General features: G+C 32.6%; 10 protein-coding genes and 1 non-coding gene across 13 annotated transcripts; 7 read left to right on the top strand and 4 right to left on the bottom strand.

Annotated features, from left to right (window-relative positions):
* The first annotated feature begins 11,695 nt into the window (after positions 1 to 11,695).
* LOC11430507 (protein PSK SIMULATOR 1) lies at positions 11,696 to 13,755 on the top strand. Its single transcript, XM_003590339.4, has 2 exons — positions 11,696 to 11,854; positions 11,957 to 13,755. Exon 2 carries the CDS (start codon positions 12,000 to 12,002, stop codon positions 13,587 to 13,589), a length of 1,590 nt encoding a protein of 529 aa, XP_003590387.1. The 5' UTR covers positions 11,696 to 11,854; positions 11,957 to 11,999; the 3' UTR covers positions 13,590 to 13,755.
* A 2,019-nt stretch (positions 13,756 to 15,774) lies between these two features.
* On the top strand, positions 15,775 to 20,762 carry LOC11420784 (probable 3-deoxy-D-manno-octulosonic acid transferase, mitochondrial). 2 transcript variants are annotated; one of them, XM_024778047.2, is made up of 11 exons: positions 15,775 to 16,150; positions 17,184 to 17,226; positions 17,790 to 17,910; positions 18,242 to 18,303; positions 18,384 to 18,462; positions 18,698 to 18,814; positions 19,142 to 19,239; positions 19,581 to 19,671; positions 20,024 to 20,143; positions 20,220 to 20,290; positions 20,377 to 20,762. In XM_024778047.2, the coding sequence occupies exons 1-11, from the start codon at positions 15,864 to 15,866 to the stop codon at positions 20,599 to 20,601; spliced, it is 1,314 nt and encodes a 437-aa protein (XP_024633815.1). In that variant the 5' UTR covers positions 15,775 to 15,863; the 3' UTR covers positions 20,602 to 20,762. The 2 variants fall into 2 exon arrangements, with proteins under 2 accessions (XP_024633815.1, XP_024633810.1); XM_024778042.2 differs by having other exon boundaries at positions 15,776 to 16,150; positions 17,790 to 17,912; positions 18,184 to 18,303.
* A 1,367-nt stretch (positions 20,763 to 22,129) lies between these two features.
* LOC11425044 (auxin-induced protein X15) lies at positions 22,130 to 22,507 on the bottom strand. Its single transcript, XM_003590342.3, has one exon. It carries the CDS (start codon positions 22,505 to 22,507, stop codon positions 22,130 to 22,132), a length of 378 nt encoding a protein of 125 aa, XP_003590390.1.
* Positions 22,508 to 38,061: 15,554 nt separating this feature from the next.
* Positions 38,062 to 41,267, top strand: LOC11423109 (leucine-rich repeat receptor-like protein kinase PXC1). Its single transcript, XM_003590343.4, has 2 exons — positions 38,062 to 39,831; positions 40,266 to 41,267. Exons 1-2 carry the CDS (start codon positions 38,484 to 38,486, stop codon positions 40,946 to 40,948), a joined length of 2,031 nt encoding a protein of 676 aa, XP_003590391.1. The 5' UTR covers positions 38,062 to 38,483; the 3' UTR covers positions 40,949 to 41,267.
* A 125-nt stretch (positions 41,268 to 41,392) lies between these two features.
* On the bottom strand, positions 41,393 to 46,300 carry LOC11425045 (uncharacterized). The gene is made up of 7 exons (XM_003590344.4): positions 45,341 to 46,300; positions 43,929 to 44,073; positions 43,727 to 43,780; positions 43,544 to 43,635; positions 42,448 to 42,683; positions 42,149 to 42,319; positions 41,393 to 41,803 (listed from the first exon to the last, which is right to left on the bottom strand). The coding sequence occupies exons 1-7, from the start codon at positions 46,081 to 46,083 to the stop codon at positions 41,706 to 41,708; spliced, it is 1,539 nt and encodes a 512-aa protein (XP_003590392.1). The 5' UTR covers positions 46,084 to 46,300; the 3' UTR covers positions 41,393 to 41,705.
* A 15,562-nt stretch (positions 46,301 to 61,862) lies between these two features.
* On the top strand, positions 61,863 to 67,761 carry LOC11429725 (pyruvate kinase 1, cytosolic). Its single transcript, XM_003590347.4, has 16 exons — positions 61,863 to 62,265; positions 62,370 to 62,466; positions 62,560 to 62,657; positions 63,255 to 63,410; positions 63,944 to 64,021; positions 64,293 to 64,424; positions 64,534 to 64,614; positions 64,709 to 64,780; positions 64,879 to 64,968; positions 65,244 to 65,388; positions 65,619 to 65,707; positions 65,885 to 65,980; positions 66,407 to 66,474; positions 66,659 to 66,758; positions 66,947 to 67,006; positions 67,279 to 67,761. The coding sequence occupies exons 1-16, from the start codon at positions 62,197 to 62,199 to the stop codon at positions 67,435 to 67,437; spliced, it is 1,590 nt and encodes a 529-aa protein (XP_003590395.1). The 5' UTR covers positions 61,863 to 62,196; the 3' UTR covers positions 67,438 to 67,761.
* A 1,011-nt stretch (positions 67,762 to 68,772) lies between these two features.
* Positions 68,773 to 68,845, top strand: TRNAR-UCU (transfer RNA arginine (anticodon UCU)). The gene has a single exon. It is a non-coding gene; the product is annotated as a tRNA-Arg (tRNA).
* Positions 68,846 to 69,092: 247 nt separating this feature from the next.
* LOC11425464 (GATA zinc finger domain-containing protein 10) lies at positions 69,093 to 71,086 on the bottom strand. Its single transcript, XM_003590349.4, has one exon. The coding sequence runs from the start codon at positions 70,738 to 70,740 to the stop codon at positions 69,250 to 69,252; it is 1,491 nt and encodes a 496-aa protein (XP_003590397.1). The 5' UTR covers positions 70,741 to 71,086; the 3' UTR covers positions 69,093 to 69,249.
* Positions 71,087 to 81,509: 10,423 nt separating this feature from the next.
* LOC11420785 (putative homeobox-leucine zipper protein ATHB-51) lies at positions 81,510 to 84,014 on the top strand. Its single transcript, XM_003590351.3, has 3 exons — positions 81,510 to 81,699; positions 82,068 to 82,396; positions 83,645 to 84,014. The coding sequence occupies exons 1-3, from the start codon at positions 81,609 to 81,611 to the stop codon at positions 83,921 to 83,923; spliced, it is 699 nt and encodes a 232-aa protein (XP_003590399.1). The 5' UTR covers positions 81,510 to 81,608; the 3' UTR covers positions 83,924 to 84,014.
* Positions 84,015 to 85,612: 1,598 nt separating this feature from the next.
* On the bottom strand, positions 85,613 to 87,824 carry LOC11434130 (60S ribosomal protein L24). The gene is made up of 5 exons (XM_003590352.4): positions 87,668 to 87,824; positions 87,254 to 87,329; positions 87,039 to 87,140; positions 86,171 to 86,319; positions 85,613 to 86,011 (listed from the first exon to the last, which is right to left on the bottom strand). The coding sequence occupies exons 1-5, from the start codon at positions 87,676 to 87,678 to the stop codon at positions 85,858 to 85,860; spliced, it is 492 nt and encodes a 163-aa protein (XP_003590400.1). The 5' UTR covers positions 87,679 to 87,824; the 3' UTR covers positions 85,613 to 85,857.
* Positions 87,825 to 95,411: 7,587 nt separating this feature from the next.
* On the top strand, positions 95,412 to 101,646 carry LOC11434131 (SRSF protein kinase 1). Of its 2 annotated transcripts, none has more exons than XM_003590354.4 (4): positions 95,412 to 95,731; positions 96,836 to 97,798; positions 100,704 to 100,751; positions 100,833 to 101,646. In XM_003590354.4, the coding sequence occupies exons 1-4, from the start codon at positions 95,531 to 95,533 to the stop codon at positions 101,259 to 101,261; spliced, it is 1,641 nt and encodes a 546-aa protein (XP_003590402.1). In that variant the 5' UTR covers positions 95,412 to 95,530; the 3' UTR covers positions 101,262 to 101,646. The 2 variants fall into 2 exon arrangements, with proteins under 2 accessions (XP_003590402.1, XP_039683304.1); XM_039827370.1 differs by having other exon boundaries at positions 95,596 to 95,731; positions 96,828 to 97,798; positions 100,833 to 101,304.
* Positions 101,647 to 105,576: the final 3,930 nt, after the last annotated feature.

Here is a 105,576-nt window from a genome sequence, read left to right on the forward strand (position 1 = left end):
TATTCTCGATTAATAACAATTATATTTTTTATTAATTATTTGATTCTTATGGAAAAAAGACTTTAGTTATCTGAAATTCGATTGAGAGGTATTTAAAATCTAATAAAAAATGGTTTCATTTGAGATTGATTAAAGATGTTTAATAACATTTTGTTGGATGTATTTTTTTGTCGAATAGTATAGTGGTTAAAACTAACCGTTTAAAATGAATAATAAATTGGATTTCTTCAAAAGAAAAAAAAAAAAGAATTGGATGTTCGAGGTTAAAACTCCAACCCTTATTATATAACGTGTCAGTCAATTGAACTAGCTCAAGAAATTTTTTAAGTATATTTTTATCACATTTAAAATCACACGCATATACTATGATATAACAACTTTTTTTTTTTTTTTGAGAAAATGATAGAACAACGTTGTAAATAAAAATTAAACTCAATCAATATAGTCTAATCATATCTTCTAAATTTTGTCACAAGAAAAGATAAAAAAGAAATCATATCTTTCTGTTATTTTACAATATTATTTGATTTTATACTTTAGCTATTTCTAGAATATTTCTACAATGAGATATAAGTATAGAATAATAAATTAAATTTTCACCTTAAAAGAATTGGTATATTGTCTATGAAAATGGTTCATATGGTCAATAACTCACACTTAATTATATGTGTGATTTTTGAAAAAATAATTATAAAAATCAAATATTCTTTTTGTTTCAAAGATCTGATGATTTGATTTTTTTCCGAATTGATAATATTCAAACTGAATTTAATTTTTATGTATAAATAGTGTCAAATTTTTATACACATGTGACTAATTTTAGGAACTAATTTTTTAATTGATATTTTAAGAACTAATTTAGAAAAGTAATATTATGACATTTTGATATGATTTGATTTTTTGGTAAAATAATATGATTTGATTCAATACAGTATTTAAATAAGTTTTACAATATAGATGTACAAACATTAAATTCATTTAAATTATTTAAATGTCTGTAAAAACTTTTTTTCTTTCTTCTTCTCTCTTTCTCTGTGCATTGGCATTAATGGACGATAATGAGGGCTGGAATAGGAAACTGCTATTTTCTTGTCGGGACTCACTCCGCTTTGCATTTATTTTTAATAAATTTGTGTATTTTTATAAAGTAGTACTAACAATTTAAAATTAACATGACAAGGGTCTCTCATAATGCCTTAAAATAAAGGGGTCTCTCATTATTCTCGAGGATCATAACCCCTAGACACTAGTATTCTCCTACATGTATGACCAAACTGCCCCAATAGGATTTTCAACTTTTTGTTAAGGGTGTTTTTTATTTATTTTTGTAGCAATATTACACTACTACTTGTAAGATAGACCGTCCCATATTGAGAAATTGCTTGCATGGAGAGATCAAATCTCATAATTATTTTTGTCAAAAAAATAAAATCTCATAATTATTATTTTTTCCAGTTAAAATAAATTATACCTTATTTTATCTGTCATTTTTTTTAGAGAAATCTGTCATTTGTTATGTACAAATGATTCCGTATGCGTGTTGCTTTTTTTATTAGAGTTGTAGCATTAGCCCATTATTGATACTTTTTTTTTATGAAGGAATTGTAACGAAAAGAAAAAAGAGTTGTACTAATTTCCTAAGAAAGAAAATCCACCGGTTATTTTTTTTCACAAACCAAAATAATATATATAACAACAACTCCTTCAATCCCCACACAAAGTGTGCTAAAGAGAGACCACAATCAAAAGTTTATAGCTGACACGTGCCTAGAAAGGAGAGGTACCTCCAAAAAATAAATTACATTCGAACACCCAAACATGGAAACGGATGTTACCACCAATCATAATAACAGAAATTTAGGGACGGGCACTTAGCTTTTAGCCACAAAAAGAAATTCAACTTAACCTTCTCAAATAAACCGAATGATTTGAATCTGTATTGTTAAAAGACACGTTGTTCCAATCCTTCCAAATCACCCAGACATAAGCAAACTAAATTACTTTGATCCACCGGTTATTTAAAAATTAAAGAAAAAAAAAATCATTGGCAAATTTTCATTTAGGTAAAAGAGTCGACTCTTGATTTTCTCTATTTTTTTAGGAGCTGTTTTTCTCTATAATGGGTTATTTTAGGTAAAAAAAAAAAATCCAACTGCTTTTCACCGGTTATTTAATAATATTGACTAGCTTCCTCAAAAAAAAATTGAATAGCTTTTTTTTTTGACAATAGCTTATTTAATTCTTATGGAGTAAATCTTTAAACGCCTAATATTTTTTAAATTAAACAGAGTACGTATAACATTTTTTTACAAAATATATAGCATCACTTTTTTTAATAGATATAGAATCAGTTGTTATATATATATATATATATGATCAAAAGAAAAGTTATAAAATTAAAACTGCGATCTCAACTCGCCAATTTATTTACGGGAATGGTCAAAAGTACAAGAGAAATGCTAGGGATACACTCCCTAACACACTCTTTTAACACACTCCAATTAAAATTTGCCACATCACCCATTCTTTGTATTCATTTAACCTGTAACAGGTTGTTCAAGTTACTAAACATTCAAACAAAACTAGCACTATTATTTTTTTCACGGTCTTTCTAATTGTGTCTCACAGTTCTTCACCATCATTCTCTTTTGTACAGTTCTGCACCAATTTATTCTCTTTCAATTCTTACTGGTCTTATAATTCTCTTTCATTTTAAAAGAATTGTTTTAATAAAAAAGACTTAATAAAAAATGAATTTGGGGATTTAGGTTTTCTTGAAGGAGCCAATTCATGTTTCTCGCATACTGAAAACACTCAAGGTACAAGAGTATCTCGAAGCCCACTCGTATGATGAATCTACCAAGAAGATATGGGGATGAAGATCAAGCATGACATAATTTTTTATTGAACACAAATATTGACAGACCTGTTTCCTTTCTTTTCTTCTCTGATTTGTTTTCTGTGTTTGATTTGGCTCATCTTTTTGTTGGCAATGTTGCGATCTCCAATTTCATTGTGAGAAAGACGGTGAAAAAAATTAAAACAAAATAACACAGTGAGTTCACCTGGACAACCGGTTCCAGGTTAAAGAAATATAAAGAGTGGGTGATGTGGCAAATTTTAATTGGAGTGTGTTAAAAGAGTGTGTTAGGGAGTGTGTCCCTAGCATTTCTCAAAGTACAATGTCAACATGAGTTTGGATCTTCCTTAAAATATAAAATAAAAAAACATGAGTTTGGATTTGCTCCAATCTTTGTTTTGGTTACAATGAAGAAGAAAAAAAACTACGGTCTTATAAACCGAGTACCATTGACATCAGCAATGGACCTAAATATGTAGGGAGGTTTCTACAAACTGTCAAGTTGACGTTGTTTCTAGCAACTGTCTTTGTTGAAAATTAAATCGAGTAATTACTAGTTTATAATTTGTCTTTATGTTTGAATTTAAGAAAGTATAACATAACCCTGTGATGAATTAGTGGAAGTTTGTTTTAAGGGTCATGCTAGCTTGTGTCTTAAAGGTACAAGTTAACATTTCCCTTGTTTTAATATCCCCGCAATTTAACCTTTTACAATTGCGGGGTTCGCTTAAGATGAGTTATAGTCTTAAATTTGTACTTGGATTCAACTAATTTAGAAACTAATCAATTCACTATTGTCTTGCTCCAGTGGAATTCTCGTTGTCAATCTCACTGGCTCCATCTAAGATATGGTATAAAAACGGACATATACGAATGAAATTAGACTTTAAATTATAAACTAAATAAAAAGGGGTTCATCGTAGAACCATAATCAAAGAGGTTTACTTGCACATGCAACATAGATCATTATAAAACAATATAAAAACATACTCTAGAGAGGACAAGATGAGGATGAAATTTTTTTGCCTTGAAGCTCTTGATGCTTGACTCTTGCCTCATATTGTTAGCTTTCTGAATGAATAAAATAGTGTTCAAGGGTCTCTATTTATAGTGTATCATTACTTAGGGGTTGAGATAGTGAAAATAGTGTTTTTCCACCAAAAACGGCTGGGAGAACAGACAAACATCAACTACTGGTCGTTCCCATGTGTGTGGCACATGGTTTGATGTGCAGGGGTGTATGGCTCGTGCGCAGGGGTGCATGAGGCATCCCCTCATGTGCGAACTCTGCAATTTTCGACCATTTTTCAGTGTTCTTCCATCTTGCAATGCCTTGGAACTTCAAATGAATTTTCTTCACTTTGTATTGTCTTCAAATATCTTCTAAGAACCATTGAACTTCAATCTTCATATCATTGATCCTTCACTTAATGTCTTGTTTTGCCGGTTTACATGATTTCTCTAAAAAGACTCAAAACATCTATGAAGTTGTATGAATTAGGATAAAATTGAATTACAACGACTTGAATGAAAAGAATACAAAAAGTTCCTCAAAACATTAACAACTTCTCTAATTGACTTATATTTTGTTTTTAAATGCAAATAAAATAACTAAAAATATAGCTAAAAACATCATATATTTGTTTTTGAAATTAGTTCAAAAGTGTTTTATCGTTGTTAATTGCATGGTGTATGATTATGACCTTACATTTTTATTTTTATTTAAATACAACATGTGTGTCGTTGTTTAATTTTAAATACGACATGCATGTCGTTTCTATTGTATATTTTTATCCATGAGTTTTTTATAAACGATGAATGAGGCATGCATTAGTCATGGTATTTTGACATCACATCTATGCAGACACCTCAAAGATAGTATACTTTGATGATTCAACATCTCATAAGAAACGACATCTATGAGACATGCGTGATGGTTTCGGGTGTTAACATAGTTATAGGTAACAATATAAACGACATATACTAAACTGTATAAAGTCACCAATCACCATTCTTATGCAACAAAAATGATGACTTGGGGGTAGTTGTTCTGGAATACCCAAGAGGTTGTCCAAGATGGTCTTACGCCTAGCATAGCACCAACATAAGGCCTAACAAAGACCCATATCATATGATAGTCCCCTGTTTATCCACGCCACTCTTGCTTCAAGGATATACCGAACAGTGTCTCCAACAGACATGAGCTTTGGATTTTGGGAATCCATAATACCTCATGGCCCTCCATAATGGACCAACGTTCGGCACTTTCGATACCCCTAAGTCCACCACTCTCCAAAGACTCTTTTGCCTTATTTAGTGAGGCTTTGCGCCTTCAAATGTAAAAGGGATCTTTTGTTCTCCTATTAGGTACGATTCTTTTCAACTCAAATATCTTACTATTGTTCTCTTACCGAATTGAACGTCGAAATACTTACAGATACTCATAACTCACAATCAACACTGCTAAAGTTTGTCGGGCACCTTTTTATGATAAGCAAAAATCAAAATTTTATAGAAAAGCACTTCCTAATTAGATGTTTTTAAGAAGCCTAATTAGATTTATTAAAAAAAAAAAGCCTAATTAGATTATTTTATTAACCAAGAAATAAAATTTCAATTGTCAAAAAGAGAAATAAAAATTTCTCTACCTCAATCAAGTAGAACCAAATAATAAACCTAAAAACTCCCTTTTCCTTCGCTTGGTATATCTCTTTTTCTTTGATGCTCATAAAAAAAATTATCTTTTCCTTTACCGAAGCACGCGTATGGAAAACGAAACTCTTTTACCACAATTTTTTATTTTTTTTCTAAATCATGGAAAAGCAGTTCATGAGAATGAGATTCCCAAGTAACTATCATGTGGGAGCTATGAAGTAATCAAACTTCCAAGGGTGGCCTTTCTATTTAATTATCATGTGATTATTAGTAGTACATATAATATTTTCTTGACTGTCGTTAACTGGTGTTCCGGAATATTGGTTAAAGAATCTATAAATAGAATTTTTTGTCTTGGAAATATAATCTGTCACTTTTTATCAAGTAATAATTACATTACTTTTAATAAAAATTTACTTTATTTGGTGCTTAACCAATGCCCCGGAGGCACCGGTTAACATTCTCCTACTACCTCCGTCTTTAAATATAAGAAAAATTGACCTTTTAAGTTCATTTATTTAATAATGTATGTGGTCCATATTATGAACCACATACATCATTAAATAAATGAACCTAAAAAGTCAATTTTACTTATATATAAAAACGGAGTGAATATTTTCTTTCATATCATCAAAGTGGGTTACCGTAGATTTTTTGAAAATCTTTAACTTTGCTTCATTGTTTTCCATTGGTCCATTCAACAGAAGGTTAACTCAAATGCATAGCTAAATAAAATAAACAGTACTACATGATTGTTTAAGAAAGGGGTTTGTCAATAAATAAATAAATAGTACAAGAGTCGTGTTAACAAATGTTATAAATATATTGTTTAAGAATGGATATTGCTAAGTGTTATAAGAAAATTGTTTAAGGAACTAAAATTTTGTATTAAAAATACAAATTAAACACATGTAAAAGTATCACACCGATTAGATGTTTAAATAAATGACTTTCACTTAGATAATTGTATAGTTATTACTTTAAGATGCTTAAACAATGTCATAATAACATTTGTTAGCATTTTTCTTTAAAAACATACATAAATAAAAAAAATTGTTTTGAACATCCAAATGTGAATAGTCTCAAAGTATCAACACCAGTTCCATTTATAAGAAAAGTTAATTTTTTAAAATTCATTCGATAAATGATATATCTAAAATGTTAATTTCTTTTTATAAATGCCGAAGAGATAATAATTAAATCACTTTTAATTTTATGCAAAATTTACTTTTTTACTAGTTGTTTAAATAATATCTCAAGAACATTTATTAACAATTTCCAAAATATATCTACAAGTTCTACCTCAACTGACAAAAATGTCGAAATTGTTAGATCGGATATCATGACTGGAATTTAAATCCCAATACCTCCACTTAAGTATGTGAGTTTATAATTACTTTGTCATTTCGTCTATCATAAAAACACAATCTCCGAAATATAAATATTCCTTAGAGCCCCAACCAAGGGGGAAATTATAGAAAAATGTCAACCTCATCGTGACTTGATAGTAAAATAGAAAAACGTGAATATTGCGGGACCACGAATGTAAGATATTTTAGTAGTAATTAATAATTAATAATAATAAAAATAAAGCTCATTTTAAAAAAAAAATTAAAACTGAAAAAGTTATAACAACTCCATGTGAATTATATAGGAGAAATGTTAACGAGTGTCACTTGACACTTTTTAAGGGTCTTAAATAGTAATTTTTTATGAGATTTTGTATATTCAATGCATTGAAAATTAAACTATTTAACTTTTTTAAAGAATAATTTTCTAATTTACGATGTTTAAAGGGTGCCTTAGAAGCACTCGTTAACAAGATCCATTATATATCGCTAATATCGTGAGCTTACTTAACTAATTTATCCATCACCTAGATATATGGATTTTTAACAAATTCCGTTGACTATCTGCCTCACTTGGACCATCATTGCAAAACCAACCAGCACCGTTGCTATTTTAGAGGGGCGTCCATCTTCGATCTCTATTTTTTGTGTTTGAGATGATAAAAACACAATAAAATTTGAAAATGATTAATAATAAAAGACTAATTTATTGATAGTATTCACGATTTATATTTTGTGTGTAATTCTTAAAAAAAAAAAAATTTGTGTTTTTTTTTTTTTTAAGAAATCAAAATAGAATATATTAACTAATTGATTATCCCCTAACACAAGGTGTGTCAAAGGATATAGCATATATTTACAGCAACGTTTCATTAAAAATAACAATGATTAGCCCATACCCAAACTTAAAAACGGGTTCTAGCACCAATCATAAAACTTATAATGAAAAATTACAAATTTTGCTTTATGCCACGGATAAGAAAGTAGACTGATGTACTCCAAAAGTTGCGAAGGTGAGTTTTCTTTGGTTCGAAAAAGTTTATCGTTCCTTTCCTTCCAAATAACTCACGAAGTAGCAAACCAAATTAAGTGCATAAAAAAACACCCCACCTATGCAAAACATGCTGATGTACCAAACTAAATGAAGTGATCCACCAAGGTTGAGGGATCCGCAAAATAGACACCCATCGATTGACGAACTAGCTGCCAAACCTTACCAAACTAATTGTACAACAAGAAGAGATGAGTGCAAGATTCGATTGATCCACACCCACTGACACATAGATGTGCTTCATTCTGAACAACTCCCAGTCGGAATAAATTTGCCTTCATAGGCAACCTATTCCGAAAGAGCCGCCAATTTAGGTGTGCTAGTTTAACTTCTTAAAAAAAACAACACCATATCAAAATTATTTAGGCACTCATTTATTAAATTAACATTTAATTATTTCAAAAATATATATTATGTTGAACCAAAAATGGGACAAAAATATTTCCTGACCACGTGCAGAAACAAATAAGAAAATTCAAGGACAAAGAAAATGTAACGAATCATTATATTAGAAGCATAAGATTTTCGGATGACTATTCAACAACATTATTCATAAGAAGCAAAGTTTTAACGACTCTAATTAAGCTTCTCAATGACGAATTTGATGAGTTGGCAAAAGTTCAACAACGACTCTTTCATTCTCTCATGTATAAGGATTTGAACAGTTGAAGAAACTCGATAGACTTTTATCATTTTAGAACTCTTAGAAAAATTCTTACAAACTTTTAATCTTAGAATTTCTTAAGTGTTTAGAAGTCACTTGCACTTTAAGTTAATTATACTTCTAATTGTATATCAAGTGTAAAAACAATCTTTTATTTGATAAACTCTGATTGTAGAAGTCCTCTTGTGTGAGTCAAGAAAGTTTCTTACTTGTGTGTTTGAGAAAATTGTAACCTAGTGTGATTATAGTGAAAAATCTTTTGGAAGTGCAAGGGGACTGAACTAACCTTGAATTGTGAGGGGAACCAAGATAATTTGCTTATGTCGTCTCTTTCTCTCTTTACTTGTGTTTATCTGAATCTCGCTGCATACTCTGTTTTAGTTCAGACTATGATCATTGCTTTTGATAAAAACATGTTCGAGTTTGATAAACACTTAATTTTTTTTTGTTGAAAAAACCAACACAATTCAACCTCCCTTCTTATATTTTTGGCTTAATTACACTTTTGGTCCTTGTGTTTTGGCCTACTAACGAAACTGGTCCTGCCATTTTAAAACAGAACAAAACGGTCCTTCAATTATCATTTTTGTTGCATTTTTCGTCCTACCTCATATTTTCAAACTCCAGAAACGCAGAGAAGTAATAGTTTTAGGCGGTTTTAGACATACTCCATATGCTTAACCATGAAATCAACAAGGAATAAAACATGTGGGCACAAGGAATCTATTCTATTCAGCACACTAACAAAAAAACCCTAATTTGAAACATATCTTAGAAATTAGAGTTTTTTTTTGTTAGTGTGTTGAATAAAGTGGATTCTTTGTATCCACATGCTTTATTCCTTGTTTATTTCATGGTTGAACATAGGAGGTAGGTCTAAAACTATTATTTCTCTGCGTTTTTGGAGAATAAATGGGGGGTAGGACGAAAAATGCAACAAAAATGATAATTGAAGGACCGTATTGTTCTGTTTTAAAAGGGCAGGATTAGTTTCGTGAGTAGCCCAAAACACGAGGATCAAAAGTGTAATTAAGCCTATATTTTTCTCACCATCATATTATTTGATTTTCTCTTTCATACTTTTGTTACCAAGCAAATGTACCTCTCCATCTCCAATTTTCAATGGAATTTAACATACAAATAAATAAATATTTTATAGAATTACTACACAAGATGGTAAAAACATTTGTATCCAAAATCATAAACACATAAAATTCGCAACAATGACGGAGCAATGATTTAACAAAATTTAGCAAATTAAATAAATTAAATTTTATAAAATTACTATATTTTATATTTAGTTCACTTCACATGCCAACAGCACATCAACCATAAATCCCACTAAAAAATCCATTTTCTTGAGCACACAATTGCATTCATCACATCCATTAATTCGTGGGAACACTTCAAAATTTAAGCTTTTTGCTCCCTTATTGACGGATTAGGATCATCTCTATTTGATAAAATAAATGGAGTACATAATTTGAAGAGAGATAGACACATAAAATAGATAGTAGGTCCTATCACTAAGTGGATCCCACAATCATTAATTATTTTTTACTTTTTAAAAAAAAAATTGAGTCTATATCTCTTAAAATGGAAGAAACAGAGGTAGTACAAAATGGAGAGGATATTGACTCTTAGATTGACAGAGTCCAGTAGTAACCTTCCACAATCTGGCAGCAACTGCACTTAAATGCAGTTGGCTACCGAATAGTAGTTAGCTATAGTTGCGGGTAAAATGGTATTTTGCAGGTTTGTCATAACATTTTTTTTAATGGGAACAACAATTTTTATCTCTTTCAGGAGCAAAGTAATATAACTTTTGTAGCAAGCTCATTTGGTAGTTGGCTCGCAACCTTTTAAAATGTTATTCTTTTGAGGTCTCATATTCAATTCTTCCATATGACAATTTTGATGGGGGTAGTTTAACCGCTAAAAAACAATTTTTATAGCAATACAAAATCTAAAATAAACACAAGAAATCAAAACAAATACATAAATATAAGGGTCAAAAACTTTGAATCTATTTGAAAATTTTACAATAATTAATACGCTAAATGTGAAGAAAGGTGATTACTGACTTTTATATGAATCATATCTTTGCTATATGCCATTTATTTTGACAAGACTCTTCTAGCCACATAATATCGAATATTGTTGATATATCCAACCAATTGATTTAATAAGATTTTACTGTATACCAAAATGATCCATTGATTCATCAATTGATGTATATTACATAGGTATATGCTCCCCAACTATGGCAGGTACAATGTAACGACGGAAAATGTGACAAAGAAGAAAACGTACGCGTACCAACTACTACACAGCAATGGCTGCGGCAAACCGCAATGGACTAATATTCTTTCTTTGTCTTTCACGAACATTGTTCACTATAATCCAAATACTCAAACGGCCTAACACAAACAAAATATCACAAAGTGATGCGCTTTTTAGTATCACACGCACACATTGTCACACTCCTTGATCTTAACACACGATCATGCCAAAAATTTCACATCTAAACAGCTATATTTTATTGGTGGTGTCTGGAGTTCGAACACTCGATCTTATATATATTATGCATTGTCTCTACCAACTGAACTAAATTTACAGTAACAATAAAATTTAAATACGACACCTAATATGAGACGACGAATGAGAGTATTATTGAATATGCGAACAAAAAAGAAAATGTTTAAGGCTTAATTGCACTTTTGGACCCCTATCTTTCCAAAAGTTGCGGTTATGGACCCCTAACTAATTTAAATACAAAACAGTCCCCTATGTTTTGATTCTTTGGCAGTTTTGGACCCCAAGTCCATTGTTGACTCGGTCAACGCTGACGTGGCACCCTAAGTGAGGTGCTACGTGTCAATCTTTTTTATTTTTTTTGCCTTGGGGTCCAAAACTGCCAAAAAATCAAAACATAGGAGACTGTTTTATATTTAAATTAGTTAGAGATTTATAACCGCAACTTTTGAAAAGATAGAGATCCAAAAATACAATTAACCGAATGTTTAAATATAGACTCTTTGGAAGAACAATCCAATTACCAAACGCAATCCACCACTATCTGCCAACCGTAAAATCCACGTTTCGAAAAAAACATCGAGACCCACATTCTTAGTACTTTGGTTTGACCGATTTTGGACTATATTTCCCTCCACATCCACGTGTGTTTCAACTTTCACCTTTAAGAAAGTTGTTCTCTTTTCTCTACCAACAAGAGTTCATACCTCAATCTCAATGCCTCTTTACCTCTCTTAAGGGTATGTTTCTAATCTCTCTCTCTTTCTCTCTTGTTTATATAACTACCATGTTGATAGCTTTTGTGTTTTTGAGTTTCTAATTTGTGTTTTTTATGTTTGTAGTAATCAAATCAACGTGTCTATTGGATTAATTCTTCCTATATCAATGAAGGGTGAAACAGTGAACGTAACATGGCTAGGTGGTATTTGGCCAGTTTCACGCAAGAGTGGTTCAGATGAAAATAATGAAATTGGAATTATGGCATTTGAGGTTGCAGGGTTGATGTCTAAGGTTGTTAATTTATGGCATTCTTTGAGTGACAATGAATTAATGAACCTAAGAGAATGGATAGTAAGTTCAGTTGGTGTCAAAATGCTTGTTTCTGATGATGAATATTTCTTGATGGAGCTTACAAGGAATGAGATACTTAATAACTTTCAATCTTTATCACAATCTGTGGCAAGGTTAAGCAAGAAGTGTAAGGATCCAATGTATCACAGCTATGAAAGTTTTGTTCATAACCCTTTTGAAAATTATGTTCAATGGTCAGGTTGGGAATATAGATTGAAAAAGATGGAGAAAAAGGTGAAGAAAATGGAAAGATTTGTTTGTTCTTTGTCACTTTTGTCACAAGAGCTTGAGGTGTTAGCTGAGTGTGAACAAACTTTAAGGCGAATGAAGTTGACTCGCGATGTTGTTAATAAGGCGAAATTGCTCGAGTTTCAGAAGAAAGTTATGTGTCAGAGGCAACAAGTGCAAAATGTAAGAGATTTGTCTCCTTGGAGTAGAAGTTATGACTATATTGTTAGATTGTTGGCAAGATCATTGTTCACAATTCTTGAGAGAATCATACTTGTGTTTGGAAATAGTCATTTACCAATTGAAAATCTAAAAAATGATACTAATAATCGTCTGGCGCGCAACCATTCCTCCCCTGCTCTCCATGTCATGCATTCTTCCGTTCATCCTTCTCCCGAGACGAATCTAAACGAATTTTGTTCAGGGCCTATTGGAAGAAAGAACAAGAGCAAGAAAAAGAAGAAAGATCAACCAGTGCTACTTCATTCACAAGATTCATCATGTGAAAAGCTTCTTCCCTCAGAAGGTAAGCAATTGACATATATTGGATCCTTCAAAGGTTGCATATCTGTTCAAAACGATTCTCATGTAGTACAGAGTTGTATACCATCTAATGGTAGTTCTATGAGGAAAAACATTGATGTCAACACGAAATCGCTCGTCAATAAACCGTCCCTCTTCCACAGAAGTAGAGTTTATTTCAAACTATCTCTCAAGGAAAAGTTAAAACCGATTCCATCAACTCTTGGTGATGCAGCTTTAGCTATACATTATGCAAATGTAATTGTATTGATAGAGAAGATAGTGTCATCACGTCGCACGAATACAATCGATGTTCGAACGAGAGACGATCTTTACAATAAGCTACCGACAACTATAAGAACAGCTCTGAGGGGTAAGCTTAAATGGTATGCCAAAAGTAAGCTTGAAACAGAATGGAATGTGGTACTCAAACAGATATTGGAGTGGTTAGCTCCACTTGCACACAACATGGTAAAGTGGTATTCTGAGAGGAATTTTGAGAAGGAATATACTAGTTTGAAAGCAAATGTTTTACTTGTACAAACTCTTTACTTTGCAAATCAAGCAAAAACTGAAGCTGCAATGGTTGAACTTCTTGTTGGTCTTCATTATGTATGCAGAATTGATGTAGAAACTCGTTTTAGAAGGAATTAGTTGTGTGATAAATGTTTGTATATTGAAGGAATGCAAAAGTAGAAAAGTACAGAACAAATAGTTAAGTCATAGGACAATATTTTGTTTTGTACATTGGTATATATACATAAGCATTACAGATACAATTTTGTGTTGTACATTGTTTGATTGAAATGGATACAAACCGGAAAGAATAGTGTGAAAATTATTACAATATCTTATACGTTAATATTGTTTATTTTGCAACATTTTTTATATTTTGAATATATTTTAACATCTATAAACTTTCATCACCTATTTAAGGCTAAAATGTGTTTTTGGTCCCTGCAAATATAGCGAATTTGAGTTTTGGTCCCTGGTAAATTTTTTTTTTGAAAATCATCCCTGCAAAAATTTTTGTTTTTTAAAATAGTCCTTGGGCCCACTTTATTGCTGATTTGGCACATTTTAATCTACATAGCAGTTGCTGACCATGCAATCATGCGCACACGTGGCAATTCACTTATTTAAAAATCATTTTTAAAAATTAGATAATATATTTTTGAATTGAAAAAAATTATTTTTACTTGATTAAAAAATAAATAAAACTGCAGAAAAGGAGGAAAATAAATTGTTCATCTTCTTAACGTGTTCTTCATCCCTCCTAACCCCAAACCTTGTTCTTCTTCCCAGAACCAAACCACCATCATCTTCTTCCTGTAACAACAAAAATAAAAAAACTAGGAAGAATAATCAAAATATTCATCTTCAACAATCCAAAATTCATCATTCTTTCATTCATTAAACCTATATTTCTCTCAAATTTAAATCCAATTCATCTTCTTACAAATTCAAACCTATAACAAAATCAGAAGCAGCAAGGGAAGGGGAAAAACAGAATTGCAAACTAGCAAGCTGATACAACAAAATGAAGCTGCTGCATACTCTAACAAGTGCAGCAACAAGGGACTATGTAGGAAAAAAATACAGCAAAATGGAAGAAATCAGCGCTGTAACAGCATAAATCCCCACATTACAAAAACTTTCATCAACAGCTGAAGTGTCGAACAACACAAACCCCATAGCAGATTCAAAAACAACACCGTAAAACAAATTCAAGGGGAAGAAATCACTTCTTTCGAAAAATTAGAAACAATGAAAGAGAACAAGAAACGTCACAAACCCAGTTATCAAGTCATCGCCATCGACCTCGTCGCGCTACGATGTGTACCACAGTCATCACCGCCGGCGTCCCGTTCACCAACCACCAAATCTGCCATCGCCGACGACGGCCACAACGTGGCTGTTCTCGCTCTCCTTCTCACGTGACTCTCTTCCATCACCATGCCGTCACCGTCATTCGCCGCCGTGTTGATGAAGAAGAAGAAAAACGGAATCTGAGAAACACGTTCTGGTTATTTATTTCAATTAAAAATAAAATGTTATTTTTTAAACTAATTTTCTATGAATTAAAACGATTTTAAAATATTTAAAATAATGTAAAATGCCACTTTTGTGCCACATGTACAAGATAATACAGTCAGCACCTGCCACATATGCAAAAATGGGCCAAATCATCAGTAAAGTGGGGTCAAAGACTATTTAAAAAATAAAAAATTTTGCAGGGATGGATTTCAAAATTTATTTTTACCAGGGACTAAAATCCAAATTCGCTATATTTGCAGAGACCAAAAATATATTTTAGCCCCTAATTAAAATAAGGGTTTTTGCTAATGGGAAATGCTTGTTATCCCGACACAATGTATAGCGAGAATTTCACGAGCGTGTATTTTCTATGTTCCTTTTCTAACTTAAACAACTCTTAGAAATTGTGGTTGAGCCTAATACAACCCCACAAAACCGGCTTGTGAGGTGGGGATTGCCCCCACTTATAAATACATTGTCAGGTCATGTCTTGTCCGATGTGGGACACTTAACAATAACCCCCGCAGATTTCCGGCAATAAACAATTTTAATTGGCCAAAAACTATTCATGATTGGCTCAAGATAAAATTTGTCTGGAGATATATCAGTGCTCTTTGCTAATTAGTGTCGGGACAAATGGATAAAAAATCTATAAATAATTTTTTTTCTTGAAAATATAAATTTAAATCTAGCAACGTTTAAGTAATAACTAGACCATTATTTCCTCTCAAAAAAAAAAACTAGACCATTATTTATATTTGAAAGAATTAAACCATTATTTATTATTAAGTGATTTAATTGGATGAATGTGTAAAAAATATTATATATTCGGTGTAAAGATAAAATGTAGCTAGTTACGGACGACGATGGAGTAAGCGGTTACCGACGACGATGAATCCCGGATTGGCGGCGTACAAGCTCTACAGAGCCCTAACCTACGCCGCGTCACCGTTAATCCGTCTTCACCTACAGTGGCGCAGATTCCGCGGCCTTGAGCACCTCCAGCGGTGGCCAGAACGGCTAGGTCATGCCTCTCAGCCTCGGAAGCCAGGTCCACTCGTATGGTTCCACGCCGTTTCGTTAGGTGAAGGGATGATTGCGATTCCAGTGATCAAACACTGCATTCGGAAAATGCCGAACTTGAATGTCCTCGTCACCATCACCACTCTCTCTGCATTGTAACTCACTCTTCTCATTTTCTTCATTTCTTTGCTTATTATTTTTAGTTTTTTTTTTTTTTTTTTTTTAATTTAACCATGTACAATGCATATTTTGCATTTGTTTTGATAAACAAGTTAATTAAGTGTTTATAGCAGAAATGCTTTAGTATAATCTATCTTTATAACGAAATATTAAATAAAGTGAAATTTTGTATGTATAAGCTATATGCTGTTTTCATATAACTTATGACAACTTGTCCATAAACCGTTTCCATAAGCTCTTCCAAATAGTCTCAGAAGTATTTGTGTTAGTAGATAAGCTGAAATAAGTCAATCCAAACAGACCCTAGTCGTATATTTTTTGAATTTTTTTATATGCATACAGTTGAAACTTAAAAATATCATAATAGTTAGATTAGATAAATTATATATGTTTTTATTATGTTATGTAATTTGTAAACTTAAGTTTTTTGAATTTATTGTCTCTTTGTCTTGGTGTATTGTGTTATTTTCATTTCATGTTTTGTGATGTTTGGTCCATACATTGTAGTTAGTAGTTTTCGACATTTGAAACATTAAAATGTGTGATTATGAGGAAGTGTGGTTTATGCATGAAGATCAGGCCACTCATATCTCGATCTATATTTTAAAGTCAATTATTTTCTTTCTTTCTGTAGATGAAATGGAAAACACCATCATAAACTCACACACGCACAAAGTGGAAGATCCTGGGTTTGAACCCGGGACACCACAGAAAATATACAGCCTAATAATGTTGGCATTGCTGGCTGAGCTAGGCCTTATGGATAAGTCAATTTGTTGTAGTTAGAACTTAGAATACGAGCCGGATCTTCATCTGGTGATTGAGATCCGTTGATTGCGCAATCATCAATACCTTTCTGAGTTCTAATGCAAGTATGATGTGGTGCTTCCTCTTTGGAGATGAATATCCTTTCATTTGATATTTTGATAAGAGAGTCTGACAATAGTGAACTTAAGAGAATCTGACATTAGTGAACTTATTCTTAGATTATATTTTGGTGTAATGCAGTGAAGTATTGAGCAAAAAGATTCCTAGTGAAGTCATTTTACAGGTACTTTGTCGGGGAATGCTTATAGGGATTATGTAATTTCTTCATCCATTTGCATCTTTTCTAAAATTTAAGTTTTGATGGGTTCATGCAGTTAAGGGATTGTTGACAATTGTTAGCTTTGTTGAATCTGATCGTTCATATAAGTAATAGTTGTAACTTAAAGGGTGATATGTTCTAGTTTATTAAATTTTACAAACAAAGATTAGAAATAATCAGGCATTTTTTTCCTGGAATGATTTTATTTCTGAAATACAAGAAATGTGGTTTGTTTCTACAAGAAAATTATTTCAAGGAAGTTTGTTTCTATTCTTAGGGATGTGTATCTGTTTTATATGGTCTTGGGGATGTATATCTGGGTTCCGGGAGAAAGACCAAACAGACTCTTGAAATAATATTATTGGGTTGACTTTTGTGTTATGGGTTGATTAATCTATACTAATTTATCAGTTTGAACAAAGTTCTCAAATCATTTAAAAAAAAAACATTTGGTTTTAATTTTCCTATTTTCAAATCAGACTCAACACATCCTTTTTGTCTGCTGAAAATCTCACTCCAATTTGCAGTTTTCACCAGTTGATACGCCTTCTTCCATCCGTTCTTTCCTTCATTACTGGAAACCAAGTGCTATTGTGCTAATGGAAAGCGAGCTCTGGCCAAATCTTATCATGGATGCTTCCAAAAATGGTGTAAGCCATTCTTTCCTTTATCTATAAAGTACTTACACATGGGAGAGAAATAGTTGAATGTTTAATCCATGCATCTAGAATTCAACTGATAAGCAACTACATAAAATGATAGTTAAACAGTAGTCAAGAACAACTTCCTTATTTAATCAAAAATATAAGACCGGTTAATATTTTGTTCACACATCTCCTTCACTTGTGTATTTTTCATGTGCATCATGTCATGTAGTTTCACCAATTCTTACATATTACAACCCATTTTTACTCTTGTCAGATAACACTGGCACTGTTAAATGCTCGGATTTCTGAAAAGTCCTTTAAACTTTGGTCAGGGCCAGTGCTTCTTCCATTGATTTCATTGATGCTATCCAAGTTTTCCTTGATTGTTCCATTGGTATGTTCTCCTAAATAATTTTACATTCACAGTAATTCATGTTTTATTATTCTGCCCATTGAACATTTTGACTACTGCAGAGTACAGAGCAGGGTATCCGGTTTCAGCTACTGCAAGCCCCTCCTTATATCATAAACTTTTCTGGTGATCTAAAGTATGGTACGTCATAAATTTCTTTAGTCAAATCAATCAAATTGAATATATACGACATCATTGTGTTCTTTTCTCTCACAGTTTAAGAAAGCCAGTTGCATAATTCACCTCCATTTTGTTGCTAATATGATTAATATCATAGAACATACAACTTTTCTTTTTATGTTCTTGGATTGTTGATTTTCTTTCGAAGTGATTAAATGGTCTGAACTAATCTGGTCTTATCACTCCTTTCATTCAGTAATAGAAGACTTTGGAGTCAACGAATGTGGCAGAATGAATATAGATAACCTGAGACAACAGCTTTCTCACAAGCAGGTTTGGATGGCTTCTTCAATTCATAGGGGAGAAGAAGAAAGTTAGTTCAATCTTTGTTTATTCCTCTGGCATTATGTTGTACATACTTGTTTGTTCCTTAGAGTCTGTTGAAATACCTGAACATTTTGATTAACATAAAAATGAGAGTGACATTCTTGATTTGGGAAAATTGACACGACATTCACAGTTTAGTTGTCCATAGATTTGCTTTGAAATCATTTGCATTAGTTTTGTTATAATAGCCATTATATCAAGTTGTCTGTTTATCTGAAGGCAGGAAATATGTCAAAATATGTTTCTTAGATATCATCTGCCATTTCCTTTGAAAAGTACGTTTTGTTTTACTCTCATTTTTCTTTCTCTGCAGTAATATCAGGAGTTCACAATGTTCTTATGCAGCTGCGACCTAATATAATGACTATTATTGTCCCTCGGCATCCGCAGCAAGGGCGAGAAATTGCCAAAGTCAGTTTTTTATTCCATATCCTTTCCCTTCAAAACATGTCTGTTATAACTGCTTTTATGACTTGTTCTCTCATCCAATAGAGATGTTTCCATATATGCATTCTCAATTACTCTAAATAGAGCTGCTTTTATGACTTCACTATAGTCTACTTATGAAATGATAGTTTCACGTGATTATTATATTTCTGAATCGTTGCGTTGGGATACACTCATATTCTGTAAATCTTTACATTTATTTTCATACAACTTAAAAGATGCGCATACAAAAATCACTTCTATTTTTATGACATGTTCTTTTATCACCTCTGAAATTCATTATGCTTTTACATGGTATAGTGCAGAAATTGGAGAGACAAGGCCATTATGTAGTTTTGAGATCACAACATGAGAGGTTTAAGCCAGAAACAAATATTTATGTGGTGGACACTTTGGGTAAAAATTCTTTTCTTTTCACTGACATGAAATTGAAATGGTCTCATATAAAAAATTAACATCTTCTGAGAACATAGGCCATGTGATTTCTAGAATGGAAGAGTTTGTACCTCATTATTTGCCATAATCACCATCTTCTGTTCTGTATCACTTATTAATCCTTTGTGGTAGCCGACACCATATTTTACTCAGTCTTCTTTAATCCTCTGTGAAGTCTGCTGAGCATATTTCTATTAGAAAATTTGAACTCTCACGCTGAACTTCATGTAATATGGAAAATGGTAGATGCAATTGTTTGTTTTTATTAGGGATGTAATGCATGACAGATACTATCATCCAACTTGTTTAACAGGCGAATTAAGACAGATGTACACATTAACACCAATAGCTGTGATTGGGGGTTCATTCCTCCCTGGTTTGTCTGGCCATAATATCTCAGAGGCTGCTGCTGCTGGTTGTGCTATTCTGACAGGTGCATCTTGTAACCTTCTTTGTAGTTCTTAAATCTCAACACAGTATTTTAGTCTCTAATTCATAATTGATTCCAGGTCGTCATGTTGGCCATTTCTCCCACATGGTACTAGAAATGCAACAATTGAATCCTCTGTCAGTTCTTCAGGTTGGAAAGACATCTCATTTGTTAATCGAAAATATTCTACACCATGAAATACATATTCTTAAACTGTTATCTTTTGTCTCTTGTAGGTTTCTGGAAAACTGGAGCTTGAAAAATCTCTCACCGAGCTCTTCACAAATACAACACTTCTTGAAGCTCGTCGTAGAGCTGCAAAGGAAGCATTTTGTATGTTGTCCAGTGATATTGTTGCAAACATATGGAGTTTGCTAAATTTTCATATTTTTACTAGATTGTTTGCTGAGATGAAGCCTCATAATATCACAACTAAGACTAAGAAAAACGAAGATTCATAACTCAGAGCATTTAACCTGTGATATTCCAATCCCATTTCCATGTAATGGTGGATTGTTTCTTGGTAAAATTTCTAGAAAAGTTCAATTTTGGCATCATCAAATGTTCGTGTATTTGCCTAACGGGGCTGCTTTTAGTCTATTCACTTCTCCAAAGTTTTTTACTTTCTTACTCATTATTTATTTTGTAATTGTGTTTGCAAGCTTCAAAAGTGTAGATGCCACATGCCGCATTTTCTCTTTCATTCAAAAGCATTGTGATAAGGACTTGGGTACTATGGAGTACCCATATTCCTCATTGAGTAGTATGGGGTGGTCATTGAAGTATTTAGTGGCTCATTTTTTTTCCTTTAATAGCTAGCTTTTAAGGGATGGTTTTCCAAGCGCGTTGATGCTTATCAATTGGTATCAGAATTGATTGTCGTTGGCTTGGAAAGGGCTTCCTATGGAAGGACTGACTGGAAAGGCCGAGTAAAACAACAGAGTATAGCCGCCGGGAATCAGCTCTCAGGGACGGGGCTGTGGTAGGGACTTGGATGTTATGACGTGCCCGTGTCCCATATTGAGTCGTTTGAGTGAGATGCTAAGTGAAGTGTTTAACTGACCCCCTTAAGGGAAGGTTCTCCAAGTGTTTGGATAATTGCTACATTGTTATTAAGTATTTACTTTGGTGCCAACTGTGGTAAGTTTGTGCTTCAAAACATCAAGTTTATGAGCTGAACAACAATCATCTCAAACTTGGGCATTTAAACGCAAATATACTAGGATTTCTCAATGAAGACTTATGGACGACGGTATGCGATGTTTTTCTATGCGGCTTTGAATTTTTTTGTTAACTCATACCAGAAAATTGCTACTTCCATAATCTGTCATATCCTAATCTTTCAGAATTGAATGTGGTTACAACCAAGTTTTGATTGAAACAGAAAATCAAATTGAACTCTGGCATATATAGGATTACATCGGCTACGTAAGAAATTTGTGCTACAAATGAACCTTTTGGGGTAATATTCAACCGTTGATTTAGAATGATATGGTCCCATAACAACTTATGACCCTTGCTTGCTTTTGAATGTTCAACTTTTTTTTTTTTTTTTTTCAGCGTAAAGACTTCATTCTACTGCTTCAAACCATAACTTAGCTGTATTAATGCATCATTAGAAATCATGTCATATATCATATCTGTTAAAAATAGATACATGCATCATTACATACTCAGGTACGTGGAAATTACACACGCTCACACAAATCTATCTACAGAAGAAAATCATATCTGTTAAAAATAGATACATGCATCATTACATATTCAGGTACGTGGAAATTACACACACTACACACGCTCACACAAATCTATCGAGTGAAGAAAAGGGTGCAGGTAGCAGATATTGCATTTAGACAACTTGAAGTGATATCATTTGGAAATATAACATGGTTTGTTAAGAACTACTCTTGGACAGTAGTGAATGTAAGAGACTAAGAAAAGTGAAGGAGAAACATTTTTCTCTTTAGGCTACCACAGTAACTGTTATGCTTAATTCTTGTAGTTGTTGCTTCTTTTGCTGTCAAAGGCTTCAAGTAGTGGTACAGCGTCTTTCAAAAAGCTCAAATCTAGCTTTTTTGTGAGCACAGGGGAAGAGGATCGTCGTGCGACTGTTCCTCCTCCAAGGGAAAGAAGAATATCTTCAAACAGGAACTCATCACAAGGTATAGACAGAGGACCACTCTTGTTGAAGCCATATCCTTCGTATGCCTGGTCTAGCAGTTCTTGAAGAACTGGATGGTTCAGGTAGTCAGCTCTTATCACAAACCTCCTGTTTGTCTCTCCTACTGTCACGGCCAAGTGACCTCGCGGTACGTCTGACGGCAGTTTCTTCCCGCTGCAGGCATTCTTACGCCACATGCATGCCATACTTCTTTTTTTTCAGCTGCAGTGTTAATGTTGAGGATGAAGTTCTTGGTGTTGGATTATACTCCAACTTGATACACTCTACACTCATATATTATGCTCTATTGTTCCATCTGACAAGTTTTGAGACACCTTGTGTGCTTTGGAAAACGACTGAACCAAATCCTTATGTTTTGACAAAGGTTTGGTATGGTAGTTTGGTGTAGTCCTTTCTGTCCCAATTCCCATGATTACATGTTATTACTATTTTCATTATTTTCTTTATCCCTCTAATGTGACATTAATGAAACTAAAAGGATGTAGTTGCCCTTCATATTTGTCTAAGCAGGGGTGTCCTTGTTTTGCTAATGATATTTTCATAACTAAACTAAATTTGATCAACTTTTTAGGTTTAGTTACATTTTTTTGTTTGCCTCTAATCGAGTCAACTTGGTTCCAACGTTGATATTTTGTTTATTTATTTTAGAAATGATAACTGTTGATTTATTTATTTTTACTAAAAGAAATCTATTTTGTTTTTGTTAATTTTTTAAAGTGGGTTATTTTATTAGGTTTTAACGAGTATTTATCTTTTTCTCTAAAAAAAGGTATTTATCTTTTTCTCTAAAAAAATGTATTTATCTTTTTCTCTTAAAAACAGTATTTATCTCAATCATAATAGTTTTTTTTTTGGATATAATCTTAATCATGATATCTACATGACAACAAGTTCAAAGAATGATATGACATGTAAATAGAAAGAAAAATAACAATAAATTTTGGTCTATTCATAATATAAAAAAAAAAAAAAAATCAATTTGATGAAACTTTCATTGTGATTCAGGTAAAAATAATTCTGATCCATATCACCATGACTATTATCACATAAAAAATTATGATTCAATTCTACAAAACTTTAACTATTTTTGGAACAAATTTGTATACGTGAAAAAGTATGAAAACTTATTCAAACCACTGAAATTGCAGGCAGCAAAATTGTATATTTTTTTTAAATTATAAATATCAAAATGTATAATTAAATCATACTTTTTTTCTTTCACTACATACGCATACAAAAAGTCTAAATAATCTCAATAAGCGAGAGTCTTATAGATGAACTTTCTGAGCAGATTTAACAGTTTTCACACAATTTTTTTTAAAAGCTCTACCTTCTAGTTTTTTTAATGGGATATCCTTTACGCAAAACTGCAGAGATTAATCCTTCAATCTGCATTGATTCAAGAGATTTAACACTAACTTAAAACCTCTAATTTTTCTTTGCATTTTAATTTAAATTTATGTTCAAAACTCTTTTCTCTTCCTAAGTTTGTTGTACTTACTACTTAGGTTTGCCTAACAAAAAGTTTGTACTTAGGTGTCCCACAAGCTAACTTTTTCCATAAGCGAATTCAAATAGGACTTACAGGGTGTTTAGGTTTCATAAAAAAGGGTGTTTAGCTAAATAATTTAGTCATGTGTTTTATCACATAAAGTTCTATCTATAAACTATTTCTACGATCAGAGAGATAATGAGAGTAAATTCTTTGTAAAACTTAACCGTGCGAAGCTAAACTATGAGGTGGAAACACACAAGGTGTGTGTATGACTCAACCCAATATTTTTGTTGTTGCTCATCTATGTTATTTTTTGTTCTAAGGTTCAATTATTGCTTACAAATGATTAATTAATATTTTAAAAATCATACTCAGTGTGATTATGTGAAACTACTCAAATAATCGAACCATAACAATATGGTAAAATTACACTTCTAGTCCCTTAATTTAATTTCAGGTTACAGTTTAATCCTTTATCTTTTTTTCATTTTAATTTGGTCCTTTTTGTCCATTTTCATATACATTTTCAAGCTTCAAATTAAATATTCTTATGCAAACATAAACAAGGATCATAGATTTGAAGACTGAAAGATCATAAGAAAATAAAATCATGAATTTTAAGCTTAAATATTCATATGTAAATGGATCAAAAGGACAAAATTGAAATGAAAAAAAGATAAAGGACTAAACTGTTACCTAAAATAAAGTTAAGGGACTAAAAGTGTAATTTTACCTTACAATAAATATTTCAACCGATTAAACCGTCTATTTTAATTTCTAAAACATCCTTACTAATGACAAATCAATCAATAAATTGGTGAAGTATTTATTATATAATGACAAAATTTTCACGTATATTAGCATAAAAATAAATAGTACGTAATTCACAAGCATGGACAGATGCATGTTGTAGGTTGTGGGGCTACATAGATACACGATATTTTGGAAAGAAAAAAAAAAACTTTGTATTATATATACTAGTATATTCTTTTGGTTCCTGTCATTTTAATTAAGAACTTTTACTCTAAATGGTACTCTATTACTTTTTCAATGCAACATTAACTAACTTATTTCAATTTTTTCTCTAAAATCATTATTGTATCCACCACCTCCAAATCATTATATTTTTTTGGTTATGTTGGACACTTATTAAAGATTTAAAATGGAAATAATTGTTAGGTTTTATATAGAAAAAAAATTGCTTTTAAAATTTTCATTGTGTTGAATACATCATTTAAAAAAAAAAAATCACTTTAGACTTCATAACTAGTATTTTTAGAGTACATGTTAGCATTTCTCATCTTTTTTTTATATAACAAGGAAAAAAATAATCAACAAAAGCTAAGGAACATTTTGAGGGAAAGAGAATCCACTTCTACCATGAAAATTGAACAAGACTCCAAAACTTGACCATAAGTGAAAAAGACCCCTTCAAGTTCAAGTCATTATATTTCCTTATACATTCATGACAATAATTAATAGTACACTTATTCATGAGTATTATTTTGATTTGATCTATGCCAAAGAACCACAAACGACCTTGTTCTCAAGGCAATGTTTAGAAAAACAAGGATTTGCCTAAAATCTGGTAAAAATGATACGGAAATTAAATAGGTTAATTGTATTTCCAGCGAAATGTACCTTTAGTTCAGAAATTGTGTGCCTCTTTTCTCTGTTTTCTCTTGTCATGTGTGTTCACGTGTTAATGATAATACGATGATACCTCCTATGATAAGACCGACACTGCATCATGTTCAGTAAATAATCACTAATCATCAATTTGCTTTATCAATATTGGACTCCACAACCAAGAGATGAGGAGAATTGCTATTCCCACGTATAGTATGGCTGTGCCACACCAGTAAAATACAAAAATGCCCTTCGGCAGTTAACTGCCGAAGTTTTTAGTGAACCGGCGGCAGCTAACTGCCGAGGAAAACTGGACATAATCAGAACGCAGAAACTCAGTTTTCTTAATTCTTCAAAATTCTTCCAAACCATCCAAATTCTCCAAATTCGATTTTTCAGCAAAATCAAGTGCATCATCTCCATTTAATCACAAGTAAGTATCTTGACTCATTTTTAATCATAATGTTAGTTTGGGTAGGTTTTTTAAAAAAAAAAATGGTAGTTTTCATGTGGTTAGGGTTGATGTAGGAATTGACTTTTTTATGAGTGCATGTAGTTTATAATTGAATGTAGTTGGTTTAATTGATGATTGAATGATGTTAGGGTATAATGTGGTTTTGATTGGTGGCAAAATAACACATTTTGAGTATGTTTGATACTTTGCACACAAAGTGTTTGATAAAATGTGTCAATGACAATTTTATTGATTATTTAGTTAGTTTAGGTATTGGATACGATCTTGATTGTAATTCGAAAACGTGTATGTTGAATTAAGTTGAATGCATATTGAAAAAGTGTATATTGAATTAGGTTGAATGTGTATATTGAATTATGTTTAGTTTAGGTTGAATGTGTATGATAATGCATTTGATTTTTTGCGTTTGAATGTTAATGATAATGTTTAGGTTCAATCAATGTCTTTATTTTGGTAAAGTGGTTTAATGTAAAAGCGGTTATGTTTAGGTTATGTTTAGGTTGAATGTGAAAGTGTAGGTTTTGTTTAGGTTTACTGTTTGTTGATAAAGTGGTTGAATGATATTAATTTTTTTTTTTTTTTTGTAGATATGGCCGATCAGGACCCCATTTATCCATCGAAGATGATTGGTGGTAGGCGTGCCATGACTCAGAGCCAACGCAGGGAGAGACAGAGTGCCCACATCCCAAAGAGGGGTAGAGGTCGGAGGGGAGATGGCTCAGGAAGCTCTCAGGCTACACAGCCTGAGGAGTCACAGGTTGTTGACCCGTCACAGCCTGTTGACCAGACTGGGGTGGAGTACCTGAACTATCAGGATCAGGTACATCATGATGTGACGGATGGTGGATATGACCAGGATCATATACCACATGAGCAGGATGCAGGAGACGAGGATGACATTGCAGCAGCTGCTGCACCGGAGGTGTTACCTACGGACCCTCCCTTTCCTGGTGGACCGGCTGACTTGTCCTTGCTCCACTCTTATGCCGGTCATGTGGCGTTGCCACTCTGGGATAATTCAAATAATGTAAGTGTATTTTTTTTAATTGTTTTTTCTTTATGTTAAAATATTTTCTTTAATTTAAATGTGTGTTTGTTTAATTATTATATCCACTTTTATATGTGTTTTTTTTAATTGATTTTTCTTTATGTTAAAATATTTTCTTTAAATGTGTGTTTGTTTTTATTATTATATCCACCTCTATATGTGTTTTTTTTAATTCTTTTTCTTTATGTTTAATTATTTTCTTTAAATGTGTGTTTGTTTTAATTATTATATACACTGTTATATGTTTATTTTTTTAATTCTATTTTTTATGTTTAATTGTTTTGTTTATATGTGTTTTTAATTATTATATACACTGTTATACATTGTTATGTGTTTTTATGTTTAATTATTATATCCATATTTTTTTTTCTATTATTTCAAGTTCGTAAGACCCGCGTGCTTAAACCGATTAATCATGGGGCGAAGATTCTCACTCTCGGACGCCCTAACGGGAATGAGAATTGGTTTTGGGATGCGCTTCAGCAGAGCGGGCTACATGACTTGGTCTACTTGGGGTACTCCACCGTGCCTCATGCCCTGCTGCTTACTTTATGCGAGAGGTGGCATCCGGAGACCAGCACCTTCCACATGCCGATGGGGGAGATGACTGTGACATTGGATGATGTCGCATGTCTCACGCATCTTCCTATTGAGGGGCGGATGTTGGATCATGGGAAGAAGATGCCCAAGCATGAGGGAGCGGCACTGCTGATGACATATCTGGGTGTGGCCCAGCATGAGGCTGAGAAGATCTGCAACCAGGAGTACGGTGGGTAATTAGCTACCCCAGGCTGGTGGGTAATTAGCTACCCCAGGCTGAGGGACTTCTATACCTCGTACCTTGGTAGGGCCAACGTATTGGCGGGTACGGAGGATCCTGAGGAGCTTGAGGAGCTAGCGAGGGTCAGGACATACTGCGTCCGGTGTTACCTTCTGTACTTGGTCGGATGCTTGTTGTTTGGCGATAGAAGCAACAAGCGCATCGAGCTGATATATTTGACGACCATGGCGGACGGCTACGCAGGGATGCGTAATTATTCCTGGGGAGCTATGACCCTCGCCTACCTATACGGCGAGTTGGCGGATACATGTAGGCCTGGACACAGAGCGCTTGGGGGGAGCGTGACACTGCTCACTGTAAGAAAACTGAAATTTTATATTTATGTTAACTTTATTTTTTTGTGAACTTTTAATTTTTTGTTATATTTTTCCGTGCGTAATAATTTATAAATGTTATTTGTTTGGTTTGTGCAGGCATGGTTTTTGGCGCATTTTTCAGGGTTTTTCAGTATTGATCTCAACACTGACTACCTGGAAAACTATCCGGTTGCAGCGAGGTGGAAGCTCCAGAAGGGTCATGGGGAGGGGATCACGTATCGGTCACTGCTCGATCGTATACAGTTAGATGATGTATGCTGGAGGCCGTACGAGGAGCACAGAGAGATCCATGACTTCGAGGAGGTTTTCTGGTATTCTGGATGGATTATGTGCGGCGTCCGTAGGGTGTACCGTCACTTGCCCGAGAGGGTTTTGAGACAGTACGGATACGTGCAGACCATCCCCAGACATCCGACTGATGTTAGGGACCTCCCCCCGCCTTCCATTGTGCAGATGTTCGTCGACTTCCGCACTCACACGCTTAAGGCGGAAGCTCGGGGTGAGCAAGCAGGAGAGGATACATGGCGAATGGCTATGTCCTGTGGTACACTGGGGTGTCTCACCCTCAGATCTTGCCACCTATTCCAGTAGATCTTCTGAGGCCTGCAAATGAAGAGCAGATCATTGCAGAGCAGTGGCAGCGGTATGAGGCGAGAAGCTCGCCTGACACCTATGACATGGTTAGTGGCGCTGTTGCCTACGCTGATGCGCAGTTAGGCCAGGAGGAGGTCATGAGCATGACCCCTCAGCAGTGGTATGAGGCCATGACCCATATGAGGGAGCAGATCGCGCCGATTTTGACCAGGAGGAGAGCCCAGAGGCCGAGGAGGAGGCACCATCATCAGGATCAGGACCAGTAGTACTATTTTCCTTTTTTATGACTTATTTTTTAGTTTTAGTCTTTTGATGACATTGAGTTATGTATATTTGTATATTTGTATATTTCTACTTTGATGACATTATTTTTAATTTCATGGGCTTTTTTTACTTTGTTTAATGTACAAAAATGTTGGTTTAATTAAGTTGTGCATTTGCACCAATATTTATTTGTTATTTGAACTGTTATAATAAATTTTAAAACTTTGTGTAAAAATCTTGTTAGAATGATTTTGAAATGTTTTTTAGATGAAGATTTCCTCGGCAGTTAACTACCGAAATTGTTTAAGTTCAGATTTCCTTGGCAGTTAACTACCGAGGTTTTCCTCGGCAGTTAACTGCCGCCGGTTGCCTAAAAACTTCGGTAGCAAACTGCCGAAGGGCATTTTCGTATTTTACTGGTGTGGCACAGCCATACTATATGTGGGAACAACAATTCTCAATGAGTAATGGATATAGGTGTATAAGATAATCGAATATTTTAACTATATGACGGTTATTTAATAGATACGGATGTAGATTTAAGTTCCTTAAGTTTGTAAACGTTTTCAATTTAATCCTTATGCCACATCATCGTTTTGGTTAACATAATGACTAAATTGAAAACGTTTAAAAATTTAAAGGACATATATGTGATCAAAATAACTTAAAGGATCAATCTGTTTCAAACTTCAAACTTAAAAGACTTATGTGTGATAAAAATAACTTAAATGACCAATCTGTTACAAACCTCAAACTTAAAGGACCTCTGGTATAATTTAACCTTTTTTTTTTAATGTCATCCATGTATATCTCTCTGAATACTTCAAGTTATGTTGATTATAAGCGTGGATATAAGGCGGACACGAATATCATATTAATGCAATGAGACAAACACATATCTCTACTTCCAATTTATTTAACCATTAAGTGTTTTTTGTCAAAAAAAAATAAAAAACCATTAAGTGTTTGATAAATGGAGAATTACAGGTTTGAAATTGCAATCCAATGCATTAAATAGCAATGCATCATTTAACTATATGAGTTATACTTACATGACTATGAACAATGTGTGTGCGCGCGATTATAATTTTATAAATACAAAGCTTTCATTGTTATTTAGTTAGCTTTGACTAATATCTGTGCGAGAATTCGTTGAAATATAAAGAGGGTTCTTTACGTCAAATTAGGTGTACACAAAAGACAAGAAGAGTTCAAATTTTTTACCACTCCAACCGAATAATTGATGGTAACTTTTTTTTTTGTTTGTTACGAATGATAGTAACTATTTCAAAAGACACAAACACTACAATAACAGTATATGTAAAAAAATATATTGAGTGACTGATCCAAAAAATTTGAATAGTGGGGGCTGGGGGCAAAATTTATATAAACTAGTAGGTGTATTGCTCTGTGCTTTGTAATCTTTGTCTGCTTGCATGTATTTTGTTTTTATTTCAATGAATAAACCATCAATTTAGTCTATAAATTATCATTCATTTTCCAATTTAGTCCATAAACTACGTATATATAATAATAATCTTTAATTTATATGAGATTCGTCAATTTAGTCACTAACATCTCAATAACAGAGATTATATCGACAAATATTTTATACTTTAGAGACAATTTATTATACTTATATAATTTAGAGGTTAATTTATAAAAAAAAGAGTGATACCAAATTGATGATTTGTTCTTTATTTGAATAGGCTTATTATATATTGGAAAGCAACTTGTAGAATTTAACTTGTGATTAGACCTCTATAAAAAGAACTTGTGTGATTGGATGAGTTAAGAAAAATAAATTATGTGAAGGGTGTGAGGAAAAACCCTTCTTTATAATATAAAAACAAATATTAAACCATTCAAAAATATATATTATGAAAACTTTGTGCAGGCACTCTATGTACATCCGTCCCTAATTGTAAAAAAAAATCAAAAATCACCTAAATGATTATTATGAATGTTGTTTGGCCCATTCTAAGCTAAACCTATATATTTTATGTAAATTTGAAATTTTAAGACAAATTAGACAATGGACAGTCATGTTCGTAAGAATGTAAATCAGGTGAAACCGGGATAGTTCTAATGCATGATAATAAAATACATACATGGTCAATAGAATAAGACACGATTTAACAGGTAATTGTGATTGATGTTAGTTAGGTCGAGTTTTAAGTTTTTAACATGATACAAAACAAAAATACCAAATATTTGTCACCAACAAAAATACAAACAATAGTACTAAGACAAAATAAATACGTACTGTACATTAGTGTACGTTGATATCTAATGTGATAAGGCTTAAAGAGCTCAAAAAAACATCGTATACAAGGAGCCCCCTTAACCATATATGCATTGGGAATTTGGACCAATTATCATGTGAATATTTATCAACCTTCAATTTTTAGACAAGGTCTTCATTGATTCAAATTAGATATACGTACAAGAAAATGTGTAATTACTAATTAGTGACATTCACACTACTTAGTCAAGAACTGTCTATTATCCTTCTTTGTCTTATGAGAAATATTATAATTTTTCCATAACTAAAGCACTTTCCACATATGTGTCTTCTTTTTCTCGTCCTAATTGTTGTTGTTTGGTTTTGTTGGATTTTCTACAAATTCTATTTATTAAGGTCTACAAACAAATGGACCAAAGAATGGACATTATGCTAAACAAATTAAATATGTGAACTTGAGGTTGAAGAAGATTGATTTTTTATAGTTTCCAACTTCCTATCATCATCACGTTTTCAACATTAGGTCCCTCAAAAAAAAGTTTTCAGCATTAGTTTTATATACTACTTTTGTTCCTCAAAAAAAAATTATATACTACTTTTGTATTGGATTGAGATTTTAAAAGACTATTTTGATAGAAAAAATCTTAAAGATTTTAGAAGACTTTGTTGGATTGTATTGATTTTGTGGGATTTTAAAAGATTTTTTTTGAAAGACTTTTTACAATCAAGATTCTTTGCAAGATTTTAATGGATTCATGATATAGATTTTAAAGGATTTTAATGGATTTTTAAGATTTTAAAAGGGTCAATAAATTTAAAGATACAGTACAGACAAAAAAATCTCAAAAACAAAAGTACAGTTATAAATCAACCGAAAAAAAACATTGAATCAATGAGTGTAATATTTCTTAAAAAAAAAAGACTATTAGATAATATCCTACTAGCAGGTTGATTGATCTTAAAAATTCTGGACATATGATATCAAAATAAATAGACCTAAAAATAAGTTATGTTAGTTTCTTGATTATAATAATTTGATTGAAAAATGCATGTTACAGGTAGAAAAATGCAAGTAGAAAAATTATTATCATACCAATGAACGTAAAGTTGTGATTTTTATAACAATTTGATATATAGGTAGATGGTAAATTAACCATAAGATTATACAATACAGTCTTTTTTTTAATGAACGTAAAAGTTATGTTAAGAAAAGTGCAAGTTAGAGGCATGATGATTTCGACAATAAGTTTGTCAAACAAAATATATAACCTGCCATTGTTATAGTAGAACAGAAAAGAATTTGGAAGAAATGTAAAAAAAAAAAAAATAATAATTTGGAAGAGTATTACAAAATCTCAAGGCTATGTGTGGGTGATAGAAAAGTCTCAAGGCTAGGTGTGAGATTGTTAGTATATACATTTTACACTAAACAATCTCACAAAATCCATTACTCACAACAATCCATTAAAATCTGTAGAGTTTTGAATACCAGTAGACAATTTTTAAGTTATGCAAAATCTCAATTGAATACCACTGGATTTCATTGGACTCATTAAAAAATCTTGAAAATCCTAATTGAATACCACAAGAATGTTTTACATTCCTTAAAAATCTTGATTGAATAACACAAGACTTTTATAAAACAAAAAAGTCTTTTAAAATCCTTTGAAATCTCAATCCAATACACCCCATGTAACTCTATTTTGAGAGAGAAAAATTTATAAGTTTTATTTTGTTTACTAGATGTGTTCATCTTTTATTTACAAAATAACCTCGATCGTTTAAAAACTCAAGACATTCATTAATCAAGTGAAAAATACAAGTCCTAATAATTTGAAGAAATTTTAAAAAGTTATAACAGATTATTGACAAATTTCATCTACATAACTAAAGTACTTAGGGTTTTTTTTTTTTTTTTTTTTTTTTTAATTCTTGGGAATTGGTTGAAAGAACAATTGTATTTGGGGGATGGAGCATTAGCAAATAACATGTGCGGCATACTAGTACAAGTGACAACTTAGTGAACAATTACTCTCGAACTTGATCTTGATATTGCTTACCCCTTCATTCACATGGACTTGCACATAATTTAATGCAAATTTATGTACACTAGAAGGTACCATAAACACAAAAATAAAGAAAAAGTGACTCCAAAAGAGAAGATCCACAACACCACAAAAGCATGACCGTTCGTCCCACAATCACTCTAGACGATACGAGGGAGGAGGGAGTAATTCCCCACCATCGGATTCTGACAACATAATGTATCGTCGTTCCTCTCTAGGGAAGACACGCCGACGGGCGCTAGAATCTCCAGAGTTTATGAACCATGATCTTGTCTTCAATCAAGAGTCGTGTAGAGTTATTTGTCGTACCTACTGATCATAAGTTAATTAGGCAACGATGGTTATGATGCTGTCTTCAATCAAGAGTCATGTAAAGTTGTTGGTCAAAATGATGGATCCGTGCTCTTTAGTTGTGTGAGGATAAAAAATTACAAAATTAAGCTTTCATATTTACACAAACAACGCAAAATAGGTTGAATCTTCTCAAAGGTCTACCTAATCTGAAATATCAAAATTAGAAACACTATGCGAGGCTTGTAAAAACTTATGTTTATTCAAAGAACATTGGTTCTACCTCAAGACCAATAGAACTTTAGCACATTAATATATTTGATTCAGTTCTAATGGTATCTCTGTCAAGAAGGTTGGTATGAAAGATGTGCAGTGTTGATATTGTCAGAAGTCTGATCATTATGCTAGAGATTGTTACTTTAACAAAGACTCAAATGGTGGTGATAAAGAACACATTTTGCTCATTGGATAACATTAACTTGAATTATGTTTGAACTACATTATGGTTGAATGATGAACCTCTATAAAATTGTTCGAACCATGTAATCCATGAAGTCTTCTTTTAATGCAATTTGAATTATGTTTATTTATTAAATCTTGTTTTTAATGTTTTTCAATTTTTTATAAACTTCGAATCGATTCGAAGTTATAACCTTGTCTATATATATCGTTTGCTAAGGTAATTGGCCTAGACTAGAAAAAATTATTTATCATGGCATACTTTAACGATCTTGAATGTTTTTTATAATATAAGTTTCGCCTAAGACATTAGGAATTTATTTCAAATAAATGGTGTCTCGTATAGTTACTAGACTTATTCTACTTTGTTAAACGTTGTGAACATAAACCTCAAATTGCTAATGAATTGAAACTAGTATAATAAAAAAAGTATATATGTGGGATTCAAGAAGCCGTAATCGATTTATCATTCTGGATTTACTCTATTTTACTTTGAATTGCAATCAACTTTTGAAAACCCCCCAATTTCCAGCTTTTAATAGAGTATATTTAATTGTCGAGTAGAAAACAATGATCCATGTTGAGACGATTTAAATTATCACTATATTACTTGTACGATTTGGTACACTTGTCAAATTGTCCATCAAATTTACGACGCAAGAAATCGAAAGAACTGCAAGAGCTCTCCGAAAAAGCTATCTGATTATCTAAAGAGAAAGAATAAGCAAAGAAAGTTGTCGATGTCCCACTTCCACCAGAGAGCGATTTTTTCGACGAAGATATGGGTGACATACCACATGTTAATTTTGGTGACTATGAAAGGCTCAACAACTTGGAGGAGATCTCTAATGGGTTTCAACTGGTGAATCCAGTGACAATTGAGATTAAGAACTCAGTTCTCACTTCTATGATGGACAACCAGTTCTCCTATAGCGATTTTTGTTTCTAGCTAATGATTGTTTAACCTGATATGAGGCACATTTCTTGGCTCAGCCAAAGTTAGCATAACACTTCTTATATCACAAATGTAATTATACTATATGGACAAATTCTAGTGTGAACTATTGTACAAAAATTTCAACTAAAATAAAATTTCACAATTTTTCTATCCTCACAATTGAGACCGTGGTTCTTCCGTATCAATTCGACAAAAATAATTGTAGACAAATATAGGTGTGACATAAAACACAACTAATTTATTTTTCATATTTTTGTTAAATTAACTCCCATCAAATAGCTATCTCATTTCAATAAAAAAAACAAAGTCACTATTTCAGTCGTGGAGATGAGAAATAATGTGAACTTCTGCTTACGAGGAAAACACTAAAATCAGCTTAAACTTTTATTTAAATCGATAAGTCCTTAAACGATTTCCAAATTATGCGGAACAAAGTGAAAAACTGTGGCTTATTCGAATAGGCAACATGCACGTCTCCCTCTCTAGAAAAACAATATTATCAAAACGTTGCCTAAAGTTAAAGCCACAGTTTTTGTGAGATTTCCAAAACACTATATGTTTGAAAATTTATATTTCATGAATGGTTTTTTTTTTTAATGATACTTCAAGAATGCTTAAATATAGACAATTCTATATTTGACATGAGGGAGCAAATGGCCTAGTTGTTGTTAGGTCAGCTGTTGCAAGTGTTATGTATGTGGTTCGAACTTGTACTCGTAATTTTTTAGGAAAAGGACCAAAAAAATCGTATTTGTATGAACTAAAGTTCCATCAATGTTATTTCTAATCATTTCTTCTATTCTCTAGTGCACGATCGACGCTCAAAATTTTTCTGTCCTTGTTTAAACAGATTTTTGTTGTAGCGTCATTTTCCAATATGATGATGATACTTGATGAAAGCAATTAAAATAAAGAAACACAGATTTTGATTCCCTACTGCATGCAACAGCAGTACTATATTGTGCTTTTTCAAGTCTTGCTGAATGCTGATTTTGGAACGCCAATCTCGCCTTCAATCTCTCTCTGTTAACTTTATTCTTCTCTTTTACTTTTGTATGCTCATTGTTGGGCCAAAAAGCCTATGGTCTGTCTCATTGTAATCTAATGCCAACAACTAACCAAAAATAAAAGCTGACATGCATGTATTACCACATATATAGACTATTTGATTCATGAAATTGTAGGAATGCATTAATATAGTCCCATATACTAAAAATATTTTAAAATCATCACTGAAATTATATGGGAGATGCATTGCTACTCAGATTCGTCCCTGGAGATGCATTAAGTTGGTAATATGGGAGATGAATTTGAAGCTAGATTAAAAATGTTCGAGATGCATCCAAATATTATTTTTTTGTAATGTCTGGGATTCGAACCTCATACCTTGTATATATTATGTATTATTCCCATCAACTGAGTTAAGTTCACGGGGATAGATGCATTCAAAAATTAGGTCTAGACTGAGGGTCATATTTGATTAGCATTTTATTTATAATCCTAGAAATCATTTTAGAATATTGATAATATAAAAGACTAAGATAATACAAATGCTGTAATTTCAACAGATTAAATCAGATATTTACTCAAATATTGGAGTAAAAATATTAGAGAAACCCTATTTTACTAATGGTTAGGTGTTGGAAAAGCATTGCTTGCTCGTGACTTAAAGTGGAGTCCTCTTTTTTCTTCCAAGACGCAGAAAAAGAAAAGTAGAAAATCAAATGGTGGAACCACTCTCTTGTTGAAAGCCTCAAAAGTTTGCCCAACAAGATAAATTGTTTTCATTCTGGTTAAATATATATATACTATGATCAGTGAAATTAAGTGCGTAAATGAATTGCATCAACACAGTCAATGGCTAGGTGGTTCACACATCAATACAAATGGATTGTTATATTTTCTTGTTCACCTCAGCACAAATGAGTTTTAATAACTAGGGTCTGCTAAGTAGTACCCCTCAGACACTAGTTAAGAATGTTAAAAGTAGAATAATTAGTGTTCTAGAGACACTAGTTAGCATTTCTCATTTATTTAAACCTTATTAAAGGTTTAGTAAAAAAAAACTTATTAAAGTTTTCTCCATGGAGTCTAGTGAAAATCTCCAGTATTAAAAACTTTGACTGCATTCAAAAAAGACAAATGAGTGGTTGGTATTCCACCACGGAAAATTTTAACTTCAAAGAATATGTTTTCTATCAAAGCAACACTTCAAGCACATAATAAGAACCAAGGACTAATTTGTACACACAATTCACATCCAAAAGAAGATCATGGGAATTATGATATATAGAGCTGACTTTGGTAATAACCTCAGATTGTATTTAATTATTCAAACAACATATGCAATAAACAGTAATACTGGAGAAGACCCCAAATTAGTCTAAGTAGACAATCTCTGCAAGTAAAACACTGACTTTTCAGTTTTCATAAAGCTTGAGTTTCAACAGTATGCTACATATTACAGTCAATAATTAGGTTGGGAAAAGCCGAGTTGCATGATATTATTGGTGTATAATAATCAAAATAAAATACTCTAATTGCCATTTAACTATTTCTTTTTCGTTAATGTTGAGAGTTCAAATTCAAAAGTCCTAACGTATCAAGTGGTATACTCATGAGTAAATCCTACGGGTACAGCCATCAATTTCATTTATCCAATAGCGCTTAGGACGAGATAGCATAAGTTTCTCTCAACTTAATCAGATGTCTTGTATTTAAATTAAATCTTTTGAGAGAGAATTTTATCATCTATTATGCTCCTACCACACAGAATTTCAAATTTAAAAAACAAAATAGTACTATCTATAGCTTATTTATACACTTTATTTTGCGCATGATGTTGGGTCGTTTATATAATAATTTGATGTAAAAGTCAAAAGTGGGAATATGATTTGGGATCTCTAAATAATGAAGTAAATAAAGGTGGGAGCCAATGCACGTAATTGTGTCGGATAGAACATATCCGTAGCCCTCCTTTGCACACTATTAATGCACCTATCTATCATTTTTGTATAACCAAATTCAAATGTAGAGAGAGTTAGTCCCTTTATTAATAAATACAAGCAACGCATAACTAGCATTTTCTTCTTTTCCTTTTCCCCCATTGCAGAGTAAAGAAAAAGAAAAAGCAAAATGTTGTTGGTGACATTATATTTCTTTCTCTTTTACATAAAGGAGAGTGAACAACATCAATCATTCACACAACAACCAACATACTAGACAGCAACCAACTTTAATCAACATATATTCCCTTTCTCTTAATTAATCACCACTCTCCCTAATCATGCATGCATGCTATGCTACATCATAAATAAAATATTCCTCCCAAATTTCAAATTACTAAGTATGAGATGAGACCACGCATGACTTTCACTTCCTTTATTAATCATTTTCATTTTTAAAACATCCATATCAACAACATTAACATTGCTGTTTGTTTCCACTTCCCGCCATAACAACTTCATCTTCATTCAATCATGAACTATGTCATCATGTTCTTCTTCTTCCTCTTCCTAAGCATCTACATTGTACCATGTCTAACACATAATGACACACAAGCACTTACTCTTTTCCGCCAACAAACCGACACACACGGTCAACTCCTTACCAACTGGACCGGACCTGAGGCTTGCTCGGCCTCATGGCACGGTGTCACTTGCACGCCAAACAACCGTGTCACAACCCTCGTACTTCCTTCCCTCAATCTCCGAGGACCCATTGACGCTCTTTCTTCTCTCACCCATCTACGCCTCCTTGATCTCCATAACAACCGCCTGAATGGCACTGTTTCAGCGTCTCTCCTATCCAACTGCACAAACCTCAAACTCCTCTACCTTGCCGGAAACGACTTTTCCGGCCAAATCCCACCGGAAATCTCCTCCCTAAACAACCTCCTCCGTCTTGACCTCTCCGACAACAACCTCGCTGGAGATATTCCTAACGAAATCTCCCGTTTAACTAACCTTCTCACATTAAGGCTTCAGAACAACGCACTCTCTGGTAACATCCCTGACCTCTCTTCCATTATGCCGAATCTCACAGAGCTCAACATGACAAACAATGAATTCTACGGCAAAGTACCGAACACAATGCTTAACAAATTCGGAGATGAAAGCTTCTCCGGCAATGAAGGTTTATGTGGTTCAAAACCTTTCCAAGTTTGTTCCTTAACAGAGAACAGTCCTCCTTCCTCTGAACCGGTTCAGACAGTTCCTTCAAACCCGAGTTCTTTCCCTGCAACAAGCGTGATCGCAAGACCAAGAAGCCAACATCATAAAGGGTTAAGCCCTGGTGTAATTGTAGCAATTGTGGTGGCAATTTGTGTTGCATTGTTAGTGGTAACATCGTTTGTTGTTGCTCACTGTTGTGCCAGAGGGAGAGGTGTTAATAGTAATTCCTTAATGGGTAGTGAGGCTGGGAAGAGAAAGAGTTATGGTAGTGAGAAGAAGGTGTATAATTCAAATGGTGGGGGTGGTGATAGTAGTGATGGGACTAGTGGAACTGATATGAGTAAGCTTGTGTTTTTTGATAGGAGGAATGGATTTGAGTTGGAAGATTTGTTGCGTGCATCTGCTGAGATGCTTGGGAAGGGTAGTTTGGGAACTGTTTATAGGGCAGTGCTTGATGATGGTAGTACGGTTGCTGTCAAGAGGCTTAAAGATGCAAATCCTTGTGCTAGGCATGAATTTGAACAGTATATGGATGTGATTGGGAAGCTTAAACACCCTAACATTGTTAAACTTAGAGCTTATTATTATGCCAAGGAAGAAAAGCTTCTTGTCTATGATTATCTCTCCAATGGGAGCTTGCATGCTCTTCTTCATGGTTAGTCTTCAACTCCTAATTAGTCTTTCATTTTTATTAGGTTTCATATTTTGCTATGTTTCCTTTCATATCAAAACACTACCAATAAGAAGCACTAGTAGAGCAAAAGTAGTTAACTTGTTTCAGCTCAGTGAGCAGGTAATTGAGTTCAAATATCATATAAGAACAATTCATGAATAAGAATTTACTTATCTTCCGGTCGATAATAGATTAGTCTAGGGGTCTTTACCTTGGGATACTATATTGGTTAAGAAATCTATAAATAAAAATTTTGTCTTAAACAACAAGTTGTTACTTTTGACTAACTATTAATTACACTACTCATTTATAAAAACTTACTTGTTTTGGTTACTTAACCAATAACCTTTGGCACCGGTTATCATTCTCCTACTCTATTTTGGGTCTGTCTTATATTTAATCTATTGTATTGACAGGGAACCGTGGACCAGGGAGGATTCCATTGGATTGGACAACAAGAATAAGCTTGGTATTGGGAGCAGCAAGAGGGCTTGCTAGGATCCATACAGAGTACAGTGCAGCAAAAGTGCCACATGGGAACGTGAAATCATCCAATGTACTACTTGACAAGAACGGTGTTGCTTGCATATCTGACTTTGGGTTGTCACTACTGTTAAACCCTGTTCATGCAACTGCACGATTGGGTGGGTACAGAGCACCTGAACAGACAGAACAAAAGAGACTGTCTCAGCAAGCTGATGTCTACAGTTTTGGAGTGTTGCTGTTGGAAGTTCTCACAGGGAAAGCTCCTTCGTTACAGTATCCTTCCCCGGCGAATCGCCCTCGTAAGGTCGAAGAGGAAGAAACTGTGGTGGATCTTCCCAAATGGGTTCGATCAGTCGTGAGAGAAGAGTGGACTGGGGAGGTTTTTGATCAAGAACTTCTGCGATACAAGAACATTGAGGAAGAGCTTGTGTCAATGCTGCATGTTGGGTTGGCTTGTGTGGTGCAGCAGCCAGAGAAGAGGCCAACTATGGTAGATGTTGTTAAAATGATTGAGGATATCAGAGTGGAGCAATCTCCTCTGTGTGAGGACTATGACGAATCACGCAATTCGCTTTCACCTTCCATTCCCACCACTGAAGATGGTCTTGCTTAGGAAATTATAGTACAATATTGTTGTCTGTTATATATGTATGTATGTCATTCTAGCTCATGAGGGAGGAGTATTATTTAACTTATCTTTGCCAGTTGCATTGTGTTGCAGCAAATTAGCTTAGCTCTTCAATCATATTAAGTTCTTTGTAAAATTTGTTGGCTTTGTGTAATTCCATTGTTGAACGTGGCAGAAATCTGAGAATCTTCAGCTTGAGTTTGGAATAAAGCCTTGTCTGCTTGAATTGTATCTGCACTGTGAATCCGCAATCATTTGTTGTCTACCACACTTCTTTACTCAAAAATCTACCTTTGATTTAAAATTGTAAATGTCTCTCATAATGCAACTCTTCTTTATACTACATAAAAGAGTATTTCCTTTATAATTTTCATCTCTTGACTTCCCTTTTATTTCCTCTACTGAATTCACAAGATGAAACGTACTTGATTGAAGCAATTATCAGTATACTAGCAAGAATAGACAGTTATATTACTCCATATCTGTTCGCATTTTACCGACAAAGGAAGGCTAATCCTAATACATCACAATTCTACAACTCATCTGTGAATAATTTACAGAGGCATTTCTTTTTTTACATTTTGCAGAAATATAATAAAGGTACAACCACCACGTAAACAACATAAGCAAACGAAAACGGAATTTGGGACTTCAGCTCTACAATTTCCCAGTGGTGGCAAGTATCCAACTTAATGGTTCTAATTTCCTAACAATAATTGAATTTGTTGAGTTAATTGTTATGTTAGCTTATTGCTCCAGTTTGGTCAATAAGTGTGCCAACTTGTTCTCCACACAAAGCTTTTGAAATGTTCCCGGGTGCCAATAGATTAAAAACTACAACTGCACAAAGAAATGGGGGAAAAAACACATCAAATAGATTGTTATGAATAGTCTGCTTCATTGGTTACTTCAACGAGTATCATCATCAGTTTATGAAAATAACCTTGGGTTACAAAAACTTCCATATAAAAGAAAATACTAGCACTATGAGAACAACAGCTAAGCACTACAAAAATTTCTTGCATAGATCTGCCTAGATATTTAAATATGCAACAGGACTTATTTGAAATCCACTGCAAGGAACATGGAGAATGACAATGCATTGTATTGTGTATTGAACAATATCTAAAGCAGCACAACCTGAAACACGCCCATAAAAAGACCAGATGCAATAGTATTGCTTACCAGGAATGGCATTCTCCTCGCAGAATGTCAGGGCTGACATATCCATAGAGGTGACACCTCTAGACACTAGCTCCCTGAAGGATATGTGCTCGAAAGTGAAATTGTTGTCTCGTGAGTTGCAGTCATATACACCATCTACGTTAGTACCTTTGAGGACAGCCTGAGCATTAACTGCAGAGCAGATGACATGTGTAATTATGCTTTCCAAAAAATCCATGTGGGTTGATGTGGGGGAAAGAGTAATAGATGACGCGGAGGGAAGAGTATTAGAAAATTATATAGAAAAGACAGAAGCATACTCTCTGAAGCCCGAAGAGCAGCAGATATGTCAGTTGAGAAAAGTGGATTGCCAGCACCAAAACCAATGCCACCAAATATAACAACTCTTCCTTTCTCAAGATGCCTGATGGCCCGTTGCCTATTGTATGGTTCAGCAAACGCCTGCATTGAAACTGAAGTTTGTACACGAGTCTGAACACCCATCTTCTCTAAAGTTGATTGAAGCAGTAAGGAGTTCATCACAGTTGCCATCATGCTGACAAATTTAAGAAGCAACTATGCATTCAGGTCAATATTTTAAAATGTAGAAAGAAAAATTAACCAGAAAGATTAAAAAGATCTTATGGCAGCATAAGTGCAACATCTAATCTAATGAACTAGAAGCCATGAAAACACTGATCTCATATTACCCATGTGCAATACATGAAGATGGGATGCCAATAAAGTTCAAGCATCAAAAATTCATTTAGGCTTTTGGTGAAAACGAAAAAAATATAACAAAAGTTGACAAGTAAAACTGTCCAAAAATAAATCATTGTCGTAAGTATTTCAATATAAACTTATTCATCATAAAATCAAAACTGCACAAATTTCAATATGCAGCTAAACAAAGGTCAGAAGTGCAACTCTAGGAAGGATGTGATTAAGCTTATGCAAATCATCAGCAAAGCACATCCAGTTGGAAAAGAAATAATATAGACAAAGCACAGTGCCAATTTAACCTCCTGGTGGTTCTGACCTCACTCCACATTTACAGCCCTACCTAAAAGTTCAAATTTCCAATTTTCTTTTTTAAAATGAGATGAGTCTTAGTCCTCTTTGCACTCCAATGATCCAGAGGAGGCAATTGCTATGCAATTGGCACTACCAATCCCATACAAGTCAAAGTTCACTCCCCAGCTGTGGCTCCCTGGCCTGCCACCAAGATGCTCTCTTTCCTTATCCCAACTTCAACTAGCAGTTCTATGTTTTCCTTGGATCACCCATTTGTAATCAGGATATTCATGGTTATCTAAATCTATTTTTGTTTTCATGTATTTTCTTTTTGATGGATTTCTAGTAAAATTGCAAGACCATAAATAGAATATACATTGAACTTTTAGTGATTAACCTTACCCAACTTGGTATGCAGTGCATCTTTCTAAACCAGTTGCAGTTACCCATGCATCTCCACAGAAGAAATTACGACCTCCAACAACAATTGCTACCTGAAGTATCACAAAGAAAGAAGCAAGCTTCAGCTAAATTGAATAGGATAGCAAAATACAAGACCCTAGAGGAAAATCATGAGAATTGTACCTCCACACCAAGACGGGAAGCTATTGCAACTTCATTTGAAACTAACATGGCCACCTGACAATAAATTTAAGCAAGCAAATGGGGTAAACTTTGTCATAACAATTAGACTTCTTACTATAGACTATGATCATGAGTCAACTTTCCACATATATAATATAACCATACTGCAACTGTATTTCATTTTAGGTACATTCCCACAAACCTTAGGGTCAATATTGCAGGTATCGGATCCGGTAAGTGCCGATCCGCTGATTTTTAGAACAACTCTCCGCCATCTAAGGTTTGACAATGCTTTGGACTTCAGGCTGTTTACTTGACCTCCACTGCTGGACGTAGCCACTCCATATCTAAAAATAAAGGAGGGGAAGGCTCAATATTCACAATATTACAAGAATAAGAACAAGGAAAACAGTACATGATGAATGACATTCAAACTATAATGGTCCAAACAATGACAACACAATCAATATGCCCCTCCATCCAAGTAACACTGCTTATCATTGCGAATTTGAATTAAGAGCTTAGGTTCCCATGTAATTTGTGAACTTGAAATATGGTCTTGAAGATAACATGATATAGATTGCAACAATACAATTGAAGAAAACTTCCATATTTAGTCTCACCTGCAGACCTTTGTTTCAAATCCTAGTGTGTTCAGTTTTACGGAAACCATCTGAATCGATAATCGCTATAAAATGTGATTTTAGTAAAAATCCAGATGTTCAGTTCCTGTTATACAAAATTGATTTTGCATCCAAGCTTTGTTTAAGTAGAAGTGAGAGTGGTTTTTGCATTCAATTGAAAAATTTACACCAAATTTTACACCAAGCTTGCTTTCAAAGTAAACACACCCAAACATCAATCACTCACTTCAAACTGAATTTTAACCAAATCAAGTTCAAAATAAAGTTTATCAACCACTCGCCCAAACACCCAACATACAATTATACTGCCCAGACTTGCTAACATATCAAAAAACCTATGCCATGCAATGCTAAGATTCTACAAAATATACCACCTTAAACACGCCAAGTAAAAAGTAATTTTACAAAGTTTTCTTTATTCAAGTTGTAAGCATCTAATTGAATAATGAACAAGGTACTCAAATGAAAAACAAAATGTGTGTATATTTAATTCACCAAAAAAAATCTGTGTATATTTCTTCTCTGTGGTTATAGAGCACAATCAAACACAAGATTTGTAAACACCATAATTAATAAAGTAAACACGTAAGTCCTGGGTTCAAACCCGGAAAACGAGTAAGGGAGCATTTGATCTGCTAAAAGGTAAGTACCGAACAAAACAACACAAGACAAACATGGTACATCTGACGTTGTCCGGTCCCTTAACTTTAAGCACATCAAACGCGTAAATATTTAATCAAACTACTAATATTTGACAATTAAAACAAAAACAGCAAATGCAACACACCTAACAAAACTAAAAATTTTCAGATTCCGTCAAACTCAAAGATCGCCTATTTGTTCCGAAAATCCTACCCTTAAATTTAAACGTACCCAAGAAGTAATGTCATAAAGTTTTGAATTTTAACATAAATATGATACCAATCCATAAGCATTTAACTAAATCAAGCATTTATGAAACAGATTAAACCTCTTAGATTGCCTAGGTGAAATTGAAGCAGGAACAATAGCTTTATCATCATCCGCAAACTTGGCCGGAAGCGAATTCCCAACAATATGTTCCATCTGCTTAAACCAAGGCCAATGACTAGCAGAAATACAACCATTATTCATTCTATGTCTCTCTAGCTTATACCTTTTCTTCAAATTATCAACCTTGTTCTTACACTGTTCCACACTCTTTGATTGATTCTCACACCGTTCACTCACCATTGAAGCTACTTCTTCCCAATCTCTTCCTCTTAGATTCCCTCGATTCAGCTGCGTAAATTTCTCTGTATACGCTTCGAGTAAACACACTATCGCTGTATCACTCCATTCTTCTCGATCCTTTCTATACTCTGCTCCTACTCCGGCACTTCCTCCACCGTTACCGCTAGAAACCGGTTTTGACCGTTTGTTGTTGAATCCATACGACGTAGTTGCATCGCAGATCTCATCTCGATCTCGATCTTTACGTTTCTCGCTACCAGCGTCATCGTCGAACGGATTACCGTAGTCATCGGTGTCGTCTCCGTCGTCGTCGGCGACGGCGGCGGAGACGGAGGTGGTGATGTGTTTGGATTGGACTGAAGCTGTGGAGAAGTGGTGGTGAGAGTGGTGGTTGTGGTGGTGGTGAGGTGCGAAGGTTTGGTGGAGGTGGTGGTGGTGAGAGTGGTGGTTGTTATCGTCGTGAAGGAGAGAGAAATCGTCGTCATCGTCGCAAGAAGCCATGAGATTAACGGCGGAGAAGACGGTGAAAGGGTTTGAGGGAACGGCGTTAGGGAAAGAAAGAAGAAGGTGAAGATGTGTGATAACGTTGTGGTGACGTTAACGTTAAGTGATAAGTGCGAGTGAAGTGTACGCGCTTTTTGCTTTATTTATTACCACGTAGGAGAGATGGAGGACCCAGGACATGTTTATTTGGGCCAACCTTCTTTGTGTTTGCATGTTTTGCTTTCAAAAGAAACAAATATTTTATGTTTGCTTTTGTTTTTAAATTCAAAATAGAATTTTGTGACTCACTCCTTAAACAGAAAGAAATTATTATAAAAAGTGAAAACTCATATTCATCTCCCAAAAATTTTTTCTTTCTTAATTTAATATCTAATAAAAAATAATATCTAGTTAGTTTTTGTCATATATATAATATGGGATAGGATCAAATGACACCAAATCATAACTATTAATTCAACTTTAATCCAACGTCTCTCATCAATTCATTAAATGCTCACATGCTTGATCAAATGATCTAAATTTTAATTTTAGAAACAACAATTTATTCTTTTTTTTTATTAATTATTTACCAAAAATTCTCTAATGGTATTATTATGGTTTCTTTACACTATTCACTGTTATTTTTTTAAAGGTTTATCATCCTTATTTATTTATTCCTATTAGCCTTTTCTATTTTGATTTTTCTTAGAAGAACCCAAAGAAAATTGATTTATAAAGAGCACCAAAACGATTGCACCCAAAAATAAAAATAAAAACTTATGTTACTAAACGAAAGCAAAACACAAATGTTAGAACATCTGATATAAGAATATTAGTAGCATGTATGAACTTAAGAATACTACCATATCAACAAATGAAAGAGTAGCCAATACAAAGATGATTGAACAAAGATTAGTAAATAGAATCTCTAAAAAAATTGTAGGGAGAAATCAAATGGCAAATATTTATTAAAAAGGAAAGAATAAATTGTTTCTAAAATTAAAATTTAGATAATTTGATCAAGCATATGAGTATTTAATGAATTGATGAGAGACGTCAGATTAAAGTTGGATTAATGGTTATGATTTGGTGTCAAATTTGATTTGACATCATGGTGTCATTTGATCCTATATATATATATATATATATATATATATATTGAAGATGAGAAAAATACAAGAAGAGAGGTCGAATTGTGTTGACTTTTTCAAAAAAAAATTGTGGATGAATCACACCAACTAATTGTGTTAGGGTTTTGCTAAAAGACACCAACTAATTTTTATGAAGATGTTTTTTAGCAAAGTTATAACTAAAAAGTGGAAATCACACCTTAAGGTGTGGTTGCTAAAAGTCACCTTCATGGGTGGCTTCTAGCATAACCCATATATATATATATATATATATATATATATATATATATATATATATATATATCTTTGAGAGAGAGTACGATACAAAACAATTTATATCGGTTCCCTATAATTCAGGAGTAGTTCACTATAATCGCAACTGATTACAATTGTTCAACGACACAACCCAGAGACTTCCAAATCTCAAACATACAAACAAGAGACTTATAATACTCGATCACAACTGAAAGAGACTTTCAAATACTCAATCATAACTTAAAGAGACTTCAAAATGCTCAATCACAACCAAAAGAGACTTCAAGAGTTTACAACTAAATAGATTTGTTCTTACACTTGATATGCAATTAGAGGTGTAAACAACAATACACAGCGGAATAGACTCAAATACTTAGAATTTCTAAGATACAAACTTTGATAAGAAATTCTTAAGTGTTTTATGCACTTTTGATTTGACATAGTAATGGTGCAGTTAAAATAGCAGAGTCTTGTTATTATTCTTCAAGTCTTCAACTCCTTATATAGGCAAGGATTTGAGAGACGTTGAAGAAGCGTGTCAACGCATTAAGAGTCGTTGAGAAACTTTAAATCAAAGATGTTAGACCATTGCCTTATATGGATAATCTCATTGATTAGACATTTGAAATTTCTTTACTGAAACTAGAATTATTTGTTAATTATTTTTGTCCTTGCAGTTCTTTGTATGTTTCTACACGTGGTCAGAAGAAGACAAATTGTACTATCAGAGTCTTGATAGGGACGACTGCATAAAAGGACAAATTTGATGTATCTTTTGGGTCCCTCAGAATTTTCTGTACTTCAGAGTCTGATGCAGATCTTCAGCTTCTAAGTAGCTTTGTTTCTTCTGATCTAATGTGTTGATTATGGTTAACCTTTCTTTGGATCTTCTACCATAGTCTTTTTAGCTTTTCTTTGTGCTTCTGATGTTTTTATACACGTTCAGACTTTGTTAAATTTTAATTTATGGTTCTGCACATTTGAACATACATTAGCATATCATATGGTTCTTTAATACTTTGTGATCAATAAATTTTAGAGGATTTGTACTAACCAATATTGTCCCAACAATCTTCCTTTTTTTGATGATGACAACCACGAGTATTTAAGACATTGTTGTTAATCTAATTAACCAGTTGACTTCATAGTATGAGGTTTGTAAGCTCCTCCTGAGTCTGATAGTCCATAAGGTGAGGTTTGCAAGCTCCCCCTAAGTCATATCTAGATTATTTAAATTCAATTTTGATCAATTAAAGATGTAACAAAGCATATTGGTTTAAACTGCTTATCAAAGGAGTTTAAACTTAGCACAAACTAACTTAGATTTTTAAAAGCAGCTATATTCTAAGTTCCTTAGATTTATCAAACTGTATTTCAGACTCAGAGCCTAAATACTGATTTCTTTACTCCCCGTTTTATCATCAACACAAAAAAAAAATACACATAAAATAGATAAATTATGCATTGAGAAAGACAGAGTATATAAAAGATGCATAGATATTTAAGTTACAATACAAATTGTCTTAAGATATGTGCATAAAGCGAGTAAACAAAAATCTAAGGTTTGGAACTAAGTAGCTGGGTAAGGGTCTTCAAACTAGAGTTGGTTTCATCTTGTTGTGCTTTGATCTTACCTTGGCGTTAAATCATTCCATCCATCTTCACTTGCAAGTATGCATTGCTGCTTTAAGACCTTGCAATGTGGCTTCCATATCCTTTTGTTTGGATTTCTGCTTAGCTAACTCAACCTTCACAAATGCTAGTGTAGGGTCTTCATAGCAGTCTCTTCTGATAGAGAGCTCCTCAGGCTGCAGCACAATTCTTTTGGAAAAAGGTGGTAAGGAGAAAAACTCATGCAGGTCATCCACTAGAGGTTGTTTGGGAGGTTCCAACTATCTGAGGATATTCGTCCTGAGATCTACTATGTCCATAACTCTTCTGACCTTAGCAAACAACCTAGACAAATTTCTCTTTGCGTATCCAGCTAACAGTTGCTTGAGCTGCTCCAAAGCCTAATTCATCGTCCTCCACAGTTGCTCCCAGTGTTCAACATTCCTCTCAAAATTTATAGTTGTCACTCTTTCTATGAAAATTTCTTTGACTCTTGCATAAATAAGGTTGAATTCCTTTTATGTTAGAATGATGAGGAAGATGTATAGGGATAAAGGTTTATCTTTTATAGCTAGAGGGTAGTCTTGTAGGCATGTAAAGTATGTCATGGTCAGATTTATAGCCAGATGCTTCATTTCTGATTGTGACTAGATCCATGGGTTGGTGAGGTGTTTGGTTAGATGAAGTAGCTTCTGTTTGGGTCTCAATTTGGATAGTCTGTGTAACTTCCAGTGCATTAGGTGCAATCTCAGCTACTTGGCCTTGAGAAAATATTTCGATGGGGATAGGAGAAGATTGAGGTTGAGTTACAATATCTAGTGTTGGATCTGATGTGTTAGTAAATTGGAGATTGAATGATGAACTCAGTGTAATTTGAAGGTGATGGAGGTGTAGGTGATTTGTTGTGGTTCTTTTATGGTTTGGGAAGCATTTGGAATGGTTTGTTGTTAAGGAGAAGAATGTTGGGATGGGAAAATGTTACCATTAAAGTGTCTTGCTAATTCATCTAGAACCGCTGACATGAATACGCATGAAACACTGATAGGGCAGGTGAAAAAGTTTGAATGTTTTAATATATATATATATTTGGAAATAACAATGCATAACTTCTTTCAAGAATTTATTTTCATTCACCAAGTGACATGAGTTTATATTTTTAAGTCATATCTTCTTTTCTCAAGTGCATTAAGAACTTTATTCTATAAAATATCATTGATTGATATGTTTGATATAATTGTGTAATTCATACTAAGGATTCCAATGTGTCATGAAGGGAATTTATATAATATCCATTTCCATCTGTTAGGCATAAATTGGTGGGGGCGAGCTAAACCTAAAGCTTAGTGTGTTCACACACGCTTTGTAGTTATTTTATCAACCATTGTCATATTCGTCTTTATCATTTTCTTCTTGTTCAAGATCTGTAGTAATCCCCTAACACAAAATTTCACAATCATTATATTTGATTTATGATTTATTTGTGATTAACTAATGGCTGCAACATTGACACTGATAGTGGCGGAGCCAGAAAAAAATTAGGTGGGCCACTAAAATAAATTTAAACTATAATATATAAGTCTAAAATTTTCAGTTGTAGTAAACATTACACACAATTTTTTTTATAGCGAACCAAAAATCTATAATACAAAAAATTATAGCAACTAAGCATAAAGTAGATCCCAAAAAAATTAAATATATGCCTTAAAGTAATTTTTTACGTATTACGAGTAGCTTGAAATCAATAACGAACAATTCACCACATAAAAAAGTATACACTTATAATCATGTAAATAAATTTTAATTTAATAAAAAGTATAATATTTATAAAATTAAATATATGTATGATATAATATTGTTAAAGGATTCTGTCAAAAAAAATATTGTTAAAGGATATTTTAACATATAATAAATTCTTTTATAAAAAAAGTATATAATAGAAGGTTTGTTATGTTATGTTATCTATACTAAGGAGAGAATGATTCAACAAAAAAACAAAAAAACAAAAAAAAACAGAGAGAATGATCGTACTTATTTGAAGAAAAAAAATCAACAAAAAAGAAAAAAGAAGTTGTGTTTCATTCCCATAAAACCTATAATATATGTATAACAATAAAAAACATGACATTTAGGATTGGTTAAATAAATTTTCTTATACTCCCATATTGAATTGTTTTAATTTAAAAATAAATTATTAAAGGCAAAAATTCAGGTTGAGGGGATGAAAACAACCAACATTCAAAAATTATAATTATTAATCACTGGCCGCACCTTTAAATATATTACATAAGGGCAAACTACAATATATGTATAATATAAATTTAAACTATAATATTTGTAAATTCCTATTAAAAATTATTTTATTGGGTTTGGGTGGATCTTGACTCACCCATGCCCATGAAAAGATCCGCCGCTTGACACTACGATGAGCACTCACATTATTATTTTTTACATGAAGGAAAACATTGTCACATTTGATTTTGGATAACAAAAATGTTTTTAAAACACATACCAACATCTACAATTGTAACATAACTCTCTTGAAAAATAAAAGATTGTATTGAATAAGGTGGCAACAGCATCAACAATATTAATATTTAATGATTCATTGTTAATATATTTTGAAAAAAGTTTGAATTTATTTAAATGAATATATTAGTATATACTTGTATGTTTTTATAGTAACATGAAAATGAAATAGTTAAATTGTCAAATACTTATGTTTTTATTTAAATGAATATATTAGTATGCTTATGTTCTTGCACAAGGGAAGTTAAAGAGAGCGTATGAAAGACAAAATTTTAATTTTTTAATTTTTTTCTTGCACAACGCTTGTTTCAAGTCTTGCCATAATTTCAATCGCTAAAGACAATTATAACATCATCAGAGGAGGTGGACGACAATGACTTCTTCTTTTACTAAATCTAGCTATAGTGTTGCAGGAAGATGAATTGACAATGACAGTAACGGCGTTGTCGGAAGCTGAATTGATTGTAACGGCATTACTGGAGGTGCTGGTTATTGACCTAGTTTTGCATTTGCTAGCCATTGGAAAATGGAGTGAAAAGAGAATGTGAAAAAGTGAGAGATTGAAACATATTTTCATGGTATTGTTGTTTTGTACAATATGTTAATAAATTAGAATTGATTATCTCATGCATTTTTTGCTTAACTTGAAAATAATTTGGATATGTTTTAAATTGTTGTATATTGGCAAATGTTCATGTACAAAAGGGATCCAGATTCCATAACTTTTTTGCGGTAAAAGTTATGTAACTTTGTTCAATCTTGACATTTGGTTTAATCTCATGGTTTAGAATTTAACACATGTCCCAATCTTTATTGTGTTATTAGAAAAACAAACAAAAAATATTGATATCCGTTTTACAAAACACAGTACTTGTACCACAACCCATATCCATGACCCATTTCTCTCATCACAAATTGCCAAGTTCAACCTTCAGACTGCATCTACGGCAGTCGTCCACTGCGCCGTCGTCTGCAACCATCACCATCCATATGCGAGTATCGTCCATCCCTATGTTCTCATTTTGATTTGTTCACATATTGAGAGTTGAATTTTTTAAGACTTTAATTTTATTTCATAAATTTTGTTAGTACCACTTATTACCACTTCCAAGAACCATGTGTCGCCGTCTTGCTCGTTCGCTACGAATCTGTTCAGAGCTCATTAGGTAAAAATCAATGTTTGAAAATAACTCTCTTCCCCATCTTAGAAAATAATAAAACGAAAAAAAAAATAGATCAAATTAAATAATTATAAAAACAAAAAAAAAAAACAAAAATAGATCAAAAAAAATCCATCCACGTTTCAAGGTTCCGGCCCCAATGCGGGCGTCGACGCTCAACGTTAAATTCAATACGAAACTCATGCTCTAGATGATTCCAAATTCGATGTTGTTTATGGGAATGGAGGTGAAAATCATGAATTCACACTTCAACGCTTTGATGAGTCTGATCAGTTTACGCTGTCGTTTCGTGATCAAGTTTATGTATTCAATTATGTTACGCCTTCTAAGGTTTGATTCTCAATTGTTGAATACTTTGTCATGATCTTATTTTGTTTATTATTGATTTTCGATTCTGTTAAATTCTTGTTGCCGAAATTAATTTATGTTGAATAAGTATAATGAACGAAATTTGAAATTTGTTTTGATAAAGTTAAATTTTTTAATTATTTGCGATTGAAAATTTGTATTTGGTTTCATGTTTCAGGTTCAATTGGTGCTGTTATTGTTCGATAGATGTGAACAACTGGTGTGGATGTGGTGCCTCAACAAAGTTTGAGGGTGGTATGTTTTATGGGAGGAGACCAGAGAGAAAGAGAAAGATTTTTTTTAGTAAGCACAATTAAAAAAATTGTATTTTTGTAAAATGATGCTTTTAATGACGTTAGAAATTCATACACCATAGGTAATGAGCAGACATGTTTTCCCGTAGAACATTGTGTTGCTTGTGTAATAAATGGGACATTATTGGTAAAGAGACTTGTAGTTAAATTCTTATTTGTATCATCAACGCTCTTTTATTGAAATTGAAATAATGCATTTACTAAAACGAATAAAGAAATAAAAATAATATCCATTGTAATTAAAGTGGTGTATGGTAGAGTTGTTCAACCTGTTTATAAAACCTTTGTGATCCTTGATTATAATTTGTAGTTTGTGTTTTTAAAATTTAATTGACCTTGAATCTCATGCTCTATTATGATGTTGGCTAATATTGTTTACATCTGGACACATACATTATCTTAATACAGTTTGAATCAATTGAATATTTAATGGTTCATTGTTAAAATATTTTTAAAAAGTCTGAATTTATTTAAATAATTATATTTACATGTTTTTGTATATTTATAGTAACATACAAGTGGTGTGGTTAAATTGTAAAAAATGGGAATAACATAATTTTTTAGTATGTTGTTTAGAGTAAAAAGTTATTATATTTAGAATTGATTATCTCATATTATATTTTCATTTATTGCCTATCATGAAAATAATTTAGATAAGTTTTTTTTCTTCGAGTAGATTGGTGGTTAGAAATTCAATTTTTTTATGGTAGTGGGGTGTTAAGAGTTCGAATCCTGATCACTACACATATTATATAATGTTTCTACCAACTGAGCTAAACTCACAAAAATAAGTTTTAAATTATTTTAAATTGAAAAAGGTTCGTGTAGAAAAGTTATATAAAATATTATTGATTTTGTTTCATTGTTTATTATTCTTTTGTGATTATTTGGATTAACCATAAAATAATTTTAAACGTGAAAATTTAATTTAACACATGTAATTTACAATGCATGTGTTAGTTATGTTACAAAAATGTTTATTAGAATAGAGTATAAATAATTTCTAAAGTGTTTTATTAAATTTTATGCGGAATATACAACTTGCATGTTTAGTCTCACCTTCTTAAAAAAAAGGTTTACTCTCATCTTGTGAAATTAAAGTTGATTATGCAAATATATAATAATGTTTTTGCTAGTGCCATGTATATTGAATGCATTCAAAGTAAGATATCTTGGATATATAAGAGAGAAGTAGAAATTCAGATTGAAATTCATGAAAATTATTAATACCAAAGGCATAATGTTATAAAAGTTTGTATATTGTTACAATATACTTCATTGACAAAATGTAATTGTTTGATGATAGTTGGTGAATCATGCCATGATTTATGAGTATATTAGTTAATTTATATAAATACGAGAATTCAAAAGTTTATGTGATTGAGTGAACATTCAAAGTTAAAAGTTAAAAGAAAATATTGCAATTATTTGAAGAATTTATTGACAATGATATGATGCCTTCAATATGATGTTAAACACGCTCGCAAAATTATTGGATGGTTTGATTCTAATACTTTCTTAAAACTTTATCGAAACTCTGAGTGGTTGAAATCTCTAGGTGCTTTGATTTCAATGCTTTCTTCAAAATTTAACCCTTTTGAAGTCGTTGATGGAGCAAATACCTTTTCTTGCTATCATTGGTATCCTTAACTTGAACAACCTATTCGTTGAACCTTTCAATAAAGTCTTGAGAGGTTCGTCTTTTTTTTGTTTTGTTTGGATGACACATAGACTCTCCTCTGACCTATGCCTTGACTCTAGATACGGGGCCTTTGAAAATGCAAAAATATGGGATTCCAAACCTCTAAGGTACATAGATAGTTGATTCCTCTTGCTAGATCAAGGCATTACGATGAACTTCACGGACTCTGGGAACTAATTAGAGTCCTAAAAGTTTGGTGTTCAATGGGAGACCTAATTGTCAATTCTTCACATGAGCTAGGCGTTTGCTTTGTGCTACGATGATCTTTGATTGATGTTGAATGCCAACTAGAAGGTCTTGGAGAAAGTTTTTCATTTCATATTCACAGTTGAAGTTGGATCTTCTGGGTCTTCAAGTTTTTGACTGGAACATCTTGGTTGTGAAAAGGGTTAGGAAATGTAGGTTGTTATTTCGTGGATGGTTTTGGTTTGGATTCAGTGAAAATGATGAAGTAGTCGTGAAGTGGAAGAAATAGTCACAAGAAATGGGGGGTTTGAATTGTGACCCTTTTAAAAATTATTCCTGAAACTTAAGTAAGTTTATATACTCAAGATGGTTCTTGGTAAATGTTAGTCTAACATGATTAGAGTACTATGTACAGCAGTGGATTTATATAGGACCATAATGTTCTGGATTAAATAAACCTTAAATAGTTTTGACAAGGACCAGAATGTTCTGGATGAATTAAAGCTTAACTGTTTTAAATGGTTTTAACAATGACCAAAATGTTCGGGAGAATGATTATATAAGCAGAATGATAAAAATGATATTAAGCTGAAATGTGAAAACTATTTTATCAAGGACCAGAATGTTCTGGAGAATGATTAATATAAAAGCAGAATGATAAAACAATATTATAAGCTAATTTTAAACGTGAGTTTATCTTTAGATATTTAAGCAGTTGTTTTATCTTGGACCAGAATGTTCTGGATGCAGTTGTTCAATTAATATAAGACTGGTATACTAAAATAATACTAATGATTAAGTTAGGACCAGAGAACTCTGGATTAATTTGGTTGTGATTAATTAGGACCAGAATATTCTGGAAAGATTAATAAATATTAATATGATTGTGATTGTGTGTGTATAGTGTAATTTAAATAAAAAGAGAAAGGGAAGAAGAATAACACACGAGATTTATCCTGGTTCACCAAACCAGGCTACTTCTAGTCCCCATACCTCGTGTGAGATTATCCATTATAATATCTTGTTAACAGAAACTTCTGACTAGCACTATAAGTTCTTGGTCACACCAGATCAGTCTGTTACACTCTGTATTATCAACCTCAGCAGACTTTTACAATTCTTGATCACACAAGAAAGGTTGGAACAATTCTTTCTCAAACTATTATGACAAATAGACTTGAGACTAAAATACAATTTGTATGATGAAAGGATTTGTTGGATCGAAATTTCTCAACACATGTTTGAGATTTAAATAAACAAACTCAAAAGATTATGATCCAATGATATAGGGTGAGAGCTTGGAGTTTGTTTGTTGTTGAAGAGTTTTTGAATGTAGTGATAATTTTCACTTGAGTGAGAGATGATTTCATTGTGTAAAAACTCTTACAAATTCCGTTGAGAAGCTTGTAGGCCACTTCATAAACCAGTTGGCCTTTGCTTTAATTTGAATGAATTTACGCTCCAAACTTTTGCTTGAAAGAGAGACATGAAGATTTGCATTTGGAGAATGTTCTTGAGATTGTCCAAAACATTCTTGAAAATTCAGCAAGCTCATGGAGAGAATAGCCACACGTTTTGGCAAGATGTGTGTTGTTTTTGCTTGGATACAAGTCATATGAAGTGACATTAGTGATGTCACAATATGATATCATGTATATGTCATATGGATAATAAATGTTTTCTATTTATGAGTCATTTTTCTTAATGGATCAAGAAAGCCTTTAAAGCCTATAACTACTACTCCCTCCGTCCTAATTTATAAGCAAAAAACACTAATTCACACTTATTAAGAAAACTAATACTTAATGATTTGAGGTATAATTTTTTGTGTTCTCCTTGGAATAAGTTTCATGGAAAGATGTAAAAATAATTCGTTGGTTAAAAATTATGGAGAAAATAAAAAGGAGAATAAATTGAATGCAATTTGCATTTAATTTTACATTGAAAAAGATAATTTGTTTGAAAAAACATAATAATAGCATAAAAGTTGGTCTTTTTTACTTATATTTTGAGACAAAGAAAATGAGATTTTTTTGCTTATATTTTAAGACGGAGGGAGTATTTATCCAAATTAAGTCATATGTTCTTTCTTTTTATGGTGAGACATTTATCCCATGATAAATACTCTTGATCACAATGATGCATAAAAAGTTCATCCTTGTCTTATGCGTGTTTTGCCTTGATGGATTTTGTTGTGTGCCAAGAACATTCTTAAGATCATTCTTGTGAAACATTTCTCACAAAAAATCATTAGTAGATAACAAGGTGGAATAAACTAAATATGTTTGTAATCCTTAAAATAATAAAAAGGATTTTTCTTCAATAATAACAAGTATAGAATGCTTGTGATCTTTGAAACATTGAGTGAAGATGTTCTCTTTACTTTGTATCACCATAATATTTTTTGTAGGAACATGAGAAACATTTCTCAAAGTCAAAATTCCTTTGATTGATTTATATTCTCCCAAAACATATCTTGAATAGTGATGAAAGATTCTTAGACTATCATAAGTCTTTTATGATAGAATCTCCAAGCATATGATCATGAATTTTCTTCTATGATATTTCTCCAATCAATATCATTAATGAATGACTTAATAAATAATTCATTCATGATTTGGTTTCTCTTCAAAGTTGATTCTGATCATTTTGATGAAATGATGAGATAATTTTGAGTGTAATATGCATCTTCATCATGAGAACCTTCTTTCATCGGAGTTGATAATGTTTTCTTCTATATGAGATGACGATACATTCTCGGTTGATTAACATTAAATTATTTGGTTGATGATGCAATTTATCACACAATTCCTCTTGGTGATTGCACACAATGTATCTTGTCCATTGAGTATCTTTGAGATGTTTTAGTTTAGGCATGCATGTAATCATAAAGGTACATTCAATCATTCTCTTGAATGAAACTTTTGTGCCTTTTCCATAAACTCTTTTAGAAGCTATTTGAAGATCATTCCTTTCAAATATTAACCCTTTATTCCTCGAGTCTTTAAGGCTTTGCTAAAAACCATGTGGTGACGAGGACGAGTCAATTGATCATCAAATTCATATTCTAGTTGAATCTTCAATCAACACTTATTTGATTCAAACAATTGCTATATCTTCTTTTGAGTTTGTGATGTTACTGGTTTGGTATTACTTCTTGTCTACGTCTGTGAAAAGACTCACGTGCAAACATCAGTAGATCACCATTAATAAAACTTAGTGTTTATTCCATAAGGTTTGTTATCATTAAAACATCCATCAAAAATATTTTTGTTTCAACAAGTCATTCTATCCACCATGATAGTCTGGACATTACCAACGACTTCGTTAGCCAATGATCGTCCACATTAATGGTCGGCTATCAAATCTTTGAATGTAAACAGTGGTGAAACGCACGACACATTTATCATAGACGACACCACTAATCCTTTCAAACTAAAATCTTCAACCTGGGTGGGTGATGATAGACTGAGATTGAGATCTGTACTTTCTCTAAAAAAAGGAAGTTGTACTTACAAATACTTCAATTGTTAAGAAAGAATGCGCTAAATATGTGAGGTTTCCAGAGCAAAAAAGTGTGTACCTGAGTGGAGGTTATGAACTAACTTTCATAGGAGTGAAATTATAGTTTTATGACCCGAAAACCCTATCCAAGACAATTGTCCTTAAGGTCACATGTAGATAAATTAAGATTATATCATAGGATATGGAATGGACATTTCAGATTCATTTAAACAACCCTAATTCAGTGTTTTTAAGGCGAGTCATTTCAGATTCATTTCAGATTATATCATGATAGGGAGACAAGATATGATGATTGTATCATATCCTACTATAATCTTTTGTTTGATACACCGGTGAAATATGATAAATTATACCTTTTTTTAATCCTATATATTTACTCTTTTGTAATTTGCGTCCTAGATTTAGGCTGGGTTAAAATCAACCTATCAGGTTAAGCAAATAAAATTTCCTTTTTAGCCCTCATTCCATATAAACATATCGTTCATCTTACTATCTATTCGACTCAAGCACGACAACATTTCCTTGTACATGAACACCAAAAGGCTGGAAACAAAAATCTAGAAACAACCAAAGATTAAAGCCCAAAAACAACCATCAAACTACACCAATAAAGTAAAGAAAGCAATAAGAAACAACAAAAAGCAAAGCCAAAAAATTGTGATGAACATGGAAAACCATCCAACAAGACAAAAGCCACACGTTGTGATGACCATATATCATTTAGATTAACTTAGGAAGAAGATGGACTAATAAAAATTCTTATTAAAATGGTTTGGTAGGAATTTATTGAATGAATCAACCCGCTGCTGATGAAGAAGGAAGAAAGAAGATGAATTTAGGAATTAACTTGAATCTTTTGGATATTGAAATGGGTCCAACAATTTTTTTTAACAAGTGATTTATTTAATTGATTAAAATGGTAATTCTACATGTTTATATCTTATTCTATACCTACCCAACTCTTTTTTTTTTTTTTTTTTTTTGTCTAGTAGCCTAGTGGCTGAAGCTCACACATTTAAATGTGGAGAAGTGGGGTGTCCAGGGTTCGAACCCCCGCCTCTGCATAAATTATGCAATGTCCCTGCCAATTGATTAAAATGGTAATTCTACATGTTTATATCTTATTCTATACCTACCAACTCTATATCTTAATATCATGACAATCAAACCGACTAACTCAATCCATTAATAAACTGAATTTTTTTGTTGGTGTCCGAGATTCAAATCCAAAACCTTACATATATTCCCTCCATTTTAAAATACATGTATAATTTTTGCAATGTGCACTATTCACTTGACTTACTTTGACCATACTTTTTAACTAATGTATAAATACAAATATTAACATGCAAGATGATGTTTAATTTGTCTTGACAAATATTTTTAAAATATTAAATTTTTATAATTTTTTACTTTAGATAATTAAAGATATTAACGGTCAAAATAGTGCGTTGGGATGTGTAAAGTGGTTGTCCTGAACATATATTTTAAAATGGAGGGAGTATTATACAGTATCTCTACCAACGGTGCAAAACTCGCGGGTATAATAATAAATTGAACTTTGACCTCATTGTATACACTACCAAAAATTTAATAAGAGAAATGATATTTGTACAACCATTTTGGCACAACTTTTCTACCACTTTCTCTCTCATATTTACATTATGTTTTCATTCTCTCTCTTCTTTTTCCTCTCTCTATTATTTTTAACTAATAAGTAGAGAGAACAACAAAGTTGTTTTAAAAATGATTGTTAAAATATGAGTGCTCAATTTATAAAGGGTTAATTAAGTTTTTGGTCCCTATAAATATCTGCAGTTTTGTTTTTAGTCCCTATAAAAATAAATCACACTTTTTAGTCCCTACAAAATTTTCTGTTAGTGTTTTTAGTCCCTGTTAAATTAAAATTTGTTTAATTATAATTAAACTTCTAAATTTTTGAAATATTTTTTACATACATGTTCATAACATCGTAAGACACTCTTTTGTAAATTTTTTTAGTTTTTTTAACATGTAATGAATTAAATATGAATTTTTCTAAAAGCCAAATTTTCAAAATTATATTAATGAAAATTTGGACCTAATGATAAAATTTTAAGTTACTTTTTTTGTGGAGGAACTTAGTATAATATTCTAAGTAAGTATGTGAAAAATATATGCTACAAATTTAAAAGTTTAAGCACAATTAAGCAAATTTTAATTTTACAAGGACTAAAAGTATGTGTTGGTCCCTGTTAAATTGAAATTTGTTTAATTATACTTAAACTTTTATATTTTTAAATGATTTTTAACAGACATGTTAAGTACATTATAATAATCTCTTTTATAAAAAATTATAATTTTTTAACATGTAATGAATTAAATATAATTTTTTTAAAACGCCAGAAATTCAAGATAAAACAAACGAAAATTTGGACCTAAAAATAAAATTTTGAGCTAATTTATTTTGGTGGAACCTTTTATAACGTTTTAAACAAGTATGTAAAAAATCATTAAAAAATTTAAAATTTTAAGCATAATTAAATAAATTTTAATTTAACAGGGACTAAAAACACTAACGGAAAATTTTATAGGGACTAAAAAGTGTGATTTATTTTTATAGGGACTAAAAACAAAACTGCAGATATTTATAGGGACCAAAAACTTAATTAATCCATTTATAAATTGTACAAAACAATAGAAAAGTTTTCCTTCTTGTACCGCATGCTCAACAGTTCACTTCACGGTCAGCCTCATTCGTACAGCACACCATATTCCCACCATGCCTCACATGCTTTCCTCGCCATATTTCCATTTTATTCCAACCCACCTACTCCACCATTGTCACGTGCCTTTCTAACTTCTTCTAAAATAAACCACGTGCGTCACCATTCCTTCCACACACGCTATCACACAGCGCGTGCACCACCACCTTCTCCCTTCTCCACGAAACAAATAACACAATAATATTTCTTTTTTCATAAATAAAAAAAATCCTAAGACCGTAGTCACCGTAGTCCTTTTCTTTTTGTTCCATCAGAAACAAAAAAACACAAACCACAAAACATGTTCATTAATCCAACAGCCACAATTTCGCCACGTAGTAGCATTTCTAAATCTTAACAAAAACAACCAAACCAGAATTCCACTACACTAATTACCTAAGACAGTATCACTGTGAAACAATTCACGAAAGTTGAAAACAAAACACTGAAACAAAAACGATACATAAAGAATCAAAAGCATATACTGCTTTTTTTCAATTCAAAGGGTTTTCATTTTCAAGTTGCGTTTGTTTGGTCTCTTCTTCACGCACCACACCACTACTCTTCTTCTTAATCGATTCTGTGTTTGATTAACAAACAAAACCAAACATGCCTTCCAGTCACTTGCTTCTCGAGGAACCAATTAGGATGGCTTCCATCCTAGAACCATCAAAAGCCGTTAGTTTTTCTATTACTCTTTCTTATTGTTTTCAATTCCAATCTATAGATCTTGTTTTTGTGATAATTGATTTAATTGAAATTGTTGTTGATGGTTTTTGTAGAGCTTTTTTTCTGCAATGACAAAGATTGTTGGAACATTGGGTCCTAAATCTCGATCTGTTGAGACTATTTCTGGATGTCTTAAAGCTGGCATGTCTGGTATGTTTTTGTCTTAAATTGTGTTAGAGTTTTAAATCATGAATTAGTGGATAGTTAATGATTTTATGTGATTTTTTTTGTTGTTTAATGCAGTGGCTCGTTTTGATTTTTCATGGTGTGATCCTGAGTATCATCAGGAAACTTTGGAGAATTTGAAGACTGCTATTAAGGGTACTAAGAAGCTATGTGCTGTGAGTTTCCTTCCTTATCTGCTGCTTCACTTTTTTCAATTTTTTGCTACTTATGGAATTCAGACTAGTTTGTTTCATGCCTAAATTGTGGCTGAAAGAAGTCCAAACAAAACAGAAATAAAATTAAATGAAGGTTGTGTCACAAACCAAGAACCCGATACACCACTTTATGTCTAACATGCGCCCTCATTCAAGGGCCCTTGTTTGGGGCTTTTGAAGTGTGAACAATACACAAGCCCCGAAGCCAGTGTTCCCTTATCTGAAGTTTTACATTTTTGTTTAGAAGAATGTGCAACAAGGATCAACTCTTGACTGCGTGGTCATTGATTCAGAGTATGTGACATTATGTCACAAACCAACTATTCTGAAATCTTACACAGTTGGTGTTAAGTAAAAGCATATGAATGGTTTTTATGTATAATAAACTGTTGTTTTTGTATGTTTACTGTCAATTTTCTCAAGGTAGACCTCTTTTAGCAGCTATTTCAAGAATATCCAATTTCTATATTCTTGCTTTTCTGCTTCACAAAGGTTTTATGTTGAGGATCAATAATGGGAAATGAGCTGAAAGTTTGTTACTCTGATTGCCTTTGACAGGTTATGCTGGATACAGTGGGTGCAGAGATGCAGGTTGTTAACAAAAGTGAGACAACTATCTCACTTGAGATAGATGCTCAGGTTGTTCTAACCCCCAACCAGGGACAAGAAGCTTCTTCAGAGATATTGCCAATCAACTTTGATGGACTGGCCCAGGTTCATTGACGCTTTTCACCTTATCATCATTATATGATGTGACTTTCTTGCATATATATATATATATATATGGAATTGGCAAAATGTATTAATAAATATCAATACAAGAACAAGATGTGCAAGTACTGACACAGTGAATACGAAGTTACAAATTTTACACAATCTCAAAACTAGCCATTATACGAAGTTACATCATTTGCTTCCACCGAATATTAACATGAAGGATTTCAATTTTGTTGCCTATGGAGTGTATGCTTTGACTCAATTTTGTTGCCTATGTAGTGCATGCTTTGAGTCAATTTTTCTTTCCTCTCAGGGTTGCATGGCTCAAATTAGCTATAAATTGTGTATATATATGCAATTTATTTATTGCTTATGATGTTAGAAGCAGTTAATGTAAAAAATTAAAAAATTGTGTATATATATTCAACTAAACATGCTTATTTGTTCTTCATGATTTTGAGATATATCTTCTACTTGCTTGCAATGTAATTGTTGCTTTGCCTAATTTTCAAATTCTTTATTGTTTACAGGCAGTGAAGACGGGAGACACTATTTTTATTGGTCAATACTTGTTCACAGGAAGTGAAACTACTTCTGTATGGCTTGAGGTAAAATAAGTTGCAAAGTTTATTCCAATTGGTCAATTTTTTTTTTATTTTTACGTTCTTCGGTATCTTTCTCACATAATTTGTCTATATCCTTTCAACTTGGGTTATGAATTTGCATTTTTTTTTGTGCAATAACCGTTTATTTTAAGTTTATACTTGTATTTCTTGTAGTTGAAATGAAAAACATAAGTAGGTCCAAAAGCATAATTAAAATAATATTTGATTCTTTTACATGCATGATGACTGATGAGTTCTACCTGATGCTGTGCAGGTATCTGAAGTCAAAGGGAACGATGTTGTGTGTATTATAAAGAATTCAGCTACATTGACCGGGTCATTGTTCACTTTGCATGCCTCTCAAATTCACATTGATCTACCTACCCTTACGGAGAAAGACAAGGAGGTAAGTTCCATTTTTCATTCTGATGTGTGAATTATTAACATTTTACAATACATGTGTTAGCTGTGTCGAGAAGTTTTGGGGTTATTATATTTATTTATTATCTTTTCAGGTTATAAGCACCTGGGGAGTTAAAAACAAAATTGATTTTCTGTCATTGTCATATACTAGGCATGCTAAAGATGTCCGCGAGGTAATTTGAGCTCCAGATTGTTTACTTGAATTGGTTACCTCATACTCAATTTATATCAAGTATTAATAGGCCTTCATATGTTATTTTAATGCAGGCTCGGGACTTCCTTTCAAAGTTAGGCGATCTTAGCCAGACACAAATTTTTGCGAAGATTGAAAATGTTGAGGTGAGTTACATATCTTCATTTTGGTTTAAGTTATATTCTTATTGGCTAGGCTTAGTCAATTGTATATAAATACATTTTACATCTGTTTTGTTTCTTAGGGATTGACCCATTTTGATGAGATTCTGCAAGAAGCTGATGGTATTATTCTTTCTCGTGGAAATTTGGGCATTGATCTTCCACCAGAGAAGGTCAGTTTTCTTGATGAATTTTTTTTTGTAGTTTGACGTGCTTGTTGTCTTGCATTCTCATAACAATAAAGAAGTTTATTTTGGTCTAACTAGTACTCCACATTTAAAAAATACATTCCAGACATCTATGGTGGGGGTAAGAGATTTTCCTCTATCTATGCTGCATACTTCATGATAACTATATTCTAGAGACTGTCTCCTCCATTTGGTGGATGCTGAAAAGTTATAAGACCTACTGTTGCATTAATTTATCTAACTTCCATTTTTATTTGTAGGTTTTTCTATTTCAAAAATCTGCCCTACACAAGTGTAATATGGCTGGGAAACCTGCTGTGCTTACACGTGTTGTGGACAGTATGACTGATAACTTAAGACCAACTCGTGCTGAAGCCACTGATGTTGCCAATGCTGTTCTAGATGGTAAGTTGCTGGTTATCTGATGCAGCTTTTTCGGTTGGTGAATACTAGGCAATCTGGTTGATATTTTGGTTTGCCTGTTAATTTATACGACCTTCTCTAAGTGATGAAAACGGGCTATTTGCGCTCTCGGCATTTTTTGTTGTTGCTTCTTTTGCCAATCTGTGTGTACTGTGTTTTAGTTAGAACCACTTGATGGATATATATTTGTCTAACTGTTAATAAATAAACAGGAAGTGATGCAATTCTTCTGGGTGCCGAGACTTTACGTGGATTGTACCCTGTTGAGACTATTTCTACTGTTGGTAGGATTTGTTCAGAGGTAAGTTCATTAGCTTATTAATTTTGTCTAACATGTTGAATTTGTACTACTGATTTCTTTATTCTGATTTTATGGTTTCTGATCACGTACTTTCTTTTTTAAGTTGCTCTATGGGCTTTGTTGCGTGAATGAATCTTGTTTACTAATGTTTCTGCCTTCCATTTCATGTCCTTGTAGGCTGAGAAAGTTTTCAATCAAGACCTTTATTTTAAGAGGACAGTCAAATATGTTGGAGAACCCATGACCCACTTGGAATCTATTGCATCCTCTGCGGTACTTTCATCCAAACATTTCCTTATTTTTTACTGTATTTTCTTATGTGTACATTTATTTTATTGTGTGTGTGAGAGAGAGAGGCTTATTCCTACTGCGTTTTTGTTATGTGCTTGATGGATGGTTCTGGTCCTGTTTGGATAAACAACTTAATTTTTTATTATATAAGCTCTTATCATCTAAGTGCTTATCCATAAGCTATTTCTTAAAATAGTCAATTTTTTTAAATAAATTACAAGTTTTATAAGTTATTCTGGAGAGCTTATGGAAATAAGCTGGAAACAACTTATGGAATTGTCTTAAACTGTTTCCGTTAGCTCTCCCAAACAGTCTTACTAGTGCTTATGTAGATAACTTCAAATAATTCAATCCAAATTGACTTTTATATCGTTGAAAGCAAGCTTCTTACGTGCAAATCTTTTTTAGGTACGGGCTGCTATTAAGGTGAAGGCTTCCATTATAATTTGCTTCACTTCATCTGGAAGGGCTGCAAGGTAATATCTTCAAAAGAATAAGATATTATGTGTCCATATTTAGTTTATTGTGAATCAATCGTTCTCAACTTGGGCAAACAAACTCTATTCTTCAGTTACGAGACCCATACTATTCTTTATTGACCTGCATCACCACTTATGTCCTTAAGATTTTCTATCTAAACATGTCATGTGCACCTGTCAGATTGATTGCAAAGTATAGGCCGACAATGCCTGTTCTCTCTGTGGTGATCCCCCGACTTAAGACAAATCAGCTAAAGTGGAGCTTCAGTGGAGCTTTTGAGGTTGGATTTTAGTTTTTGAGATTGATTCATTTTTCTCTGTTAATTATCCCTGTCTGTTGTTTACATCCTTAATAATTCCATTTAGTGAACATAAAATATATTGACCAGGATGTATGTATGTTTTGGTTTACATTGTACCACCTACCTTTTTGTATCAAACTAATGAAGAAGTTAAATCTGTGACACAGGCAAGGCAATCACTTATTGTAAGAGGTCTCTTTCCCATGCTTGCTGATCCTCGTCATCCTGTAAGTTTCTTTTTCTGCAATTCACAGTCTTGGTTTTTTCCTCAGTTAATCGTCAGTGTTCTATTGAGATTGTTCTTTGGAGGTAGAAATATTTGTAATCTTTGAAAAAAGTATTATCCCTCTATCATGTTTCATGGCTCTCTATTATAATACTAAATATTTGGAGGTCTCTTTGTGCTATCGTTCATATAAATGAATGCTACTTTACACACACCGCATCACATAATTATCGCAGATTTACTAGATGTTAATGTCATATATTGTGTCTGCAGGCTGAGTCTGAGACAACAACTGCATCAAATGAATCTATTCTTAAGGTTGCCCTTGATCATGGAAAAGCATTGGGAGTTATAAAGTCACACGACCGTGTTGTTGTTTGTCAGAAACTCGGCGATGCATCAGTGGTTAAGATTATTGAGCTTGAAGATTAAAGTGCATTAATCCAACAGTTCTAGTTCTAGTATTTTTTTTTGGGTTAGATTATTTCCCAAGTTTTTGAAAGTTGCAGATAATTCTGCGACGAGTCAAGGTTATCTTGATTTTGATCACTAAATCATGTTCCATGTATTGGAAATAATGAAGTATTACTGGTTGTCACTCATAAAATCAAGGGATTGCACCCTTGATACCAATTTTTTCCAATATTTTCGGTTTAATATTCATATATAAGAACACAACTTGAAAATATGTTTGTTGGATACTGTTGACAAACTAATGATTGCTAATAGCTTGTATTTTCAGTTCCCAACTATGCATATATGCCCCATTATATTTTCCATTTTCTGTGATCATGAACATGAAGTATGCTTGATGCTGGAAAACGTGGTGGGATCAAGATGAGTTGCTAAAGTGCTAATACTACCATGATTCATTCTTGTTTGGGAAAAGTATAGTTTTAACTAGTTAGGGGTAAATTTTGCTAAATTCCCTTTTCAGATGATTTTGCTAAACATTATGTTATTCAACCATCCTTAGCTTTATGATGTTGAAAAGTATTAATTAAATATGCATTACTCCTTTATTACTCATTCGTGTACGTGTTGAATTAAAACTTATCTTAGACCGTAACAAAATAAAATAAAACTTACTTTGACCAAACTGTTGAAATAAAGTTTGATTAGCAGTGTTTGATAAAATTGATATGCTGGTATTGCATTATATAATACTATAATATAACACTACATTATAGAAATGAGTTATTGTCTTTGAAATGCACAGCATACCGCTTCATAGGATGAAAGTAATGTTATTCAAAAAAATATATTTGAAAGTATATATTTTACATCATGACATAGTAATGGTTGTTGGATCAATAATAACCTCTAAAGCTTAAGAAAAGGTAATGGACAAATATTCATTTTATTTTCAAACGCAAATATTTTTAAGATATACAAGCCTTTTTTTTTACTATGATGATAAAAGCCTTTTTTAGTTTAATTAAAGCTACAGCGGTAAAATTCTTACGGAAAGTTTGTTGTCTATTTAATTTCCACGTGATTTAAACAATTAGTCTTTATATATCAAATTTAACAAAAACGCTAATCATGCCGTCAAAAACTCAGGAGGGCAATTGTGCAATGCCACTCAATGTCATAAAATTGACTTGCTCATAATGAAAATGAATTATTAAGTACAAAAGAAATCACATTTTTACCCGTAATGAAATTAAATATCTAACTATAACTAGTTACTAGACTGTGGGGTGAAGCTTCATTTGTATCAAACAAAGCAATAAATAAAGTTAAACTACAAACAACAAACAAGAAGCACCCGTGGCCTAACGGATAAGGCGTTTGACTTCTAATCAAGCGATTGTGGGTTCGAGTCCCACCGGGTGTGAACTTAACTTTTTTTTTTTTTTTTTAATCTTATTTCATGACAATTCTTAATTATATTTTTTTTTTTATCTATTTTCTTGACAGATTTTTTTAATGTTATTTACACTAATTTATTATGAAAATTGTTCTTTTTTGTTAATGAATTCTTATGCCTCAACAACATATTTGGTTGCTTCATTCAAATATTCCAAGTTTTAACAATCCAAATTGAAGGAGGAAGATTAAACCAAATTAAATTAAAGAGTGTGTATCTAAATGGTTGCTTCACATTGCAGACATACTATTAATTTTATATAAATATTCAATAAGAAACAAGTTGAAGAATAAATAACCTCAAAAAAAATAGAACAACCACAAAATTTTCACCTATTGTGATCTAATCTAAATTCTATCATACAAATTCATCTAGGTAGAAGAGTGTTGCTGCTGCTGCTGCTGCTGAATATGCATCAACTCAAGCTCTTTCTTCCTAATAAGCAAAACCATTCTCTCATTTTCTAATCTTCTCCTTTCATTCTCAAGTTTAGCTCTCTCCATTTCCCTCTCTTTCTTACTACTATACCTTGCCCATTTCAACCTTTGCTTTTCAAGCTGAAATGCTTGTGATTCATATCCTATTTTCTGTTCCTCCAACTGCATTATCCTGTTTCTTATCCATTGCTTTTTCTCCCAAGTACTCTTACCTCCATCTTGAAACACACCACTTATTTCATTGTTCATTTGATTCACCAATTGTGTTGATGATGATGACCTTGGAAATGAAAATCCTCCTTTTCTTGCTCTTTTTCTTGATGGTTTTCCATCATTCTCTTCTTCATCTTGATCATTTATATGACCCTTTGAACAACCTTCTCCTGATTCATCTTCACCCTCATCAGAAAAGTCCTCTGACTCATCCTCTTCATCTTCATCATCCTCTTCTTCAACATATCCACTTCCTATTTTCAACATCCTCAATCCTTCTCCTCTTGAAACACCTAAACTCCCTACACCATTCTCTGATGAATGAAAACAATGTTGTTGGTTCTGCTGCTGGTGCTGGTGTTGATGCTGTTGTTGAGGTTGATTCTGAGGTGGTGTTGTTGTTCCACTTCCACCCTCTACTTGATGTTGAACATTAGAAGTAGCAACACCACCATGGCCACAACTATTATGATAAGCACACATTTCCCTAAAGAAAAGATGTTTAGAATTAAGCAATTTCCTAACTTCATCTTTCATCTTAGGTGACAAATCCATTGAATCCAACAAACCTTGATTCTCAACAACTCTACAAGCTGTTCCTTTACCAAGTATATCATTCACTCTCTTATACCTTTTATTCAAATCATTAAACTTATCTTCACATTGTTGAGGTGACACATAAAACCCTTTTTCCATCATAGCCCTTGAAACAGATTTCCACTTTCCCTTCTTCTGTAACAAACCACTAGACTTTTTCTTATTTGGATCAGTCCCTTCAGAACCAGCTTCATCACCAATGTAATAAACAGCCATTATCAATAGCCTTACCATTGTATCAGTCCATTTCATTCTTTGCCATGGTGAAATCTTCCTTTTTGGGTCACCACCAGAGCTTTCTTCAGCTGGAAAATTTGGTTCATCTTCATCACTCATCTGAGAACTTTGTTGTTGCTGTTTGTTCTTGGATGAAGAAAATGGAGGAAACCCATGTTTCATTGAATGATGATGATGTTGATTTGTGTCAGTGTCATGATGTTGGGGAGCATAGGAAACAACTTGGGAATGGTGCAATTGATGAGGATTTTGTTGTTGTTGATTAGGAAGATTCTGTTGTTTTTGTTGTTGTTGTTGTTGGTGTAAAGGGATATTATCAACTACTCCTAACAAACCAGAAGGAGTGATGGTGGAAAACATGGCATTAGCTTCCATCATTCAAGAAAAAAAGGAATAGAGGCAAAAGGGTGAAAGAAAAATGGGTTGGTTTGGTGAAAGAAAGTACAGAAATTGGGATTACATTACATAGAAAATGATGTTGTTTGTTTTGTTGGTGTTAAGGGGAGACATTAGAGAAAGGTATATAATAGAGAAAAAAGGGTAAAGAGAAAAAAAGGGTATAATATTGATTGTGTATATGATATTTTCTGAAGCAACTGGTTTTGTGAGTGGTGAGAGAAAAACTGCCCATGGTATTTGGGTGAGAGAGAGAGAAGGGACAGAGTTGGAAAGAGAGAGAGAGAGAGAACCCACAGGTTTTGTGCAAAACTGGGGAGCTACTGTTGTAAGCTGTAACGCCAACAACTCAGACGCTGGTTTCGTTTCTTTATACGCTAATCAAATGATTCAACGTCCTTATTAGAAGTTTTTTTAAGTCCCTAAAATTATAAAATTGCCCTTAATAAAGACATTCCGCATGTAACCACCATATATTTATTTTAAAAATTTCCATTTTGTACATTCAAATGTTCATTTTAAAGATTTTCATTTTGTTCATTTGATATATAATTATCGGATTATATTTTAAAAAAATTAATTTTATACATTTGATATATAACTACTAGATATTCATTTTTAAAATTTCGATTTTATACCTCTGGTAGATAACAGAAAAAGTTTGGATGATGTACGTAAAACAAAAGGCTAAATGAGCAATAATCCGGCAGTTATCTACCGGAGGTAAAAAATGAAATTTTTTAAAATAAACATTCGATTGTTATCTACGGGATGCACAAAATTGAATTTTTAAAATGAACATTTGATAGTTATCTATCAGATGTACAAAATGATTTTTTTTAAAAATGAACATCCAATAATTATCTACTGAATGGACAAAATGAATTTTTCTTTTTAAAATGAACATCCGGTAGTTATCTACATAGGGAGTTTCTACGGTACACCCTTAAACTAAGATGTACCGGTACACCTATTTCATAAATCAATACGTTAATGATTATCTTTATGTAATAAAGAGATATTTGTTGACTTTTATATTTTAGAAAATATTATTTCATAAGAAAAAACATCATTTCATTCTTTTTAAGAATCATACAATTTTTTTAAAATTTTATCGAAAAAATAATCAATATTCACTATATTATGAGTAATAAAAATAAAAAACATTGAATTTTGATTTGCGGACACTTTTGAGAAATAAAATATAATTATTATAATTATAACTGATAGAAAATATATATTTTTTTAAAAAAAATAACTTATTAAACTATTAATTTAATATGTAGGTGTACCGGTGCACTCAATTTTGTTGAGTGTACCGTAGAAATTACCATCTACATAACATGTTATTAAATGCAATTTTGTAATTTTAGAAGATCTAAAGAAATACGAGGGCGGCCTAAAAAGAAAGGGTTAATTAAGTTTTTAGTCCCTATAAATATTCACAGTTTTGGTTTTAGTCCCTACAAAATAAAATCACACTTTTTAGTCCCTATAAAATTTTCCATGAGCATTTTTAGTCCCTATAAAATTTTCCATCAACACTTTTGGTCCCTGTAAAAAATTTCCATCAACAATTTTGATCCCTAAAATGCTTAAGAAAAATATCACAGGGACTAAAAAGTGTGATTTTATTTTGTAAGGACTAAAAACAAAACTGTGAATATTTATAGAGACTAAAAACTTAATTAACCTAAAAAAATCCTCTCCCTTTAGGACCTAGAGATGTCAAAATAGGCCCAACAAAAATATAAGATTTAAACATTATGTTTTTGAAAACTTTTATACCCCCATATATACATATACCTCCAAACATACTTCCAAAATACCCATCAAACAAATAAAAATCATTTTTAAAGAAAAATGATCTGTTCTCCTATTTGACTGTAAAATTTGGGGGAAAATAAAGTAATTCAAACTATAAAAAGTTTTTTTTTTTTTTTATCAAGTAGTATAACGTCTAAAAATTCATTTTTGTTAAGTAAATAAGTAAGATATCTAGGATTTAAATCATAATCCTTGCATAAATAATGACAATGTAATATATCTATCAATTGAGTTAAGGTCACAGGGACAAAAACTTTTTAGGGGAAAATTTTTTGAAGAAAAAAAATTCAGTTTGAATATTTAAATCGGATTCTTGATTATTCTTTTTAGTTTGAAGATCTTTCAAATTTAATACATTTGGTTCATATGTCTTAGTGAAAATTTTAAAAGTTGAAAGATCAGGTTTGAATATTCAAAGCAAATCTATCGAAGGTTGAAACTCCTAATTATATGTGAGAATGGTAGGAATAGTCATCAGCTGTTAGATCAAAAATCAAGGTCTCTCTCTTCCAATATAATCTCCAATTTTTTTTTTTCATATGAGATGCAACAATTGAAAAAAAACAAACTCAAATAAAAAAGACCATGTTGACAATGACACTTGTTAATGATTCAAAAGAGGAAATAATTTATAAGTTTTATGCTGATATTTTTTTTCTTTCTTTTTTTTAAGTTTCAATATGTCGAATATACTATTCTTAAGATTAAGGTTCTTCTTTGATCTTATTAGCAAATAGCCAAATACCCTAAGGGCGCTTGCCGGTATTTCCCAATAAAAAAAGGGAATTTATTTTCTCTCCCTACTCACTTCTCACTTGCCCTCCATTTTAACCAAAATATCCTCATCCAGAGAGGGAAATGGAACCTTAACTCTCAAGTCAGTGAGAGAAATGAGGAAGGAAAAGTGTTCGTACCTTGAGTGTGACCTATAAATATTACTATGTAGAACATATTTCTATGACATTTTCATAACATACTATGTAGTATTCTCACGGTGGGTCAATTCAGTATAAATATTACTCCTAATATTCATACCAATGTATAGACTTAATATCTCATATCTATGACCCATGAGATGTGGTCATCAGTCTACATACATATTAAAGCTTGACTACGGATACATTTAAGAATAACATTATTTATGTTAATGTAATCTAATGATTAAGTCACACTCAATATACAATTACACGAACTATCTATTCTAGAAACTTTATTAACATCACTACAAATATAATAAAGAGTGTCATATATTATTTAATAATAAAAGTGATACATAAGATAAGTTTAACATAACCTAATGGACTTTGGGACTTACACCAACAATCTCCTACTAGCACTAGAGCCAATCAGGCATAAACCTAATACCCATAGATCTAGTATGACCCTCGTGTTTCTGTTGGGCAAGAGCTTTAGTAAGTAAAATTAAGCCTTTTTTATTAATCACAATAAGTTAAATACTACTCCCTCCGTCCCGTTTTAACTGAGCTCTTGGCTCATTTCACACTTATTAAGAAAAAGTGTAAAAGTGAAAGAGAGAGAAAAATGAGTTTGAGTGCCCTTATCAACTATTGGTGCATTCTTCTTTATCATAAATGCAAAGTATAATATATTGAATTGAGAGTGGTGAAAGTAATACTCCCTCCGGTCCTATTTATAAGAAAAAGTTGACTTTTTAAATTCATTGAGTCATTAATGTACTTGGTATAGAATATAGACCAAATACATCATTTATTCAATGAATCAAAAAAGTCAAATGTTTCTTATAAATAGGACCGGAGGGAGTATTAATTAGTGTTATAATTGAAAAAATGTAATTAATATTGTATTGAAAAGTGAAATGAATCAATTTTTCTGGGACAATATTTTTTACAAATGACTCAATTATTATGGGACGGAGGGAGTATAAACTTCCTGATTACTTTATGATTTAAACTGGAGTATTTTAATTTAAAAAAATTGTCAATAATTAATATGTTAGGGGAATTTGTTACTAACATACACCAATTATTGAACCTCAATCTCAATATACCAATCATCACCCAATCAACTCAATGGATTCAACAACAACTGATTTAGAGAAAAAGTAAAATCTTTGGGCATTGAGCTAAGAATATGCCAAAATAAAACTTTAGCCTCCTCCAGCACCTTCTCCCAATTGAAGCCTTCTTGCTTAAAGATGATTGCATTTTTTTTTATAGGCAAAATAGAAAATATATATAAAATAAAAAGAAGAGATACAAAGACTGGGGACATTAAACCTGACTCAAAAATAACCCAAATGAAAATACATCGTGATAAATCAGTCCAATGGATCTACTCTAATCTATTCTAACAAAATTCACTAATCACAAGCGCAATCCAGCAAACCCGCGTACGGACACGAAACCAAATTACAAAAAAAGGTGAATAGTGAATATTTGCAGAGAAACAGTAAGAGTTTAAATATGGCGAATGGATCGACCGCCAACACAGTAACAAAATCCAAGTGCCAATAGCTCCTTGGTCAACGACAAGCATAAAAGCTCTTTCGAGCCAAACAACGCGTAAGAACTCAGATCGAGGGATGAGTCCAATACATCAGTAACCATACCCTTTCACGTTTAACGACCCAAACCCTTCCGGGTTAAACGAACCAGACCCTTTCGAATTTTTGTTAACAGAATCATACCCGTTAGGGTTTTTGAACCTTCAAAATTGTAGAAATATTAGAGAACCAAATAACGTCTAACTTTCCCTTAATAACTTGAATATGCCGCCTCTAACCGTCCTACTTGCCATCCCTCTTAATAGACCCTAACACCACCTCATTGCAAACAACCACAAACTCCTCCTCCTATTGAAATAACTTTTTCTCCAAGTGCAATTCATCTTTCTTACACCTTCTCCCTCCACTATAACCTCTACAACGCATCTATCTTTGACTGACGATAATTCAAAAAGTCTACTAAAAAGGTTTTTCATGAGATCTCTGTCCATCCATTTTCCGACCAAAAGCTACTGACTTTTCTGTTACCAACAAGCTTTCTTAAATCATGATCAAACATCCCACTCCTCCGCACCGTGGACTTCTCATAAGTTAATGTTTTAAAATTTTAACACTAAATAGTCACATTTTAAATACAACTGAACGTGTACTCCCTCCTCAATTTACGGTATTCCCTCCTCAATTGTTACATTTTTTTTTTCCCTCCACTATTCCCTCCTTTTGGGTTACATTTTTTCTCATGGATATGGCAAGTGCTCAAAACTCAATCAATTGTTCTCATGTGGCAGCTATAGCACAGTAAGTAATATAATTAATTTATTTCAATTTTTTCACATTTTTCTCATATCTTCTCAACTAATTCCTTATGCCACACATACATATTATTGCTCTACAAATATTTCACCCCTAATTCCTTATATACGAATTCAATAATAATATTTTGTGGATAAATGATGGTGTTATCATTTTACGAATTCAATAATAATATGTAGTAGTAATATGAATTTATTTGTGTAGGTTAGGAGTCACAGATTTAATTGATTTGAACAATGTTCCAAATAATAAACCATGTGATAATTCAGAAAATGAAGTAATTGATTTGAGCAACGACGAGCAGGAAACAATTACTATATCGAAAATTGTTTTGAACCTTTTATTGGGCAATGTTTTTTAAGTGAGGAAGAAGCTTGACGGGTCACTCTTTGCTTAAGAAAATTTAACTCATTTAAAATAACTTTACTGTAATTGAAGAAGCTGGACTAGAGTATACTCCATAATTGTCATTGCGCACCCAAACAATAATAACTCAGTTTTCTTTAATTTGACCTAAAAAGTTCGAACATCAGAGTAAAAATGGACCAATAGATTTGTTTGTTCTTATATAAATTAAACTATTCTTTCTGACATATTACACATGACAACAATATTTAATCTCTTTGTAAACTACTACTTCACAGTGAAGTCTTCAGTCTTCACCCTTGAACTTTTACTCTATAGATCAAATTTTTCACCTTTACTGTGCCATATTTATCTTTCATAAGCATATAGAACAAAAGTGACCACAAAAATAGTATGGAACCGCAGAAGAATTGCTTACGCACCTTCGGTCTTGATGAAATAGTTGTTGGAACATTGATGTGATGTTGGATGAAAAATTGGAAGATTAAACACCAACTAATTATACTTTGATTTAATGTTGTGTGAATTGAAGTGGGATCCCACATAAAATAGAACACACACATTAGTAGTGTTTTAAATTGTGGTATTTAATTTTTAAATACTTGATAATGATAAAAATAATAGTAATTATTATTTTATTCGAGCATATCACTTTTCATAAATTTAGCTTATGGTGGTTGTGATAAGAATAATAATTTAATTATTATTATATTTCCTTCATTCAAATCCAATAGTTTGTTTCCTCCACTTTTGTGGATTTGTTTCTTTTGATCCTATCCACAAGTGTTGTTGAACTGATTAATGGATAAACTCCATTTTAATCTTATCCATTAGAGTAACTGTTGTCGCAATTTTTGCTAAAACAGTTACAGAATCTCTATATAAATAGAGGACTCCACTTAGTTCAAAAACACACCGAAATTCACAGTTGATGCTTCCTGTGTTTTTCCTCTCTTCTCCCTCCTTCGACTTGTGTTGACAAGTCATTCTCCTTTTTCTACTCCTTTCTGTCCCTTTGAAATTAAGAGTGTTCTTAAGACCATAGTCCCTTTTCGGTTTAATATCCCTTTGGAATTAAGAATGGTCTTACAACATAGTCCCTTCGATAATATATGTCCCTTCAGAATAAAGAGTATTTTTAAGATCATAGTCCCTATTTGGAATAACAATGTTCCGTCGGAATTAAGAATGATCTTAACGGTATATATAAAAAGTATTTCAATATTTTTCTATTTGAGGAGAAATGGTGGTATCACCATATTTGAGTGGTCGTAGTACCATATTGATAGTTTGGAGAACTTAAAGTTAGAATGGTATTAACACCATATTTGAGTGGTCTCAGCGCCATAACAGAGTGGTAACAATACCATATTAAAGTGGTTTCAGTATTAAAGAGTGGTCTTAGTACCATATTTGGAGGTGTAATTCTCGAACGATTTTCTACAGTGCAGTAGTTAAGTGTACAGTTGTAGCTGGGCTTGTTTTATTTTAGAGGCGGCGTGGTTGATAGTCTGCCTTGCACAATTTTGGGCAATGCCACGAAACGTCTTAAAGAGAGCGACTTAGTCGTGACTCAACCTAGTAACAACTTCGGTAGATAATAGAATTTAAAAATCCAAATACAACAGTTTGAAAATCCAAAAACAACAATAATTTACTACACTGTTTTCGGTAAAAACTTTGACCATTTTTACCCCCTAATATGGTTAAACCATAAATCCATAATTAAATGCTCAAGGTTCTCATATTTTTAGAATCGTTCAATAATTTCTACTCCTTTATTTACCATGCCATTAATTTTCTATCAGTGTGACAACAGCAAAAAAGGTAGATAGCATTCCACTATTTTTTTTTTTTTTGTCCCAAATTGACTATTCCACTATATTAATTCATAAGTTTGATGTGGTGTAGAGATATTTAAGTTTAGGGTCTCGTTAACGAGTGTCTTCAGAATACTCTTTAAGGATTCTCTCAATCAATAAACCATTCATTAAAAAAGTATAATGTTATAATTTCCAATGTACTAAATCCATAAATTTTCGTAAAAATTTACTATCTAAAATCTTTAAAGAGTGCTTTAGAACACTCATTAGCATTTTCATTAATTTTAAACGTGGAAATTGAGTCCTTTGAAATTTGGTGGTGAAACAGTTAATTTTTTAATTTTTTTAGTAGTGAAACAGTGAAATATTGGTATTTGTGATTTAGGGTGTACCATATTTAATACTATGTATGTACTACCTTAGAAGTCATCATAATTTTTGTTACAGTGAAACTGTTTCTATCGAATGAATTTTTTGTTCTTTTGGTTTTTAGATCAAAATTCCCCACAAGAAGTGAGTAAGTGCGATTAATCTTGTTGGAAACGTTTTAGTTCTTCCGTCCTACGTAGTAGGATAGTTTTAGACGATATAAATGTTGAAAAATTTGAGTCTAAGAAGTTACTTATCTTTTCACTTTTATGAATTTTTCGTAGGATAGTGTTTAGCCCTACATTTACTTACTACTTTTATTTTTTTTTACCAAATTTACTTATTACTTTTGAATACCACTACAACATTTATAATTTTTTCCGATAATATTCTAATAATCCACCTAAGTACTTTGATTAATGTGGATATTTTAATCTTAGCAGGTTATTTTACTATCAAAATCAATAGAATGAATTTTTTTTCTTTATAAAGTGCTACACATTAATCTTAAACAGCACTTATAATAAAAGGATAGAATATCTCTTATGCCTAAAATCACTAATTTTACACTCCTATTATGTGAGTTACTAGAGTAAAAGAATCTAACAAATCCCCAGGTCAGGGATAGTCAATGCTTAATTAAAGTAAAACTTTTTTAAAGGGACAAACTGAAATTCAAACCTCTAATATTGCAGGTGAAGATCCCTATAAAGTAAATGGTCAGTTCTTTGCCTATGTTAAATGTGATGTTGTAATGATATGTATGAGTGATGCTCACAATTGTTAAGCAAAAATTATTCTTTTTAGCTTAATTGACATTTTAACTTCTATTCATAAAGATCTTGCATATGAATTCTATCAAAAATCGTAATATTTATTAAATAGGAAAATGTATTATTTCCAACTAAATGACTCATATTGCTGATGTTTTCCCTAGTAAATTAGGAGCAGGAAAAGATTAACGGTGATAGAATTTATAGTTGTTACTACTTTAGTGCATGTGATTATGACAAAAGTTACACTTTAAAATGTGGTTGTGGTAGTGATTAAAGAGTGGCATGATATGCTTCATATTTATTTCAATTTCAATCCAGCAGCATTGGTTTAAATTGTTTTAATTACTAGGAGGCTACTTTTACAATTCAAGCTGCTATCATATTTAAATTTCTGGCAGCTTAGTTACATTTTTTCCTTACCTTAATTGTATTTTAAAATATGCACAAGTAGAACTTTAATTCTTAATTGAACTTTATCTTATCTATCTTTGTCACATTTGAGGCTCAAAAGCCTTTCTTGTAGCTCCAACCAACAATTGCTTTTATTTCTGGAAAAGGTACAACCAAACACAGTCTAATCAGTCCTATTACAACAAACACAATCAATTGCATTTGCATCATCTCAAAATATATATTTTTAAAAATAAAATAAAGCCCTACCCAGATCCCAATTTCATGCAGGAAACAGATTTATATAGAGACAGACAAGAGAAGTGAAAGTTAGATTTTATCAGCCTTTTCTTGGCTGTAACACTGGCAAGTTATAATTACGGTGAAAGGGATAGGAGAGGTTAAAACAACAGAGAGATGATCCCTAAGTTAATTTACCTTACTTTATTTGTCTCATGTGAACACATCAGTAGTAGCAGGTTTTGTGTACTGCTCTAGTTACACACTCTCTTTTCAACCCAAATAATTTTTACTATGTTGGTTGGTTTTTAATTTTACCCGTAAATGGTCATTTTGGTATTCAATATGTGGAAAATTCTTATTGAATTTGGTCTTTATGTGCGTTTTTCATCGGTTAGTTTGATCTTCAAATATATCTTACGTTAGTTATTTTGATTAACTCATGAAATTACAACAAAAGACACACCGATAGATATTTTGTACTTTCAATACATTTTTTTAGTTTGTAGATGAAGCGACAAACACCACCGAAACTTACATACATCAATGCGAGATTTCAGATTCGAACTCAGGTAAAGATGTTCAATCTAACAATATCGACATTGTCAGTTGAATTAAGTCTTGCAACATTTCAATACATTTAAAGATTATAGTGACATCCTGTCCTGTCGTAAACATTTAAGGATGATAATAAAAATTTATTCTTAATTTTACCCATTTTGCAAATGGGCTCACACATTAACTTTGTGAATAGTCTTGCTAGTGTTTTTGTCCAAGAGAAGTAAGGTGAAACATGAGTTTTGGGTGTGATTGTAGGATTTGTAGGTTCCAAAATCAAAAAGGAAAAGAAAAGGAGTGGAATTCATAGGAGTATGATCAAATATGGTCCCCTTTGAAGGTTGTTTGGGGGGCCAAACTGACATAAGCCTTCCCCTTTTTCACGCCTTGTCCTTACTGTCTTCCCTAGCTAGTATACGGTCTCAGCATTAAACACAAAAACTTTGTTGCTTCCCAAAAGTGAAGTATATGGAGGAACCATTGCTCACCAATTCACTCTCACTCTCACTCTTCACTTCCCTTTCAGAACTCTACTGCCACGCCACACTAAATACATTATCACTCAAAACAATAACTAGGAAGTAAATAAATGGGATGTTATAGTTGTGCCATAAACCATTTCAAAGTAAACACATTATTAATATGATATAAGGGCATGTTTAGTATCACGATGTGTTTGTCATAATCACGGTGAATCATCCTGTTGTTATAAAAACTACATTTTGTAACATTAAACTATCTTGAGACAAAACAAAACACAATTCTACAGCACAACCAAACACTTTATAAGTCACGGTGGCTCATGTGCTTCTGACAAACTCATCGAAAATCCAAACACGCACTTACAACATATCTCACGATTCACAATAATTTATGTGAAACTAATCGCCAACATATATAATTGAATTTCAAATGAAAGCCATAGCTCAACAATATTTTCAATCATTCACAAGTAAATATATATTTACAATTTCAATTATTAATTTTAATTATTAATATTTTTTTGTCCCTTTTCTCTTTAGGGTACAGAGTACCCTACTTTGTAATCAAATTCCCTTAAACCTAGCTACTTAAACATGCTACAGGAAGCTCTGACCTCTCACTATCTTCTTAGTGGTCCTTCCGATTACCAAAAACAGAGATAAGTTATACTTATAGGCCAGACTAGTTTCAGTTGAAGGGGAGTGAAACAGTTAGATAATTATGGAATGGAATGGAAACACAAGAAGTTTTGTTCCTCAACCAGAGTCTTCCTTAAGCTTCCTCTACAACTACAACCAATGCTCATATCAAGGTAAAAATTATCATCACAAGTCACAACACTAGCTACTCTAATGCATTCATCTTTTTATCATCATAACATTGCACCTAGTAACTTCTAGAATGTAATTTAGTAACCCTATATTTAAACTTACGACTAAATTTATATATATTTTCTGTCCAACCATGCATATATAGTTTTTTCCTTCTATATCTGGCATATATATATATATATCTTGGTCAACATTCATTCAAAATTTACGTATGTTTGGCGCGTGCCAGTGTCCGACATGATATCAACACACGTAACTACATACAATGGCTTTCATTCTCATAAATTATTACTGGTGTCTACATATCACTGTCCTAAACTCTTAAACAATATTTCGTGTGTTTGTTAAGGAATGATGGAAGTGAAACATCAAGACTGGACAGATACAATGTTCCCAGAAATGGAAAAAATGATGAAGTATGGGAATCAGGAAAAGAAAAAGCGATTAACGAGTGAACAGATGGAATCACTGGAGAGTAGTTTTCAAGAGGAGATCAAACTAGACCCTCAAAGGAAGATGAAGCTTTCCAAGGAGTTAGGGCTACAGCCTCGTCAAATTGCTATTTGGTTCCAAAATAGACGTGCTAGGTGGAAGACCAAGCAACTTGAACACTTATATGATTCACTTAGACACCAATTTGAGGTTGTGTCTAAGGAAAAACAGCAGCTTCAGGATGAGGTACGTTAACATATGTAATATGTATACTACTATATACTACGCATGTATAGTGAATATGTTATATACCGAAAACATAAAACATGATAAACAATACCTAAAATGGTTACGGCTGTGTTATTTAGATGAGGAACACAAGCAGCAAATAATTTTATTTTGGCGCATACACAAATGTGAAAAAGTTAAAAAAAAAAAAGGCTTAATTGCACTTTTGACCCCTATCTTTTCAAAAGTTGCGATTTTGGTCCCATAACTAATTAAAATACAAAACAGTCATCTATGTATTGGATCTTTGACAGTTTTTGGCACCCAAGGCCACTTTTGACTTAGTCTTCGCTGACGTGGCACCCACATATCTTAAGTGAGGTGCCACGTGTCGACCATTGTGGGTGCCACGTCAGCGAAGACTAAGTTAAAAGTGGCCTTGGGGTCAAAACTGCCAAAGATCCAATACATAGGGGGTTGTTTTGTATTTTAATTAGTTAAAGGGCCAAAATCGCAACTTTTGGAAAGATAGGGGGCCAAAAGTGCAATTAAACAAAAAAAAAAACACTTAAATAATATGTTATTTTAAATAATAAAAAAAAGTATTTTTTGTGTGTCTAAATGCGTTTTATTTCACCACAAAAAAAAAGTGTTTTATTTGTGGGTGCATATGTATTTTTCTACTTAAACACACAATAACCGATACCATATACGAATAAGTGTAGGCATAGGATCCAAGAAGAGTATTTCTTTTTATCTAAGTTGAGAGAAAAATAACAAAAAATCGAAAACGTATAAACATACGGTGTTGATGTCGGGTTTTTATGTAAAAAAAAAAAATCTAAAATGGTCGACTTTTATTGTTTTTGTCATAATCCTCTCAATAAAAAGAGGTTATGGGAGTCCAAATTTCAATGAGAAGGTAAGTAAAGTTTTGCTAATATTTCAAGAATGAAGTGTATGTTTCTATTTACGGTGAACTTAATGAAATCACAGTGACATTGTAATTTTGTTGAAATTCAAGAGTGTAACTAAAGTCATGGTTTGTGATTTGTGATTTGTGATTCTGCAAACTCACCATGAATCCAAATACTCGTAAAATTGATTAGTTTTCTCTTATTTATATTATTGGTGTTAAGTAAACTTTCAAAGTGATTGTATGTCTCTCTCCCGTGTCTATTTTGTAGACACAGTTTTACCAATATGTGTATGTTTATTTATTTTAAAAATCCATGCATATTATATATAAAAATCTGTTATGGCCAGGTTATGAAGTTGAAGGCTATGTTGAAAGAACAAGGTAACTCTTGTGGTAGAATGCAAGGTTACTATACAGAAATGTCAGTGGAAGAAACAGAAACAGTAGAAAGCACATCAGAAGCAGCTCTACGTTGCTCCAACAGAGAGGTGAAGGGAAAGATTCATCAACAGTTGAACATTGATGAAGGAAACTGTAGTTTCAATTTAGAGGACTATAACATTAATAACAATGTTCCACTATTGCCCTACTGGCCTGCTGCTGTACCTTATAACTATCACCCTTAATTATATTATTAAGTAATCTTTGTTTGAAGTTTGAACAACAGCTTTATGTGAGTCTGAGATTAATTAATTTTACTGGTTGTGTAGATTAGAATCGATAATAGTAGTAGTCTGTAGTAGATGGAAAAGGATTTAGGAACTGACATTAGGAGTAAGATAATTATTGCTGGTAAATAAAATGGCTGTCAGGGCAGACATCAGTCACTTAAATTCTTGCGTACTATTATAACTATATATATCATTGTTTGGTACTACTATTTCTAATGAATCCTTACATCATATATACACACAACTTCACGTTTATCAATAGTCATTGATTAATGGAAATTTAAGAGATTGCTTCATTTTGCACCAATTTTCTTAAGTTACACGAAAAATTTGAATTATCAATGCAAGCAGAAGAGTGACAACTTCACTATTTCTTACGGTGAACCCCTAAGTATAAGCCATAAGAAAATGATCCCCATAATCTCTTAAGCAAAGCAATCCAAGATGGTTATCCTATAACCTTAGGGAATTGTAGCATCTACATATTGAACTTGAGAGTTACACTAGGAGATTTACCCCACCCCCAAACTCCTCCACTCTATTGGTATACCTATGCAGCCTGTGATTATGGGTACCTTTGTTTTGGTTAAAAAAAAAAACAGAGACCGTGTTAAAAATCTAGAGATTTTTGAAAAAAATTGATTATTTTTGTTTGTTTACTATCCAAAAAGATTACTTCTGAAAAGAAAAAAAATAAAATAAAATTAACTGCTCTGTGTTACCTCCTTGTTTTTGTAAAAAATAGTTTTGGATAAAACTAATCCCAACAGCTTTTCATATAGAGTAAAAAATGATTTTTCAAAAATCCAGAGCAAACACTTCAAAATGATAAAGGTATTTTTTCTTCTGAAAAAATCCTAACCAAACGCAACTTATATTTGACAATAGCACATTCCTATCACAAATAGGATGGACTCTCCCTAAAATACTTTGCACTGGTTCATCCTTATTCTTCCACAACTAAGTGTTACTGGTACAACAAACACCTCTACTACAGACAACAAAGGCAAGCTCAAGCACATCAATAAATCATTAGTTGACTAAAAGTGCTTCAAACAAGCCTTTACTACTATCCAACAATCCTTGCTTTTCAAACATCTGAATAAGAAAGACATTTCATATTGTTTCAACCCCTATGGGGCATTCAATTCACGTTTATGGGGCAACAAAAATGACAAACCATGAGTTCACTGAGGAAATGAACTACTTTCAGATAAGGGTTGTTAATCAACTAGTAACTAGTATCATATAGTGATGATAAGAATAACTAATGTTCAAGAACCCTTTTCGAGTTCCATAGTTCCAGTCCAGTTCATAACAAAAATCACATCCGGTGATATCCCATTGTCCTAAAAAGAACCAATCATTGCTTCAAAAGCAGAATGAGCTATCACATGAGTTTTTACATCCAAATTCCACACATCAGACTGAATAATTATTTCTTACCAGAAATATAGGTTAGTTTTCAAAATAGTAATTTCACGACCTTAGTTTTGGAACACTTGTTTATGATATTCTGAATGATTTGAAACTAATGTTTCATAATGGGGTAGTTATATGATATTAAAACATTAGGTAAAGCAAAAAACCAATATCAATTTTCGCCAATATTCAGGGACTTTAGTCATCAAAAAATCCCCAATGTGTGGCATAACCAAAGACAAATGATTGTCAAGCATGCACTGTTAAAAAGCAACTGCAAGTATTGAAGAGGATTGACATGAACACAAATTTGCTCAACAGAAAATTCTAAACAGTAACTAGGAAATCTTCCAACAAAAGTTTGACAAGATAGTAAAATACAAGATTGATCCAACAAAAAAATATCGATGCAGAAGTTTCAAAACTCTATTCAAGTGCTAACCAAAATTGGAAACAACACTAAGGGTTCAGCGCTTCCCTCCTCCACCACCAAGCTTAGGACCTTTTGATGCACCTTTAGAAACATTGCCTTTTCCAACAGATTTTTGTGCCTTAGCTTGACTTTCTGCCTTCTTCGCCTTCTTCTCATCCTTTGTTTTCTTCACCCTCTCCTTAATTTCACTGCAAAAAAAAAACATAATGACTTCAGATGGTGAGAAATGATAGCAATATCAATTATTCATATATAAAAACCAAGAGTACATATAGACTAAGAACATAGATGATGTAATTGATGACAATTGTATCTACTCCATGTAAGAAATAAGAGAGAAAACACACCGAAGGGCAGCTTCTCTGGCAGCATCCCGAACCTCTGGCTTTTCTGATCTCTTCTTTTGAATAACTTCCAAAGTAGCACCAACAATGGACCTTGAGTAAGGCTTTTTGGTAGCTCTACGCCTCTTTTTCACAGCTTCTTGGGCAATATCCTGTCAATCACAGGAACACAAAAATAAGCATGCAGCAATCAAAACAGAGGCTTAATTACATACGGCTTAATCACAGACACTACAACTTTAAATTACAACAAGACTTCAAATTACACCAAACATTAACATAAAGGCAAGTAGCATAGTAACATGTTTAGATGTGTGTGGTATACCTTTCGTCATAATCCTGAGGTAAATCAGAAGTATAAATTTACAGCTTAAAGATATTAAAACTTGTAACGAGTACAACAAAAGTTTGTCAAATAATAAAAGTTCCTTTGATAATCAGGTTACACAAGCTACAAGTACAATTGATTAGCAATTGATGATAATTTGTCACATACAACTATGCAAAGTAATCTCAAATATTAATATTCATCTTCTTATGTTGCTTCCAAGTATTATATATGCAATAGTACGTTGTACCGTAATATCAGAAGGATAAATCACAGCTTAAAGGTGTAAAAATAATTCCCCTCACAGTGAAGTTCATTAGTTGGCAATTTTGGTTTAAGTAGCAAGGGCCGGATTGGATTGGCTTATTTTTTAGCTTATGCAAATAAATAAGCTTCTATGTATACTCATAAGCTTGTCAAGGTAGTTTATGAGACAAACATAAGTCAATCCAAACGCGCCTTAAATACAACAGATTTGCAACAGAATATATAGCTTCTACGACATACAATTATGCAAAAGTGATTTTAAGTAAAACTGTTCACCTTCTTGTGTTGCTTCCTATACATGGCAGTCCATGTAAGCTTTGAGGGCTTCAACTTGTTGTGGAAATACCTTTTACATTTCGAGTTGACAAACAGGAAAACCTGGAAAAATCAACAAACACAATCTCATAAGCAACCAATCACAATAAAAATTATAGCAAACATCAAATTCAAAACCCAATAACAAACTTCAATCTCTGCCAATTTTATATTACCTGAGAATCACTACGGATAAATCTGATCCCCCTACCAGGGTAGATCTTGGCACCACTGAATCGGCACAATTCGGTCCTAACACACAAATATAAAATACCTATTAACACATTTGTTAAATGCATCCATTTCTTACAATCAGAAAAGTAACATTATCACAAACAACATCTCAATAATTAAAAAAATAAAGTTTAATTTATACATATTTTTAGCTAATGATGTCACATTTCTACCAATAATCTCAAACAGATTATAGCGAACTAATCCATTTTCAATAAAAAAAAATGTTAATCCAAACCAAACTATATGAATTCGACATTAAATTTTGATAATTCTAAATCGTAAACAACGTTGCAATAGGAACAAAGAAAGAGAAATAGAATCAAAACATGACAGATCTGATCCGATAAACATACTTGAGAACCATGTTGTTGTTGAATTTTGATTTCTTCGCTCCTCCTCTTTCTGCCCTGTTTTTGGTGCCAGAAACCCTAGAAAACCTTCTGAGTTATAAGTTTATATAGTCCCGTTTCTCTTGAGGGTTTCTTTGTAGGCCCCCCTTATATCACTATAGGCCCCCCAAAATACGATATTAACCTTTTTATGCAAACTGTACACCCCGGTCACAAATATAAGCAAAAATTCATATTTTAAATTCATTCAATAAATGATGTATATTGTCTACAATAAAGACCACTTACACCATTTATTTAATGAATTTAAAACATAAATTTTTGTTTATATTTATGACCAGAGCGTGTATATAATACCGAATTGTATAATTATAACATAAACACTTATATAAGTTAAGTTAAATTGTTTTTGTATCTGCTATAGTCAAATGCTTAAGTTAGAAGAGAAGTTCAAATATAAGTCAATCCAAACAGGGCATAAGATAAGTTCTCATTGTTTCAGATAGTAGAATCGTTGTTCCTGACCTTGTTGGTTCCTATTGATTAGATTAGCATTGTTAATGTGTATTTCATTTGGCTTTTTGCTCTTGTGAACGAAATTACTAACACTCAAAGCTACAACGTTCATCATTGATGTTTTTGTTTTCTTGTTCTTGTGTTTTGGGGATTACTTTGGTTTTGGTGTGTGTGTGTGTGTTTTTTTTTTCTTTCTATGAGTACAAGGATTTGGTAATAATGATAGAGATGCTAATGTAATACTGAAAATAATTTTATGTTGAGTTGCTCATGTATCATAACCATATGCTCGTTTTCATTTCTTTGCAAAACCATATGTTTGTATACACTTTTACTTGTCTTTGTCCGATGAGAGATTTTCTTTTGTCGGTATGGAACCATAGTTCAGCTCATATTTATTAGGTTCTTTAAGTCTTTTCTGCTAACCACGTTCTATTTATCATTATCATGAACACCACACTAACTTTTCAACTAGTCTTTTGAGCTCATGTTTATAACCTTCTTAATTCAAGTCTTTTGTGCTAACTATGTATTTACCGTACACTCTTATTTTTCTGTAAGTGCTATCCAAGAGCCTGTTACATGAATATATGGAGGGATGTTATTACTACATCCTTTTATTCATGATTAGAGTGTTTGTCTCCATATTGATAGGAAATGTCTAGAGTTGAAATTGAAGTATAATAGCTTTCTCAAATATTGAATTTTCTGTTTGCTAATTTTTGTGATTATTGAGAATGGATTATTATTTAGGCTTAATTGCACATTTTGCGAATATTGAATGTGCACTAATTTTGGTCACTTTTAGTTCTAATTTTAAGAGTATGGTTGATGTGTATAGTTTTGGTGTTAAACTTTGTTAGTTTTTTAGTATTACTTTTTGCTTTTTTATTTTTTTTTTATTTTTATAATTGCTTATTGTCTATAATAGTACTGTTCAGCGTGTAAGTGGGGAGAAAATATAATGCAGTTGAGTCTAGTAAATGCTTGCTAATGCAATGACAAAACCACTGATTCATAATTTTGGAATTGAACTATTTTTCTATTACATTTGACAAAAGATAGACTTACAGGTTATGAACATTGTGAAAATTAATGCAATGAACTTTGGAACTATAATACGATAAGAAAGCATGTATGAAAAAAATAGCCATCCTTCACTTAGCAATCATAGGGTGCAAGGGGAATGATAATCTATCTATATATTCCTATGAAAAGCTTGTGGTGGGAAGCATAAGAGAAAAATAGAATTTACTTAATTTAGAAATCAATTTGGAAAAAAGTAACTATCACATGAACAAAGGTTTTATATATATACTAACTTTTGGAACAAAATATATATCACAGAGATGAGGGATAAATGGATTGACCTGTCTTATTTGCAATTAATCTAGTGGAAATAATTTTCTATAGAACTGTCGCTTGAACAAAGGTTGCTAGAATTTTGATCTTGAAATTGTCATGAACCATATTTTAAAAGGATAGCCTCATAGGATTTTAAAACACTAACACTGTGTTTGGTTGGGGTGAAATAAGGAAGAGAGAAGTTGGGGAGAGAGAGATTGAAGAGAAAGATTCAATTTCTCTTGTTTAGTTTGAAGAGAAACATGAAAGAGAGAAGTTTTAAAATGTGGGACCCACGCGTTTTTGGTTTCTCCACAAGGCATCGAAGAAAGAGGAGAGAAAGTGCTGATCTTTATGGATTTTACTATCTTACCCATGTCTTCTCTATCTTTGATAAGTTTAAAGCGTGGGACCGTGTAATGTTGGGAGCTTGAGCTTGAGCTTGAGGGATATAGATAGAGGTGGTGAAAGGGAGTTCAAGCATGATCTCCATAATTTGATATTTAAACATATTTTCCTTTTTTTTATTTTTTAACATACAGATTTATTTGATAATTATACAAAAAATATATTTATATAAATTTGTTACTTAAAGTAATTTAATTTACTTAATTATATATATTAATTTAAATAATATTATTAACTGAATTAATTTAAAATAATTTTTCTAAGTAAGCAACTTGTTTAATTAAATAAAATAAATTAACTTTGAAATAAAATAAATTGGATACTTGTTTTCTAGGTAAGGGTATTTTTGTCCTTAAACAATAATTACATCTATCTTTCTCTTTTTTTCTTTCTTTATGAAAGAATCTATCTTTCTCTTCTATTTCTCTTATCTTTCTCTTCTACCAAACAATACATCAAATCTACTCTATTTCTCACATCTTTCTCTCTTCTCGTACTCTCTCTTACCTATTTCTATCTTCACAACTTCTCTTCCAAACCAAACATACCCTAAGGCTTTGTTTGAGAGTTTGGAGGGGAGAGGAGGGGAGGGTTTTGGAAAAAAGGAAGGAGCAAGTGGAAGAAATAGAAGACATTGGAAGGAGAGAGCTTCGGGGGTTAATTTTTTACTCATAATAAAAAAATTCCCCTCATTTGGGGAATTCAAAAAATGTATTGGGGGTTTATGGAGGGTTTATATGAATTTTTCAAATTCAACCTATGTTGTTATAATATTCTTATTAATCATAAGTATTAGTTTATCATTTTCTAAAAAACTGTTCTTTTACAAAATGTGAATTTTTTGTTCATTTTTCTATATATTTCCAACCCCCCAAAATCCTCCCCTTCCTTCCCCTCCAAACTTCCAAACAAAGCCTAAGAGTGTGTTTGAATTGAGGGTTTAAGAGTGAAGAGATGGGAGGGTTCACTTTTTATTTTTAAATTATAGACACTATGAAATATTTGTTTAAAAGTTAACTTATTAACATCGTAAACAGTCATATAATACTTCAATCACACTTGATTTATTTTAGAAAAACATGTTATAGAATCCGTATTTTAAAAAAGAAAATTGAACCTTCCCCTCCTAAACCCTCAATCCAAACACACCCTAAGGATATGTTTGGTTGAGCTGTTGGTTTGGTTTCCACGTTTATAATTGTTGAGGTTAGAAACACTGAACTAAACATAAGTTAAATTAGTAAATCACATTATTATATGAAAGACTTTAGTATTGTGTCTCGAGGGGCAAACGCTCCACCAAGGACAGGTGGACGTGGGCGTGGTCGGAGAGAGGAACCAGAAGGCTCTAGTTCCCAGTCTCAGATTGATATTGAGATGCCATCATTACAGTCGGCCTCTGGTTCACAGCCTCCTTCCGTGGGATTTGTTCAGGAGGGATACGGTGGAGGACCTTCGGACACGTCTTTGTTGCCGAGTTTTGGCAAACAAATTGCAACAAAGATTTGGAACGGAGGGGTAATAATTTCTTTTGTTTATTTTATTCGCTTTTATTTAACTTGAAAGAACACTAATTTGTTCATACTTGATAATGAAACAGAAGGCTTTAATTGGCTGGTCTTGCATACTCCCAATTAACTATGTGCCTGCAAGAACCAAATTTTTCAATTAGTCTTTCACTTTGTACTCACTGCCGCCAAATAGTTTTATTTTTTCCCCCACAAAACCAACCTACACGTGCCTAGAAACCCAAAGAGAGGACAAGACCAAAGGAGGCTCTGGAAAACTCAATGTATTGAGATTATGCTATCAATCAATAGAGTTTCCAAAACCTCTAGAAAAAGAGAGGAACCAGATGTTCCTAATAATCCGCCGAGGCCTGCTAATTATGAGGTTCTGTTACATGAGGAACATGGTGTTGATCCATTGACTGCCACGTGCAGAATCAATGACCTGACAATGACTTCCGTTGAACAGAATTAAGAACTTGCAGGTACTCCTTTATACATTGCTATGGAGCGGATTATAGCTCATGCCACGCCTACCACTCAGTACCAGTCGTTGATGCGTAAGCGGAGAAATGTCAGGCAGTATCACAGGGCACTGAGTGATGTCTGCATTTTGTTTTTAGTTTTTAGTTTTAGAAATTTAGACTTTGGATATGAACCTATATTGTTGGGGCATTCTACTTTGTTATGAACCTATTTGGTAATTGAATCAATTTATGAACTATGTAGTTGGGAATTATAGTTTGTTATGAACATATGTGCAGGTATTGAAACTGTTCAATTAGTCATTGAGTTGTTCTATTTTGCAATTCTTTATGCTGCTGGAATTGTGAATGAATTTTGGCACGTTATTCATCACCCATGAACCAAACATATTTGTTTATGGAAATGCCATTGATCCTTACATTAATATCACTGTCAAATGATTTTATTTCTTGTCTAATATTTCACTCTTATGTTTTCATCTTAATGTTTATAATTGATTGACATACATATTTTTTAGCTTAGTTTTTTGCATTATAAAAAAATTACACCATCAGTGCACAATTTTTTTTTTTATTCAGTCAAAAAATCATAGTCATTTATATGCGCCACTTTAAACGTAATTATAATTAAAGTCAATAAATTTTATGAATAAAAATAGTTACGATAGATCACCTCTCAAAAAGGAAAAGTTACGATTGATCAACAATGTCAAAAATATATTGACAATGTATATGAAATAATAACTTTTGTTATCAAAGATGTGTATACACCTTATATTTCTTACACTTGTTCAATACACGTTTTCTTATTATAAATCGATTTACAATTTCAATAAAATATTAATGTTGTTTTTCTTATTATACCCTTGCTTATTTATCATTTTTTTTTTCAACTCTTTAATTTTTTTTCTCCATATTATTTATAAGAACAATTTCATAAAACAACTCATAATGTCTTTTTTTGCATATATTGTCATTTTTTTTTATCCAAAATTAATTACATTTCTCAATACATGTAAATGATCAAAATGTCATATAATTTAAGACGGAGAAAGTTAAATTAGGTAATGAACCAATTTTCAAATCAAAACTAAACAAGATATATATGAACCATAGTTTTGTGAGAAGTGAATTTGAACAAAACAATTAACTTTTTTAAAGAAGACAAACCAACTTTAATTTTTTTTAATTTTTTTTTATCCTTCAGATTTTTTTTTTTTTTTTTAATAATGAAAGACAAACCAACTTAACATTAAACGCTCACATAAACAACTATGTATATATTTTATAATTTAAAAGACCAATTTATAATAAAAATAAATAAATAATTAATTTGTTATAATCATCTAACATGTAAGAAAATGTCTATTAATTCAAAAGGATCTCATCTCACTACAAAAAAATAATAATCTCATCTCCAAGGTGTCAAACAGAAGTTGATATAACTTTTATGAAAAATAATATGAAAAAATCCTTAAATTTTAATATATAATATAATATAAATAATGGGGTGTAGTTGTACCAAAATAAAATAAAAAATAATGGGGTGTAGTGAATGATGATGATGAAATTATTTAGGGTTAATAAGCTTTTATCCCTGCAATATAGGTTATTTTTGATTTTTCTATTTGTAAATTTTTTTTGTCAGATTCCGTCCTTGTAAATTTTTATTTTGTTTTGGAATACCCTCCTATGTCAGTCGACTGTGCATTTTCGCTGATGTGGCACGTTGAGTCAACGTTTTCTGATGACGTGGTGCGCTGACTGTATAATTCTTTATTTTTTTATTGTGTACATGTGGCATTTGTGATTTTTTTAAAAAAATAATTAAAAAAACGAAAAAAAATCTATTTTTTTTTAGAAAAATTAATAAAAATGAAAACAAATGCTGAAAAATACCGGAAAAATTAATAAAAATCAGGTAAAATGAAAAATAATGAAAAAAATTCTAGAAAAATTAATGAAAAAAAATCTGGAAAAGATTAATATATATCGAAATTGTTGAAAAAATTATAAAAAAAAAATATGAATTAAGTTCCTGAATTTTTCATTTTTTTTTATAAAAATTCTAATAAAAAATAAATACTTCTTATAAAAATTTCAGGAACTTAAACTATTTCGATTTTTTTTAAAATAATAAGAAAATATATTTCGAAATTTTTTTCAGGAACTTAATTAAGATTTTTTTTTATAATATTTTCAAAAATTTCGATACATATTAACTTTTCAAGATTTTTTTTATTTTTCCGGTATTTTTTAAGATTTTTTTCTTTTTTTTTTTAAAAAAAAAATCACAAATGCCACTTGTGCACAATAAAAAATAGAAAAAAATTATACAGTCAGCGCTCCATGTCATCAGAAAAAGGTGACTCAGCGTGCCAATCAGCGAACATACACAGTCAGCTGACCTAGGAGGTATTACAAAACAAAAATAATTTATAAGACGAAATCTGACAAAATTTTTTTACTAGAGGGAAACCAAAAATAATTGAGAATTGTTGTTCCCACATTACATAAGGCTGTGCCACACGAGTAAATGACGTTTTTGCCCCTACGGCAGTTAACTATCGAAGTTTGGAACCGGCTGCAGTTAACTCCCGAAGTTCCTTCGGCAGTTAACTGTCGATAAAAAAAATAAAAAAAAGAAGAAAAAAAAAATCTCGGCACTTTACTGCCGAGGAACTCATCAATTTTCTTTTTCCCAGCATAGCACTCCTCTTGCAGTACAAGATTGTATAATTTTAAAATCTTAGGAAATAAATAATTTTCCAACTCTTGCAATACAGCTAAGAGATAAAGAGAATATACTCAACTACAATAATCACAACATCAATTTTGCGTTGAGACTAAGAGATAATTATTAAATTGAGTCTAATTTAGAAATCATCAAATTTAGTTCTTTCTTGCTTATAAATAAGCCAAGATATAGCATAGTATTCAAAACTCAAACTTAACTCAATTAATTATGAGAGAAAGAATAATTATATAACATGAGTTTGTCTATATATCCATCACACACACTTGGTAGTTCCTAGATAGCAGCAATTCAAAGACTTGCAGTAGGAAATGAGTTTTCCCTTTCTTACTTAAACAGAACCGTGGAATTAGTTGGCTAGACTTGGTGATTAAGAGAATGCATAATCCCGTTTCAGCATAGTGCCATAATTAAGATAATGCATAGTGGGCCACACAAGAATCAAAGTTTTACCATAGTTTTTCTAGTAGATGTGTGAAGATAGCATAGCATGTATAATATTTTTTTTTAAATTTGATATGAGTTTTTCGGCACTTAAGTGCCGATGTTTTTTTTTTTTTTTTTTCCGGTAGTTAACTGTAGTCGATTCTAAACTTCGGTAGTTAACTGCCGCATGGATATTTTCGTCTTTTATATGTGTTTTTGAGCCTATCATATGTGTAAACAGTAACTCTCAAAATAATTTATATTGCAGGGGTAAAAGTATTATGTAGGTGAAGAATTGAAGATGACACCTTACTGAATTAATCAATTAAATTAACCGCGAAGGGAAAAAAGCAAGTGTCTGAAAAATCCATTTTTCTCTTCTCTTTCACTCTCACTCTACAATTAATTTTTTTGGGTCAAACAAATGGGTGGCGGACACGACGACACCACCACCGAAAGCAGCGATTTCACCTCCGAAGACGAAGGCACAGAAGATTACCGACGCGGTGGCTACCACGCCGTTCGAATCGGCGACACTTTCAGCTCCGGTCGTTATGTCGTTCAGAGCAAGCTTGGTTGGGGCCATTTCTCCACTGTTTGGCTCGCTTGGGATTCCCATCATTCTGTTCGTTCTTCTTCCCCTAAAAATCTTCTCTTTTCCCCTTTTTTATTAAATTAATCACAAATTCTTGAAGAAATAAGCACTTTCTGTTTATGATTATTTCAACTTTTGATTGGGGATTTTAAGTTCTAATTAACCACAAATGGGAATTATTATTTTTACCTTTGTGATTGATCAATTGAGTTCAGTTCCTTGTTAAAAAAAATTGAGTTCCGTTCATGATTGAGGGGTTAAACAAAGAACACTTTCAATTTTAGGGACTGGGTAGTCATTTAGTGATTTTGGGCTGTTTGGATTGACTTATTTTTGAGCTTATGAAAATCAGCTTATGTAAATAAACAAGCTTTTGTACTAATTCACAAGTTGTCACTAAGGAAAATTGTATCTTCATAAGTTGTTTTTTCATAAACTACCTTAACAAGCTTATGAATAACACATAAAAAGCTTATTTATTTACATAAGCCGTTTTGCATAAGCTCAAAAATAAGTCAATCCAAATGGGCCCTTGGTTTATTATCCAGGAAGAATAGAATACCTTGATTTTTAGGGATTGAGCAACAATTTAGACTACGGGCTTGTTAGAATTGGCTTATTTGAACTTATCTACTGATATAAACAATTCTGAGACTGAATGAGAGAACTTGTGAAAACAACTTACGGCATGTTTCTTCACCAAAAAAAAATATAGAACTTCACCAAAAAAAAAAAAACTTACGGCATGTTCATAAGCTGTTTTCATTTTCAGCTTATTTTCATGACTTCTCTAAGATAGCTTATGAAAACGACTTATAGCTTATATGGGAAAATGTAACATTCTTTTATCTTTTGTTATAGAAATGATTTACACATAAGCGCTTATCATTAGTTTATGTTATAAGATGGAAATTAACTGTTCATCCAAACAATGTCTAATTGGTACAGTTTTTATCTTTTGTTTTTGGCCATATTGTTTTGGTTTGACATGTTTTTTCACATTATTAGTTTGTCTTTGCTTTTTTGTGTTTGGGACAGTTTTTATTTTGTCGTTGTTGGCTTTATTGTTTTGGTTTGACATGTTTTTTCACATTATTAGTTTGTCTTTGCTTTTTTGTGTGTGGAGATTTGCAGAGATACGTTGCTTTGAAAGTTCAGAAGAGTGCTCAGCATTACACCGAGGCTGCTCTGGATGAGATAACGATTTTGCAACAGATTGCGGAGGGAGACACTGATGATAAAAAATGTGTGGTCAAGCTTTTAGATCATTTCAAGCATTCTGGTCCAAATGGACAGCATGTTTGTATGGTTTTTGAGTACCTAGGGGATAACCTCTTAACTCTTATTAAGTATAGTGATTATCGCGGAATGCCTATCAATATGGTTAAAGAGATATGCTTTCATATTTTGGTTGGATTGGATTACTTACATAAGCAGCTTTCTATCATACATACCGACTTAAAACCCGAAAATATCCTTCTCTTATCAACAATTGACCCGTCTAAGGATCCTAGAAAATCTGGTGCTCCTCTCATTCTTCCTAATAGTAAAGACAAGACTATGCTGGAGTCAACGGCTGCAAGAGACACAAAAACATCAAATGGAGATTTTATTAAGAATCATAAGAAAAATATTAAGAGAAAAGCCAAGCAAGCAGCTCATGGATGTGCTGAGAAGGAGGCATCTGAAGGAGTTGATGGTAATCATGAAACCTCTGGTGCTGTAGAATCATCTCCGAATGCAAGTTCTGCAAGAGAACAAGCTTCTAGTTCTGCTGGCACTAGTAGGTTATCGGATGCGGATGGAATGAAGTTAAAAGAGCAGGGCAACAGAAGAGGAAGCCGCACAGTGAGACAGAAACTGCTTGCCTCAGCTGATGTCAAGTGCAAGTTAGTTGACTTTGGTAACGCTTGCTGGACATATAAACAGTTTACAAATGATATTCAGACAAGACAGTATCGGTGCCCAGAGGTTATCCTTGGATCAAAATATTCTACATCTGCAGATCTTTGGTCATTTGCTTGCATATGTTTTGAGCTTGCAACTGGAGACGTATTATTTGATCCTCATAGCGGGGACAACTTTGACAGGGACGAGGTAATAATTTTTTTATTTACGTAATCATTCCTACCCCAAATAGTGAAAAGATTATCTATGTGTTAATAGGTTGCTGGAGTTGATTAATTTTATGGCTGCTGTGTTTTATTTATCTATGTATTCACGTTGAAAGGATTATCTAGTTGTATTCCCCGTCCAAATTTTTGAAGGTTTTAATAAAATAACACATACAGATGCACTACTTAATCTAGATAGGAATTCACATTTTAACGAATTCTGTAATACAAAGCTCTAATATCATAAAAACCCTAATTAAACCACACACTGAAGCAAAACCCCTATGCTAAAGCATTTTTTAAAACTACCGTTAACCGGAAACTATAATTTTAACTCTTTATGAATTGGGAATCGACTAAATATCATGGAATGCTACACATAGAGCCAGGGCGTGCATCAAAATCATTTACGGAGCGCGATGAATGAAATGTCTGATGCTTTACATTTTAATGTAACATCCCATGCCTTATTCATAATTTTAGCCTTTTCACATTTTCTTGTTTATATGAGGGGACTTTTGTTGTGAAGGTGATGTGCTGGCCACATATAACTGCTACTGGCAACACTGATTGTGGAGAATTTTGAAGCATAAGCTGACTATCTCAACTGTTAAACGTGAATGATGAGTATTGGAAGTTTCTAATTCAATTTGTATATTAAAAAATGTGCTTAAATTTTTATTTATGTTGTAAAAAATGGGTTTTAGAAGAGGGGAAGAAAAAATCTCAAGAGAAAATAGGCATTAGGCCGTCTTCTAAAACAGAGAGATAAAAGGGAATTTTTTTTTTCTTTGAATTTCACTACAGTAAAGTTATCAAGTCTTGATAGAAAGTAGAAACAATGTTATAAAGATGACCCTCGCAAAACATCAAAGAAAAGTCAAATATAAATTCTGTCAAAAAGGTACATGAGCTAAAAAATCATTCTTTTACAAAGGCAGAATTCGCGTGTTTCCACGGGTTGTCACCACATTTCTAGCAATAATGATGTAATATGGAGTATTTTGATGAGTTTGTAATAAAACATAACTGTAAGTACCAGAACGGGAGACTATTCAATACAAATGTGTGCAATTAATGATCTTTTATACATTATCCTTTTACAATGTCTTGAAGATTTCCAGGATAAGAACCTACCTGAATTTATCTATTAGATGACCTTATTATGGCTAATAAGACAAATAGAGAATTGATGCCATAGTTGGAAACATGGAAAAATCATTATTTCTCAAGGTTTTCAAAATTTCAACAAACCTAAAAAGCTCTATTATGAGGTGTAAGCTTAGTTATGGGTGGATAATGGGATGTAATTAAGGTGGTAGATAATGATAAGAAGCACATAAGGTTAAACTCTTTCTTACTCAGCTTCAGTGGCAGTAAGATTTTCCTATAGAATTAGGGTGGTTGCATGTTGATTGATGAATAGCATATGTTAGTTTATGTGATCTGAAAATACTAGTATGGCTTCTAAAAACAATAGTACTGATACTATACTATAATGGTAATTAAGAAACCACTTTTCCATGTACTGAATTTAAGGTTGAGTGGGTAGTGACACAAAATGAATAGAAGACGAATGATGCAAATTTTAGGGCTTGCATTTTATAAAGCCCAGATTTTAGGTATGCATTTGATGGTTCTTGGCCTGGGTTTTCTCTGATGCTTGGAGTAGTTTCTGATTAAGTTCACAATTTGGCATAATCAAGGAGGGTAAAGCTTTTATGGCCTTGTGTTTTGCATGCTGTCATTTGTTGTCTTAGGCTGGAGTAGGATAAGGGGATAACTCAAGGGGAACCCTCCCCTTAGAGTAAAAAGCATGGTTATTAACCACACATTCTCAAAGTGGAAAGGGATAGGCGGCCGTCTTTTTTACAATTTGAGGCTGATCAGAAACAAAAACCATGAGAGGCTGACCAGAAACAAAAACCATGAGAAGCTGACCGGAAACAAGTCGAGGCAACTGTCCTGCACAAGATGCAGAAGCATGTCCTACCATCCCAAGTCCTTGGCAATTGTCACATTTCAATTGCCAGTCATCCTTTGAGGGAGTCAAAATGGTGGATGATACTTCTCTGTCCACCAGAATTTTTTCCCGTAATTTCCAGTCAAAATTTGAAATGATTTGGGCAAGGCTTGAGATTCAAGCGGAAAATCCTGATTGATTTCCCCATCCCCATTTATTCACCATTCTCTTGTAAATGGATTTATCCCAGCCTAATTGGATACGGCGCGGTTGTTGTTGGCCATCACTCTTGAAAACCTACCTTTATTATCTTTCTTTAGTTTAACGGGTAATGACAATAATCCTCTACTTCTAGAATTGAATGCATTAATTCGTGTGTTGGATCTTGATCAGTTCCGAGCTTGTAATTTTAACATCTTGGTTTTGAATTTTTATACTATGGATAACATTTAGTCATGAAAATTATGATCTATGGGATGGAAAACCAACTTTATAGTTTGCAATTGGAGAACCATGCCTGGGAACGAAATCCGTCCAAACAAGGATGTTGTGTGACGTCTGTTAGTCAACTATCTCAACTGAGTATTAGATAAAGTTAAATTCAAAGTTACTAATGGATAAAAACACACTTACACCAAAAAATATTACACAAATCAATTACTTCAGGCAGATTGTGTTTTTATTGAGGAATTGGTTTTGTTTATGTCCTGTTTATAGATGCTACTTACTGGATGTGCTTATGCATTCCAGTTTCAATATAATAACTTGCTTTGCTGGAGAGTGACCATGTTGATTATTTTTTTTTACGTTGTTCTATCTCTCTTTAATTAATACCGACATTTTGAAATAATTTTTACTTGCATTTGTGCTTTGGTTGTGATATTATTGTCTGATGTAAGATTGCTCGATCTTTAATTTATCTCAGGACCACTTAGCATTAATGATGGAACTTCTTGGAATGATGCCGCGTAAGGTAATAAATTTCTTCCACACATTTCTTTTCATTTGCAATCATTAGTTCGCAGTTAACTTGAGTCTGGATTATAATTCTTAGATCGCACTAGGGGGGCGTTATTCCCGGGATTTCTTCAATAGATATGGCGATTTGAGACATATCCGTCGGTTGCGATTCTGGCCCTTAAATAAAGTGCTTATGGAGAAGTACGATTTTAGTGAGAAAGATGCAAGTGACATGAGTGACTTCTTGGTTTCTATCCTTGACTTTGTTCCTGAGAAAAGACCTACAGCCGGTCAATGCCTGCTACATCCGTGGATGAATGCAGGTCCCCGTCTTTTGGAGCCATCAGTGCCTTCTTCTAATCACAACCCTGGTGCTGAAACTGCTAACTCTGACCAGAAGAACAAGGACAAAGATGAGAGGGAGGCCATGGAGGCTGGAATTGGAAACATTGCTATCAATTCAGATTCTAAACCACTCATGCATTCTCCATCAAAGAAAGTATTCCAAGGAAGCCGCAAGTAGTTCATCTTGATAGAGCTCTCCTAGGTGACTGACTGTATTTATGTTCGACGCGTGCCCAAATGATGTTCGTGTGAATTGTTTCCAGGGCTTGTTTTCAGAAATGCTGGATTGGATGGGGTTGTGCTTGTTTAAAGCTAGGGGCCAGCTAGTTCCTTTGTGTCTGCCAGACAACACAATAAGGATACAACATGAGCTCTTACCATTAAGAATACAATTATGATATATCCTGTTAATTGTTTCTCATGTCAAAGATGATGATGGCCTTTGTTCCTTGTTAGCATTGACTTGTTTGTGAACAGTTGTTCATTGTCATGTATGTACTCTTGTGCCGAATGATATTCTTGATATACGAAAACATTGCTGACATGCTCTGAATTATTCTTCATTTCTTCAAATCATTTTTCAATATTAGTATCGTAGTAAGAGGTTAGTTGAAAACAGAAAAGGGCTTGCTACAGGGGGGGTTATAATTATCTAAGTAAACAGTTCTGTTATAATCAAGTGTTGCTTTCGTATTGTTAGTTTTCCCCCTCCTTTTGAGTAACAAAAAGTCAGGGGAAGTGAAGGGTCTGTCATAGAATCCAGTTATGGACTCTTGGCACAAATGAGAGTGAAATTTGGATGCTATTTGTGGGTTAAGATCCTCTCCATTCAATGAACACTTCTATTTAAAGAGATTCATGTAATAATAAAAATAGGGTCATGCTGGGCGTAAGCCCTCTTTTACCACCAAAATAAAAATATGGTCATGCTAACTTTTACCCTAAGGGCATATGTTAAGAAACATAAAAAGAGTAACTTTGTATTGGAAAACATAATATTTTAGCTTTTAAGTTGAAAGTACGATTTTTAATATGTATATTTCTACAAGGAGTTCTTAACATATGCCCTAGAGAGCACAAGTTAGCATTTGCCATAAAAATATTTTGAGAAAACCTTGTGTTTTTAGAAGTGTATACCTGTGCGAATCTAGATAGGTGGCATTTAACATCACCGTAATAATAAGCATCCATATCACGGTCAAGTTACTTTCTTACCAATAGATCAAATAGAGAACACACTTTTATTATAATCGCTCGACACAATTTTTTCCCACATAATCTTCCCCATCATAATCATCAACAAAAACTCTCAAGATCCCCCATATGCTTTGCAGAGAGTAAAATCCATCAACTTTTACCATTACCCATAAATGATATGCAAAATGCCAGTACCTAGATTGCCTTGTATATTTTTTGCTATCCCATAAGATGTTCGAAAATGATTGTTCAATAACATATCTCCTCACCATATATAATTACCAAACTAGAAAATAAAAGCGAGGAAAAGTGGCAAATAATTATAACTTTTTTAAGGGATCTTTTATATTTAATATGTATCTTTTATATTGAGTAGTGTTTTGATAGTCAAATCAATAAAATGAAATGTTAGTATGTAAATGTCATTATTGATTTGACTATCAAGACGTTACTAAATATAAAAGATACATACTACATATAAAATATATTTACATATTTTAATAGACGTACATACTAAATATAAAAGATGTTTACATGTCCAGTTTAGTGATTAAGCAATGACATTCCGATACAATACGTGATATGGCACAAACTTAGTAAAAGAAGATGTTTACATATTTTTTTTTTGGAAGAATTAAGATGTTTACATATTCTAACATGGATATATAAATGTTAATCGTTAATTTAATAGGGCAAGGAGAAAATTGTTAGTAGCAATATCTATACCTTGACCTCGTACATAATACATGTTCAATGTTCCAATTCATACTGCTGACTGCCACATCTTTAAAGATCTTATTAGACATATTATTATTGTTATTAGGCTTAAATATGTCTTTCGTCCTTGCAAATATAGACTATTTGAATTTTCGTCCCTGAAGTTACTAATCCTTTCAATCTGCCCCTGCAAATATTAATCATTTGACTTTTGGTCCTAATTAGATTTTTTTGCTGAGCTGGGCTGTCATTAGCGACGTGGTGCCCATGTGGCAAGTGATGATTGGGCGAGGTGGTTTGTTTAAATAGGTCTTTCATCCCTGCAAATATAGGTCATTTGAATTTTCGTCTCTGAAGTTACTAATCAGATGTAATTAGGACCAAAAGTCAAATGATTAATATTTGCAAGAGCAGATTGGAAGAATTAGTAACTTCAGGAATGAAAATTCAAATGGTTTATATTTGCAGGGACGAAATATATATTTAAGCATTGTTATTATTATTTTTCATATTTTTTAGATAGAAATTTTTCAACTTTTCATATTTATTGAATAAATATTATTACTCTTTTTCATGAATTACTCTTCCCATTTAATTCAAAAATCTGTGTCTCCCTCTACGAGTTTAACCTCTCCAACATCCCAAATTAATCCCTCTTTTCCCATATCTCACTACCCTCTCATTCTTCAACAACTTCATTCACCTATTTCTCCTTCAAATTCTCAAACACATACTTCTCAAAATTGTAATTTTAGTTGACAACTAGCGTCTCTTTGCCCAGTCACAAGAGCAATGAATCAAATACACAAACCAAACCCCAAATACCTTCTTACCACTAAACCTCTCTTAAAGTCTCAGTTGAGTCAACCTGTGTTAGCCAAACACTCAAGAACTGAATGGCGTGATGCCATGATAAAAAATTTGAGGCCCTAATCTAACAAAAAACTTGAGATCTAGTTCTTAAACCGCATAACAAAAATCACATACGGCATGCTCGATGATAAAATCCATTTACAGATGGGAGAAGAGCGGTACTCACAATGATATCGATAGATACAAAGCTAGATTAGTAGCTAAAGGTTTCCATCGAAGACTTGGACTCGACTACACTCAAACATTAAGCCCGATGATAAAACCCATATATGTAAGGTTGGCTCTTTCTTTGGAACTACAACATAATTGGCCACTATGCCAGCTTGATGTGAGCAATGCATTCTTGCATAGTACACTAAGTGAAGAAGTATATGCAATAACATCAAAATTTCACTCACCTAATTAAGCCACATCATGTTTGTCATATCTAGAAGTCAACATATGGCCATAAGCAAGTGCCACACGCTTGGTACCAAATATTGTGTAAGTTTCTATTTGACTATGGGTTTGTTAATTCAAAATCGGATTCATCTCTATTCATACTCAGAAGCAAAGGCTTGGTGTTATACACTTTAGTGTACGTCGTTGATATTATCATCTCATGAAACCCTATTGAGAAAATACACGAGTACATAACAAGCCTTAAAACTTCATTTTCCATTAAATATTTGGGCCCCTTGCACAACTTCCTTGGTGCGGAAGTCATTCCAAGTTCGTGCAAAGGAAGGTTCAACAAGTACCGATGGTGCCTTCTATCGTAGCACCATAGACAGTGTCAATACTTATCCATGACATGACCTGACATTGCATTTACTGTTAATATAATCTTTCTTAGTTCGTGCAAAGATCCACTACCACTCATTTGACTCCTCTAAAGAGGATTCTGCACCGCATCAGAGGTACAATTTTCATGGCCTTTTTCTTCGGAAACAGAATTCTTCTACACTCATTGCATATAAGGATACTGATTGGACTGATAATAAAGATGACTACACATCTGCTCACATTGTCTACTAGAGTTCCAACCTCATCTTGTGGAAATCATCGAAGCAAAGAGCAGTAGCAAGGTCATCCACCAAGGCTAAGTACAAAGCATTAGCCATTATTGCATCCTGGATCAACTCTCTTCTGAATGAATTGGGTCTCTCTTCCTCAACATTCTCTATTCTTTGGGACAATTTGAGTGCTCTCTATCTTACTCACAATTCAGTGTACCACACACACATGAAACACATCTCCATTGATATTCACTTTGTTCACCAATTGGTACAACAAGGAAAACTCAAAGTCAAACATGTCAACCCCATTGATCAATGAGCTGATTGTTTCACCAAACCTCTCTCAAAATTCCGTCATCAACATCTAAGAAACAAGATCAAAACTATTCTCGACACTCCAATCTTGCAAGGGGCGTGTTTGATCAGCTGGTAGTGCATAATTCTTTCACTATTTATTATCATAATTATCACACGGTTATATTGTAGTAATTAAGAGCTATTAAGAGCTTCGATCTATGAGTTCTCTCACCAAGTTATATATTATTCAACATCCTTTCATCAAATCCTAGACTCTTGCTCACACTTGATATTCCAACGCAATGAAATGTTAACAATTTATAAGAAATTCAATTGCTAATATTTTTAACACATTCAAGATTTAATTTTACATGTTTACATGTTATCAATTATTGATTTTATATGAATACC

Source organism: Medicago truncatula, chromosome 1 (assembly GCF_003473485.1).
Source record: "Medicago truncatula cultivar Jemalong A17 chromosome 1, MtrunA17r5.0-ANR, whole genome shotgun sequence".
NCBI lineage: Eukaryota > Viridiplantae > Streptophyta > Magnoliopsida > Fabales > Fabaceae > Medicago > Medicago truncatula.

Bases quoted from the DNA above. Each gene is read 5' to 3' on its own strand.
- LOC11430507 (XM_003590339.4), top strand. From the start codon at position 12,000: ATGAAGGGTGAAACAGTGAACGTAACATGGCTAGGTGGTATTTGGCCA.
- LOC11420784 (XM_024778042.2), top strand. From the start codon at position 15,864: ATGAATCCCGGATTGGCGGCGTACAAGCTCTACAGAGCCCTAACCTAC. The intron at 18,304-18,383 runs GTATGTTCTCCT...TGACTACTGCAG, and splicing joins TTTCCTTGATTGTTCCATTG to AGTACAGAGCAGGGTATCCG. The intron at 20,291-20,376 runs GTTGGAAAGACA...TGTCTCTTGTAG, and splicing joins ATCCTCTGTCAGTTCTTCAG to GTTTCTGGAAAACTGGAGCT.
- LOC11425044 (XM_003590342.3), bottom strand. From the start codon at position 22,507: ATGGCATGCATGTGGCGTAAGAATGCCTGCAGCGGGAAGAAACTGCCG.
- LOC11423109 (XM_003590343.4), top strand. From the start codon at position 38,484: ATGAACTATGTCATCATGTTCTTCTTCTTCCTCTTCCTAAGCATCTAC. The intron at 39,832-40,265 runs GTTAGTCTTCAA...TTGTATTGACAG, and splicing joins CTTGCATGCTCTTCTTCATG to GGAACCGTGGACCAGGGAGG.
- LOC11425045 (XM_003590344.4), bottom strand. From the start codon at position 46,083: ATGGCTTCTTGCGACGATGACGACGATTTCTCTCTCCTTCACGACGAT. The intron at 42,320-42,447 runs GTATGCTTCTGT...TCTGCTCTGCAG, and splicing joins TGCTCTTCGGGCTTCAGAGA to TTAATGCTCAGGCTGTCCTC. The intron at 41,804-42,148 runs GTAAGCAATACT...TTCTTTGTGCAG, and splicing joins CGAGGAGAATGCCATTCCTG to TTGTAGTTTTTAATCTATTG.
- LOC11429725 (XM_003590347.4), top strand. From the start codon at position 62,197: ATGCCTTCCAGTCACTTGCTTCTCGAGGAACCAATTAGGATGGCTTCC. The intron at 63,411-63,943 runs GTTCATTGACGC...TATTGTTTACAG, and splicing joins ACTTTGATGGACTGGCCCAG to GCAGTGAAGACGGGAGACAC. The intron at 67,007-67,278 runs GTAAGTTTCTTT...TTGTGTCTGCAG, and splicing joins TTGCTGATCCTCGTCATCCT to GCTGAGTCTGAGACAACAAC.
- LOC11425464 (XM_003590349.4), bottom strand. From the start codon at position 70,740: ATGATGGAAGCTAATGCCATGTTTTCCACCATCACTCCTTCTGGTTTG.
- LOC11420785 (XM_003590351.3), top strand. From the start codon at position 81,609: ATGGAATGGAATGGAAACACAAGAAGTTTTGTTCCTCAACCAGAGTCT. The intron at 81,700-82,067 runs GTAAAAATTATC...GTGTTTGTTAAG, and splicing joins CAACCAATGCTCATATCAAG to GAATGATGGAAGTGAAACAT. The intron at 82,397-83,644 runs GTACGTTAACAT...TGTTATGGCCAG, and splicing joins AACAGCAGCTTCAGGATGAG to GTTATGAAGTTGAAGGCTAT.
- LOC11434130 (XM_003590352.4), bottom strand. The intron at 87,141-87,253 runs GTAATATAAAAT...TGATTTTTCCAG, and splicing joins TTATCCGTAGTGATTCTCAG to GTTTTCCTGTTTGTCAACTC. The intron at 86,320-87,038 runs GTGAACAGTTTT...TGTGATTGACAG, and splicing joins ATAGGAAGCAACACAAGAAG to GATATTGCCCAAGAAGCTGT.
- LOC11434131 (XM_003590354.4), top strand. From the start codon at position 95,531: ATGGGTGGCGGACACGACGACACCACCACCGAAAGCAGCGATTTCACC. The intron at 97,799-100,703 runs GTAATAATTTTT...AATTTATCTCAG, and splicing joins ACAACTTTGACAGGGACGAG to GACCACTTAGCATTAATGAT. The intron at 100,752-100,832 runs GTAATAAATTTC...TATAATTCTTAG, and splicing joins TTGGAATGATGCCGCGTAAG to ATCGCACTAGGGGGGCGTTA.